General features: G+C 50.0%; 2 protein-coding genes and 3 non-coding genes across 5 annotated transcripts; 3 read left to right on the top strand and 2 right to left on the bottom strand.

The window, feature by feature from the left end:
* Positions 1-2,491: 2,491 nt before the first annotated feature.
* TRNAR-CCU (transfer RNA arginine (anticodon CCU)) lies at positions 2,492-2,564 on the bottom strand. Its single transcript has one exon. It is a non-coding gene; the product is annotated as a tRNA-Arg (tRNA).
* Positions 2,565-26,360: 23,796 nt separating this feature from the next.
* TRNAR-CCU (transfer RNA arginine (anticodon CCU)) lies at positions 26,361-26,433 on the top strand. Its single transcript has one exon. It is a non-coding gene; the product is annotated as a tRNA-Arg (tRNA).
* Positions 26,434-26,929: 496 nt separating this feature from the next.
* On the top strand, positions 26,930-27,002 carry TRNAR-CCU (transfer RNA arginine (anticodon CCU)). Its single transcript has one exon. It is a non-coding gene; the product is annotated as a tRNA-Arg (tRNA).
* A 2,426-nt stretch (positions 27,003-29,428) lies between these two features.
* On the bottom strand, positions 29,429-109,198 carry COPA (coat protein complex I subunit alpha). The gene is made up of 34 exons (XM_078882386.1): positions 108,895-109,198; positions 105,494-105,607; positions 102,122-102,195; positions 101,530-101,610; positions 100,751-100,827; positions 99,292-99,401; positions 97,188-97,300; positions 94,492-94,591; positions 93,606-93,741; positions 83,160-83,242; positions 82,215-82,365; positions 81,486-81,552; positions 79,672-79,747; positions 74,474-74,556; positions 74,063-74,202; positions 67,790-67,875; positions 67,097-67,235; positions 66,121-66,283; positions 65,169-65,315; positions 64,067-64,256; positions 62,920-63,015; positions 58,350-58,438; positions 57,267-57,390; positions 56,176-56,265; positions 55,801-55,910; positions 54,502-54,579; positions 49,943-50,011; positions 48,258-48,394; positions 47,639-47,825; positions 46,553-46,663; positions 38,299-38,460; positions 37,367-37,479; positions 33,527-33,608; positions 29,429-30,217 (listed from the first exon to the last, which is right to left on the bottom strand). The coding sequence occupies exons 1-34, from the start codon at positions 108,932-108,934 to the stop codon at positions 30,158-30,160; spliced, it is 3,678 nt and encodes a 1,225-aa protein (XP_078738512.1). The 5' UTR covers positions 108,935-109,198; the 3' UTR covers positions 29,429-30,157.
* Positions 109,199-113,285: 4,087 nt separating this feature from the next.
* LOC144952012 (AP-3 complex subunit sigma-1) lies at positions 113,286-142,535 on the top strand. Its single transcript, XM_078882401.1, has 6 exons — positions 113,286-113,503; positions 115,183-115,274; positions 116,924-117,035; positions 119,245-119,316; positions 130,197-130,304; positions 141,747-142,535. Exons 1-6 carry the CDS (start codon positions 113,435-113,437, stop codon positions 141,873-141,875), a joined length of 582 nt encoding a protein of 193 aa, XP_078738527.1. The 5' UTR covers positions 113,286-113,434; the 3' UTR covers positions 141,876-142,535.
* The last annotated feature ends 1,644 nt before the right edge of the window (positions 142,536-144,179 follow it).

The following is a 144,179-nucleotide window of genomic DNA, read 5'->3' as shown; positions in this document are numbered from 1 at the left end:
CTTTCGGCTATGCTTTGTCACACGGTGAGTGAAAAGCAGACCGATTGGGACTTGCACATACCGGGCATCTTAGCGGCATACCGCATGGTTCCGCACGCGTCCACGGGATATTCGCCATTTTTAAATCCTTTATATTAAGTTCGCTTGCTTGCTTGCGTGCTTGCTTGCTTGCGTGCTTGCTTGCTTGCTTACGACCGTGCAAATCTTTCGGTCGTTTTTTAACCCACTTCCCGTGATCCAATCGAGCTGACATTTTCCACACAGACTCGTTGTGACAGACAATTAATGTTCGTGAAAAAAAAATTCAAAAATTTTACACTCTTTAGGCAAAAATTTTTTATTTTACATTTATTCAAATAGAACTCATTCATGGCTTTGGCTGAACGTCACAGTATAGGAGGCCAGAGCGTAACCCCTCCACAGGCCGTGGCGGAGTAGCGCAGTTGGTAGCGCCCTTGCTTCCCATGCCAAAGGTCGCGGGATCGATCCCCGCGTCCTCCACAGGCGAATATATTTTAAATCCTTTATATTAAGTTCGCTTGCTTGCTTAGGACCGTGCAAATCTTTCGCTCGTTTTTTAACCCACTTCCTGTGATCCAATCGAGCTGACATTTTCCACACAGACTCGTTGTGTGTGACAATTAATTTTCGTGAAAAATGTTTTCCAAAATTTTACACTGTTTAGGGAACACAAATTAAATATTTAATTACCAATTGCTTAATACTGGCAGACAATCATCTGACCCATGGATTGCAGCCATCTCAAGCCAGAGGACGAGAGGACTCTAGCCGCCACGCATATAAAGGATTTAGAGTGAAAAACTTAAGTTTTTACGGGTTTACTTGTTAAATCCTTTATATTAAGTTCGCTTGCTTGCTTGCGTGCTTGCTTGCTTGCTTGCGTGCTTGCTTGCTTGCTTGCTTGCGTGCTTGCTTGCTTGCTTGCGTGCTTACGACCGTGCAAATCTTTCGGTCGTTTTTTAACCCACTTCCCGTGATCCAAACGAGCTGACATTTTGCACACAGACTCGTTGTGCGTGACAATTAATTTTCGTGAATTTTTTTTTCCAAAATTTCCACTTTTTAGGAAAAAAACAAATTTTCAACATGAATAAAACAGACGGGACCAAAGGGGGAAAACATTTTTTTTTTATTGTGAGTTTATTTAAGAAGTCTGTACATAAGCCAGGTTTTCATCATGCTACATGTAGCCACAGTGGCCTATTGGATAAGGCACTGGCCTCTTAAGCCAGGGATTGTGGGTTCGAGTCCCACCTGGGGTTGCTGAGAAACAGCTGTTCATTTTGTAAAATCAAAATATCAAGTTAACGAATCTGATAATGAAAAGCCAAAATGGCGCTGTGCCTATAGACAAGAGTTTTAAAACAGTGTTCAATTATACTCTTTGGTTCTTTCGGTAAAGTTACGTCAGTATAGTGTCCATCATCAGATGATGATGATGCATGCTTGTGTTGATGATAGACGCTTGTGTTGAGCCCGAAACGTCGTGATTCATTTTATTTTATACCTACGTGAATTTACCGAAAGAACCAAAGAGTATGGATTCCTGAAGTCACGAAAGCTTTAAATCAAGAGAGTTTTAAACAGTGTACTTTGGTGACAATTATCAACATTGATAAAGCAGAGAATAAAAGGGGAAAATACATATTCATTTCTATTATTATTGCGAGTTTATTAAATAAGTCTGTATATAAGCCAGGTTTTCATCATGCTACATGTAGTCCCAGTGGCCTAATGGATAAGGCACTGGCCTCCTAAGCCAGGGATTGTGTGTTCGAGTCCTACCTGGGGTAGCTGAGAAAAACACACTATCCTAAAAATACAGCACCATATTTTAAAACACTAAAGCAGTCACTGAACTCGCAACAACTTGCAATCATAAGTGACAGAGTTAATTTCGGGTAAAATCAATGAAAATGGGGTATGCCGATAGCATAAAAATTAACCCGTAAAAACAAAGTTTTTCACTATAAATCCTTTATATGCGTGGCGGCTAGAAGTCTTCTCGTCCTCTGGCTTGAGATGGCTGCCACCTATGGGTCAGATGATTGCCTGCCACCATTAAGCAATTGGTAATTAAATATACTTATTTTTTCCTAAAAAGTGTAACATTGTCACGCACAACGAGTCTGTGTGCAAAATGTCAGCTCGATTGGATCACGGGAAGTGGGTTAAAAAACGACCGAAAAATTTGCACGGTCGTAAGCGCGCAAGCAAGTGAACTTAATTTAAAGGATTTAAAAACGACCGAAAGATTTGCACGGTCGTAAGCAAGCAAGTGAACTTAATATAAAGGATTAAAAAATGGATATGTATTTCCCCCTTTCGTCCCCTCTGCTTTATCAATGTTGATTCCTGTCACCAAAGTACACTGATTTCAAACTCTCTTCGATCGGCACAGTACCACCTTCGCTTCTCATCGTCAGATTCATAAACTTGACGTCTACAAAATGATCAACTTTTTCTCAGCTACCCCAGGTGGGACTCGAACACACAATCCCTGGCTTAGGAGGCCAGTGCCTTATCCATTAGGCCACTGGGACTACATGTAGCATGATGAAAACCTGGCTTATATACAGACTTATTTAATAAACTCGCAATAATAATAGAAATGAATATGTATTTTCCCCTTTTATTCTCTGCTTAATCAATGTTGATAATTGTCACCAAAGTACACTGTTTAAAACTCTCTTGATTTGAAGCTTTCGTGACTTCAGGAATCCATACTCTTTGGTTCTTTCGGTAAATTCACGTAGGTATAAAATAAAATAAATCACGACGTATCGGGCTCAACACAAGCGTCTATCATCAACACAAGCGTCTATCATCAACACAAGCATGTGTAATGTAGTAACTCGGCAGGAGACGACTTCACGGGTAACACACTCTTTATTTTACCAAACTCGTTCACAGGTGGACTAACACCCACTTAGTATCTCGGGTGACTAACACCCACTTGGTTACTCGGGTGACTAACACCCACTTGGTTACCCGGGTGACTAACACCCACTCAGCTACTCGGGTGACTAACACCCACTTAGCTACTCGGTGACTAACACCCACTTGGTTACTCGGGTGACTAACACCCACTTAGCTACTCGGTGACTAACACCCTCTTAGCTACCCTGGCGACTAACGCCCTCTTAGCTACCCTGGCGACTAACGCCCACTGAGCTATTCTGGCGACTAACGCCCACTGAGCTACTCGGGTGACTAACACCCTCTTAGCTACCCTGGCGACTAACGCCCTCTTAGCTACCCTGGCGACTAACGCCCACTGAGCTATTCTGGCGACTAACGCCCACTCAGCTACTCGGGTGACTAACACCCTCTTAGCTACCCTGGCGACTAACGCCCTCTTAGCTACCCTGGCGACTAACGCCCACTGAGCTATTCTGGCGACTAACGCCCACTGAGCTACTCGGGTGACAAACACCCACTTAGTATCTCGGGTGACAAACACCCACTTAGTATCTCGGTTGACAAACACCCACTTAGCTACCCTGGCGACTAACGCCCACTGAGCTACTCGGGTGACCAACACCCACTTAGCTACTCGGCGACTAACGCCCACTGAGCTACTCGGGTGACCAACACCCACTTAGCTACTCGGCGACTAACGCCCCTGAGCTACTCGGGTGACCAACACCCACTTAGCTACCCTGGCGACTAACGCCCACTGAGCTACTCGGGACACTCCCTGCCCGGGGTGTCCGTCTTGACTGTGGGTCCCCAGCCCGACCCACGTGGGCGTCGGACCCCGGGTCCCACAGTCTCGCCTCCGAGCCACACAGGGCCCCGGTCCCTACAAGGACGGCGGGACTAGGGGTCTCGGGGCACTAGGTCTTCAGCTCCGTCTTCTGGTCTTCAACTGGGTAACTCTCCCCGAGTGCTCTCGCGCGTCCCCCTTTATACCCCACCTGCGGACGTCGCTGCGAGCACCCATCCTATTCGACCAATCACTGGGCGCTGGCTACGATCCTGTTTTCCCACATCTCAGCGTACCTCACCACCCATGCCGCGCCGCCCCGTCATCTGTCACTCCCGGCGCGCGCGTCCACACCACGCCCACAACGCGTGCCCAACCCCGCACCCCGCGCCGCCCCGTGATCCATCACTGTCACAGTCGGCGCACGTCAACACCACCACTACATCACCCCCTACCACATAGCTCGCAGCCGACCCGGCTGCTATAAAAATATACAAACCCCCCTGTGTGCCCCGTAACACAACACAACAACAAGAACAACAACTAATGTAACAACACAACACAACGCGAACACTACCATCCGCAACCATCAACCAATGCCACCGCGACAATAGAACACTATATACAATCCGGCGAGTGACAATAGCAATGTGTATGCAGAAAGAAAAATAAATGGAAATTTTTTTTTTTTTTCTCTCTCGACTCGTGCAGCGTCCCATTCTTTCCGAGCGTCCCTACAACGGGACATTACCCCGGCAGAGGGGAACACCGGGCGAGCTCGGTGTCGAAAAAAAATGTCTTCATGAAAATTGTTGTGCCCTAGCCCGAGTCCGCCTTGCCGGTCCGTCGTACGGCACCAGACGCGGTTGAACGTCCGGTGGTGCCGGCAGTTCAGGAAGACATTGGCCAGGCATCGAGGACCCGTGCGTGCCGCGGGGTTCAGGTTCCCGACGGTCAGCAGCCGTCAAGCCCGAGGCACCTGGGGGTGGGTCAGGTGGAGACACGTGAGGAGCAGCCTGCGACACCTCCCTCCCCAAGTCGACGGTCACATCACACGCCCGGTCGTTACGGCACAGAACGGGGTCACACGGTGCCGCATAGGGCTTCAGTCGGGAGGGGTGCACGTACCAACGGCGTTTTTCCCATTTAATCTGTATACTCTGGGGTCGTGCAACCCGCACAATTTCCACCGGTCCCCTCCAAGGTCTCAACAATTTGGGGGACGTAGCCAACGGTGCATGTGGACAATGCAGCCAGGCCTTATCGCCTGGTTTCCAATCATGCGTATGCACCCTCCGCCCATGCAATCCCTCGTTCGCGATTTGCCGAGACCGCGAATTCAACCTCGCCGCCTCCCGCGCTTCAGTCAATTTGGCGATATTAAATTTGATGTGGTCTGCCAATTTTGATTTTGCACGTGGCTGGGAAATCCCCAGTTGAACGTCCATGGCCGGATCGGCCTCCCGCCCATACATAAGAAAAAATGGGGAAAACCCCGTCGCCGCATGAGGGGCCATTCGATAGGCCGCGAGTACCCCCGGCACCTGTAAGTCCCAATCAACCTGATCGTCGCAGACCTGTTGGCACAGCATAGACGTAATCGTCCTGTTCAGACGCTCAACCATCCCGTCAGTCTGCGGGTGGTAGGGGGAAGTACGCACTTTCTTTGTACCCAACAGGTCGCACACCTCGCGCAACAAAACGCTCGAAAAATTCTTTCCTTGATCCGTCAGCAAGCGTTCGGGGGCGCCCTTGTCCAAAACATAACCCTGGACGAAGGCGTCCGCCACCGCTGCAGCCGACTGGTTGGCGAGTGGCCATGCCATGGGCCATCGGGTGAAGTATTCTACGCCAACCAGCAGGAACCTATTTCCCCTCGGTGTAGCAGGAAAGGGCCCCAAGATGTCCAACGCAACCAATTCGTTTGTGCGCGAAACTTGAATGGATTTCAGCGGTGGATTAGCTGCCAATGGTGGCGGTTTTCTTTTGGCGCACCCTACGCATCCCTTAAGAATGTTCGCCACGTCGTTACCCATCCCCGGCCAATAATAGTCTCGCTGGATTAGGGCGAGCGTTTTGTGAAAACCCAGATGCATGAGCCGTTCATGAGCTGCCAGAACGACCCTACCCCGCATAGCAACAGGCACAACGAGCACGTGACGCCGGGACATGTTGTCCCACTTCATCAAAAGGCCCTGTCTGCACACCCAGGAACCGACCCGCGCATCCCCTACCTCGGGAGCGCCAACTTTTCGACGTAGCGTAAGTAGGGAGCTGTCGGACATTTGGAGACGGCCCCACTCAATGAGGGGCAACGACAACAGCGAATCCCTCCCCGTGGGAGCGTCGACTCCCAATTGCACTTTGGACAAGTTAGCAGAACCGGCACACAACGAGTCCAACCACTCTGTCCCCTCGTCACTTGGAGGATGCGACTCGACAGTGAAATCTGCTTGAGCCACGAGCCGTTCCTCAACGGGTAGCGGCGCGGCGTGAGCCAGCACCGTTCCCTGCGCAATTACGGCCGGCCGCGACCCCGTATTCAGGACCATTTCGAACGGCTCACTGTCCCCTCTCACCATGGTTTGAGCAACCGCTAAGTCGAGGCCCCTTCTGGCCCTGTTAGACGGCCCCAACAGCACCCCCTGTGCCTCCGCACCCACCTCGAGTGGTTTCCTCAACCGAAGGGGTACCAACATTTGCGATCCCGGGGGCACACGTACAGTCTGAGTTGCCAGCGCCTGCACCGTCGCACAAACCGTGCGTATTTTGGTAGGGCTCGTCAAGAACGCAACCCGCCGACCTGACGGAAGCTCAATGCAGGCCTGATCTATGAGAATTTTGATGGGCATTTTGGACAAAAAGTCCGTACCTAGCAAACAGGGAACGGCCAGCGATGATGATACAAAAATAGGGCCCGCCAATTTGATGTCACCAATGCAAATAGTCGCCCGAATCTGGCCGATGATCCCCAGGGATCCCCCATTCGCCGCATAAAATGGCACGTCCACTGGCAGAAGGGGTCTACTTTGGACGGGAAGAATGTTATAAATAAGGTCCGAAATGATAGTGGCCGACGCACCCGTGTCCACAAGCACCCGGACCTCAACCCCGTCAATAAACCCCGTTACCACGGACGACCCGGCCGACGCAGCCACTATCCTGTGGGCCAATTCGGACCATTCGACTGCTTGCGGGCCGTGTACGGACCCCCCTCGCCGAAATGAACCCCCGGCACCCAGCCGCGAACCCCCCACCGCCAAGCGGCGACCCGAATGTGCCGTGTTTGTGGACCGAGCGTGTGAGGTGCCGCGACTTGCCGGGTTTTGTTGGGATGACTTGTGGGCCTGGTCGTCGTCCCGACGTGGTCCTGTGGCGCGCTGACGCGGGGCCCGGCACCCGGCTGCGACGTGACCCCGAAGGCCGCAGTTGTAGCAGACGACGAGGGACGTCGTAGGTTTCGGTTGCTCCAGCTTGCGGGATGAACGTGTGGGCGAACGACCTCCCGTTCTCCACTCCCCCGGACGCGATGCAGCGAAGGCCTGCTCCTGATCCGCAGCTGGCTGAGGTTCGGCGATCGTGGCGGCCAGTGCCGCGTTCCCCGCCAATTTGCAGACGACCCCCGGCTTGCGTTTGAGGACCTCGTACGCGTGAATGCTCGTGGCGATCGCCAGGGAGCAGATATCCATTTCGTCCGCCACATTGATGGGGACCCCCAACTCGTGGGCCAACGCCAGCAGCTGCTCCGTCACCATGGCGTCCTTCCCCTCCTTGTCCATGCGGGGAAAAGCTGCGTCCGCCAAGGCGAGCAGTGCCGTGCGATAGGCGAGCGTCGTTTCTCCAGCCACCTTCCGCCGATCGTAGAACTGGTGGCGACAGGTGGAGGGCGGTCCGAACACCTTCGCCATCAGGTGTAGTGCGGCCTGGAGCGTAGAGCGGGACGACCTTGCAGCAGATGTGAAGGCTGCAAGCGCGTCGTCGTCGAGCATCGCTGGCAACGCACGCAGGGCAGTGGTGTCGGACCACCCCGACATTTCCTGATGAGCGAGGAACCTTCGTTGGAAGGCTCCCCAGTCGCCCCCATCCGCCTTGAACGCCGACAGCGCGGGCAATCTTTGCTGGAGGACCCGATCGTCGTCGACGTCGGAGAGATTTTCCCGCGCTCCGCTGTAGTTGTGTAAAATGTCGGCTCGGTCGTCAGGCGCAAAATGGAGAGCTCCGGCGCGCGCTGATGACGTGGGCTGCGCTGAGCGGAGGTCTCCGGCCACGTGGTGTCCGTGCTTCCCGCCAATCGATGGCGGCCCCTCAAAAACGGCGGCAACTTCCAGACTTTTGGCGGGATCCTTCCAACGTCGCTTTCTCCAGCAACCCCGCAGCCGTTTTTTCGCTCGCCGGAACAGAGATGTCCGCCAAGACAGCGGCGGCGGCGAGTAGCAACTCCGCCAACCGGGAGTGTGCGTCTTGGAGGCTGGTGTCGGAGGCGAGCGGAGCGTCGGCCATCACCGCGAAGTGCTGCATCGGCGGCAACTCCTCGTCCTCTCCTCCCGAGGTTGGTGTCCCCGGTACGCCGTCGTCGTCCCGACCTCGCTCGTGGGTACGGGTAGTCTTCCTCGTGTCCATTCTTCTTGAAGACAGGTTTACTTCTGACGCCAGTTGTAATGTAGTAACTCGGCGGGAGACGACTTCACGGGTAACACACTCTTTATTTTACCAAACTCGTTCACAGGTGACTAACACCCACTTAGTATCTCGGGTGACTAACACCCACTTGGTTACTCGGGTGACTAACACCCACTTGGTTACCCGGGTGACTAACACCCACTCAGCTACTCGGGTGACTAACACCCACTTAGCTACTCGGTGACTAACACCCACTTGGTTACTCGGGTGACTAACACCCACTTAGCTACTCGGTGACTAACACCCTCTTAGCTACCCTGGCGACTAACGCCCTCTTAGCTACCCTGGCGACTAACGCCCACTGAGCTATTCTGGCGACTAACGCCCACTCAGCTACTCGGGTGACTAACACCCTCTTAGCTAACCTGGCGACTAACGCCCTCTTAGCTACCCTGGCGACTAACGCCCACTGAGCTATTCTGGCGACTAACGCCCACTCAGCTACTCGGGTGACTAACACCCTCTTAGCTACCCTGGCGACTAACGCCCTCTTAGCTACCCTGGCGACTAACGCCCACTGAGCTATTCTGGCGACTAACGCCCACTGAGCTACTCGGGTGACAAACACCCACTTAGTATCTCGGGTGACAAACACCCACTTAGTATCTCGGTTGACAAACACCCACTTAGCTACCCTGGCGACTAACGCCCACTGAGCTACTCGGGTGACCAACACCCACTTAGCTACTCGGCGACTAACGCCCACTGAGCTACTCGGGTGACCAACACCCACTTAGCTACTCGGCGACTAATGCCCCTGAGCTACTCGGGTGACCAACACCCACTTAGCTACCCTGGCGACTAACGCCCACTGAGCTACTCGGGACACTCCCTGCCCGGGGTGTCCGTCTTGACTGTGGGTCCCCAGCCCGACCCACGTGGGCGTCGGACCCCGGGTCCCACAGTCTCGCCTCCGAGCCACACAGGGCCCCGGTCCCTACAAGGACGGCGGGACTAGGGGTCTCGGGGCACTAGGTCTTCAGCTCCGTCTTCTGGTCTTCAACTGGGTAACTCTCCCCGAGTGCCCCCTTTATACCCCACCTGCGGACGTCGCTGCGAGCACCCATCCTATTCGACCAATCACTGGGCGCTGGCTACGATCCTGTTTTCCCACATCTCAGCGTGCCTCACCACCCACGCCGCGCCGCCCCGTCATCTGTCACTCCCGGCGCGCGCGTCCACACCCCGCCCACAACGCGTGCCCAACCCCGCACCCCGCGCCGCCCCGTGATCCATCACTGTCACAGTCGGCGCACGTCAACACCACCACTACACAAGCAAGCAAGCACGCAAGCAAGCAAGCGAACTTAATATAAAGGATTTAATAAGTATAACCCGTAAAAACAAAGTTTTTCACTATAAATCCTTTATATGCGTGGCAGCGAACTTAATATAAAGGATTTAAAAATATATTCGCCAGTGGAGGACGCGGGGATCGATCCCGCGACCTTTGGCATGGGAAGCGAGGGCGCTACCAACTGCGCTACTCCGCCACGGCCTGTGAAGGGGTTACGCTCTGGGCTCTTATACTGTGACGTTCAGCCAAAGCGATGAATGAGTTTTATTTGAATATATGTAAAATATTTTTTTTTTGCCTAAAAAGTGTAAAATTTTGGGAATTTTTTTTCACGAACATTAATTGTCTGTCACAACGAGTCTGTGTGGAAAATGTCAGCTCGACTGGATTACGGGAAGTGGGTTAAAAAACGAGCGAAAGATTTGCACGGTCCTAAGCAAGTAAGCAAGCACGCAAGTGTAATGTAGTAACTCGGCGGGAGACGACTTCACGGGTAACACACTCTTTATTTTATCAAACTCGTTCACAGGTGACTAACACCTACTTTGTATCTCGGGTGACAAACACCCACTTAGTATCTCGGGTGACAACCACCCACTTAGTATCTCGGGTGACAAACACCCACTTAGCTACTTGGCGACTAACGCCCACTGAGCTACTCGGATGACCAACATCCACTTAGTATCTCGGGTGACAAACACCCACTTAGCTACTCGGCGACTAACGCCACTGAGCTACTCGGATGACCAACATCCACTTAGCTACTCGGCGACTAACGCCACTGAGCTACTCGGGACACTCCCTGCCCGGGGTATCCGTCTCGACTGTGGGTCCCCAGCCCGACCCACGGGGGCGTCGGACCCCGGGTCCCACAGCCTCGCCTCCGAGCCACACAGGGCCCCGGTCCCCACAAGGACGGCGGGACTAGGGGTCTCGGGGCACTAGGTCTTCAGCTCCGTCTTCGGGTCTTCAACTGGGTAACTCTCCCCGAGTGCTCTCGCGCGTCCCCCTTTATACCCCACCTGCGGACGTCGCTGCGAGCACCCACTTATTCGACCAATCGCTGGGCGCTGGCTACGATCCTCTTTTCCCACATCTCATCGTGCCTCACCACCCACGCCGCGCCGCCCCGTCATCTGTCACTCCCGGCGCGCGCGTCCACACCACGCCCACAACGCGTGCCCAACCCCGCACCCCGCGCCGCCCCGTGATCCATCACTGTCACAGTCGGCGCACGTCAATACCACCACTACATCACCCCCTACCACATAGCTCGCAGCCGACCCGGCTGCTATAAAAATATACAAACCGCCCTGTGTGCCCCGTAACACAACACAACAACAAGAACAACAACTAACGTAACAACACAACACGACGCGAACACTACCATCCGCAACCATCAACCAATGCCACCGCGACAATAGAACAATATATACAAACCGGCGAGTGACAATAGCAATGTGTATGCAGAAAGGAAAATAAATGGACAAAATTTTTTTTTTTTTTTTTTTTTTTTTTTTTTTCTTTCGACTCGTGCGGTGTCCCCTTCTTTCCGAGCGTCCCTACAACGGGACAATACCCCGGCAGAGGGGAACACCGGGCGAGCTCGGTGTAGAGAAAAAAACGTCTTCATGAAAATTGTTGAGCCCTAGCCCGAGTCCGCCTTGCCGGTCCGTCGTACGGCACCAGACGCGGTTGAACGTCCGGTGGTGCCGGCGGTTCAGGAAGACATCGGCCAGGCATCGAGGACCCGTGCGTGCCCCGGGGTTCAGGCTCCCGACGGTCAGCAGCCGTCAAGCCCGAGGCACCTGGGGGTGGGTCAGGTGGAGACACGTGAGGATCAGCCTGCGACACCTCCCTCCCCGAGTCGACGGTCACATCACACGCCCGGTCGTCACGGCACAGAACGGGGTCACACGGTGCCGCATAGGGCTTCAGTCGGGAGGGGTGCACATACCAACGGCGTTTCCCCCATTTAATCTGTATACTCTGGGGTCGTGCAACCCGCACAATTTCCACCGGTCCCCTCCAAGGTCTCAACAACTTGGGGGACGTAGCCAACGGTGCATGTGGACAATGCAGCCAGGCCTTATCGCCCGGTCTCCAATCATGCGTATGCACCCTCCGCTCATGCAATCTCTCGTTCGCAATTTGCCGCGACCGCAAATTCAACCTCGCCGCCTCCCGCGCTTCAGTCAATTTGGCGATATTAAATTTGATGTGGTCTGCCAATTTAGATTTTGCACGTGGCTGGGAAATCCCCAGTTGGACGTCCATGGCCGGATCGGCCTCCCGCCCATACATAAGAAAAAATGGGGAAAACCCCGTCGCCGCATGAGGGGCCATTCGATAGGCCGCGAGTACCCCCGGCACCTGTAAGTCCCAATCAACCTGATCGTCGCAGACCTGTTGGCACAACATAGACGTAATCGTCCTGTTCAGACGCTCAACCATCCCGTCAGTCTGCGGGTGGTAGGGGGAAGTACGCACTTTCTTTGTACCCAACAGGTCGCACACCTCGCGCAACAAAACGCTCGAAAAATTCTTTCCTTGATCCGTCAGCAAGCGTTCGGGGGCGCCCTTGTCCAAAACATAACCCTGGACAAAGGCGTCCGCCACCGCCGCAGCCGACTGGTTGGCGAGCGGCCATGCCATAGGCCATCGGGTGAAGTATTCCACGCCAACCAGCAGGAACCTATTTCCCCTTGGTGTAGCCGGAAAGGGCCCCAAGATGTCCAACGCTACCAATTCGTTTATACGCGAAACCTGAATGGATTGCAGCGGTGGATTAGCTGCCAATGGAGGCGGTTTCCTTTTGGCGCACCCTACGCATCCCTTAAGAATATTCGCCACGTCGTTACCCATCCCCGGCCAATAATAGTTTCGCTGGATTAGGGCGAGCGTTTTGTGAAAACCCAGATGCATGAGCCGTTCATGAGCTGCCAGAACAACCCTACCCCGCATAGCAACAGGCACAACGAGCACGTGACGCCGGGACATGTTGTCCCACTTCATCAAAAGGCCCTGTCTGCACACCCAGGAACCGACCCGCGCCTCCCCTAGCTCGGGAGCGCCAACTTTCCGACGTAGCGTAAGTAGGGAGCTGTCGGACATCTGGAGACGGCCCCACTCAACGAGGGGCAACGACAACAGCGAATCCCTCCCCGTGGGGGCGTCCTCTCCCGGGGTGTCAGAGGCGGCGAGCGCAACTCCCGGGGTGCCGGCGACCGGGGGTTTGCACCGCGCCGATCCCAACAAACATGTGCAGTCCGTGCACGGAGGCAACCGCGACAAGGCGTCCGCATTTGAGTGTCGCAATCCCTTGCGGTAAATCGTCGTGAATTGGTAGTCCTGAAGGACTTCCAACCATCGGGACAATTGGCCCGATGGCTGTGCCACGCGCATAGCGTATTGTAGAGCCGCATGGTCCGTACGGACCGTAAAATGACGGCCGTAAAGATACGGCCTGAATTGCTGTGTAAAAAACACAATCGCTAACAATTCACGACGAGTTACGCAATAGCGTTGTTCGGCGGGGGAAAGAACCCTACTACCGTAGGCGACCACCCGTTCAACCCCCCCGACCACCTGTGAGAGCACCCCCCCGATACCCGTGTTGCTGGCGTCTGTGTCAAGCAAAAACGGTTGTGTGAAATCGGGGTAACACAAGGGGGGAGCCTTCACCAAGGCGTCACGAAGGGAGCAGAACGCAGCCTCCTCTTCCGCCCCCCAGTGAAACCTCACACCCTTAGCCGTCAAAGCGTGCAGGGGCCTGGCTATGGTGGCAAATTGCTTGACAAAACGACGGTAATAGGAGGCGAAACCAATGAAACTGCGAACCTCCGTGACCGAGGTTGGCGTTGGCCATGAGCTGACGCAATGCGTCTTAGCAGGGTCCGTCGAGATCCCTGAACGACTCACGATATGGCCCAAATACCTGACCGATTCCCGAAGCAGAAAACATTTAGCCGGTTTAAATTTAAGCTTAGCGGAACGCATCCTGAGGAACACCGCTCTCAGTCGCTGGAGGTGCTCCTCGAAAGTCCGACTAAAGACGATGATATCGTCGAGATAAATCAAACAGGTATCCCATTGGAGGCCCGACAAAACCAATTCCATGAGTCTCTGGAACGTGGCGGGAGCGGAATGTAAGCCCATGGGCAAACGGTTGAATTCAAATAGGCCACCAGGTGTCCGAAAAGCAGTTTTAGGTTTAGACTCGTTATCGAGTGGCAATTGCCAAAATCCAGAAAGCAGATCGAGTGTGGAAAAAAACTGTGCTCCCGCCAAGGCATCCAGCGACTCATCCATCCTGGGGAGCGGATACGCATCCGCCATCGAGATTTTGTTTAAGCGGCGGAAATCGACACAAAACCGCAAGGACCCGTCCTGTTTCTTTACTAGAACAATAGGAGCACCCCACGGACTAGAAGAGGGCGAAATGATATCGGCCGCCAACATATCATTAACCGCCGATTGCACATGTTCCTTCTCGGCTGGGCTGAGCCGGAAGGGATTCTGACGAATAGGGGCCGCGTCCCCTGTAGCTATGTGGTGGCGCAACAGGTCAGTGCAGCCGATATCGTACTTATGTTTGCTGAACACATCAGCAAACTCGAGTAGCAAACCCCTCAATGCTCCCAATTGCACCTCGGACAAGTTAGCAGAACCGGCACACAACGAGTCCAACCACTCAGTCCCCTCATCACTTGGAGGATGCGACTTGACAGTGAAATCTGCTTGAGCCACGAGCCGTTCCTCAACGGGTAGCGGCGCGGCGTGAGCCAGCACCGTTCCCTGCGCAATTACGGCCGGCCGCGACCCCGTATTCAGGACCATTACGAACGGCTCACTGTCCCCTCTCACCATGGTTTGAGCAACCGCTAAGTCGAGGCCCCTTCTGGCCCTGTTAGACGGCCCCAACAGCACCCCCTGTGCCTCCGCACCCACCTCGAGTGGCTTCCTGAACCGAAGGGGTACTAACATTTGCGATCCCGGGGGCACCCGTACAGTGTGAGTTGCCAGCGCCTGCACCGTCGCACAAACCGTGCGCATTTTTGTAGGGCCCGTCAAGAACGCAACCCGCCGACCTGACGGAAGCTCTATGCAGGCCTGATCTATAAGAATTTTGATGGGCATTTTGGACAAAAAGTCCGTACCTAGCAAACAGGGAACGGCCAGCGATGATGATACAAAAATAGGGCCCGCCAATTTGATGTCACCAATGCAAATAGTCGCCCGAATCTGGCCGATGATCCCCAGGGATCCCCCATTCGCCGCATAAAATGGCACGTCTACTGGCAGAAGGGGTCTACTTTGGACGGGAAGAATGTTATAAATAAGGTCCGAGATGATGGTGGCCGACGCACCCGTGTCAACAAGCACCCGGACCTCAACCCCGTCAATGAACCCCGTTACCACGGACGACCCGGCCGACGCAGCCACGATCCTGTGGGCCAATTCGGACCACTCGACTGCTTGCGGGCCGCGTACGGACCCCCCTCGCCGAAATGAACCCCCGGCACCCAGCCGCGAACCCCCCACCGCCAAGCGGCGACCCGAATGTGCCGTGTTTGTGGACCGAACGTGTGAGGTGCCGCGACTTGCCGGGTTTTGTTGGGATGACTTGTGGCCCTGGTCGTCGTCCCGACGTGGTCCTGTGGCGCGCTGACGCGGGGCCCGGCACCCGGCTGCGACGTGACCCCGAAGGCCGCAGTTGTAGCAGACGACGGACGTCGTAGGTTTCGGTTGCTCCAGCTTGCGGGGTGAACGCGTGGGCGAACGACCTCCCGTTCTCCACTCCCCCGGACGCGATGCAGCGAAGGCCTGCTCCTGATCCGCAGCTGGCTGAGGTTCGGCGATCGTGGCGGCCAGTGCCGCGTTCCCCGCCCATTTGCAGGCGACCCCCGGCCTGCGTTTGAGGACCTCGTACGCGTGAATGCTCGTGGCGATCGCCAGGGAGCAGATATCCATCTCGTCCGCCACATTGATGGGGACCCCCAACTCGTGGGCCAACACCAGCAGCTGCTCCGTCACCATGGCGTCCTTCCCCTCCTTATCCATGCGGGGAAAAGCTGCGTCCGCCAAGGCGAGTAGTGCCGTGCGATAGGCGAGCGTCGTTTCTCCAGCCACCTTCCGCCGATCGTAGAACTGGTGGCGACACGTGGAGGGCGGCCCGAACACCTTCGCCATCAGGTGTAGTGCGGCCTGGAGCGTAGAGCGGGACGACCTTGCAGCAGATGTGAAGGCTGCAAGCGCGTCGTCGTCAAGCATCGCTGGCAACGCACGCAGGGCAGTGGTGTCGGACCACCCCGACATCTCCTGATGAGCGAGGAACCTTCGTTGGAAGGCTCCCCAGTCGCCCCCATCCGCCTTGAACGCCGACAGCGCGGGCAATCTTTGCTGGAGGACCCGATCGTCGTCGACGTCGGAGAGATTTTCCCGCGCTCCGCTGTAGTTGTGTAAAATGTCGGCTCGGTTGTCAGGCGCAAAATGGAGAGCTCCGGCGCGCGCTGATGACGTGGGCTGCGCTGCGCGGAGGTGTCCGGCCACGTGGCGTCCGTCTTTCCCGCCAATCGGTGGCGGCCCCCCAAAAACGGCGGCAACTTCCAGACTTTTGGCGCGAAGCGCCTTTTGGCGGGAATCCTCCAACGTCGCTTCCTCCACCAACCCCGCAGCCGTTTTTCCGCTCGCCGGAACAGAGATGTCGGCCAAGACAGCGGCGGCGGCGAGTAGCAACTCCGCCAACCGGGAGTGCGCGTCCTGGAGGCTGGTGTCGGAGGCAAGCGGAGCGTCGGCCATCACCGCGAAGTGCTGCATCGGCGGCAACTCCTCGTCCTCTACTCCCGAGGTTGGTGTCCCCGGTACGCCGTCGTCGTCCCGACCTCGCTCGTGGGTACGGGTAGTCTTCCTTGTGTCCATACTTCTTGAAGACAGGTTTACTTCTGACGCCAGTTGTAATGTAGTAACTCGGCGGGAGACGACTTCACGGGTAACACACTCTTTATTTTATCAAACTCGTTCACAGGTGACTAACACCTACTTTGTATCTCGGGTGACAAACACCCACTTAGTATCTCGGGTGACAACCACCCACTTAGTATCTCGGGTGACAAACACCCACTTAGCTACTTGGCGACTAACGCCCACTGAGCTACTCGGATGACCAACATCCACTTAGTATCTCGGGTGACAAACACCCACTTAGCTACTCGGCGACTAACGCCACTGAGCTACTCGGATGACCAACATCCACTTAGCTACTCGGCGACTAACGCCACTGAGCTACTCGGGACACTCCCTGCCCGGGGTATCCGTCTCGACTGTGGGTCCCCAGCCCGACCCACGGGGGCGTCGGACCCCGGGTCCCACAGCCTCGCCTCCGAGCCACACAGGGCCCCGGTCCCTACAAGGACGGCGGGACTAGGGGTCTCGGGGCACTAGGTCTTCAGCTCCGTCTTCGGGTCTTCAACTGGGTAACTCTCCCCGAGTGCTCTCGCGCGTCCCCCTTTATACCCCACCTGCGGACGTCGCTGCGAGCACCCACTTATTCGACCAATCGCTGGGCGCTGGCTACGATCCTCTTTTCCCACATCTCATCGTGCCTCACCACCCACGCCGCGCCGCCCCGTCATCTGTCCCTCCCGGCGCGCGCGTCCACACCACGCCCACAACGCGTGCCCAACCCCGCACCCCGCGCCGCCCCGTGATCCATCACTGTCACAGTCGGCGCACGTCAATACCACCACTACACAAGCAAGCACACAAGCAAGCAAGCGAACTTAATATAAAGGATTTAAAAATGGCGAATATCCCGTGGACGCGTGCGGAACCATGCGGTATGCCGCTAAGATGCCCGGTATGTGCAAGTCCCAATCGGTCTGCTTTTCACTCACCGTGTGACAAAGCATAGCCGAAAGGGTGCGGTTAAATCGTTCCACCATGCCATCCGTTTGCGGATGGTAAGGGGAAGTGCGGATTTTCTTTGTGCCCAGCGCATCGCAAACATCCTTGAGCAATTTGGAGGAGAAGTTACGTCCCTGATCCGTGAGCAGCCTCTCGGGTGCTCCTTTATCCATGACATAACCATTCAAGAAAGCATCGGTGATGGACGCGGCCGTTTGGTCAGGCAGAGGCCAGGCCATAGGCCATCGAGAAAAATATTCTACCCCGAACAGAAGGTACTTGTTGCCCCTAGCCGATGGAAGGAACGGGCCGAGGATGTCCAGAGCAACTAATTCGTTTATACGGGATACCTCAATGGAACGTAATGGCGGCACATAATGTTTCCGAGGCGGTTTCCTCTTCGCACAATCATGGCATGACCGGACAAAGTCGTTAACGTCTGCCGTCATGCCGGGCCAAAATAAATCTTTCTGCATTGCGGCCAAAGTCTTCTGCACGCCGAGGTGCATTAATTTGTCAGTGTGCAGAGCGCGAAGCAGGTCATGGCAAAGGGATGTAGGCACGACCAGGCGTGGTCGGTCAGACAATCCATCGGTACACATCAATAGTCCCGCCTGGCCCCGGAACATCCGCCACTTCCATCCCGCCAAATGAGCTCTTGGTTTCCCGATCAATTTCCGCAGTGGAGCCAGAGAGGTATCGGCCTCCTGCTCGCGTAGCCAAACCGAGTGCGGCAGCTGCAGGGTATCATCAGTATCCACTGGCACATCCTGGCTGTCCTCGTTCGACATTGCCCCCATAACGGGACAGGGCGCGGTGTCAGAAGTGGAACGTGATGTCTAAACATCTCAAGAAAAAAAATATACCAGCACCATCTTCAGAAGACGAAGAGGATCTTCCTCCGACGGTAGCAGTTCCGACCATGGAAGGCGTGGCAGTCCAGCTTGATTCGCTGCGGGCCGTTCTGCTGCAATTACTCACCCTGGTGGCGCCAGCGACGATGCCGGATCGCCCAAGCGGGGAGCCTTCGAGTGGGGCCAAGCCGTCCGCCATTGGGGCCTGTGCGACGCTTCCTGCCCTCTCCGACACGCGGCAAGACGCAGCCATCTTGTCGCCTCCACCGCGGGAAGCTGCCATCTTGCCCCCGCCGCATGGAGACGCCATCTTGAACATCGCGGCGGAGAGGCGGCCGTGCGCTGCGATCTCGGACGCGCCGCGTGGTGCGCATCCTGCTGCTGAGCAGCTGTTTTGCGGGAAGGAGCCGCAAGGAGAGGACGCCGACGCTGCTGCTGCCAGGGCGGGAGCACCCCCATCCTGGCTCGTCTGCGAGACACCGGAGCAGTCGTGGGAGGACGTCGCGCTCACCGTCCGAGTTCTGCGAGGCATCTCAAGTCACCACCCTGCCGTCCTCTGCTCGCTGCAGCCCCGGGCGAGTCGTGATGATATGCACCCGGCCCTAACACACACCTCAACCATCTAGCGTGTGCCGGGGGGCGATTGGTTGTTATGTCTCGAGCATGCGGAGCGCGGATCGAGCTGTGTGTGTGTGTGTTGAGGATGGACGCGCTATCTGCTTGTTTGCTCGGTGCCAAATAGTGTTTATGCGTTGCGGCGTGGAGATGTTATCTTTATGGCGAAGTTAATTATTAATTTGGTTGCGTCGAGTGTCCCGCGCTGTTACCATCCCGTGGGCTGCCGTGTGCAACGTGTTTATTTTGATTTCTTTTTGCTGCACGGTGCGACAGGGTTAACGGTGTGTTGTCTGCCTGCAGCTCTGCTTGCGATTGTGCATAAAGTACGACCTGTGTGGAACTTTGCTGCTTATAATTGCGATATGCTGACTGTACATACTGTATAGACTGTCTTTTTGTATGGATACGGAGTGCGGTGCATTGTTTTGACCATTGGGTTCGGGATTGTTATTAGTTGTGCGTACCTGTTCAGAAATTGGTCAATTCGTGAGGGACCCTCAAATTTGGTTGTATGGGTGTTCATGCACACGAGATTGCATGTGTGTTCATAGGAAATTGCGAGTGTTGAAGGATGGGGCAGTGAATTGCCGCCAAGTGGCGTCGCTATTTCCGTTGATTGCATGCGGCCAGGGGTTGCATTGCGAGTTGGTGTGTATGAGCAATGTGTCTTGGTCAACTATGGGTTAAAAATTTCCCCGATACGACTGCTGTGCGCAGCGAGCTGCGGCTCTGCGTCGTATCGTTGGGGGTTGTTAAAACGTGACAGGGGATGTGTGCTGTGACTCCCAGCGAGGGGCAGCTGGGGTGCACGCACGGGAAAAACTGCCGAAGTGGTCGCACGTTGGGCCGCCATTTTGGCTAGCGCGTGAAATTGAGGGGATGCGCTTGGCGCGTGAGGCCGCCATTTTGTGCGCGCGCGGGAAATCGCGGGGATGCGCTTGGCGCAGGGGGCCGCCATTTTGAGCACACGGGGAAAAACCTCGGTGGGGCGCTTCGCGCGTGCCGCCGCCATTTTGCGTTTTCACGTCGAGCCACGGAGATGCGGTTATGGATATCATCCCTTGACTCTCATGTTGCGCCCCGATGGCGTGTTGGCGCCATCGGGGTAACAGGAGCATAGTGGCCCGTGTCTGACTAACGGGGGGCGTGTCATTGCACCAGCATTTTGGGACAGAGATGCTGGCTGGGTTGTATTCTGGGGCAAATATTTCACCAGTATACGCCTGCCATTGTTGAGTGGGTGATGCACGAGTTGTCGTCACATCTGCCTATGGCCGATGGTTGACCTGACAGCCCGGAGGCGAGACACTCCATGGTTTGTCTCAAACTAATGGGCCGTGTGCTCATATGGCTCAGGGAGTCGGGGTTCCATCGTGCGGTGGCAGACTGTGAACCTGGTGAGCCGGGAGCTCACGGAATTCAGGAGTAGAGGTTCCGTTACGTGGCAGCGAACGGGGAGACCTGGCTAGCATGGGGCGGGGATTCCCCTTGTGGGTCCTCCTGTGGGAAAGGCCGCGGACTTGTTCCGCTCTGGGTTATGACGTTATTGAATGTATAGGGGAACTAGTCATGCAGATCCTATTCGGGGATAACTCAAAGACAATGCACCATCAGAGTATGAGAGCTCGGGGTAAGCATTTAGACCATTGGTACCTCATTTGCCAGTAAAAAATATAATAATAGTTTTTTTACTCTGATGGTGCATTGTCTTTGAGTTGTGCGCCTTTTGGCGTCATCTGGTCCAACCCATGTGAGACTAGGCTCTAAGGAAAGCTGTCTCGGGTGTGGACCAATTAACTTCAAGGACAGTGCATACATTATCAGAGTTATACTGGTAGGAACGAAGTGGACCAGCCTACAACAGATTATATCGTCCGTCCGTTTGTCCGTCCGTCTGTCTGTCCGTGTAGCAACATCGCCCCCTACTGCAAACACTTGGCATGACCCTACAAAAACCTTTAGACTCAGTGACGCTTTCCTGGCTAAACAAGTGTAACATTCCCTTATAATTCCCGCAGATAGCTTTTAATTAAAACATTTAAATTAATGAGGCTTTCCTGGCTAAACAAGTGTAACATTCCCTTATAATTCCCTGAGATAGCTTTTAATTAAAACTTTTAAATTAAAATTTAACTCACAGCGCCCTAAAGCCTACAGCTAGGCCTAAAGCCTCGAACTACGCCTCAAACTCTCCCTTCGTATCGTACCCCCGCGTGTGTGCAAGGGAGTTAATGTTTAACAATGTTACATTCATCGTCTTGGTTCTTTCGGTAAAGTCACGTAGAAGGGAAGTAATAAAATAATAAAAATAAAATGAAATAATTCTCACGACGTTTCGGCTACAACGCAAGCAGCCGTCTTCAGGTGAAGAACGAGACACTACCAAGCTAGGAGCTTATATATACACTGGGTTGGAGGTGGAAGAGCGCCTTAACAAAAATAATGTGCATATGAAGAGGAATTTAGCATATTCATTACTTCCCTTCTACGTGACTTTACCGAAAGAACCAAGAAGATGAATCCCTGCAGTCACGAAAGCTTTAAATCGAAATTTAATGTTACATTCCCTGATGCTTTTAAATAGAAACATTTAAATTTAAAGCTTTTACACATATAATAAAAACATTAAAATTTAAAATTTACTCACGGCAGCCTAAAGCCTACAGCTAGGCCTAAAGCCTAGAACTAGGCCTCACACTCTCCCTTCGTATCGTCCGATTCGGTGTAGAAACATCGCCCCCTACTGCAAACACTTGGCAGGACCCTACAAAAACCTTTAGACTCAGTGGGGCTTTCCTGGCTAAACAAGTGCAATAATACATTATGTTAATATTCTTTGGTTATTCGTTCCTACTAGCCCACCCCGCAGGGTCCTGTTGTTTTTTGTTTGCATTATAACTGCAGGTACTGTGGTCTATGCAAACATGACTCCTCGTAAAAAAAAGTGTCAGTTTTGTTGCCAGATAAAAGGGTAAAAAACCAATTATCATCTTTTTTTACTGGCAAATGAGATACCAATGATGTAAATGCTAACCCCGAGCTCTCATACTCTGATGGTGCATTGTCTTTGAGTTGTGCGCCTTTTGGCGTCATCTGGTCCAACCCATGTGAGACTAGGCTCTAAGGAAAGCTGTCTCGGGTGTGGACCAATCAACTTCAAGGACAGTGCATACATTATCAGAGTTATGTTTTTTTGTTTGCATTATGACTGCAGGTATTGTGGTCTATGCAAACATGACTCCTCGTAAAAAAGGTGTCAGTTTTGTTGCCAGATAAAAGGGTAAACAAGTAAACCCGTAAAAACAAAGTTTTTTACTTTAAATCCTTTATATGCGTGGCAGCTAGAGTCCTCTCGTCCTCTGGCTTGAGATGGCTGCAATCCATGGGTCAGATGATTGTCTGCCAGTATTAAGCAATTGGTAATTAAATATCTAATTTGTTTTCCCTAAACAGTGTAAAATTTTGGAAAAAAATTTTCACGAAAATTAATTGTCACACACAACGAGTCTGTGTGGAAAATGTCAGCTCGATTGGATCACGGGAAGTGGGTTAAAAAACGAGCGAAAGATTTGCACGGTCCTAAGCAAGCAAGCGAACTTAATATGAAGGATTTAAAATATATTCGCCCGTGGAGGACGCGGGGATCGATCCCGCGACCTTTGGCATGGGAAGCGAGGGCGCTACCAACTGCGCTACTCCACCACGGCCTGTGGAGGGGTTACGCTCTGGGCTCCTATACTGTGACGTTCAGCCAAAGCCATGAATGAGTTCTATTTGAATAAATGTAAAATAATTTTTTTTTGCCTAAAAAGTGTAAAATTTTTAAAAAACAATTTTCACGAACATTAATTGTCTGTCACAACGAGTCTGTGTGGAAAATGTCAGCTCGATTGGATCACGGGAAGTGGGTTAAAAAACGACCGAAAGATTTGCTCGGTCGTAAGCAAGCAAGCAAGCACGCAAGCAAGCAAGCACGCAAGCAAGCGAACTTAATATAAAGGATTTAAAAAGATGGCAAGCTACCCTTTTTGGATGTCCTAATTAAAAGAAGACCTGATGGTTCAATGAGCCACTCTGTCTACAGGAAAGCCACCCATACGGATGCTTACCTAAAACCGGATTCCCACCACCATCCATCCCATAAGAATTCCCTCATCAAGACTCTATACCATAGAGCCCAATGCATTTCCGACCAGGAACACATTGCCAGTGAACTCAAACACATACGCCAAGCTCTTAAGGCTAATGGTTACTCCGACTACACAATCCGTAAAGCCATCACTCCAACCATCAAGAATGATCCTGTTGAGGAGCCTCTCAAGACCATCACCTTACCCTACATTGCTGGGGTCACAAAAAAGATCTCCAAAATCCTGATTAAACACAAGATCCAGGTCCGATTCAACACAGTACATAAAATCCGTGATCTGGTCCCGTCTGTAAAAGATGTGGTTCCAGACATACAGTACCCTGGCGTCTACAAACTAAGTTGCCTCTGTGGTAGCAGTTACATTGGAGAAACCAAACGACATGTCTCGGACCACATCCGTGAACATAAAGCAGACATGAAACACGGTAGGACTAACACCTCAGCCGTGGCAGATCACTGTTACAATTCAGTGGGCTCACATGACATTGACTTCTCTAAGACAGAGGTTCTCTGCAAGCCATCTGGCTACCATGAGAGATTCGTTCATGAGGCGATCCACATATACAAACACAGAGACAATTTCAACCGAGAAGATGGATTCCGGCTTAGCAATCATTGGAAGGACGTAATTAACCATTTCGGATCTTAACTGATTGTGTCCCGTTTACGATGACTTTCAGACCGCATTCCACTCACTGACATTGACTATATATCTTGTATTCTCCGCAGGGAATGGATTCTTTGCTCCGTTCATGCAACGGTCAATGGTATAGTGTATAGCATATTGTATAATAATAAATAGTATTAAAGTGTAATGTTTAATACAATGTATAAGGTAATATATAGTATCGAAATTGTTTAGTGAATATACAGCAGTGTGGTATACAGTTGGGTGGGTAGAATAGTACATCGTGTAATATTACACTATGTATTATTCTAAGACATAGGGTAGAAATTGTTTAGTGACTTTACAGCAGTGTGGTATACAATTGGGTAAGTAGAATAATACATAGTGTAATATTACACTAAGACATAGGGTAGTGTATAGTAATACAGTATACAATTTAATACTATGTAGTTTATACTTTAGCGTTTTACGTTGTTGTTTAGTTACTGCAGCTACATACTATTAACATTCCTTCCCTTTATTAATGCTACCCCTATCCCGCTCCCTTTGATGCTGCTTAATCCTGCATAATGCATGGGCATTATGCAGGATTAGCATTTAGCATTTCACAAATAGCACCAATCGCATTCCTGCATTTCCCATAAATATGCTAAATTCCTCTTGATATGCAGATTATTTTGTCAATGCGCATCCCCCCCCCCCTTCCAAACCAGCTTAAATAGACGCTCCAAGCGTGGTGGTGTTTTCTTTTAGATGCTGTCGCCTCGACAGACCTGGTCTTCACCTGAGGACGGCTGCTTGTGTTGTGGCCGAAACGTCGTGAGAATTATTTGATTATGTTTTAATTTTATTATTTTGTTACTTCCCTTCTACGTGACTTTACCGAAAGAACCAAGATGAATCCCTGCAGTCACGAAAGCTTTAAATCGATATCAAGAGATTGTGGAGGAGCTGCTCTTGAGTTTCCAAGCACTTGGATGTAGAATGAGCACCAAGGTTCACTACTTACATAGTCACTTGGTCCAGTTTCCAGAGAACATGGGTCACGTGAGCGAAGAGCAAGGTGAACGCTTTCATCAATACATTAAAGTTATGGAAGAACGTTACCAAGGCCGATAGGACTCAAACATGATGGCAGATTACTGCTGGTCCTTGATGAGAGACATTGCACAAGTTGTACATCGGAGATCGTCAAAGAAGAGGTCGTTTATGCAGATGTAACATCACTAATGTGAATTACCTTTTTGCACATATTTTTCTTATCTTCACAATTCAATTATTACATGGTAATATGCATTCACTCAACATTGATATGCAGTCACTCTCACAACTTTGTGCTACGGCTCATTAAATGTTTGTTTCATTATTATTGTATATATTATCTTATCTTATTCTTGTATGGATGTCTGTTTAGCTATTCGTATAGGAGCATAAATTTGCTGTTTTTATTGAAAATGCAATATTTGATATCTCAAAAACCTGATGTGATAGACAAAAACTGATGCCAGATTTGGAATCAGCACCACAAAATTACATTAAACCCGTTGGAATACCTTATGCCAGAAAAAGTGTGTTGACCAGTGTTATCAGAGTATATTTTGTTTGCATTCTGACCACAAGCATTATGGTTAATGCAGACATTATTTCTTGAAAAAGGTTTCAGTTTGGTGTTTTAACATTTTAACACCTGTTTTGTTGCCAGAAAAAGGGGAAAAACCTATTCAAGACAACTTCAGTGAGTACGTGGGCTGAGGTCCACTCACATAATATATAACATTGGCAAACATGTATTTATTTTTCTCGCATATCTGTGGCTGTAACTGTATGGTTGTCATATGTAAAAGCATTCGCTAAATTAAAACATCTCCTGGCCGCCTTGAAGACCATCAGGTTTGTCAATATAAAAAAAATCCCTCATGCGCTTCAATCAACCCTGACCTCTACAGTGCTGAATGAGCCAATGAGGCAAGTAACGCATTTCCTGATTACAGCCTAAAGCTTGAAAAGGATGCCACGGGTCGGAGGACGTAGGCGCGCTTTTGTGCAGCCGCTTTCACCACGGCATCACCGTTTTTAAATCCTTTATATTAAGTTCGCTTGCTTGCTTGCGTGCTTGCTTGCGTGCTTGCGTGCTTGCTTGCGTGCTTGCTTGCGTGCTTGCTTGCGTGCTTGCGTGCTTGCTTGCGTGCTTGCGTGCTTGCTTGCTTGCGTGCTTGCTTGCTTGCGTGCTTGCTTGCTTACGACCGTGCAAATCTTTCGGTCGTTTTTTAACCCACTTCCCGTGATCCAAACGAGCTGACATTTTGCACACAGACTCGTTGTGCGTGACAATTAATTTTCGTGAAAAAATTTTTCCAAAATTTTCCACTTTTTAGGAAAAAAACAATTATCAACATGAATAAAACAGAGGGGACCAAAGGGGAAAAACATATTTTTTTTTATTGTGAGTTTATTTAAGAAGTCTGTACATAAGCTAGGTTTTCATCATGCTACATGTAGCCCCAGTCGCCTAATGGATAAGGCACTGGCCTCCTAAGCCAGGGATTGTGGGTTCGAGTCCCACCTGGGGTTGCTGAGAAACAGCTGTTCATTTTGTAAAATCAAAATATCAAGTTAACGAATCTGATAATGAAAAGCCAAAATGGCGCTGTGCCTATAGACAAGAGTTTTAAAACAGTGTTCAATTATACTCTTTGGTTCTTTCGGTAAAGTTACGTCAGTATAGTGTCCATCATCAGATGATGATGATGCATGCTTGTGTTGATGATAGACGCTTGTGTTGATGATAGACGCTTGTGTTGATGATAGACGCTTGTGTTGAGCCCGAAACGTCGTGATTTATTTTATTTTATACCTACGTGAATTTACCGAAAGAACCAAAGAGTATGGATTCCTGAAGTCACGAAAGCTTCAAATCAAGAGAGTTTTAAACAGTGTACTTTGGTGACAATTATCAACATTGATAAAGCAGAGAATAAAAGGGGGAAATACATATTCATTTCTATTATTATTGCGAGTTTATTAAAGAAGTCTGTATATAAGCCAGGTTTTCATCATGCTACATGTAGTCCCAGTGGCCTAATGGATAAGGCACTGGCCTCCTAAGCCAGGGATTGTGTGTTCGAGTCCCACCTGGGGTATCTGAGAAAAAGTTGATCATTTTGTAGACGTCAAGTTTATGAATCTGACGATGAGAAGCGAAGGTGGTACTGTGCCGATCGAAGAGAGTTTGAAATCAGTGTGCTTTGGTGACAGGAATCAACATTGATAAAGCAGAGGGGACGAAAGGGGGAAATACATATCCATTTTCTAATCCTTTATATTAAGTTCACTTGCTTGCTTACGACCGTGCAAATCTTTCGGTCGTTTTTAAATCCTTTAAATTAAGTTCACTTGCTTACACGCTTACGACCGTGCAAATCTTTCGGTCGTTTTTTAACCCACTTCCCGTGATCCAATCGAGCTGACATTTTGCACACAGACTCGTTGTGCGTGACAATGTTACACTTTTTAGGAAAAAAATAATTATATTTAATTACCAATTGCTTAATGGTGGCAGGCAATCATCTGACCCATAGGTGGCAGCCATCTCAAGCCAGAGGACGAGAAGACTCTAGCCGCCACGCATATAAAGGATTTATAGTGAAAAACTTTGTTTTTACGGGTTAATTTTTTTTACATTTTGTTATTTGTAAATTCCATTTACTTTTCTTAGTTCAGTTAATTATCTTGTATGTGTAGGTTTTTTATTTATTGAAATTTACCTCCAGCCTCCCTCCTGTATATTTGGTTGCCATCTGTGTCTTAGGTTGAGTTCGCATTAGTGTTAGAGGTTAGGTTAGTGGTCACAACAGTTAGGGCTAGGTTAGGGTTGGACTAAAGGTCAGGGTTAGGATTGGGGATTAGGTTATGGGGTAGGGTTACATTATTGGCTAGAATTAGGGTAGTGGTTAGGTATTGCTTAAAACTACCACGTCGGGTGCATGCACACGCCTTTCAGTCAATCCACTGCTGGAAGAAGGCTTCCCCATATATGTGCAGGTTGTGGTTTTACCATACTTCCCGACGCTGGTAAGCGTGGGTTGAGTAAAGAAAAAGGAGAGCATGGACGTGGGTGGAATCATAATATGGTATAACAAAAGGATGTTTCTATGCTGCCTTCAGCAGCCTATAGCACCTGCTTTATTCACGGTTTGTTTCCCATACAACTCATCCAAGAGCCACGGACCCAGGCTCCAGCCTGATGAGCTTCAGAGAAAGAAATGTAATTAAATAATAATAGAATACGATGTTTCAATTGCAACACAAGCAACCATCACCAAGCACAAATGAATGAGAAAACATAGTAACCTTGGAATATAATGTAATACAACACAGAGAGTCGGCCAACACAACAGTCAATACCCCACCTGGTTGATTACGTTCCTCCAAAGATTACAAAATTTGAGAGACAAAACATAGACACGGAGACACACAGACACACAAGCAGAGAGAGACTCACACAAACACAGAGACACACACAGGCGCACAGAAACACGTCTCTGTGTCGAGGCCTTAAATAGAGAGAGGGGGGTGGGGGGCAGAGGGGGAGTTGTGTAGAATTCCTGTCCATAGGGGGATGGACGAGCTGGACACTGGACTTCAAAACAAACAAGCAAGGAGCGTTGTGTGGAATTACTGACCATAGCGGCCAGAGGAGAGAATGGACTTTGAAACAAGCACGGTAGAATGTTTTGTCTCGCTCTCAAATGTTGCAATCTTTGGAAGAACGTAATCAATCAGGTGGGGTGTTGACTGTTTTGTTGGCCGACTCTGCGTTGTATTGCATAATATTTACAAGAGTACCAAAGTGTATTTACTATGTTTTTCTCATTCATTTGTACTTGATGATGGTTGCTTGTGTTGCAATCGAAACGTCGTATTCTATTATTTAATTTCTTTCTACGTGACTTTACCAAAAGAACCAAAGAGTATTTCCTGCAGTCACGAAGCTTCGAATCTAGTTTGAGCTTCAGAGACCTGACTAGGTTGATCGGGCACAAATGGCCTGCGATCCAGCGCTGTGAAAGCAGCCGAGGGTTGGTCGAACACGCACATTGTAAAACCCCCTTCCCAATCGGCAAGTGTCAGGGGAGGAGCCCGTACCCTGGATCCCAAGAAGGTGGCACAACAAAGTGTGGCTTAATCTCCATCTGTCCCAACTCCCATTCCAATGAGTGTCGATGAGCTGTCTTAGCATGTCGAAAGGCAGCAAAGGTAAGCGTGGGGACTCTACCACCTGTTCCCTATGTATGGGACGTTTTGCACCTCACACACATGAGTCATTTTTCTTCGGATACTCCGGTTTCCTCCCACAAGCAGAGATTGGGGCGGGGGGGTAGCAATTGTTGGCAGCACCGGATAATCACCGCGTGGCTGCTACTGCCTTGCCACTCATCTGTGGTTCCTCTCCTCCTGGTGCATCTCAATGAACACTGGGGTGGTGATGCAGCGTTATAAGCTGACATCATTATTTCCAAACACGACATGCACGGCGTGTTAAGAAGGACACTGCACATACTATAGCTAGACTCCAGGTATATACGTTTTATTAGTTGTGCCAAGGACTATAACAAATCACAGAGGTAAAGATGCTGATACAGTCTCCCCACCCCCTAAGAGGAAGAGAGAGAAAGCTTTAACACAAACAGCACTCGAGAGTAATTACCACGGGTTAGAAGATCCCTACTCCTACACTAATGAAAAGCCACCACCACCACCACCATCATGAGCATCACCGTCATCATTATTATCAGTTATTCATGGCATTCACAAGGTGAATTATATAATGGTGTGCATTATCGGTCTCGTTTGTATTGTTCTGCGCAAACTCATGTGCATGTGTGCCTGTGTGTATGCGTGGAGAGCGGTGGCATCGTGGTTAGAGCACTGTACTATAAACCCGACGACCTGAGTTCGATTCCCGCTCATGGCCAACACCAATGATAATTATCTTAACTGGTCCTGGGCCTCCCCTAGGTCGACTCAGCCTCAAATAAGTATCTGGTGGTACAGGGTGTAAATATTGTCACTGGGAGACAAAGGCGGCCAGCGTGGTGCTGGGCACCCACCCCCTCATGTGCTATGCAGTGCCAGTCTTCATCGGTCCTCACGAACAGCACTTGCCTCAACAGTCTGTTCAGGATATACGGGGATCTGTTGTGTGTGTGCCTGTGTGTGTGTGTGCACCTGTGTGTGTGTGCGCCTGTGTGGTGCATGCTTGGATGCATGCATGTGAACCAATGTGCCCGATGTGTTAGCGGAACTGCAGGGGGCTGATCCTCAGCCCAATCACGTCCTTCCCAATCTCTGTCACCTATAAAACACACACACACAATGATACCCCATGCAGTCTTTCACAGACTGTTGGAGGCAAGTGCTGTTATGAGCAAGCACCTATGAAGGCCAGCATAGCACGCCAATGAGGGGGGTGGGTGGCCAGCACTGCGCTTGGCCACCTTTGCTCAAATGGAAAGTGACCCAAAGAAAACAAGAGGGACCACAATGCAGTTTTCCAAGAACTGCATAATGCACATGCTTCTTGTCATGTGTCTGTCATGTGAATCTGTGCTTACGCCAATGGCTATTCCATCTGTGACGGTTCCACCTGAAGACGGAAGCTTGTGTTGCCTCCGAAACGTCGTGATTTTTATTTTATTTTACTTTTATTAATTTTAATGTTTTACCTACGTGACTTTACCGAAAAAACCTAAGAATATGAATTCTTGCAGTCACGAAAACTTCAAATCTAGGATAAAGTGGCTCATTCTAGATTTGAAGTTTTCGTGACTGCAAGGATCCATACTCTTTGGTTCTTTCAGTAAAGTCACGTAGGTGAAAAAATAAAATAGAAATAGAAATAAATCAGGACGTATCGATTGCAACACAAGCAATCATCATCAGGTGTGACAACCACAGCAATAATTTTTTTGGGGTGAGATGCCGGAGTTAAGGGGGTTTATATAAGTCAGAGAGGGTGGTGGGGGGGGGGGGAAATGAGGAGAGGGGGAGCGTTAGACAAGATTCTCTTACAATCACACTTAACATTAACGGAAAAAATGTCCACTTCTGATTGGGACCGGGTAGATAACATGACTGTCTTCTCTGCTAATTCAATATCAACCAAATGCAAAGCCATCTTGATTGCTAAATTCAACCTCTTTTCAAAAAAAACTCCAGACCCACAGTTGGAAAAGTTAGATATTAATAAGACTGTCATCAATCAGAGTAGCATCCCAATTTTTGACAACCTAAAATCGGTACTAGCCAAAGGGTTGAATTTTGCTGTCACCCCCAAACATATCCCAGTGGATGATATAATTTCCCAGGTGGATGTAGCCCTAAAAGGCTTGGGACACATCCCGACAGATGTTGCTAGAGCTGAAATTGCTATCATCCTTAAAAATGCTAAGAAACCCGTTAATAACATCAGCAAAGACGAGCGCTTGGAACTCGCAAAATTGAAAAAGAGGGATGACATAGTCATCCTCTCAGCCAACAAGAGCAATGCCACTGTCATCATGGATAAAGCCACATACAACAACAAAATCCAGGACCTTATTGATGGTAGCTACTCCAAAATCAACGATCCTACTAACAGCCTGACTACAAAAAACAACAATATCATTACTAGTTCGACCTCTCTAATCGAACCAGCTAAACGGCTCTCCCTAGACCACCCCGATTCTATGGTCGTCCTAAGATCCATAAAGAAGGCAGACCACTTCGGCCCATCGTTTCCACTATCAACTCACCTACCTACAAGCTGGCCCGTTTTCTGTCTGATACCTTGCTTCCATTCACTGGCAAGACTACCTCAGCATTACTTAATTCAGCTCACCTCGTCTCTCTAATCAAGGGCATTTCATTGTCCCCAGATGATCTTCTCGTCAGCTTTGATGTGGTTTCTCTGTTCATCAAGGTTCCAGTGCCTGACACCTGAGTAATAATTGAAGATTAAGTCCAACATGGACTGAACCCTGATGTTCCTACTCTGGTTAGGCACTGCCTTACCAACACTTACTTTACCTGGAATGATACTTTCTACAAACACAATGAAGGTACACCCATGGGTTCCCCCTTATCTCAGTGATAGCGAATATTTTCATGGAGAAATTTGAAACAGATGCCATCCAGACATCCACCCTACGTCCTTCCTTGTGGAAGAGATATGTGGATGATACTTTCGTCATTTGGCCACATGGCCTACCAGCATTGAACCAATTCCTCAACCACATCAATTCCATACACCCATCCATCAAATTCACCATGGAAGTGGAGAATGATGATAAGCTACCATTCCTGGATGGTTTGTTTGAGAAGAGGCCTGATGGCTCTTTGGGACATTCTGTCTACAGGAAAGCCACCCACACAGATTCCTATCTGAAATCTGAATCCCACCACCATCCGGCACAGAAGAATTCCCTCATTAAAAACCCTGCACAATAGGGCACACTGCATTTCTGACCAACAACACCTAACCAGTGAACTGGAACACGTACACCGGGCCCTCAAGATGAATGAATACTCGGACCGTATTATCCGCAAAGCTGTCTCTCCAACCATGGAGAAACAACCCCCTGAGATGCCGATCAAAACCATCACGTTACCATGCATAGCAGGCGTTACCAAAAAGATTGCCAAAATCTTAAACACAAGATCCAGGTCCGATTCAGTACAGTACACAAACTCCGTGATCTAATCCCGTCTGTGAAGGATGTCATTCCTGACTTGCAATACCCTGGAGTCTACAAAACTAAGTTGCATCTGTAGTGATTGTTACATTGGGGAAACGAAACGTCATGTCTCTGACCGGATCCGCGAGCACAAGTAAGATCTGAAACACGGCAGAACTAATTCCTCCGCCGTTGCTGATCATTGCTATAACGCTGTGGGCTCTCATGATATTGTTTTCTCCGAGACCAAGGTGCTCTGCAAGCCGTCTGGCTACCATCAGAGATTTGTTCATGAAGCCATCCAGATATATAAACAGACATAACTTCAACCGAGAGGACGGATACAAATTGAGCAATCATTGGAAAGATGTTATTAACAAAGTAAAATGTAACGGTTCATAGTTGTTCAATCTTATTTACCGGGTACTAGTCTATTTTACCGAGTTAATTACATCCTCAACGTTCAACAGTGCGGCTATTTTGTTTTGAGCGTGAGCATCTCTTGACGGCAATCATGTAGCTTCTTTGCTCTCCTTCTCCCCACTCGCGCACCTGGCATCGCGGCAGGTTACTTACAGCCCCACCCACTTCCCCCCCCCCTGCCCAGTCTCACGTCCCAGTCCCTAGCGCACACGCAACGCTCCCCCTCTCATTTCCCCCCCCCACTGCCCTCTCTGACTTATATAAACCCCCTTAACTCCGGCATCTCGCCCCAAAAAAATTCTTGCTGTGGTTGTCACACCTGATGATGATGATGATGATTGCTTGTGTTGCAATCGAAACGTCGTGATTTATTTCTATTTTTTTTTCACCTACGTGACTTTACCGAAAGAACCAAAGAGTAAGGATAAGTGGATTTGAGGAACCAATGTTCACACCAATGCCCATTTGTCAGTCGGGCAACGGATAGGAGGACCCTGTGTATTCCTGTGAATAGGAATGGTGCTCACCTTGGTTATGCGGCAGGTTTCACCCTTGAACTCCGGGCTGTAGCAGGCGCCACTCAGGGGACACTTCTCCACTGGCTTCCCTCTGTGGGGGAGGGGGGATATAGGGAATGAGATGGATGCAAGAAAAGAGACATGGGGGGCAATGAGAGGAGACATGGGAGACACGGGGGGGAAATTATAAACATTGGGAGTTGCAGAGACGCAGACATAGGGAGATACATGGGACACAGGGAAGAGGGGGTGAGGAGAAGTCCACAGGGGTCATGGAGGGGGTGGGAGGCACAGGCAGCGGTGGGCACAGGAGACATGTCACACGGTGGCAATCGGCAGTGGGAGAGAATCAAAGACAAAGGTGTAGCCTTTAACAGGCTGTCAGGACAAGTGCTGTTCATGAGTGGCACCTAAAAAGCCACACGACGACATGGGTGTGGCCAGCACCACGCCTGGCCACCTTGTCTCTCCATTATCGATGTTTTAAACACACAAACTAAATGCCCAGGCACCAATCTAGATTTGAAGTTCTTGCTGTGGTTTTCCCACCTGATGATGATTGCTTGTGTTGCAATCGAAACGTCGTGATTTAATTTATTTTATTTTATACCTACATGACCTTCACCGAAAGAACCAAAGAGTATGCCCAGGCACCAGTTCAGATATTTACTGACAGTGCTATCGGTCGGGAGCGGGAATCCAACTCGGGTGGTAGCCCATTTCGTAGTGCAGAGGCAGTTCACTACGCTAACCTCTCCTCCACAGGAGAGAGCACACACACCTACAAAGACAAAGATTCCCTGTACAGTCTTAACAGACTGTTGGGGCAAGTGCTGTTGGCAAGCACCTATGAAGGCCGGCATGGTACATAAGGGGGTGGGTGGCCAGCGCCATGCCCAACCACCTTTGTCTCACCAGTGGCGATGATTTACTACACACTGCACCAGGTACTCATTAGAGGCTGAGTCCACCTAGGGGAGGCCCAGGACCGGTTCAGATAATTCATGGTCGCCGGTGTTGGCGATGAGCGGGAATCGAACTCGGGTCGCTGGATTCGGAGTGCAGAGCATTAACCGCTACACTACCGCTCCCCACATCCGCACATACATGCCTACACCCACACAAAAACCTGCACATATGGCAAGTAACATCGAACACTGCCAGCTCATTGACTCAACCTCCTTGCTCCCCTGCGCCCCCGCACCCACCGTCAAAAGCCCCCCCCAGCCCTGGCTAACCCTCTCCATTCCAATCGAGCCATCGCTCTCTGCACAGATCAGAGCGGACGTGGAGAGCACATCCCTCCCCCTCTTCCCTCTCCAATAACCTCTCCCTACTTCGGCCATTCCTATCTTCGCTGGAAGTAGCCAAACAGAATTACTTCCACACTCGAATTTCCTCCCTTTCCACTCATCCCCGCCTCCTCTTCTCAACCCTTAATAACCATCTCCACCAACCACCCCAACTATTCCCCACCATTTCCAATGGCCTCTCTAATGACTTTGTCCACTTTTTCACTTACAAAACGAATGCCATTCGCTCCTCTTTCTAAGCTTCCCCGTACCCCACCCTGCCCCTTCCATCTTCAGCCCATCACCAACTTCCTACGCCGCGCCTGCCCTCACTGACTTCCCCCTGTGACTGGAGGAACTCTCCTTTACCATCTCCAAAGTCCATCTCACCACCTCACCCCTTGACCCTATCCTTGCTTTCCTTCTTCCCTCCGTCCTTCCCTCTATCCTTCCCTACTTACTCTCCCTTTTTAATTCTTCTCTATCATCCAGTGCCTTTTGTGAGAATTACAAATCGGCCATCATCACCCCAACTCATTCAGAAACCCTCCCTTGATGCCAACTGCATCTCCAACTACCGTCCCATTTCCCTGCTTCCCTTCCTCTCCAAAGTTCTCGAGCGTCTAGTCCTCTCCCGCCTCAAAAACTTCACCTGCACCCACTCCACCAGTCTGGTGGAGTGGGTTTTCGCCCGCTCAACTCCACAGAAACTGCCCTCATTACCATTCAGAACCACTTGACCAACTCGGCGTACGCATGTCTCTCCTCAGTCCTCAATCTCTTCGACCTCTCCTCGGCATTTGACAATGTCCATCATCCCACTCTTCTCTGTATTCTCTGTAATATGGGCATTTCCGGCACTGCTTTATCCTAGCTCCAATCATAAATCTCTCTTCACGCTCATCCTCAGTCTCCTTCAATCACTTATGCACCCCTCTTTCACCCGTTACAGCAAGTGTTCCCCCCAAGGCTCTGTCCTGGGACCCCTTCTCTTCTCTCTCCACATCTCCCCTCTCAAAACACTTATCTCCTCCTTTAACTTCTCCCACCACTTCTTCGCCGACGACATCCAAGTATTCTTCTCTTTCTCCACTTTCACTCCGGACCTCCCTTTTCACAATTCAGGCTGCCTAACTGCCTTTCAGTCTTGGATGTCGCTTCACTTCCTTGCCATCAACTCCTCTAAAACCCAGGTTCTTTTTCCCTGCTGCTCTTTCCCCTCCACCCACCCCCACCATCACCTTCCCATCCTTCTCACTCACCCTGTCCCCTCCCCGCAACCTTGGTGTCCTCTTTGACTCCTTTCTTTTCGTCGCCTCTCACATCTCTGCCATCACCTGCAGCTGTCGTTTCCACTTTGTAAGCATTCGCAAAATACGCCCTCTCATCACCCAGTCGGCCGCCAAACTACTAATACTCTCACTCATCTTCCCTCGATTAGACTACTATAATTCTCTCTGACTCGGTCTCCCAGCCTATGCATTCATTCCACTACAACAGATGCAAAATAAGTCTGCACGCTTCATTTACAACCTACCACACTGCTCCCACACCTCCACCCTTCTTATAGAAATACACTGGCTCCCCATTTACTACCAGTGTCTGATCAAGCTCCTTACGCTAGCATATAAATATCGTCATGGCCTTGCCCTACCTACCTCGCTTGTCTTGTTTTATGTCCTCTCCCACCCTCTCCGTTCTCAATCGCTCCTCCTCCTAACTGTCCCCCCCACTCCTAGTGCGCAATCCCATTTCCGCAACTTTTCCCTATTTGCCTCCTTGCACTGAAACAAACTTCCCCTCCACATTAAGCAAGCACCCTCCCCCTATCTCGTTTCCGCTCCTTCCTCAAGATCCACCTCTTCTACTTGGCCCATCCTTCCCTACATCCATAAGTTCCCCCATAATTCCCGTACCTACTAACCTCCCTCCCCACACCCCATCCCTATACCTACTATAATCACCCAGGAATGTCTGTTCTTAACGCTCGTGACATCACTCCACATCGACCAGCGACCCTCATTCATATTCATGAGCCGTTGACAGCCTCCAAATGGACACCACCCCTCATTAATAATCATGAGCGGGTGACGTCACTCAATATGGAGTACTCCCCCCCCCTCACTAACAATCATGCGCAAGTGACGTCAGTCCACATCGAACAGCCCCCCTCATTAATAATCTCCTCCCCCCACCTCGGCGTCAACTTACAATCCCCACTACAAAGACAGAACCCTCACGTCACGCGATCTCCGTAACGCGATTGAGACATCAAAGTAAAAAGGACGTCATAATGAACAAGGAATTATAACCTTAAAATGAAATAAGTCTGTGTCACCACGCCCTTACAAATTCCACACGCATTAATGCAATTAATATCACGTCGCGGTCTGATTTTCGCTTGCAAGTTTAAGATTTACTACAATACACCCGTCCTTGGACGGGCAAAAGGCTAGTTCACTACATCACTTTTAGCATCCCTCATTGTACCGCTCATAACCCTTGTAAAGCACCTTGGATAAAGACTATATAAATATAAGATAAGAAGGGGGGGTACCTGTAGATGGGCTTGTAGGTGGCAGCGCAGATATCAAAGGGATTGTGCATGTCATAGTTGAGCTGGTGGGAGTCTGTGGGCGTCTTCTCACATGCAGAGAGGATCTTGCGTGTCTGGATGGGGGCAGGATCGATATTCGTCGCCATCGTCATGACCATCATCACTGTCATCGCCATCATCATCATTGTTGCAATGGTCATCACTCCTATTGGTCATCAACACCATCACCACCATGATCATCACCACCGTGACCATCATCATTATAAATATCATTATAATTATCATCAATATCATCATCATCAATGCCGCCAAAACAACAATATAATCATCAATACCATCACTCCCACAACCATCGTCATTATAAACATCACCAACGCTCCTCCCATCACCATCAATATCATCAATATCACCATTATCACCATGATCATTACCAACACAAACATCAAAGACCCATTATTATAAACATCACCAACATCACCAACGCTCCCATGACCATCAATATCATCAATATCACCAATATCACCATAATCATTACCAATACCACCAACAAAGGCAACCATACCTCATATAGCCTTAATAGACTGTTGGGGCAAATGTTGTTAGCGGGTACCTATGAAGGCCGTCACGGCACAAGGGGGAGTTGGGTGGCCAGCACCATGCCCAGCCGCCTTTGTCTCTCAAGTGGGAATGTTTACACACCATACCAGGTACTTATTTCAAGCTGAGTCGATGTAGGAGAGGCCCAGGACCGGTTCAGATAACAGTCACTGGTGTTGGCCCTGAGCGGGAATTTAACTCGGGTCGCCGGGTTCGTAAGCAGCGTGCTGACCACTCCACACAAAATAGACTCACACATACACACACACGAATGCAATTGCGCGTACTCTCTATCAAACGTGCGTACACATTCGCCACACTCCTGGCACCCGCACCTGCTGGCCCACGTCCGGTTTCGGTCCAAGCTCTATGAGGCGGCGGGCGAAGGTGGCGGCCGTCTTGAAGTTCTTAAGCTTGAAGAAGAGGTTGAGTGCCGTGCGCAGCACCAGCATCATATGCACAGGCTGCAGGCTGCAGTGCGTGAAGTAGGCAGCCATCTGCACACACACACACAGAATGTGTATACACGCTTACATATACATGCATACGTGTACACAACAACAACATCAACACAAGTGCCATTCGCCACTAAGTGTCGGTGACGTCACCACGACACTTGTGCCAGGCTATGTGCACGTTGAGGCCACGTGAAGTGTCGAACGCCCGCTGGAAGGTCACGGGGCAGACTCAGGTGCCACGGGTCGACTGACTGAGATGACTGGCTGATGCACCACCTCTGCCCCCTATTGTGCCAACTGGCTGTGCTTTAGCCACCCGGCGCTCCGCTCTTTGTTGTGAGCGTCGCTCCTCCCCCCTCCGTTGTTGTTGGAAGGCGACTGCCTCCAACTGTCCAGTAGCGTCCTTCACGAGCCTCCTCCACAGAGGCCGATCTTGACACCGCTGGTACCAGTAATTGGCAAGTCTACTCAGCTCCACATCCTTCTGTACCACATCATTCAATCTCTTCTCTAGCCCGTTTAGCCCCTCGATCCGGCCAAACAAAAGCTGTTTAGGCATGCGGTGGCTGGGCATGTGGGCTACATGACCCAGCCAATGCAGCCTTGCCTGCCGGAGGAGCTCACCGATGGGACTTTATCCAGATCTTTCAAGGATTTGTGAGCTCCTCACATAATCCAGCCTGGTTAGACCCAGGATGGATCGTAGGCAGGCCAGCCTAAATGTTTCTAACCAGTGAAGATGTTCCATTAGGGGGATCTACGTTTCGCAAGCATAGAGAAGGGAGGGAATGACGGTGGCCGAGAAGACCTGAAGCTTCGTGCGGAGCGACAGACCAGGTAGCTTCCACACAGCGTGACGCAACCAATGAAAAGATAATGCTGCTCGACTGATTCGGAATGAGACCTCTGCTGTCAAACCGGAGCTGGTCATGAGCACACTGCCCAGGTATGGGAAACTCTCCACTCTCTCCACAACTGCCCTATCACCAATTGAGAGTTGTGGGGGTGGAGTGTCCGATGGTACAAAATACCCATGCAGGTGCTTAGTTTTTGTGGGGTTGATGGTAAGGCCCCACTTCTTACTGGCAAGCTCCAGGTTCAGCAGACGATGAGAGTGGGCCTGTCGCTTTTTCTCAGCCAGCCTGAACACCTCCTGTCAGCCAGGGTCTCTAAGGAGGTCTTGACCATGTACCCAAAGCAGCCATTGCAGCTGCATGAGCCACAGTCCTAAACCTAGCCCATTTCCCCTCGATATCAGGAGGAGTGGGGGACGATGCCAACCCCAGCCGCAAGCGATGATGAAATTCTCGCTTGCAACTTTCATCAGCTAGCTGAGACCATTCCAATATGGGTTTAATGGGGTCCTGAGTGTACATCTGTAGAGGTGTAATTGTGTATGGGCGCGGATGGCTAACAAACACAAGGGGCGTGGTTAGGGCCGTACACAGAGGAGGTGCTCACACCGACGTCCGCACCTGCATCCCCCACGGGCCCCTCCCGGGGGCCGAGTACTATAAAAGGTGGTGAGCCGGAGTGCTCGAGGTCGGAGTATCAGCTTTAACCAGCGAAGACTGAAGACCAGCTAGCATAGGCCCCGAAGCTCCCCTGGCTCGCTGTCCTTGTCAGGGCCGACCAGGGCAAGCCGGTGGCGTGGCCCCGAGAGCCCAGACTCAGGGTGCCGGGATCCCAGCTTGACCAGGGCTGGGATAGGTAGCCTCCCTTAGCTCCGTAGTGGAGGACTTGGGCTTAGGTTAGCGGGGTTAGATGTTGTGTCTCCCTGTTAGTTGAGCAAAGGGGACGTTAACCCCTTAAGTACTGTGTGTACCCGCTACTGTACACAAGTTGGTGTTAATAAATAAGTGTGCCTCCGATCCCGTCGTCAAGCCTCCTGAATACTTATTACACATCTACCACCGGAGTGGAAGAATGGCAGGTGCATTTTACAGAAGACAAGTCGATGATCAGTGGGCAAATCAGCTCCACGGTAGGTCCTGGTGTCAAGGACATGGGCCCGCATCCGCTGTTCCGTCACTATATAGTCCAGCAGATGTTCTTGTTTGGACCCGGCATGTATCCATGATGATGTATGGATGCGCCGATGCCGGAACAGCGTTTTGGTAATTACAAGCCCATGGGCTGCACAAAAATCTAGCAGCCTCCTACTGTTGTTATTGAGCTGATCTGGCCCATGACTTCCAATCACTCCAGAGCAGGTGCCAGCATCATGACCAACTCGGACATCGAAGTCACCCAACAAGATGACTATCTAGATTGGAAGCTTTCGTGACTGCAGGAATTATTTTTTGGTTCTTTCGGTAAAGTCACGTAGAAAGAAATGTAATTCAATATTGAATAGACGTTTCGATTGTAACACAAGCAACCATCATCAGCTCCCCCTCTGCCCCAACCCCCCACCCCCCCTCTATTTAAGGCCTCGACACAGAGACGTTGTCTTTCTGTGTGCCTATGTGTGAGTCTCTCTCTGCTTGTGTGTCTGTCTATGTGTCTATGTTTTGTCTCTCTCTCAAATTTAGTTCTACCTGATGACGGTTGCTTGTGTTCCAATCAAAATGTCGTATTCTATTATTTAACTTAATTTCTTTCTACGTGACTTTACGGAAAGAACCAAAGAATAAGATGACTATCCCAAGGGGCCACTTAAGCTAGCACCTGTGCCAGGAGGTCACAGAAGGCATCGGATTCATTGGCCTTGCCTGCATCCCTCCACAGATGTTCGTCTCCGGTGAGGACATTAGTAACCACAACCACCACTCCTCGCCTCTGGTTGATGGGAAGGCGAGCCCAAAGTAGCCTGGGGCTTACAGCTTCAAACACCTCACCATCACGCTCCCTTGATTTTTTGTTCAGTATAAGAGCCACTCCCTGTTGTTTGGCAGTCTTCTGCCCCGAGTAGAGGACTGTCCACCCCTCATGGTGGCAGGAGCTAGAGCCGGTCCACCGGACCTCCTGTATACCACAGAGATCCAGGCGGTACCGGTCCAGCTCCCGACAGAGGAGTGGCAGCCTCTCCTTCGCAGTGAGGGTTTGAACATTCCACGTGGCAACCAGTCGTGTTTTTGTTGTTGTTTCTGGAGAAGCCCCGAGGGTAAGGATTCAATCTCCTGGCTCCGCCAAATGGGGTTGGGCCAGGAGACGTCATAGATGCCTGTCCCCCCGGGGCCTCCGGCAGAAGCTTAATTAAAGTTTTAAATCGTGGTTTAGTGGTAATTAATTGGAGGGGTTACCAGCCCCTCGCACCCATCAAGAGCCCCCATATGGCTGCTGTGGTGGTTACAAACGCCATGAGGGGAAGTGGCCAATCTAAATTGGCACTCCCCCCAGGGCACTGCACACCACAGCGTTGCCGTCCGGCACCAACGAGGTAGGGAGTTGTTTTTGTATACATAGCACATATATACATGCATACGTGTCGTCGGCTGGTTCTTCGCTGGCGAAGATCAGGGAGGAATAGGAGCTCCATGTAGTTGGCCGGCGTGATGGTGGCTATACATGCCGATCCTTGACTTTCAGATTTTGTGTATAGCAGATGGTCCATTTTAACTCTTGACCAGTCAGGGCCAGAGTGGGGAACGTGTCCGTGGTGGTAGTCTTTCTGTGCCTCCGTTTTTCTGTTGAAGCTTTGTGCCTTGTTCAGTCTGCCATTTTAGCTGCTTCCTTGGCTTTCGAGCACCAGCGGTCTTTGTCCACAGCTCTGAGCTCCCAGGTTCAGATGTTGATACCCGCAGCAGTCAGTTGCTGTTTGAGCTGGTCCTTGAAGCGTCTTCGAGGTCCACTCCTGTCTAGCTTCCCATGACACAGCTCGCTGTAGATGACTCTTTTGGGCATCCTATTGTGCTCCATGCGCGAGACGTGGCCGCCAGCCCAGCGTAGCTGACGAAGCAGCAGGATGGATTCCATGCTGGGTGTCTGAGCTCTCTCCAGGACTATGTTGTTTGTGACCAAGTCCTGCCATCTGATGTTCATGATAAAACGCAGGCAGAGCTGGTGAAAACGCTCCAGCAGTCTAAGCTGTTTCCTGTACAGGACCCAGGATTCTGAGCTGTATAGAAGGGTGGTTACTACAACTGCCTGTATACCTGTATTTTTGTGGTGAGAAGTGAGTGGCTCTGCCAGATGTGCTTATGGAGCCTGCCAAAGGAGCAGTTTGCCTTGGCAAGTCTGTCAATGTCCTTGGTGATGGATTAGTTGTTGGATATTATGCTGCTCAGGTAATGTGAACTGTTCCACTGTGTTGAGATGGGTGTTATCGATGGTGATTTATGGTGTGGTGTACACTCCACGAGGTGGGGGCTGGTATAACACCTCTGTTTTCTTGAAGCTGATGGTCAGGCCAAAAGCATTATCCTCCTCAGTGAAAGTTCACAACGAGCTTTAGGGCCTTTTCCGTGTGTGCAAGAAGTGCGCAGTCATCTGCAAAGAGCAGTTCCAGAACATGTTGCTCCGTGGTCTTGGTCTTGGCAAAGGGATACAGAAGATTGAAAAGACTGCCATTGGTCCGGAATCGGATGTAGAGGCCTTCTGCCAGCTCCTCCTTTGCCTCCTGGAACATCAGGCTGAAGAATATGGAAAAAAAGTGTAGGTGCCAGCACGCAACCTGTCCGAGAGGCTTCCATTATGTTTTACCCAGCCTTTCTGTCCGACGCGTAGTTGCTGCACGATGCTACGGAACTTGGGGGGTGGGGGGGGCAGCCCAGTTTGGACAGTATTCTCCAGAGACCATCACGACTGACTGTGTCAAAAGCCTTATTCAGGCAATGAATGCAGCATAGAGGCCCATGTTCTGTTCCCTGCACTTTTCTTGTAACTGCCTCAGGAGAAAAAACATGTCTACTGTTCCCCTCCCTGACCTGAAGCCGCACTGGCTTTCAGGGAGGACTTCTTCAGTAATGGTGGGCACTAATCTGTCTAGTAGGACCCTGGCCAGAATTTTGCCTGCGATAGAGATAAGCAGTCAGATTTCACCCCATTGTTCTTGTATAGGGAGACGATAACTATATCCCGGAGATCTTGGGGTAATGCTCCCTTCTTCTCCCAGCAAGATGAAAAAAGGTCTGTGAGGCTGTCCAGAAGTGCATCTCCTCCCTCCGTGTACATTTAGGCTGGGATCCCATCGATACCAGGCGCCTTGTGCGATTTAAGTTTATTGATGACAGATGCAATCTCTGCCCGTGTTGGTGGTGTGTCCAGTTCAGTCCTCACTTCACGCTGTTGGATCTTGGCTTTGGATGCTTCTTGGACTGTCCGCTTATCTGCGAAGAGACTGCTAAAGTGTTGTGCCATCTGATGATCTTCAAGGGGCCTGTGTCTGGTGCAAGGGTCCATACACTGAACGTAGGGCTTCATAGAATGATTGTGTCCCCCATGTCTGCATACAGCTGTGTCCTTTCTGCAAGGTCTGTCCACCAGTTGTTTTTGAGGACTCTCAGATTTGTTTGCAAGGTTTTGCACGCAGCGGTGTTATGCAGCTTTTGTGACTTGGTCATTGGGACAGGCAAGAAGTCTGGAATGACACGGCGGTATAGTCTGGAGGAGTGATTCGATTTCCGGATCGTTCTCATCGAACAAATCTTTGTTTCCCTGTTGAGAAGCCAACCACCTCTGCAGCTGTGTCCTGAAGAGCCGTTTATAGACATTTACACTGCTCGTCAGGGTCTGCATCCATGCCTGAGTCTTGATGTTCACGGAGCCTGGTCTTGAGCTTCTTCTGGAATTCCTCCCTTAACAGGGGGAGCTTCTCTACTTGGAACTTTTGGGGTGAAGACCTTTCTTGGGTGGTGGTTTGATCCTGAGGGTGATCAATCTGTGGTCTGTATAGCAGTCAGCGCTGGGCATGACTATGGTATGTAGGATGTCCCTTGCGTCCTGTTCGCGTGCAGGGATGTAATCCAGTAGTTGCCAATGCTTTGAGCGCGGATGTCTCCATGTGGTCTTATATCTAGATTTTTGTTTGAACAATGTGTATGTTATGCAAAGATTGTGTTCTGTGCATAGCTCTAGTAGCATACGATCATTGTCGTTGCAGTTTCCAAATCCATGCTTTCCAAGGGCCCCCCACCAGAGGTCATGGTTCTGACCGACTCTTGCGTTGAAGTCTCCCATCACAAGAAGCTTATCTTTGCTGTCAACCCCCCCAGAGAAGAGTTCCGAGGACATGATAAAATTATTCCTTGCGACTTGATCAGCCTGTAAGGTTGGTGAATATACACTGATTATGTTGGCAAATTGGTTACCCTGGATGGGCAGTCGTAGAGACATCAGGCGGTCTCTGAATGGCCAATTGGAAGGCTCAGGGGATTGCCAGCGATGATGTTCTTCATGAGGCCAATGCCTGATAGGCATCTCCTCTCTGGCTTTCCCTGAACAGAAACGGTTGTAGCCCTGTGTTCAGTAAGGGATCCCTGCTCTGGAAAGTGAACTTCGCTGAGTGCTGCGATGTCAATGTCAAGTTTGGCAAGCTCCCTTGCCACGAGAGCCGAGTATCTTTGTGGTCGGTTCTTTTTATCCGAGTCCATCATTGTGTAATAAAGGACTCGACCACTGTGTCTGTCTTCGTTGTCCTTTATTCGGGTTCTTTACACTTGTCCCACACGGCTCTCTCAGAGACTCCCCGCTTGGCAGCTCGATGCTGCCGTCGCTCCCGTAGCCTCTCACTCCACTCCGATGCAGCTCCGCTGCTGATCTCCTCGTGCAGGCCTCCGGCTGCCCTCACTGCAGCCTCACCCGGCTCCCCGTTCCTCCGTGCTCGGTCACCGCTGGCCGACGGTGCCGAGTCTTATCCTGTGTGTGTGGCGATCTCGCCACCCTCCAACCTCCGCCCTGCGTGGCCTCACTCTATCTCTGTCTCCAACTCTCCCCCTTCTCTTCCGGTTTCTCCCCCTTAAGACTTGATCCCTCTCTCCCACGTGACCTAACTCCTCCCCCCGTGACGTCATATCCGCGAGGCCGTTTACGCCCGCATTACAATTGTGCAAATGTTCCAGCATGCAAATTGAGAAGTTTTATTTTTATTTCTTTCTGACCATGTAAAGAGATGCCCGTTGGCCGCGGTAAGCCAACCGGGTGAGTTGAGGCAAGCTTTGTTTAGGCCACTTTTCTAGGCCTCTCTCCACCAGCAGCAAGCAGTGCTGTCCCTAGAAAAGGATGTATGATGTTGTTGCCTCCAGTCAACAGTCAAATGACCAAAACGGCCGAGCCGCCTACATGCAGGTTTAAAGCTGCGGCTGCCAGTGTCATCTTGAACCTACCGTTTTTGCCTCTCCCATCGCTGTAGAACTTTACTTGTCCTCCCGCCTTAGCTAGAGTTTGTTTCAAGTGCAGATCAGCTCGCGCACACCAATTCCAATCTATGGCTCGTGATTACTCCACAGTGGCTCAGCGAGCTAAGATGACTATGGGAACCACACAACTGTAGGTTTTAATTTGGAGTGGCCTTCTCCTAGGTGAGTTGCCGCATCAAGCTATAAAGGCCCCACTTGCCCAGGGGGGGTACTGGGAATTATTCGATTGTACTTTGTCTGGGACCTCCCCCTCGACCTTACCACCATAGGTTTACCCAGCCAGGAGTATAACTCCCGACGGCTTCACTCTCAGAATCATTGGAACACACATGCCTTTCCACCACATCAAGGTGACAATCCTTGGAAACGCATGTGTGTACACACAGCATGTGTATACAGAATTAGAATCATGTGCAGAGGTTGTGTTGTGTGAAGTGTGCAGCTACCTGAATACAAAAACAAAGATGCCCCGTGAAGTCGTTAACAGACTGTTGGGGCAAGTAATGTTCACGAGCACCTGTGAAGGCCGGCACGGCACACGAGGGTGGTGGTGGGCAGCACCACATCCGAACACCTTTGTCTACCTTGTAGCAACGTTTACACATCTCACTAGGTACTAATTTGAGGCTGATTCGACCTAGGGGAGGCCCATGACCGGTTAAAATATTCGCCACTTACTGTATGTGCCCAGATGTGTTTGCGTGTGTCTGTGTACCAAGGTGTATGCAGGTGTGTGCATGTTTAGGTGTTTACATGCGTATAGGTGTATGCCCAGGTTTGTGTATGCGTGTCTATCTGTAACTAGGTGCGTATCTCTGTTTTGTGTGCGTCACCTCGCAGGTGCGTTTCTGCTGCTCGAGGGTGTCCTTGGGTAGCCGCTTGCGTTCCACCTCCATGGAGAGCCCTACCATGTACTCACGGCAGATTCCCACCAGCTGCTGGGCCTGAGCAGCACAACAGTGACACACACAAACGTGAATTTACATACACAAGCAACTCACACAGAGACAAATATCCCTCATGTAGCCTTTAACAGGGTGTTGGGGCAAGTGTTGTAAACTAAAAACAATATTTTAATTTACCAGGTAAGACCCACTGAGCTATGTAGCTTTTTTTCAGAAGTGACCTGGCAACACATTATAGCTCAACGACGTTGCTTTTCAAGTGGACACTTATAGCAGCCAAAAAATCGAAACGTATGTTTCTTAATGTGGAGGGAAAAACCAGAAGACCCAGAGAAATTCAACATTAGGATCTGGTTCGATCCGACAACCTCCTGCATACCAGGTGAAGTAGTTAACATCTCGCCACCGTGGCGAGATGTTAACTAGGTGCTAATATAAGAGAGTAGCACCTATGAAGGCCATTACGGTACACCTATGAGGGGGTGATGTGGGCAGTACTGCCACATAATGATGTTTTTACACGGTGCAAAAGGTACTCAATTAAGGCTGAATCGACCTCAGGGAGGACCAGGACCAGATCAGATATTCACCACCGATGTTGTCAGTGAGCAGGAATCGAACTCAGGTTGCCAGATTCGAAAAGACAAAGATCCCCCATGTATCCTCAACAGACTGTTAGGACAAGTGCTGTTAGCGAGCACCTACAGAGGGAGTGGGTGGCCAGCACCATGCCCGGCATCCATTGTCTTCCCAGTGGTGATGTTTACACACTGCACCAGTTACTCATTTGAGGCTGAGTCGACTGAGGGGAGGCCCAGGACCGATTCAAATAATCATCACTGGTGTTGGCCGTGAGCGGAAATTGGACTCGGGTCACCGGGTCCATAGCGCAGCGCGCTAACCGTTAACCTCGCACACTCAGTCACACACACTCTCATGCAAAAGTCTCACAAACACTCACAGCCTTCCCCCCACCCGCATGGCCTCTCCATCTCTCCGCACGCGCAAACGCACCTCGGCGATCTCCTGCTTATTGTCCACCACGAGGAGTGGCACGGACAGCAGCACGGAGCGGAATCGCTCCAGCGCTTCCTCAAACTTGCCGGCCGTGGTGAGCTGGTAGCAGGCCTGCAGGCGTGCAATCAGCTCTGCCAGGCGTACCCCCACCGCGGGCAGGCCCCCACGCGCACCCGCGTCCTTCCTGCAGCAGTGGCGGTAGTGGCATCATCATCATCATCATCACCACCGCCACCACTGTGATCAGTGGTTGAGGCAGCAGCATTATCACCATCGCCATTGCGATCAGCGGCAGAGGCAGCAGCAGCATTAGCAACGGCATAGTCGTCATAAATATCAGTAGCAGCATCATCACCACCAGTGCGATCAACAGCAGCAGCACCAGTTGCAGCAGCGGCATCATTATCAGTACAAATGGCAGCAGCATCAATGTCATCAGCAGCATCATCAATACTAATAGCATCGTCAGCACTAACAGCAGCATAAACATCAATACTAGTAGCAATAACATCGTCATCATCATCGCGAACAGCAGCAGCAAAAGCAGGAGCAGCTTCTGCATTGCTTTAGCATCGCGTTCCCACCGTGTTGGCAGCTCCCCCCTCGCCCGCCATACCAGTTGCGGTGCGGGTGGCCCTGCAGGGGCGGCAGCGAGGGCAAGCCCTGGTGCGCAGTGCGCCCACGCGACAGAGTCTGCATGAACAGAGGCTTGTACGGCCCGAAAGCCACCACCCCGACCTGGTCGTGCAATAGCTGCAGCACGCGAGAGAGCACAAACAGAGAGGCAGACAAGGATCCTCCATATAGCCTCAACAGACTGTTGGGGGCAAGTGCGGTTAGCAAGCAGTCCCTATGAACGAGGGGGTGGATTGCCAGCACCATGCCCGGCCGCCTTCGTCTTCCCAGTGACAATGTATTAACACAAAAAAACAAACGTACTCATTTAAGGCTGAATCGACCTAGGGGGGGCCCAGGACCAGTTCAGATAATTGTTGTCACCGGTGTTGGCCGTGAGCGGGAATCTAACTCGGGTCCGCCAGGTCCGTAGTGCAGCACGCTAACTGCTACGCCACCGCTCCCCACGCGTGGTCACAAACGCGGCACACACAGTCCATGCCGCCTGCACTTGGTTTTACGTGCCATCAAGAAGGGCTATTGCCTGAAAATTCACCTATTTTAAATTTATACTAGCAGGAAGTACCCGGCTTTGCCCGGGGGAAAAATATATTTAAAAACATATACATACACAAATACTAAGGTATTATAAAAGCCCGGCGTTCCATTTGTCTGTCAACAAAATTCTGAGCCTTTCAGAAGTCCTGAATTAAAAAAAAGTTCTAGAAAATGGGGGTAAAAAACTGATTTAAAAGGTTCCAAATGTTTTCGACCCCCCCCCACCCAATTTTTATTTTATTTAATAGGCATATACAGTATACCTACACAGCCTACATACAATAGAATAAGTTGTATCTAGTGACTCTACAGTAGTATCTACTGACTCTACAGTAGTAACGACTGGCTCTAAAATAGTGTCTACTGACTCTATAGTAGTAACTGCACACATTGGGGTAGGGGGGGGAGAAGAGGACATCACGCTGTTCAGGATTTTCCTCAGCCTGTGCTTCTGCTGCAGTAACTGTGCAATCTCTGGCTTGTTTTGTTTGATGCACGCTGCTCTGTAGTCCTCAGCCTGTGCTGCTGCGGTGCCTTCGTTGTTTGTTTGCTGTTGAGACAGCTGCTGCACCTCCACTGTTTGTTTTGCGCGCCACAGTGCCACCATTCTCTTTGGTTTGTTTTGGAGAGGCATTTTATCTTGTAAACAAAATAACCAACAAGTCTTTAATGCCAAAGAACCTCCCTCCCGTCCCTGCTCAGCAATCTTTTTTGTGTTGCTAGGGGCAACCGCGAGTCACATTCCGCGCATGTGCAGATGCACGCTTTGGCGTGCCCTCACAGTTATCATTAGGATCAGAGTACATTGTTACAAAGTGTGATTTTCTTCGTTTAGATTGGACCAAGGGCAAAAACAAATAGCAAGTGTTCGTTTGGGGGCTTAGTTTGTTGTATCTGTGTACTTGAAACGTAAACAAAATAGTCTGTCAATTAAGAGCTTTACAAGGCCCATACAGAGAGAGAGACAGACAAAAAATGACTTTTAAAAGGTAAGATATTCCTTCTAAGGCCACACTCCCGTGATCACACACGGTGTTGTTGTAGTTTGTTGTTACTGATGCGGAAGGTGTTGGGGTTCGTTTTGTTGTTGATGATTGTGAGGGGTGAGTGGAGGGGGGCTGTACTCACCCGCATGGCCGTCTCGAAGGAACCGGCGAGGATGTGGTCCACGGGCAGCTGTGAGTTTGTGCACCAGACCTGGAAGGCAACACAAGATACACACAAACATACACAGAACAGACACACAGATAGACGCAGACACACACCACAGATACACATACACGCACACAGACGCATGCACACACAAGACAAAGACACAACAGGGAGAGGATCAGTGTACATGACCCCACAAAGATCCCCCATGTAGCCTTTAACAGACTGTCGAGGCAAATGTATGTAAATCTGAACTTCTTTTACACGGTACGCAGCAATTGTGCTAATCAAAAGTGCTGTTAGCGAGAAGCACCTATAGAGGCCATCACAGCACATGTGAGGATGGGTGGCCAGCACCACACACAGCTGCCTGGTGCCCGTGGACCACACCTGGTGCTCAGTTGAGGAAGCCCAGGAAGGTTCAGAAATTCGTCACCGATGTTGGCTGCGAGCGGGAATCGAACTCAGGTTGCCAGGTTCAGAGTGCAGTGCAGGGCTAACCACTGCGCCACCGCTTCCCCACACAGGCACATACACGTTGCCTGTGTAGTGACAGAGAAAGGTCACTACTGTGTCGGCCCGTACGAAGGCTGGGGGCCCCAAGGGGGTGCCTGGGGGGTCACGTGGTGGAGGGATCCGAACCCTCCCAGAGGTGGGGGAAGTGAGGCGTGTCCTGGGAAGGGAGGCGTGGCCTGAAGAGAGCCAGCCACGCCGGGGCGGAGCCAGCCACGCCAAACCAAATATAAGCGTGGTGTGAACGCAGAGCGAGGCTGCTGTGGACTGTACTCCAAGGTGAAGACATCTTCGGTCGTCAAGTCCCGAGTCGTCGTCCTGGGCCAGGCAGGCCGTTGCCTGCCTGGTCCAGTCTGTGTCGTGTTCCAGAGTGTTAGTGAGTTGAGGAAGGTGGTCACCACCTCATGTAGAGTGTTATATTATTTACCGTTTAATAAATAGTGTTGCCTCCTAGTTGCGTGTGTGTGCACCTAATTCGGTCTTACTACATTTGGTGTAGAAGTGGTCATCGAACTTTCGCTGATTAATTTGAAGAAGCTGTACCCTTCGCTGCCATGGTGTAAAAGCTGGCAGCGAAGTGCAAGACCCAACCGGAGGTGCGGATGGAGGGTGTGGGTTGCACCTGGCCTCTCCCTGCGACGACCACGGAGTCTGGGGCCCCGGTGATGTGCCCCGGGGGATGGGCGACTGCAGCCTGCATGGGAGGAGGCTGCGAGCCCGGGCTGATCGCCATCGACGGCGAGTTGGAGCGACGTCGCTCGTCAACTCGACCAGCTGCTGGTGGCAAGGGAGTGGCCGGGTGTGGTGAGTGATGGCGAAATTGCAAGATGACGCAGCTGTGGCGTTCGCGCCGTTTCGGCGGTGCCGGCGTTCCTGCATTTCACTGCGGCGGCGTTCCCGCCAGTTTCACAGCGCCGGCGTTCCCGCCATTTGCACCATGCCGGGGGTTTCCCGCCACTTCAACGTGCCGGCGTTCCCGCCATTTCAACGTGTGGGCGTTCCCGCACTTCCCACAGCGGCGTTCCCGCCATTTTCACCGTGGCAGTGTTTTCGCGATGGCGGCGTTCCCGCCTTTTGCGCCTTGTGTGCTGCGCCGGCCTGGCGGCGCGCCGCTGCAGCCCTGTGATTACGGGCCTCCCTCCCCACATTGAAGTAAGAAGAGCGGGGGAGGGCATCGGTGGTGAGAGCGAGAGGGGCCCGTGATTGAAGAGAGGGTTTCGACGTTGGAGACACTGCTGGGAGGGACTTTTTCAGTTTGACTCTCCGGTTTTGTGTTCCTCGCGGACGGTTAAATACGGCGTCGAGATCGGTATCTTCTGGGTGTAGTTAATGATTAATTCGTTGTTGGTGTCCCGAGCTCCGTTGATATGCTGTAGGTTGCCGTGTTAACGACTCGTGTTGTTACATCGTTTTGTTGCGAAATCGCCATTGTTATTGTGTATACTGTATGGAGTTTCGCTCGTGATTGTCACGTGTAACTGTAAGAAACTTTGATCGTCACTGTTGCCAAGGTACAGACCGTATGGAGCTTTGCTTGGAATTGTTAACAGTGTAGGGAATGTTGGCTACTTGCTTGTGATTATTTACTATGTTCGGATTGTCTGGAGTATTGATTGTGTGTGTTGCCATGTGGGGACTGGATGGAGCATTGCGCCAAATGATTCACTGTACGAATTTCATATACTGCATATACTGTATTAATCAATTTGGCGATTCTTGGGGTTTGTGTATAGTTTTTTTGCTCTCAAAATTCGAATGCCCTGAGTCCCATGGTTAATGTTGAAGGAGATTTTGAAATGACAGGTTCGATTTGTTTCAAACTCACTGGTTGGTTCCTGTCCGTTGTTGCACAGATGATGTCTTTTGTGCGAGAATGCTCCTTGTGTTCTACATGGATCGGGGGTGCATTTCCGTTAATTGCCGTCAAATTGCGTTGCTCTCCACTCGGTTGGTACAGCTGCATGCTGCAATGCGAGTCTCGGAGACGATGTGTACGGATACGGGATGTGAGGTGTATTGTTGTGACCCATTGAATATTCGGGATCGTCACAAATTGTGCGTACCTGTTCGGCATTGGATCAGTTCTGTGGGGGATCATAATTCAAATTGTATGTGTTGTGATGGTGTTAAATTGCGATGGTGACATGCGGCCAGGGATTTGGAATTGTGCTGCTGGCTGTCACCTATCTTGGGGCGCAGGTCCTGACCAGGATGGCCCAGTGAGTGTTGCGTGTCTAACATGAACGTTGTGGTCCCGTCATGCAATGGCTGACGGCTTGACCTGACAGCCCGGAGATTGAAACACTCCGTGGCATGTCTAGCCTAGTGGGCTGTGCGCTCACATGGCTCGGAGAGTGTGGTCCCGTCATGCTGTGTCTGACAGCTTGACCTGACAGCCCGGAGATCGAGACACTCCGTGGCTTGTCTAGCCTAGTGGGCTGTGCGCTCACATGGCTCAGAGAGGGTGGTCCCGTCATGCTGTCTGACAGCTTGACCTGACAGCCCGGAGATCGAGACACTCCGTGGCTTGTCTAGCCTAATGGGCTGTGCGCTCACATGGCTCAGAGAGTGTGGTCCCGTCATGCTGTCTGACAGCTTGACCTGACAGCCCGGAGATCGAGACACTCCGTGGCTTGTCTAGCCAAGTGGGCTGTGCGCTCACATGGCTCCGAGAGTGTGGTCCCGTCATGCAATGGCTGACGGCTTGACCTGACAGCCCGGAGATCGAGACACTCTGTGGCTTGTCTAGCCTTGTGGGCTGTGCGCTCACATGGCTCAGAGAGTGTGGTCCCGTCATGCTATGGCTGACAGCTTGACCTGACGGCTCGGAGGTTGAGACCCTCCGAGGCGCGTTGAAACAGTGGGCTGGAGATTCGTAAGGTTCAGGTGGAGTTGTCCTGTTACGTTGAGACTGTATCCCTCAGTTGTTAGGGTGCATGTTGTGCAGTGAGTGAACGATGGGTCGTTCCAGCTCGGTCGGTACAGCTATATGCTGCGATGCGAGTCTTGGAGAGAGACTGGGTTAAAATCCCACCGATATGGCCGACGCGTGCTGCTGGTTGTGACGCCGCGTCGGAAAGGCGGTGGGGTGGTAACATGAAAATTCCCCCCCGATATGGCCGACGCGTGCTACTGGTTGTGACGCCACGTCGGAAAGGCGGGGGGGTGCTAACGGGTGACTGTCATTGCATGCGTGATTCTAACGGGGGGGGGGGCTGTGCTGGAGCGTAAGTGGGTTAGCCAGTTTTCATGTATATTTGTTGTTAATTCCCCATTTTCTATGCGGTTCCCTTTTACCCTCGTCGATTCTGTATATATTACGTGATTGTATTTCTTATCGGTCGCCGGTCATTTATTGATGTTGTTGGTTCGGAGGCACACCTTTTCGATGTTTCACAGTTGTGTTACAGCCGGGGACGGCTGTGTGTTTATACAGGGGGGGGTGATGTAGTGACAGAGAAAGGTCACTACTGTGTCGGCCCGTACGAAGGCTGGGGGCCCCAAGGGGGTGCCTGGGGGGTCACGTGGTGGAGGGATCCGGACCCTCCCAGAGGTGGGGGAAGTGAGGCGTGTCCTGGGAAGGGAGGCGTGGCCTGAAGAGAGCCAGCCACGCCGGGGCGGAGCCAGCCACGCCAAACCAAATATAAGCGTGGTGTGAACGCAGAGCGAGGCTGCTGTGGACTGTACTCCAAGGTGAAGACATCTTCGGTCGTCAAGTCCCGAGTCGTCGTCCTGGGCCAGGCAGGCCGTTGCCTGCCTGGTCCAGTCTGTGTCGTGTTCCAGAGTGTTAGTGAGTTGAGGAAGGTGGTCACCACCTCATGTAGAGTGTTATATTATTTACCGTTTAATAAATAGTGTTGCCTCCTAGTTGCGTGTGTGTGCACCTAATTCGGTCTTACTACACCTGTATAGCCACATATACTGCTGGAACCAGCGATGTCAGGCTGTGCATGTAGCATTGTGTTGGATTGCGCTGCTTGGATCTGTATTTAGTTATTTGTGTGTGTGTGTGTGGGACACACCTGGCTCTGGTTGGTTCCTTTAGTCGGAGGAACGAAGAATCCCTCTTCTCCGCCGGTGAGAGGTCCAGACGGCACATCCTATACACAACATCGAAGGGTTATCTAAACTATAACTATATAACTCTTTTTTCAGAAGCCATTTGTGGCCAGGTCGGTTTTACAGAAGCGTCATGGCCACGAATGGAATTCCAACGAGCGGCTGATCATATGAAAATGAAAAGTAGCCAAATGCTCTAAACGCATGTTGATTCTAAACGTGGAGGGAAAATCCGGAGGACCCAGATAAAAATCCACGCGACCATGGGGAGAACATGCAAACTCCAAATATAGACACGTCAGGGTCAGGTTCGAACACACCTCCTGCATACCAGGCCAGATAGTTAACATCTCTCCACCGCGGCATCCGATAATCTCCCTATCACTTCCTTCTGGCAAACCCTGGCAGCTGTTCCACATTTGACACCACCTAACCCCCAAGGTCTGCTTTCACAGTCCCATCAATGCTAACCGTCTGGCTTTAGGTCTTCCCCTTGTTACACAGGTGACACGTCCTTTCAAGGACATCTCGGAGTCTCATCATGAACATCACCACCAATCTGGCTTTAAGTTCTTTCCCTCCTTCAAGGACCAGTTTCAGAGCCGTATTCTTAAGTCATGGCTCAGCTCTGGCTTGGCTTCCAATTCTCAGGACTCCGCTCAGGCTTGGGCCACCACCGCTCTTCAGCTGATATCAAAGACGTGCGAGTGAGCGTCTCAGGCTTAACCGTGGCTCGGGGCTCAGGCTCAGCCTCATGGAAATCCTGAGCATGGCTGGGACCCACCACGGCTCAGAGCTGGCTCGGAAAGTTAAGCGTGCGATAGTTTTGCGATAGTTTTGAGCTAACAGCTCAGTTGAGACAGCCGAGCTGTGATGAAAAATGTGGGCCTAAAGAGTCTCAAAATCATCAACACCACCATGACCACCGTGTGGCTTTAGGGCTTCTTTTTCCATTGGTCACCAACCTCTGGGTGGCACTTCAATGCCAGTCTCCGTGACCTGCCCTTATCCTCCACCTTCCACGCTGTGTCCCACCCATCTCAACCTCCTTTTCCACCCGACATACCTTGTCCCACTCATCACTACCTCCTCCTCCTGTTCCCAACCTCAAAGTTGCCTACCCCATCCTCCTCCACTCCTACCCACCGTGTCCAACCCATCACTACCTCCTCCTCCTCCTGTTCCCAACCTCCAAGTTGCTTACCCCATTCACGGATATTACATCAATCTGATCTCTGCCTCTCTGATCCTGCATCACCCACCAGGTCGGGGGGCAGCTCCAGGTCCTCGTCCACGTCCCAGCCGCCGCCCTCCTCAGCCGCCTTTACTGCCGCGTCATCTCCGGTGCCCTCCACTGCGTCCGCAAAGCCCTCTGCGGGAAAAAGAGTTGCCCGCTTGCTCTCTCACTCGCTCGGCGGTGGTGGTGGCTGTGATTGTGGTGGCAGGTGATGATTGGTGGTAGTCGTGGTGATGATGTTGGCAGGGGTGGTAGCGAGTGATGATGATGGCGATACTGCTGGTGGTGGCGGTAGAAGTGGTGGTGGTGGCGGTAGTAGTGGTTGGGCAGATGCGCTAAGTAATTGGCAAGTATCCTATGAGCCACGAGGGTTGCACCGTGGGAAGTGTCCATCCCGTACCTTCGTCCAGCACCAGCTCCGCGTCATCACCCCAGCCCTCGCCACCGCCCACCTCCATGTCCAGGTCAGCAGCCATCTGTCCTGCCTTGCCTACTCACAAAGATTCCCCGAAAGCAAGTGCTGTTAGCGAGCACTATGCAGACCGGCACGGCACATGAAGGTGTTGGTTTACCAGCACCATGCCCGGCAGCCTTTGTCTCGACAGTGCTGATTGTTTTACACACACTGCACTGGGTATTATTTAAGGTGAAGACGACCTAGGGGAGACTCCAAAATTGGTTCAAATATTCGCTGCCATGGATGTTGGCCGTGAGCGGGAATAGAGTTCACCGCACAGCGCAACACAAACCACTGCACAACCACTCCCTACAGGTACATGCATTTAAAAGACAAAGATCTCCCGTATAGCTTTAACAGACTGTTGGGGCAAGTGTTATTAGCGAGCACCTAAGGAACATGCAAAGACAAAGATTCCCCGTATATAGCCTTAACCGACTGTTAGGGCAAGTGCTGTTAGCGAGCACCTATTAAGGCCGGAACTGTACACGAGGGGGTGGGTGACTAGCACCACGCCCAACTGCCTTTGTCTCCCTAGTGACGATTTTTACACACCACACCAGGTACTCATTTGAGGCTGAGTCGACCTAGGGGAGGCCCATAAACGGTTCAAACAATCGCCACTGGTGTTGGCCATCAGTGGGAATCGAACTCGAGTCACCAGGTTCAGTTAAGCACCTAACGCGCATACACACACACACTGGTGTTAATTTACACCCGTGTACATTCACACATGTATCTCCGTATCCTATGTATCATTGTATCTCAGTGTCTGCCTCAGCGTGTCAGAATCCTGTGTCCCCTTTCTGTCTTTGTGTCTCAGTGTCCTGTATTCCAGTGCCCCTGTTGCAGTGTCTGGTATCTCAGCGTCCCCTTGTCTCAGTATTTCGCATTTAAGTGTCACATCGTGTCCCGGTGTCCTGCATGTCGGTGTCTCCATCATGTCTCGGTGTTCCTGTACATATAGGTGTCTCATCGTGTCTCTGTGTCATCTCCGTGCATCTCTGCATCGCGTGTCCCACGTATGTCCACACCCTTGGCAGCCATGGCGCCCTCGAAGAATCCCTTGGAAACGGTGAGGAGCGGCCAGTTCGTGTCCAGTGGCATCACGGGGGGCGGCGGCTGCAGCAGCACGGCATCTGCATTCACCTCCGGCAGCTGCACGCGACGCAGGCCGCGTCATTACACATGGCGTCACACATATCAAATAAAGATCTCCCGTGTAGCTTTAACACTGTTGGGGCAAGTGCTGTTAGCGAGCACCTATGAAGGCCAGCACAGCACACGAGGGGGTGGGTGGCCAACACCACGCCCAACAACCTTTGTCTCCCCAGTGGTGCTGTTCTTACACACTGCACCAGGTACTCATTTGAGGCTGAGTCGACCAAAGGGAGGCCCAGGACCGGTTCAGAAAATCGTCACTGGTATTGGCCGTGAGCGGGAATCAAACTTGGGCCGCCAGGTTAGTCGCACAGCGTGCTAACCACTACACTACCGCTCCTCATGCGTCACACACATCACACACGGCGTCACACACATCACATACGGTGTGAGGCTTTCCTGGGTAAACGAGTGGAATAATAATAAGAATTTTAATGCATTTTATTATATTCCTGGTAATGATGGTAATATGTTCAGAAGCTAAATGCCAATGTTGAGCTCTGCTGCTAGCCACGAGAGCGTTTCAGAGGAGAAAGTTCGTGTAGTTTTGTTGTTACTCCTCCATTACAGAAGTGCAGACAACAGTAGTTTACTACGTGGTCCACAGTTTGGGACTTTGTGATGCAAGGCCACAGCCGCACCACTGTGGCTCCGATGATGCAATCGATGGTTACGCCATCAGTGTCTTCTTGGAGGTGGAATGCCAAAGGCAGGAGGGTGTACGATTATGTTTGGGTGTCTGATGATGTATTTTTATTTTGGGATGTCCACATTGTGTTAAGCTGTTTTCAGAGCAACAGCATTCTTCCGGATACGGGTGGTGTGATTCTCAGATGGTGACAGCGTGAATCACACAAGTGGGCGGCAGAGGGGAGGGAATTGGGACTGGAGTCTGTGGTGAGGCACACTCAATGGACACTCTCGCTCTCAAGAGCGCTCTCCTGATAAATCCTCACCGTCTCCTTCTCCAGGTCGAACTGGGCCTTCAGGCCGTCCGCCTCCTCGTCCAGGCCATGCGTGGCGGCCGTCAGGTACGCCAGGGACTCTGCGTGTGGCACACACAAACAGCAGAGCAAGATCCCCCACATAGCCTTCGACAGACTGTTGAAGCAAGTTCTGTTTGGCCAGGTGGCGGTGACTACGCATGCCCTGTATTCCAGCGCTGAGGTGGTTCGCCACAATGATGCTGTGAAACTCCCTTCCCATCAGGGTCAAGGAGGAGCCGGACATTGGCCTGCCAGAATGAGGCAGTACAGCAATCAGGCGGACTCCACCTGTGCCGTCTGTACGGGTACGCTGATTTCCACCCACGTGTCAAACACTTATTAAGTGGCCGATAACACATTAATAAAGGGTCTCCATAAAGTCCCTATCTATTTTTCTGAAATCAAAGCAATTTAGGATAAATTTCGCAAGAATAATAACACTGGTCAACACACTTTTTCTGGCATAAGGTATTCCAACGGTTTGAAGGTAATTTTGGGGTGCCGATTCCAAATCTGGCATCAGTGTTTGTCTATCACATCAGGTTTTTGAGATATCAAATATTGCATTTTCAATAAAAACTGCAAATTTATGCTCATATACGAATAGCTAAACAGACATCCATACAAGAATAAGATAAGATACAATATACAATAATGAAACAAACATTTAATGAGCCGTAGCACAGTTGTGAGAGTGACTGCATATCAATGTGAGTGAATGCATATTATCATGTAAGAATTGAATTGTGAAGATAAGAAAAATATGTACAAAAAGGTCATTCACAATAGTGATGTTACATCTGCATAAACGACCTCTTCTTTGACGATCTCCGATGTACAGCTTGTCAAGGACCAGCAGTAATCTGCCACCATGTTTGAGTCCCATCGGCCTTGGTAACGTTCTTCCATAACTTTAATGTCTTGATGAAAGCGTTCACCTTGCTCTTCGCTCACGTGACCCATGTTCTCTGGAAACTGGGCCAAGTGACTATGTAAGTAGTGAACCTTGATGCTCATTCTACATCCAAGTGCTTGGAAACTCAAGAGCAGCTCCTCCACAAGCTCTCGATAGTTGTCCGCTTTCCTGTTCCCAAGGAAATTCCGCACCACATCAGAGAATGCATTCCAAGCTCTAGCCTCTGCCGCAGTCATTGTTGTAACAAAGTGTGGATCCCTGATGAGTGCTCTTATTTGAGGGCCATCAAATATTCCTGCCTTTTACTTCTCGGCACTGAGACTTGAAAAGGTTGAACATATATAGCTGAAGCAGTCTCCAGTGTGATCAAGAGCTTTGACAAATTGCTTCATTAACCCAAGTTTTATGTGCAGTGGGGGAAATACAATTTTATTCCTATCAACCAGAGGCTCATTCTTGATGTTCTTGTCACCAGGCGTCAAACTGATTCTTGGTGGCCAGTTCTTTTTAACCCAGTGTTCTAATGACCCAGCAGAAAATTAACCATTTTAAAATCAACACAAATTAGCCATCCATGAACATGGTATTCCAATTGATCCAGAACAATCTTGATGTTGGCATACTCTTCATTCATTTTTACAGTGTCCTATTGGGATTTAACCATATATATTTCTGTTGTGAAGTAACACACATTTCAAACTCCTTTTACTACTGTCAATAAAAAGTCTCCATTCACTTGAATCATATGCGGGCAGTCCCATATTGAGAAGCCCTTCAACATCATTACAATAAACAAGTTGACCATCTGAATGGAAGTACTTTCGCAGTGCTGCTTCTCTGTTACGATAAAAGGAGACACTAGTGCCAGGTCTGAGTAGTCCTTTCTCTTGCAGCCTGGAAGCCAACAATTCAGCAGACTGCTTTGGCAAACACAAATCTCTTACAAGATCATTCAATTCAGGCTGACTAAACAGATACATTTTATCACAATCTGCATCAGATGGCTTATATTCAATCTGAGCATCATCATCATTATCTGTAGAAGCAGGTAAATTGAGGGATTCAACATCAATCTCTGGTAGCTCAGTAAATACAGGCACAGGCATTTCCTCACAGTGCTCAACTGGTCGTCTGGCATATGGGATATCTGGGTATTGTAAGTGTTGTTTGTTTTTCTCATTGAAACCTTTTACATTGACAAGGCAGAAGTAGCAGTAATCCAAATGGTTGTAGGTTCTCTCCAAACCATTGGCACACCAAACTTCAGCTTAGCATTCTTTCCTTTAGACCATGATCGCCAAGTTTCAACACAGGTTTTACACACTTTGTGAGAAGCCCAATTTTTGTCTTGGTCTCCAAGTCGTACTTTAAAGTAGGCAAGATAAACCTTCTTGACAAAGGTATTGATGTTGCGCTTTTGATCCTGCAAAGTGAAGCTACCACAGATGTAGCAGAATATATCTGGGTCATTACTGCATTTCCTTCTTTTGGATGTTGTAGCCATTGTTAGACCACGCCCTGCAGGAGAAAAATATTAAATAAATGTGGTGGATATCTACATAAAATGATATTATAAACACACTATCCTAAAAATACAGCACAATATTTTAACACTAAAGCAGTCACTGACTCGCAACAACTTGCAATCATAAGTGACAGAGTTAATTTCGGGTAATATCAATTAAAATGGGGTATGCCGATAGCATGAAAATGAGATGTGATAGAGCAAATCTGAGATCAGATTTGGAATCAGCAGCCTGAAATTAGTCTAAAACAGCTGCAAAAGTCCAGGCCATAAAAACTTTTTTTTTGTTGACCAGTGTAATTAATCAGAGGTATATGTATTAATTACAATTAAGCATTGGATTCTGCATGAGCACCATAAATATCTTTGCACAGCTCAAATCTATCAGCTGCACTGCGGAACAGCTTTTGCAACATCTATGGTGTTATTTTTTGTAACTGCCGCTCCTATCCATGATCTCGTAAACCTTGCAGATCTGTAACTCTTGCTCGATACACCTCTAACTTGATAAAGCCCCATGCAAAGACATCTGGAAGGTGTTCAATCCAGAGATGGGGCCGTCCAGGGCCTCTTGCCACTGTGTCACATCCAGCGATTTGGAAAACATTTGTAAAGGTTGTCCCGACACGATATTTGCGAAATGACAAGAGACCCGATCTTATTGAAACTTTTACTACCATCGCACGTTCTTGTACCATTCATATTCATAAGGTCCTGCAAATAAAAAAAAAATACCATTAGTTCAATAAAATAGATAGGGGCTTTATGGACACCCTGCATATGAACGTATTGGCGGTACAACGGTGGTGCACGTTATAGATATATATATTTATAAAAAATTAAAAGAATGATTTATTTTCTGAGGATTCGCAACCCCGGTAAAAAAATATTGCGGGGTGTACGTCAAAATCAGTTCTCATGATGTGGAAGCGGTCGGAAGATGAATGTTAAAAGCGGCTTAACACAAAGCTTCATTATGTTGCCGTAAATAGCGGCACCCAGCCTTATGACGATTGGCTGCTCCATGTTCAAAAGGAAGATTTGACTCGTGCCCTAGACTTGGTCAGACGGTTCCTCAATTCAACGGACCCAAATCAACGTTCAATATTGATATTTTTTAGCAAGTCTCAGTAGATTGAATAAACCCTCGAATCGTGTTAAACTTGGTGACAGGGCAAATTAAAGGCTGATAAACAGATTTTAGATTGTAGATTGTTTTATGAGGACCGGTTTCTTATGCTGCACCAATGTACCGCCAATACGTCCATATATAGAACCAGAGCTTGGGCAATATGTTGGTAGCGCCGGTTCTTCGCCGCCTGACTGCTGCTGCTCATCTGTGGTTCCTCGTCACACCTTCGATAGTGAAGTTAATACTGTGCGGCAGTGGCGCCACGTTACAAGTTGATATTATCATTACGTTAGCCAGCATCTATGAAGGCTGGTATGGCACACGAGGGGGTTGTGTGGCCAGCACCATGCCACTGTTGATGTTTAATACATGCTGCATCAGGTACTCATTTGATGCTAAGTCGACTTGGGGGTGTCCCTGAACCGGTTCAGATATTCGTCAGCGACGGCGAGCAGAAAATCGTACTCGGGTCGTCGGGTTCGTAGAGTGGTGCCGCTAACCACTGCACCACTGCTCCGCGTGTTACGACAGCCGCCATTTGCCACAAAGTGGCGGCAACGTCAGCACGGTGCTTGGCGCTGGGCTAGGTGCACTTTGAGGCCACGTTAAACTGTTGAAAGACTCGCTGCTGGCAGGAGTTCACGGAGACAGATGCAGGTGACATGGGTGGCACCGACTGATATGACTGACATCTGCACCCCCTGTGCCAACTTGCTGCGTTTTTACCGCACCGTCACCTCCGCTCGTTATGATGCGGAGTGGATGTGCCAGAGATCGGTTACCAGAAGGTGTCAAGAACGGCCTCTATGGAGGAGGCTCATTAAGGATGCTACTGGGCAGTTGGGGAGGCAGTTGCTCTTCAACAATAGTAGAGGACCGAGATGCTCACAATGACAAAAGCGCATAGACACGTCCGCACGCACCATTCACTCTGGCCCAGTTTGATTGTGGGTGTAAGGACACTCACTCTGGCCGCAGTTCTTGAGGACCCGCACTCGCTCCGCCACGTCTCCCAAGTAGAGCGCGTTCTGGTAGTGGCCGCTCACGTCCTTGCGGATCTCGGCTGGGAAAGACACAAAGACAAAGATCCCGCCCCCCGTATAGCCTTTAACAGACTGGTGAGGCAAAAGATGTTATAGCGAGTAGCACCTATGGAAGCTGGAAAGGCACGAGGGGATGGTGTGGCCAACACCATACCCCGGGCTGCCTTTGTCTCCCCGGTGCTGATGTTGAATATGCACTGCGCCAGTTGCTCATATAAAATGGAGTTGCGCTAGGGGAAGTCCAAGACCGGTTCGATAATGGTCACGATGTTTCCGGTTATGAGCAGGAATTGAACAATGGTCACCGTTGCACTAACGCTTAGCATGCTAACTGCTGCACTACCATTCCCTGCACAGATACACAAGACAAATATCCCTGTTATACCCTTAACAGACTGTTGGGGCTAGTGCTGTTAGTGAGCACCTTTGAAGGCTGGAACGGCATACGAGTGGGTGGGTGGCCAGCACTACACCCGACCGCCTTTGTCTCCCCAGGAGCGATGTTTTTATACTCCACACCAGGTACTCATTTGAGGCTGAATCGACCTAGGGGAGGCCCAGGACCTGATCAGATAACCATCAATGGTGTTCGCTATAAGCGGGAATCTAACTCGGGTCGCCGGGTTTGTAGTAGAACACGCTAACCCCTACACTACCGCTCCCCAAATACACACATGCTGACAGAGAGATGCACGTACACCCATGTACGTTGACACACACGAAGAAACATACAGACACAAAACAAAGAAAAAGATCTCCCTTATAGACTGTGACAGATTTTTGGGGCTAGTGCAGTTAGCAAGCACCTATGAAGGCCAGCACAGCACATGATGGGGTGGGTGGCCAACACCACTCCCGGCCGTCTTTGTCTCACTAGTGGTGATGTTTGCAAACTGCACTAGGTAGTAATTTGAGGCCGAGTCGACCTAGGAGAGGCGCAGGACTGGTTCATGTAATCGTCACTAGTGTTGGCCATGAGCGGGAATCGAACTCAGGTCGCCGAGTTTGTAGTGAAGCACGCTAACCGCTACACAGACACACACGGGCGTAGATACACGCACAAGGCCGTACCGATCTTCATCATCTTGCGCAGCTTGTCAAGGTTGCCGGTGATGAGGTAGAGGAAGGAGAGGCGGTCGAAGTTCTTGGTGCGCTGGTAGCACATCTCCACCATCTGGTGGTTGCCCTGCAGCAGCGCCACCTCGCCCAGCTTCTCCCAGCATCCCTTGTCGTCCAACGCTTTGGCGGCCTCCAGCGCAATCTGATGAGGGGCGCGGTAACGTAAATGAAGGGAAACGGCAGAGGTGCATTGTAAACGATTGGGATACGGGTGCATGACGCAGACGCACTCATGATATAGATGCAGGCCACACAATGCAGCCGTACGTTCCATGCAGATGCACGACGCACGATGCAGGCGTGCGATGCGTGGCCCAGAGGTAGCGTGTTCGCCACTTGTTGCAGTGGTTCGCAGCGTATGCGTAAGATCCCCGCGACGTTATTCATTGCGTGCCTCCGTCACGAACCCAAATTTTAAAATATATTCCTCAAATTACTCAATTGGATATTAAATGCATAGCAACTAATCATCGCCCCCCGTGAAGTGAAACTACTGAAGATTGATCATTATTAATAATGACGTTAACTTGTAACACGGTGCCACATACAGGATTTGCTCGCACTTGTAAAAAGAGAGAATTATTAGGAAAAATGAGGAGCCACAACTGTCACAAGCTCTGCAAGTCATATATATATTAAGGTGTTATTGGTCAAATAACGAATGTTTACATGTGGGAGGAAACCTGAACACCCAGAAAAAACACCATTCGTGCGAGGGGGAAACACTTTATCCCCGACACAATCCGGAAAAGATGCGAATCCACATTTTAGCTGCACTGCCTTCTCCTGGCTCTTCCTCGTTTCCCACCCATTGGGAGGGAGTTTCGCAACACCTGTGTGTGCTCCACCAACCCCCACTGCTGTGTAGCTCCTTTGTCAGAAGCGACCTGGCCACAAATGAAAGCTCAAAGAAGCGGCTTGTCACGTGGACATTTACAGCAGTAGCCAAATACTCTAAAAGCACGTTTCTAAATAGGAAATGACAGCGCAAAAAAATGCATCCGATCATGATGAAGACAACGACGACGACGATTACTCGCGTTATTCTGCGCACCTCGATGTTGCCGCACTCGAGCGCGAGGGCAAAGCGCGTCTTCTCGTCCTTAACGAAATGCAGCGCCACCTCGGGGTAGCCCTTCTTCTGCAGGTACGCGATGATCGACTGCCCCACCAGCTTTGCGTTGCGTACCATGTGCAGCACCTGCAGCAGTGGCCAACAAAAGCGAAAGGAAATGGAGTGACGTGTGCAGCGCACACCCTTGGCGCACCTGTGCAGTGCATGCGTACACACACAGCACACATCACGTAGCACACAAACACATGCAGCACACACCCACTGTACCACCGACTTCCCCCCACACTCTCTACTCTGTTTTCCCTTCATCTCTCTCTGCTCCTCCCCTTTTCGATCTCTCCGCTCTCTCTCTACCTCCCTGCTCCCCTGTTCTGGGGCGCCAAGGTGACGAGATATTAACTACCTCACTTGGTATAAAGGAGGTCGTGGGTTAAATCCCGACTCTGACGCCGTATTTGGAGTTTGCATGTTCTCCCGTGGTCGCATTAATTTTTCTCTGGGTCCTCCGGTTTTTACGTCCACATTTAGAAATATGCGTTTAAGAGTGTTTGGCTGCTATCAATTTCCACGTGATAAGCCACTTAATTGGGCTATCAATTGCAATAGCCAAGTCGCTTCTCAAAAAGAGCTAGGAATGCTCAGTGGGCCTTATCTGGTAAAAATAAAAATCTTTTATAGTTTAAAGTTTCTCTCCCCCGTTTCTCCTTCTTCTGGTCCCTCCCACCTAGCTAAAACTGAGCGAAGGCTCAGTTTTAGCTCGTGACTCGAGCTCAGGCTTGTGGAAATCCTGAGTGTAGGCGGGACCACGGCTCAGAGTTGGCTCAGAGCTGGCTCAGCAAGTAAAGTGTGCGGTGGCTTTGAGCTCATGGGCTCGCTTGAGACGAAGCCTAATCCCGAGCCTCTCCACCCCTCCCGAGTGCCCCCCCCGCACCTCGTCGTATTTGCGATTGACAAGGGCGAGTTTGAAGCGGAACTCGGTGGGGTCGATGGTCAGCACGCGGGGGCGGCTGTCGCGGTCGAGGCAGTAGACGCTCGTCCCACGCACGCGCGTCACGTAGATCGGCAGATCCAGCGTGCGGATGATTCCGTGGTCCCTGCGGAGACATAGACACGCGGGAGACACGGAGACACGCAGTGTAGTGTACTGGCCAGTGCAGGGTTATTGAGGGACTGTGTGTTGTCTTGGTGTGGTCTGGGACTTGTTTTCCTGTCGTTTTACTGCTTTTCTGAAGCTTGGGAATTGATAATGCAATTATAACTTACTTTTATTTATGTATTCAAGGGGCACCAAGGTGGTGAGATGTTATTTTCCTCGCCTGGTATGCAGGTCAGGGGTTTGATCCTGACCGTGACTCCTGCATGTTTAGAGTGTGCATGTTCTTCCTGTGGTCATGTGGATTTTTTCACCAGGTCCTGTTTTTTCCCTCCACATGTGGAAACATGCATTGAGATTATTTCTCCTGCTGTATCTGTTCCACCTGATGACGGTCACTTGTGTTACGATCGAAACGTCGTGATCTATTTTTTTTCTACCTACATGACTTTACCGAAAGAACCAAAGAGTATTATTTTGATTATTTTGGTGCTATAAATGACCAAATGATGGGTCACTTTGTTGAGCTATCGTTTGTGGCCAGGTTGCTTCTGAAAAATAAGTGAAAACCTCAGTGGGCTTTGCCTGGCAGGATGGGGATGGTTGTTTTATTTGTATGTGTTTGGGTGACGTTTACCTTTCTTGTACTTTGCACGACTATCATGGTTTTGTATTGATGTTGTAACGTTCTTACCAGCCCCTACTGGACATCTGTGAAAAAGAACTTTATAGCTCATCGGATTCCTCCAGGTTAAATATTCTGATTCTGATAGTAGAGTGGGCAGCATAGTGAGCAGTATAGTGGGCAACGTACCCGTTGGTGAGCGTGTATTTGATGTGGTTGGATGTGGTGTAGATGAAGACTCCGCTCTCGTCCCAGGCTCCGCTCTTCACGCGGATGTTCTCGTGGACACTGCACAGCGACTCCAGCTTACGGTTGCAGATCATGATCACTGCACCATGGGGGGCACATGCGACGTCACAGGGAGTCAAGCGATATAACCATGCACCCCCCCCTCCCCCTCTGCACGCCTTACTTTTCTCCCCACTGAACCCCTGCGCCTTCTGTTGCCTCCCTTAAACCACACGGATCTCCCCACGCACCCCCTATCTCGACACATTGCCTCGCCTGTCCCGGCATCTAATTCTCCCCGTGTCTCCCTGCGCATCACCACGTCTCCCCATTGGTGTCCGATTCTCTGCGTCATCCCGTGAGTCTCTCCCCCCATGTTTCACCCCCCGTGCGTCTCTCCACCACGTCCCCCCCTCCGTGCATCTCTACCCCCCGCGTGCCACCCAGAGTGTCGTTCCCCATATCTCTCCTCCATGTCCGATCAGCATGTTTCCCCCCCACCACCATGTCTCCTCCCCCCCCCCCCGCGTGTCTCTCTCCAAGCATCTCCCCCACATCTTTCTTCATGTATCAACGCACCCCACCATGTCTCCTTCCCCATCTACGTGTCTCTCCATGCGTCTCCACCCGCCCCCACCCCCCCGCGCGTCTCACTGTGCTTGGCGAGCAGGGCCACGTGGGACATGTCGGCGCTCCACACCACGTACTTCACCTTGGAGATCTTTACCGACGCTAGAGACCTGAGGGAGAAGCCACAGACAAACCACCACCCCCACCCCACGCGGGCATTAACAAGACTGTCAGGGTCAAGTGTTACGAGTGAGCGACACCTATGGAGGCGCACGGAGGAGGGTGGCCAACACCGCCACGCCGACGTGTACACATTGCACCGGGTACTCATTTCAGGCCAAGTTGACGTAGGTGAAGTTGCAGAACCGATGTTGGCTGTCGTGAGCAGGAATCAAACTCGAATCAAACTCGGCTTGCCGGGTTCGTAGCATAGTGCAGTGCTAGCCCAACGCGCCACCGCACCAACGTGTGGCTCATTGGCACATGCGGAGGGAGGGTGCACTCTACAACACAGATGGCAGTCGCACAGCGTCTACACGATTATAACACTACTAATAATAATCCAGTGTATGTGGTTGTGGTGCTGTTTTTCTCATGGCGCAGCATGAGCATTGCTGAAAGAAGGCACCGCCATTTCACATGGTCTGTGGCAGTTTCACAGTAGGGGGCGACATTACTGCTGCTGTGTGATACCAAATAGGTAATTGGCCGGTACATTTCTAACTTGGCAAATTTGTATTTGCGACGCCGACCGCACCCAATGCCCCCCCCCCGCGCTCATTTCGAAATGGCTCCCACGGGATCTTCAAGAGGCGAACTGGGTGTGGTTGGGTTTGTACAGCAAGTACGCACCGCCGCAGTAATGACCAAGGCGGCCAGCCGGATTAGAACTACAACGAGTGGAAAAACGAACTGTTGTATCTATGCCCTGTTTTCCGTTATTAATATTAAGAATAATAAAAAAAAATATATATTTTTTTTTATTATATATATATTTTTTTCTAAATTAAATAATTAAAACAACCCACTACAAGCACACCAGGAATCTGTGAAACGGCCATTAAACTGGTAAGAAGTCGGTCACAAGAGAGGTCAGAGACATCCAGATGGACAAAGATCGATGACCTGAACTCCCAAAACATCTTGAGATGCACGGAGGGGGTGCAGAGCAGAGTAAAGGATAATAACGGTTGCCACTCGCGTTTTCTTAACGTTTTCCTAACCGAAAAGTAGAAACTTAACAAAGAGAATTAACCAACAAACCATACGTTTTTTTAGTAATTATCTTATCTTCTTGGTTCTTTCGGTAAAGTCACGTAGAAGGGAAGTAATAAAATAATAAAAATAAAACATAATAAAACAATTCTCACGACGTTTCGGCCACAACGCAAGCAGCCATCCTCAGGCGAAGAATGAAACACCCCAAGCTTGGAGCGTATATTTAAGCTGGGTTAGAGGGGGGGGAGGTGGGAAGAAGAGCGCCTAAACAAAATAATTTGCATATCAAGAGGAATTCAGCATATGGAAAATGCGTAGGAGGTGGGCGGGGGGGGTTCCAAATCAATACTATGCCCGTGCATTATGCAGGATTAGCAGCATCAAAGGGGGGGGGGGAAGGGGGGGAGCATTAACAAAGGAAAGGAATGTTAATAGTATGTAGCTGTAGTTACTAAACAACCACGTAAAAAACTACAGTATAAACTGCATGACAAACTAAAGTATAAACTACATAGCATCATCAGTAAACTTACTATACTCTACAATAAGCTGAGTTACTAACAGTAAGTAATACATGAAAAATTCTACGTTGTAAAAAATTATATAATATGCTTCCATCTAAACTTTATTCTCTTACATCACACGCGTCTATACCGTACTATATACTTCCATAGGCAAAACCAACATTAAATTACATACTGTATTGCTATAAACCACCCTATACCTTATACATTTTTAATATAACACTATGTATTATTCTACCCACCCTAATGTGTATCAAAATGGTTTATTACGTCCTTCCAGTGATTGCTAAGCCAGAATCCATCTTCTCGGTTAAAATTGTCTCTGTGTTTGTAAATGTGGATCGCCTCATGTACGAATCTCTCATGATAGCCAGATGGCTTGCAGAGAACCTCTGTCTTGGAGAAGTCAATGTCATGTGAGCCCACTGAGTTGTAACAGTGATCTGCCACGGCTGAGGTGTTTGTCCTACAGTGTTTCAGGTCAGCTTTATGTTCACGGATGCGGTCCGAGACATGTCGTTTGGTTTCCCCAATGTAACTGCTACCACAGAGGCAACTTAGTTTGTAGACACCAGGGTACTGTATGTCTGGAACCACATCTTTTACAGACGGTACCAGATCACGGATTTTATGTACTGTGTTGAATCGGACCTGGATCTTGTGTTTAATCAGGATTTTGGAGATCTTTTTTGTGACCCCAGCAATGTAGGGTAAGGTGATGGTCTTCCATAGGTTTTGCCTATGGAAGTATATAGTACGGTATAGACGCGTGTGATGTAAGAGAATAAAGTTTAGATGGAAGCATATTATATAATTTTTTACAACGTAGAATTTTTCATGTATTACTTACTGTTAGTAACTCAGCTTATTGTAGAGTATAGTAAGTTTACTGATGATGCTATGTAGTTTATACTTTAGTTTGTCATGCAGTTTATACTGTAGTTTTTTACGTGGTTGTTTAGTAACTACAGCTACATACTATTAACATTCCTTTCCTTTGTTAATGCTCCCCCCCTTCCCCCCCCCCCTTTGATGCTGCTAATCCTGCATAATGCACGGGCATAGTATTGATTTGGAACCCCCCCCGCCCACCTCCTACGCATTTTCCATATGCTGAATTCCTCTTGATATGCAAATTATTTTGTTTAGGCGCTCTTCTTCCCACCTCCCCCCCTTCTAACCCAGCTTAAATATACGCTCCAAGCTTGGGGTGTTTCATTCTTCGCCTGAGGATGGCTGCTTGCGTTGTGGCCGAAACGTCGTGAGAATTGTTTTATTATGTTTTATTTTTATTATTTTATTACTTCCCTTCTACGTGACTTTACCGAAAGAACCAAGAAGATGAATCCCTGCAGTCACGAAAGCTTTAAATCGTAATTATCTTATATTACTCGTATTCACCGCATACATATTATTTTGAATTATATGTTTCCTATCTACATGACATTCCGAAAAACTAAAGAGTACGAATTCCAGAAAGCTTAAGTGGAAATATAGTTACATTTAACCTCAGGACATTAAAATATAACTCAGAATAAAACACCAATCTCTGGAGAACTAAACTTGGCGAAGCCCCAAAATAATAATGTGACGAGGATAATTACGAATATTCATTAAACATAGACGAATGATAACCACGATACTAAGACCGAAGGAACTCATAAAATATAATTCAAGAATAAATGTAACACACAGGACCACATAAATGTATTACAAACATCTCCTCAGCCACCTTTGTCTTCCAGCGGGGTCTGGCAAGCAAGGAGGGAGCAAAAAGGTCACAAGGGGGGGGGGTTTGTGCTGACATTGTTTGTTTTCTCTCGCAAGAGACGCGGAGAGAGGAGAGGGTGCTCACGTTTTGAGTTAAACACGGCCGTCTTTGTCTCCCCGCAGCACAAACAGATGGCCCATGAATGCTTGGAGGGTTAGGAAAGGTCGCGAGGAGGAGTCGCGGGGGTGTCTGCTTCTTCTCGCTCTCTTTGTGTTTTTTGTTGCCCGCTCGCAAGGAATGCGTAGAGGGGAGTCATGTTTTGAGTTAGGCACGGGCGCAGACAGCGAACAGTCAGTCTGGGTTGAGTCGTGCTCAGTCTCGCAACTCGGCTTGCGACGCAGCGTTGCGACAGGGGCTCGCAAGAGAGCTGGGGCGGTTGTGCCTCGAGAAGTGATGGAACGAGGAGGAGTCGTTCGAGTCGCAGAAGTCTGAGTTCAACCTGGGTCGGGGCTGGGTTTCAGCCGTGCTCCGGCTGGCGGAGCGTCGTGAGGAAACGAAACACCGATGCCGATAGCAGGTGTCGCTTCTCGCAGAACGAAGTTAAGTGCGAGTGAAGCTGGCAGCTGCACGAACAAGGGAAGCACGGAGCAGAGAGAGTGACGAGCGACGACAAGCAATCAACCTGTAAAAGGGCGGAGATCGCCAAGCGTCGACCAAGCGAGCAAAGCAGAGAGCGCGAAGTAGTGGAGAAAGCCTGGTCAAACGACTGTGAGGAAGAGGACAGCGCCATCGAATGCGCCGTGTGTCTAATACACACCCAGATCAACCAGCATCAACCAAAACCGACTCGTCATCCCGCGGTGGAGAAAAAGAGTCAAAGTCTTCCGAACGAGCGCCACCGAGCGCCACCGAGCGACACCGAGCGCCACCGAGTGCCACCGAGCGCCACCGGGCGCCACCGAGTGCCACCGGGCGCCACCGAGCGCCACTGAGCGACACCGAGCGACACCGAGCGCCACGAGCGACCAAGCATCTTCAAGGACAGCATCGTGCCAACTCGTCATCTAGCAGTAGAGGGAGAGAGAGCGCAAGAGCAGCACGACTCGGACGTCACCGGGCGTCACCGAGCGTCGTGCCAACTCGTCGTCCAGCAGTGGAGAGAGAGCGAGGGAGCAGCAGGAGCAGAGCGGCGGCCACGCCCAACCCAGAGAAAACTTCTGGCCGCTGTTCGTATCCTCCCACACCACACAAGCTAACGACACAACTCCCGGCTCTAAGAATTAATTAATATTACAAGGGGACAACGCACACACAGCACGCACACGAATAAGACAAAAAAATAAATTGTCTTTGCGTTTCAAAAAGGGTTGCCATTTCGAGGTGGTGCGTTCAATATCAACTGATCGTGCAAAGCAGTTGCTGTCGTCGAGTTACATGAATAAGAAATGTTTTAGTCATTCATTTTCGTTGACTGCATAATCACGCCAATGAAGAAGTATTTTTAGTCATTCATTTTCGTTACTGCATAATCTTGTCCATGAATTTATTGACGTATACTTGCTTTCGGATAAGAGAGTGTCATGTGCTTGTTTAGAATAAAATTGCTTAACACCAACTGTTCGAGTGCTTCTTTCCAAGTCCATGCAAAACTATCTTATTCTTGATAACTGTATCCTGCGATGAGATATGAAAATGGAGACCTAAAATATCATAAAACACACTAAGATAATCGGTAAACGTTTAATCGATGATAATCGTATTATCCTGATTGATATAACAATGGATAAACGAAGCTAAGCCTAATTATCATAACTGCTCACAGTAACATAATCGCAAGCATCCGCATAAATTACTACGCTTATCTCCGAGATTATCATAATTTATGCATTTAATCACACACATTATCATAATTTATGCATGTTAATACACACATTAACATAATTAATGCAATTTGCGCATTTTTCGGAAAATTATTATTTTTTATTATTTTCATCCAAATTTCATAACCCGACATACAACAGAACTCCCGCTGGGCCGCGTTTCAGCGTCTACACGTATGTATGTTACATGTGTTGAACTTCTTTTGTGCCGTACGTAGCCAACTGTGCTAATCGGAAGTGCAGAGGACAACAAACTAAACACAACAACAAGCAGTTGACCGCATCTTGCACATCTCGGTCTCATGGTGTCTACAATAGAGGGGTTCTTTTTGGGTTAGACCGTGTCAATATAAACGTGTCGTAAGAACCCACCACCACCCGACACAGCCAATTGGTAAGATTTACCACATAAACAAAACATGCCAATTGGTTTCTAGTTCAGCACTATCCAGTGTATTGGGAGAGTAAACCCACAACATTGACAATTCGAGTACGATGTTTCGCCGGTGATTACAACAAGCCTCATCAGGCGACAGCCAGAATTGTCTACACACAACACACAAACTGGGGGTGTCTACAAACGACACACAAAATGTGGTTGTCTACACACAACACCACACAAACTGGGGTGTCTAACACAACACAAACCGGGGTGTCTACACACAACACCACACAAACTGGGGTGTCTACACCTGGTGCAATGTGTGGATTGTGAAAAGAGGTTAATCGTATTGATTCCCGCTCAGTCGATCCGGCACCCAGCTCAAATTTGATCGGGCAGCCTATTGAAAACGTCGATTCATTGCGATTCATTCGTGGCCATTCCTTGGCAATCGATTCCCTGGCAAACGATTAATTGGCAAGAAACACTATAATCGAGTAGTCAGGCGACACCCCCCCCACCCCCTTTATTTGATTGGCTAATATCAGCAAACATCGGTGATTCCGTCGTAGTTCCGCTTTTATTGTTACCACAGCGCCCCACCGCTCCCCCCCACCACCGTGAGCGTCGGAGTCATCGTACCTCTTCTGCTGCACATCGTATAGAGTGACCGAGTCGGCGTCGCGCAGCAGCAGGTTCCCCGTGCCTGCGTAGAAGACGTCCTCACAGCTGGGTACCTGCACCTTCTTAGTGATCTCGTTCTTGAGGTTCTTAATGAGGATCTGCGACATGCGCGCAGGCAGACGGTGGGGGTAACAAAGAGGGTGGTTGGGTATAGGTAGGCTATTATTCGTGGCCAGGTTGCTTCTGAAAAAGTGCTATATAGCTCAGGGGGTCTTACCTGGTAAAATAAAAAATAGTTTAGTTTTTAGTCTAATACTGCAGGTATAATACCTCGGCTACGTGAGAAACTGGTTGTGTTACTGGTTGCAGAGATGTCCACGTGTAAAGAGATTCAGCTTGCGTGCAACTGAGGCGGCGCTGTTCTCTCACCGAGTGCATGCGGTCCAGCACCGCGAAGCGGTTGCGGGCGACCCACACGGCGGTGAGTCCCGACGACCGCTTCCCTTCCGGAGCTACGGCGACAGCAGCAGCAGTAGCATATACAACACAATCAGTTACACAGAGAGATACAAAGATCCCCCCATATAGCCTTAACAGACTGTTGGGGCAAGTGCTGTTAGCGAGTAGCACCTATGAAGACCGGAACAACACACTAGGGGATGGGGTGACCAGCACCACGCCCACTCGCATTTGTCTCCCCAGAGGTGATGTTTACACAACGCAACCAGGTATTCATTTGAGACCGAGTCAACCTAGGGGAGGCCCAGGATCGGTTCCAGATCATCACTGGTATTGGTCGTGAGCGGGAATCGAACTCGGGATCGTCGGGTTCGAAGCACCGTGCGCTAACTGTTGTGCCACCGCACCCCACACCCACCAATAAGAGTGCCACCACAAAGGCCCCCCAACTTGCCACCGACACCTCACCCACGCACCTACCAGAACCACACGCTCACGTAGCACAGCACAGCTGGTAAACGACTGTAGGCAGTGGGGCACACCCTGCCGCCACGGGCACATTCGATTGATCGGTCTCCACTCGTTACGCCAACATTTTCCTCGTTTTACAAACAGATTGGGCTAAATTTTATTGTTCCTCATAGCGAATCCGCGCAAAAAAGAACACTCGTTAAGCGAGACATGCCTGTACACAATTACAGGGATACACACATACAGATACAGTTACACAGAGATACACACACATATACAGAGATATACACGGTTACACAGATAGTCTTCCTCACAGACACAGATCGAGGTTTACCTCGAAGTACATTAATTCGATTCATGACGATTAATTATTACGTTCATTATTAATTATCACTTTTTTCGGTTTACGACTCGTTTGTGTCATTAAGGGTTCTTAAAATGCTAAATTATATATTTTTGGTTGAAAAAAATATATATGACAGTCTGTTTATATAACGGGGTAGTTACGTTTCCGAAGAACACCGCATTATGGAAAAATCGTGTTTTAATAAATAATATAGGGTAAAGCATAGTCTGCGATAACGTGCTTCCAGAGACACCGTCTTGTTCAGTTATATGTATATTTATTGTGAATAAAGTCCACCAAATCACTGATAACTTAACGAGTAACCGCGAGTGACTATATACACTTGGTAACTTATGTGACTCTACGCGACGCTCCCCATGTAGCTGGCTGGCTACACCGGAGTGGACGCGTAGTAGTCACGGGGGACAATATAACTCTAGTCTTCCAAGACTACAAGGTGCCCGATCCCTGATGATGAAGATGACCCGCTCCAAGATGACGACGGCGACGGCAGTTCCTTGGTTCCCTCACACCAGCAGCCCAGAGCCCTGTTCCACGCCGGCTTTTATCCCCCTCATGACCAGGCCACGCCCGAACACTCTCTCACCGCACCTGGCCCTGTCTGTCTCCTCCCAATTACTATTTACGATCCTTTTAGGCCGCGGTCAGTGCCCGTCGCATCAATCATTATTAACGACTACTTAGGTCCCATATCACCCTTACGTGACCCTGTCTGTTCCCGGCACGTTAATTAGTAACCACGGCCTCGTGCTGTCCTTACATCACCCCGTACTGTCCTTACACATGTAAGATGCGTACACAGACTGAACAAAGAGTGAGGTGCGTGGGTAGCATCTGTAAGCATCCAGCAGCATCCCGCCGTGTGCGATGCTATGCCGAGGCAGTCGTACAACAGCTTATTCCTACTCGCGTGACGTAGTTCCGTTCACTCGATCGTTTTAGATCCAACTAGCGGGAAGTACCCGGCATTGCCCGGGCGAAAAAGACAGACACACAACGACTTACACACATGATAATTGGTTTTTTACCCTTCTATCTGGCAACAAAACTGACACCTTTTTACAAGGAGTCATGTTTGCATAGACCGCAATACCTGCAGTCATATTACAAACAAAATAACATAACTCTGATAATGTGCACTGTCCTTGAAGTTGATTGGTCCACACCCGAGACAGCTTTCCTTAGAGCCTAGTCTCACATGGGTTGGACCAGATGACGCCAAAAGGCGCACAACTCAAAGACAATGCACCATCAGAGTATGAGAGCTCGGGGCAAGCATCTACACTATGGGAACCTGCAGGTATTGCCGTCTATGCAAACATGACTCCTTGTAAAAAGGTGTCAGTTTTGTTGCCAGATAGAAGGGTAAAAAACCAATTATCATATTTTTACTGGCAAATGAGGTTCCCATAGTGTAGATGCTTGCCCCGAGCTCTCATACTCTGATGGTGCATTGTCTTTGAGTTGTGCGCCTTTTGGCGTCATCTGGTCCAACCCATGTGAGACTAGGCTCTAAGGAAAGCTGTCTCGGGTGTGGACCAATCAACTTCAAGGACAGTGCACATTATCAGAGTTATGTTATTTTGTTTGTAATATGACTGCAGGTATTGCGGTCTATGCAAACATGACTCCTTGTAAAAAGGTGTCAGTTTTGTTGCCAGATAGAAGGGTAAAAAACCAATTATCATATTTTTACTGGCAAATGAGGTTCCCATAGTGACTTACACACACTTACAGACATTGACCCACACACTCAAACACATAGACATCGACTTTAGTTACACAGACATGGAGTTACACACACACACATCAACTCACACAACAACAACCGCCATTCGCCACTAAGTGGCGGTGACGTCACCACAACATTTGTGCCAGGCTATGTGCACCTTGAGGCCACGTGAAGTGTCGAACGCCCGCTGGCAGGAGGTCACGGGGCCCCCTACTGTGTCAACTCGCTGTGCTTTAGCCACCCGGCACTCTGCTCGTTGTTGTGAGCGTCGCTCCTCCGCCCTCCATTGTTGTTGAAGGACGACTGCCTCCAACTGCCCAGTAGCGTCCTTCACGAGCCTCCTCCACAGAGGTCGATCTTGACACCCCTAGTACCAGTCATTGGCAAGTCCACTCAGCTCCACATCCTCCAGTACCACATCACTCTATCTCTTCTCTAGCCCGTGCCGTGTCCGTTTAGCCCCCTCGATCTGGCCGAACACAAAGCTGTTTGGGCATACGGTGATTGGGCATGCGGGCTACATGGCCCAGCCAACGCAGCCTTGCCTGCCGGAGGAGCTCACCCATGGGACTTTGTCCAGATCTTTCGAGGATTTGTGAGCTCCTCACACAATCCAGCCTGGTTAAACCCAGGATTGATCGTAGGCAGGCCAGCCTAAATGTTTCTAACCGGCGGAGATGTTCCATTAGGGGAGTCCACGTTTCGCAAGCATAGAGAATGGAGGGAATGACTGTGGCCGAGAAGACCCGAAGCTTCGTGCGGAGCGACAGACCAGGTAGCTTCCACACAGCGTTACGCAACCGAAGAAAAGATAATGCCGCTCGACTGATTCGGAGTGAGACCTCTGCTGTTAAACCGGAGCCGGTCATGAGCACACTGCCCAGGTATGAAAAACTCTCCACTCTCTCCACAACTGCCCCATCACCGATTGGGAGTTGTGGGGGTGGAGTGTCCTATGGTACAAAATACCCAGGCAGGTGCTTAGTTTTGATGGGGCTGATGGTAAGGCCCCAACTCTTAGTGGCACGCTCCAGTTTCAGCAGCAGTGTCTCCAACTCCTCCTCTGAATGAGCAGCAATTGCCAAATCATCGGCATACATAACGTGGTTGACCAATAAGGAGCCATCCCTTGACCGCACCCGGGCATCGATCAGCCTCCCATTATATCTGTACCAAACGGAAATTCCCCCGGTACAGCTATTGAAGGCTTCACGAACTACGTGGTCAAAATAGATGTTAAATAATGTGGGAGCCAGAGGACATCCCTGTCGCACCCCAAGGTGTACAGGGAATGGCTCTGACTCCCGGCCATGTAGTTTTACCCGGACCCGCTCACCATCATGAAGGTCCTTAATGATCGTGAGCAGAGGGCAGGGACTCCAAAAGCACGAAGAACAATATTCTTAGGTTTTTTCGGTAAAGTCACGTAGGTAAAAAATTTAAATTAATAAAAGTTAAATAAAATAAAAATCACGACGTTTCGGAGGCAACACAAGTTTCCGTCTTCAGGTGGAACCGTCACAGCACGATTTCTGTATCAAGAGAAATTCCAAAAAAACCGTCCTTGTACATATACTGGTTGAGGGTGGGAGGAGCCAAGGCAGGCCCCTGGATATTATTATTATTGTGAAGTTGGTGCGGCTAAAGCCGCTGCTAGGAATGAGCCTTTGTTGTGTAGACTGGTTGAACTGGGAGGTTCCAAGAGTTGTTAAGGTGCGGCTGATGTAAAGGTGCGGCTGCTGTAAATGAGACTGAGCCTTTGTTATGTAGAGGTGGTGCAGCTGAAACCGCTGCTAGGAATGAGCCTTTGTTGTGTAGACTGGTTGAACTGGGAGGTTTCAAGAGTTGTTAAGGTGCGGCTGCTGTAAAGAACAGCACGAAGAACAACCCAGAGCCCAGGCCTACTGATGGTATCATAGGCCTTGACCAGGTCAATAAAGCAGAGATGTAGGTCTTGTTGGAATTCCCTACACCTCTGCTGTAGCAGACGGACAGAAAATATGTTATTCAAATGTGAATTTGAATAACAGTTATTTCGGTTTACAGGTTTCGTGGACCGAATTAACTTTAACCAAGGGACTACTGTACTGTAATATATTTTTGGTATCCTTTTGTTATTTCTTTGGTAGTTAATGTTTTATTTCTTTCTGCAAATCTTTACCCAAAAATTGCCCCCCTAGGAACGTATCCGAAATTTATATAGTTAATTCAATGGTAAAAAAAACTTTCGATTTACAGATCGCTAAACGTTGCCTTTTTCCAGGGACGCATTTGACCTTTAGGAGAAATGCTTCGCTAGATTATTTTTTACATTGTGTTCAGGTTTTCAAGAAAGCAACCTAAATGCATACTGAGGTATGCCGTACATGTGTGTGAGCCGTGTCTGCGTGTCTGTATGTGTCCACATGTGCATGCCATGTCTGTACATGTCTAAACGTGAGTAGTGTGCCGTATCAGGGTGTCTATACGTGTGTGTCACTTGCCGTGTCTGTGTGTCTATACGTGTATGTTGCGTGCTGTGTCGTGTGCTGTGTCTGCGTGTCTGTACGTGTCCACATGTGCTTGCCATGTCTGTATGTGTGTCCGAGCCATGCTCACCGTCGGGGTTCTGGGAGTCGCTGTCCTTAGGGATGCTGTATAGGTCGTACGTGCTGTTCTCCAGGTTAGACGCGCGCTGTTAAAAAAACAATGACAAAGATCCCCCGTTGCAGCCTTTAACATTGTTGCGGCAAGCGCTGTTAGCGAACAGCACCTATGAAGGCCGGCACAGCACACAAAGGGGTGGCATGGCCAGTACCATGGCCAGCCCCCTTTGTCTCCGCTGTGCTGATGTTTACACGCCACACCATGTCCACCGTGTAACAAGGGGTAAGTATTCTCATTATATTTCTGCTTGTTTTATCCAGGAAAGCCTCACTGATTCTCAAGACCTTTTCAGGAGAATCCTGCCTCCTTTTTGCAGGAGGGAGATGTTGTTGCCGTCTGTTATCTCAATTGAGTCATTCGCAGGTGAAGTTCTTTCAGCCTTTGAGATGTTTTGGCCAATACATTGTCAGTGTTTTTTTTCTTAACTATGGGAGGCAGCTAGAGAATCCAGAGGAAACCAAATGCAGAACAGGAAAACCTACAGACTCCATGCAGAAATAGACTCAATACAGAAACAGGAATCTTATCCAGGCCCCTTCTTGCTGCAAGACACGAGCGTTAGTACCACAGCGTTAGTATCACTGCAGCGCAAAACTTTGCCGCCCAAGTGGTAACGAGACTGGGACAGCGGTCATGGTAAGAATGCTGCGCCAACTGGTGCAACAATCGGGAAGTCCATTGACCCCAAAACGGAGGTGATGGTGGTGAGGCGGATGGCAAAAACGAAAGGGAACGGTAGTGTAGTAGGTTCAAGGAGGCTTGGACGACGTAGTCGGAGGCACACTTCTTTATTTAACTTCAGTTGTATATACAGGCCGAGATATATAACACTCGAAGGGGTATCGGCCCCTTCACCCGCCTAACAGGGAGATCCCACAATCTCTATCCCGGCTAGCCTACTCCCAGGTCCTCCACTACAGGGCTAGGGGAGGCTAGCTGACCCAGCTCTGGTCAAGCTGGGATTACGGCACCGAGTCCCCAGACCGGCTCTTATAAGAACATCGGCTCTGGGCTCTCGGGGCCACGCCACTGGCTTGCCCTGGTCGGTCCTGAGAAGGACGGCGATCCAGGGGAGTCCCAGGGCGTATCTAGCTGGCCTTCTTTCTTCGCTGGTTTAAGCTAAACACTGAACCCCGAGCCCACCGGCTCACCGCCTTATATAGCAACTCCCCCTCCGAGGGGTGGGGCCGTGGGGGATCCCAGCGCCGTTTTAGCCCCCCAGGCTAAACGGTGCGGACGTGGATGTAAGCATCCTTCCGCGTGCGTGCATAACCACCCCCGGTGTGTTTGTTCGCCCTCCCGTAACACCTCTACAGTAGTATAGCGGTCGTGTAGCAGTTAACGTGCTGCGCTACGAACCCGACGAGGCGAGTTCAATTCTCACTCACGGCCAACACCAGTGACGATTACCTGAACCGGTCCTTGGCCTCCAGGTCGACTCGGTCTCAAATGAGTACATGGTACGGTGTGTAATATCATCGCCACTGATTGAGGCAAAGGTGACTGAGCGTGGTGCTGGGAACCCACCCCCTTTTGAATGCTGTGCGGGCCTTCATAGGTGCTACTCGCTAATAGGCTATATGGGGGATCTCTTTCTTTAGGGGGCAGATGGCACTGCGAAAGCAGAGGAGTTTGGATGGCGGGATAACCCACTGTCAGATCCGGCAGAAAGAAAAAAGCGATGACGAGGTGGGGCATCCATTACCCATCCGCGGGATCGAGCTAATGGTGATGTGACCGTCACGTGCGGCTGCAAGGGGACTCACGGTGCACAGGAGCACGGCGTTCTCTGCTGGGTTGTACGACATGCTGAACACCGGGTTCTTGGAGCCACTGTGGGAATGGGAGAAGGGAGGAACACAGAACCACACCACGGCCGTCACTACAGCAGCTGTGCCATGTGGTTTAATGTCATGCAGTTCGCGTTGTCTGTTGTTCTTCTTGGTTCTTTCGGTAAAGTCATGTATAAGGGAAAAAATAAAATAATAAAAATAAAACATAATAAAATAATTCTCACGACGTTTCGGTCACAACGCAAGCAGCCGTCCTCAGGTGAAGAACAGGTCTGTCGGGAAGACAGCGTCTGAATGGGACGCTGTCTTCCCGACAGACCTGTTCTTATTTCCCTTATACGTGACTTTACTGAAAGAACCAAGAAGATGAATCCCTGCAGTCACGAAAGCTTTAAATAAAAAAAATTGTCTGTTGTTGTTTGTGCTGGATGTCTGCATTGTGTGGTTTGCGTCATTATGTATTGCAGTGTGTATTGTGTACATATTGTGCAGTTGCCGTGTCTACTGACGGCACAACCACGCAAGCTGTATAACGGCAACGTTCTGAGAGATGTATATACCGTGCAGTTCGAGTTGAATGCTTCGTGTTGTCTCTGTTGTGTGTATTATGTTGTCTGTATCGTGTTCTCATGTTATCTGTATCATGTTGTATCTATCGTGTGTAGCGTGTGGTTCACGCTGTGTCGTGTGCACCTTGCATACCCGCGCAGCTGCATGACAGCGACGTCCTTGGAGGAGCTGAAGTCAAGCTGGCGCAGGAAGCGCTCCTTGACATAGTAGAGCAGCCCCCCGTGCACCGCGTAAGCAGGCCGCTCGCGCTCCAACTTGAACACGATCATGCCGCTGTCGTGGCCTGCAACAAGCCAGACACGTAATTATACACACAACAACCGCCATTAACCACTAAGTGGAGGTGATATGACTACAGCGCTTGTGCCAGGCCAGATGCACTTTAAGGTCACGTGAAGTGTTTAACGCCTGCCGACAAGAGGTCAAGGTACAGACCCAGGTGCAATGGGTTGACTCACTGAAATGACTAGCAGACGCACGACTTCTGCCCCCTACTGTGCCAACTTACTGTATTTTAGCTACCCGGCGCTCCGCTCATTGTTGTGTCACTCCACTGTCCTCCGTTCATGTTGGAGGGTGACTGACTCTAAATGCCCAATGGCGTCCTTCATGAGCTTCGATAACAGAGGCCGATCTTGACACCGCTGGTACCAGTTATCAACAAATCCACTAAGCTAACCATTCTCCCTCTACCAGATCAGGCAACCTCTTCTCTATCCTGTGCCACCCACACACTCACCAAACTGCATCCACACTCTTATTTACAAGACAATAGATCCCCGCATATCCTTAAGATACTTTTGGGGTAAGTGCTGTTCACGAGCACCTATAAAGGCTGGCACGGCACACCAAGGCGTGGGTGGCGAGCACCATGCCCGACTGCCTTTGTTTCCCCAAAGGTGATGTTTACACACAGCACTAGGTACTCATTTGAGGCCGAGTCGACTTAGGGAAGGCCCAGGTCCGGTTCAGATAATTGTCACTGGTGTTAGCCTTGAGCGGGAATCGAACTCAGGTCACCAGATTTGTAGTCCAGTGCGCGAACTGCAACACTACCGCTCCCCACAAGACACACACCTGCAGCGAAGAGGTTGAGGGAGGGATGGGCAGCGAGGACCCAGAAGCGGTCGTGGTCTCTGCGGAACGTCTGCACTCCCGTGCTGCAAGGGGAGAATCAGAGCAGAGGGGATATGAACAGACAACCACAGCCAATAAAAAACACATAATTCCCTTGTTATTCATGAGGGATACGTTCCGGAGATGCTCGATGAGAGCAAATTTCGCGGAAAATGATATTGGCCTACGAAAACCCATCTTTTTAATGAATTACCTTAAAATAAATAGGTAAATAAGCTACTAAATATGTGAAAATTATCTCATCACTTTTTCGCATCACTTTCTCTCATTACATTCTCTTTCATCATTTACTCTCATTACATTCTCTCTCATCACTTTCTCTCATCACTTTCTATCTCTCTCTCTCTCGATGCAGTCATTTAGAGTTCCAGATGCAATTCGCAGATAGCCAAAGTCATAGATAGCAAGTTTGTGAATATAACAAGTAATACCGTAGAGACAAATTACACATGAATGCAAAATACCAATGCTACTAATATAATATATACCACAAACAAGAGGACATGAACATGACCCGTGCGTTGTTCATCTGTCCAGGTGGGGGTGTGTGTGAACCTGCACACCCACTCAGTAGTGGGTCAATGGCGGTGCAGTGGTTCGGACACTGCGCTACGAACCCGGCAACCAATTCAACTCCCACTCATGACCGATAACAATGGGAGCGTACTTAAATAAGTACCTTGAGAGGTGTATACAAGTGTAATGACAGGGTGACACCTGCCGGCCTGTAAGGGTCATTACGGTTATAGCTGCATTACATAAAGCATATCTGGGGTAAAGGTTAAGGGCGGTGTCAGTCGAGAAGCTCCGGGAACCATCCAGAAGGGTCTAGTAGGTTCTAGAAAGGGGGCGTGACCAGAGTAGGAGCTTGGCCACGCCAGGCGAATATAAGGAGCACCGAACCAGAGCTTTGGGGCTGTTAGCGTGGGGTCTGGGTCCTAGTTGCGTTGCTGATCGCCGTCATCTTCGTCTTAACCACGTGGCTGTTCTTCTGCAAGACCTGCTCCGTTTTCACCGCTACGCTCATCAACCAGCCAGCGTAGCGCAGGACGAAGAGGGGCTATGTGTTTAGAGCAGCCTGGGTGTAGCCGCGTTACCAAGTGTATCGGCCTATGTGCTCTTAATAAACAAGAAGCCTTCTACTAGACGTGTGTCGGGAGTAGTTCACGACACAAGCATTGGCACTGGGGAAACATAGGCGGCCGGGCATGGTGGTGGCCACCTACCCCCATGCTGGCCTTCATAAGTACTGTTCGCTTACAGCATTTACCCCAACAGACTGTTAAAGGCAAGATGGGGAAACTAAGTTTGAAGGTGTATATGTGTGCGCATCGGCCAGTTGATGTTTTGTTGTGATTGATTTTGAAGCAGATGTGAGTGTGCTGTGAGCTCTAGATGGGGCGAGTGGGGACACAGGGATTCTTATGTGTGGGGATTTAACAATGTTTTATATTTATTTATTTAGCCTGTAGAGCCACACTGAGTTGTCAGACTTTTTCAAGATGGTGCTGCATTGAGTTAATATTTCAAGATGTTTTCAGCCAACTGATGAGTGTTTATACATGTGTAGTGGTGATACGCGCTGGGTGTGTACGTCATGTGCCAGCGCGTATGTACGTGTGTGTGTGGTGACGCGCGCTGACGGGGAGGAGCAGGCGTCAGTGCGCGGGTGGGGGTAGTGCTGCTGATTGGCTGTGTGCCGGTGACGCGCTGAGAGGGAGTGATCGGGTGGCAGCGCGGTGTGATTGGTCGAGGAGTGGAAACACGCGCTGGGCGGAAACGGATCGTAGAGATAGCGCGTGGTGATTGGATAACTGAGGAGCGGTGCCGACGTTGAGGTCCGCATCCGCTCCGTCTCCCGGGAGGAAGAGATATATAAGATGATGCACAGAGGAGTAGAGAGGAGAAGTGGAACCATCTAAGAATGAAGACGAAGGTGCAGAGATAGAGCCCGGAGAGGAGAGTAATGGAGAGTAATGGAGAGTAGAGGAGAGTAAGGTATAAGTGTGTAGCCAGAGAGAGAGAACGGTCTACACGAGCTGAGTAATGTATAGTGTGTAGCCAGAGAGAGAGAAAGGTCTACACGAGCTGAGCGATGTATAGTGTGTAGCCAGAGAGAGAAAGGTCTACACGAGCTGAGCGATGTATAGTGTGTAGCCAGAGAGAGAGAAAGGTCTACACGAGCCGAGTATGCATACGGTGTAGCCAGAGAGAGAGAAAGGTCTACACGAGCCGAGTATGCATACGGTGTAGCCAGAGAGAGATGTAAGGTCTACACGAGACGAGTAGAGAGTGTAGCCGAGGCGTAAGGTCTACACGCGACGAGTGAAGAGTGTAGCAGAGGCGCAGAGTCTACACGAGACGAGAGAAGAGTGTAGCCGAGGCGCGGAGTCTACACGAGGCACAGAGAGCCAGCAGCACAGAATCTACGAGAGTCAAGAGAAGCGTAGGGCGGAGAGGAGAGGTCACGAGTTGTACCGTTGTATGGTGACCGCATTGTGAAGAAGAGAGGCCACGCGTTGTATCGTTACAAGTCAAGATTTAATAAAAGAAGTGTGTTCCCGTCAAGGAGTTTCCTGCCGTCATTTTCCAATACTTCATCTGGCGTCAGAAGTGAAACGGGCTTCCAAGCATGGAGACAAGGAAGACCCGTAGGACCCAAGGGATTGACCGCGAGGAAAACCTGGACGACTCGGGGCCGCTGGTGGCGGGGGGCGAGGAGGAAGACTTGCCCACGCTACAGGATCCGTCGACGGCGCCGGCCGAGCGACCGGGGACCGAGGCCGTGCTTCGTGAGGCGCACTCCCGACTGGCGGAGCTGCTGCTCGCCGCCGCGTCCATCTTGGCGGAGATCAGCTCGTCGGGAGGAGCGGGGACGGTGGGGGACATTTTACAAGGTCGCCCCGCAGATTCCCGCCAAAACGAATGGGGGATTCCCGCCATTGCGCCTGGGCCTACTTTTGGCGGGAACAGCGAGCGCCACGTGGTGGTGGGTTCCCAAGCGCGCGCATCGACGTCATCAGCGCGCGAGGGGGTCCGCCATTTTACGTCTGCCGCTGGAGCCGCCATCTTACACACCGACGGAGAGGCGGAGAGGAACCACGAGGCGGATGACTTCATTTTTCAGCAGCGTCTGCCCACGTTGTCAGCCTTCAAGGCGGAAGGCGGAGACTGGGGCAAATTTCAGCGAAGGTTTTTGGCGCATCAAGAGATGTCAGCGTGGTCCGATGCTACGGCGCTGCGGGCGTTGCCTGCCCTGCTGGACGACGACGCGCTCGCGGCCTTCAGGTCTGCACGGAAGTCGGACCGCTCCACGCTGAAGGATGCGCTGGGTTTGTTGGCCAGGGTCTACGGACCTCCCTCGGCGTGCCGCCATCATTTCTACGCAAGACGGAAAGCGGCCACGGAGACCGCGCTGGCCTATCGCACGGCGTTGCTGGCTCTTGCTGATGCTGCGTTCCCTCGGATGGACGAGGAGGGCCAAGACGCGATGGTTTTGGAGCAGCTGCTTAAGTTGGCGCAGGACCTGGGGGTCCCTATCAACACAGCTGACGAGATTGATATTTCTTCTTTGAGAGTCGCCACGAGTATTCAAGCGCACGAGGCCCTACAACGGAAACAAGGAGTTGGTTGCAACGCTGCTGTCGTCGCAGCTCCGGGTTCGGTGGTCACCGAACCCCAAGTCGTCAGCCCACGAGAGGAGGCGTTCACCACGGGACGACCAGGGGACTGGAGGCCGGGGGCTCGGTCGCCTCTGCGATCGGGCCGAAAGTCGGAGCAACCAAGATCTACTCCGACCCTCGTCACGTGCTATAACTGCGGCCTCCGGGGCCACGTGGCGTCCGGGTGCCGCGCTCCGCGTCAGCGCGCCATGGGTGCTCGGCTGGACGACGACCGAGATCCCAAGTCATCTCTACAATCCCCGGCAAGTCGCGGCACCTCACACGCTCGGCCTGTTTATTCGGCACACATGGGACGCCGCGTTGCGGCGGAGGAGGGCCGGTTAAGGTTCGGGGATTCGGTTCGGCGAGGGGGGTTCGGCCGGGACCAGGGAGACATTGAATGGGCGGAATTGGGGCATAGAATTGTGGCTGCTTCGGCGGGTTCGTCCGTTGTTACGGGATCTATTGATGGGGTCGAGATTAGGGTGTTAGTGGACACGGGGGCATCGGCAACTATTATATCGGACCTCATTTATGATATTCTCCCAGTCCAATGTCGTCCACTGCTTCCAGTGGAGGTGCCATTTTACGCCGCTAATGGGGGATCGTTGGGCATTATCGGTCAGATTAGGGCGTCCATTTGCATTGGAAATATCAAATTGTCGGGACCCGTTTTCGTTTCGTCTTCTTTGGCGGTTCCGTGTCTTTTGGGCACTGATTTTTTGGCTAAAATGCCCATTAAAATTCTTATCGATCAACGATGCATTGAACTGCCATCGGGTCGCCGGATTGCATTTTTGACGAGCCCTACTGACATTCGGACGGCGTGCGCTACGATACAAGCGGTGGCGACACAGACCGTGCATGTGCCCCCGGGTTCACAGATGTTGATTCCCCTCCGGTTGCGGAAACCATGGGTGAGGGAGGCTTCGGAACAAAGTATGCTTTTGGGTCCTTCTAACAAGGCTGTCGGGGGTCTTGATTTATCGGTGGCTCACACTTTGGTGCGGGCTGACAGGGATCCGTTTGTGATGGTTTTGAACGCGGGGTCGCGGCCAGCTGTCATTCCACAGGGCACCGTGCTGGCTCACGCGGCGCGGGTCCCTGTGGATGATGGGTTGGTTGCGCAGGTGGGCTCGAGCCCCGCGCGGAACGTTGAGCCAAGGGAAGACCTTGAGTGGGTCCATTCGCTATGCGCCGCCTCGGACGATTTGTCGGCGGCGCAGTTGGGTGCGCTGCGCGAGTTGCTCATAGAATTCTCTGATGTGTTCAGTAAACATGAGTATGACATTGGGTGCACGGATTTGTTGCACCACCACATTGAAACGGGCGATGCGGCGCCGGTCAAGCTAAATCCCTTCCGACTGAGTCCCGTGGAGAAGGAACATGTTCAGTCGGCTGTTAACGAAATGCTAGAAGCCGATATTATTTCGCCCTCCTCTAGCCCGTGGGGAGCGCCTATTGTGCTGGTTAAGAAGCAGGACGGGTCCCTGCGATTCTGCGTTGATTTCCGTCGCCTGAATAAGATCTCTGTGGCTGACGCGTATCCGCTCCCCAGGATGGATGAGTCCCTCGATGCATTGTCTGGTGCGCGATATTTTTCGACTCTTGATTTGTTATCGGGGTTTTGGCAGTTGCCGCTCGACGAAGAGTCGAAACCTAAGACAGCATTTCGGACTCCAGGGGGGCTGTTCCAGTTTAACCGGTTACCCAGGGGACTTCACTCCTCTCCAGCGACGTTTCAGCGACTTATGGAGTTGGTTTTGTCGGGCTTGCAGTGGGATACATGCTTGATTTATATGGACGATGTCATTGTTTTCAGTAAAACGTTTGAAGAACACCTCCAGCGATTGAGAGGGGTGTTCTTGCGAATGCGATCGGCTAAGCTGAAATTTAAACCGGCCAAATGTCACCTCCTTCGGAAGTCGGTTAGATACTTGGGTCACATTGTCGATTCTTCGGGGATCTCCACCGATCCCGCGAAGACGGATTGTGTCGGTTCGTGGCCGACACCTACGTCCGTTTCCGACGTGCGTAGTTTCATCGGGTTTGCTTCTTATTATCGGCGGTTCGTTGAGCACTTCGCCACTATTGCAAAACCCTTGCACGCTCTAACGGCGAAGGGAGTGAAGTTCAAATGGGGACCGGAGGAGGAGGCCGCGTTTCGCTCCCTCCGGGACGCCTTGGTGGGTGCCCCACCCTTGTGTTATCCCGATTTTGCGAGTCCCTTTTTGCTGGACACGGATGCTAGCAACACGGGCATTGGGGGGGTGCTATCCCAAGTCGTTGGGGGTGTCGAAAGAGTTGTCGCCTACGGTAGTAGGGTGTTGTCTCCGGCGGAGCAGCGCTACTGCGTCACCCGTCGCGAGCTGCTTGCCATTGTCTTTTTTGTGCAGCAGTTTAGGCCATATCTCTATGGTCGTCACTTTACGGTCCGAACGGACCACGCGGCGCTACAGTATTCATTGAGGGTCGCCCAACCCTCGGGCCAGTTGTCGCGTTGGTTGGAAGTCCTCCAGGACTATCAGTTTACGACTACGTACCGTAAGGGGTTGCGACACACAAATGCCGATTGCTTGTCGCGGTTGTTGCCTTGTGATGAATGCGCGTGTTTGTCGGGATCGGCGCGCTGTAAACCGACGCTTGCGGGGGAGATGGGGGCACTGGCTGCGACAGCGGGCGCACCGATCGTGGATGATTCCACTGCCTCTCAGGGTCGGGACTCGCTGCTCTCGTTGTCGCTCAGCGAATGGGGCCGTCTCCAGATGGCGGACAGCTCGCTGCTAGCATTGCGCCGCAAGGTTGGGGGTCCCGAGGGGGACCAGGAGCGTACCGGCTCCTATGTACTTGAGCAGGGCATGTTATTGAGATGGGACAGTTTGTCCCGGCGGAACGCACTCGTGGTGCCTTCCGCTGTAAGGGGGAGGGTTGTCTTGGCGGCACACGAATGCCTCTTGCACTTGGGAGTTAACAAGACGCTTGCCCTGCTTCAGCGTGACTATTACTGGCCGGGAATGGGAAGTGATGTGGTAAATATTCTGAAGGGGTGCGTTGAGTGCGCCAGGCGTAAACCACCGCCCGTGGCAGCTAATCCACCGCTGCAATCTATTCAGGTCTCGCGTACTAACGAGCTCGTTGCACTCGATATTTTGGGGCCCTTCCCAGTCACGCCGAGAGGGAATAAATATTTGTTAGTGGGGGTCGAATACTTTACCCGATGGCCTATGGCGTGGCCTCTCGCTAACCAGTCGGCAGCGGCTGTGACGGACGCCTTCGTCCAGGGCTATGTCCTGGACAAGGGGGCTCCCGAACGCCTGCTGACCGACCAAGGTAAAAAAATTTCGAGTAAATTGTTGCAAGAGGTGTGCGATCTGTTGGGTACCAAGAAGGTGCGTACCTCCCCGTACCACCCGCAGACAGACGGGATGGTGGAGAAACTCCACAAAACTTTGACTTCCATGCTGTGCCAGCAGGTGTGCGAGGCACATGTAGATTGGGACCTGCAGGTCCCGGGAGTCCTTGCCGCGTATAGAATGGCCCCCCATGCAGCTACGGGGTTCCCCATTCTATTTGATGTACGGTCGGGAAGCTGACCCGCCAATGGAAACGCAACTTGGCCTGTCCGCTCCACGAACTAATTCTAAATTGGCAGAACATATTAAGTTTAATATTCACAAGCTGACAGAGGCGAGGGAGGCCGCACGGCTTAATTCGCGGGCTCGCCAAATTGCTAATGAACGGTTGCGGGCACGGAAGGTGTCCGGGCACGATTGGAAACCAGGTGACAGGGCCTGGCTGCATTGCCCTCAGGCACCCTTGGCTACGTCGCCTAAATTGTTGAGACCGTGGAGGGGACCCGTGGAGGTCGTGCGCGTTGCACGACCCCAGTGCGTTCAGATAAAGTGGGGAAAGCGCCGTTGGTACGTTCACCCCTCCCGACTGAAACCGTTCTCGCCTCCATATGGCCTCCCCTTGTGTCGTCATGGCCGAGCGTGTGACGTGACCGGCGACCCACAGGGGGAAATGTCTCTGCCTGATCCACGCGTATTTTCGCCTGATCTGCTCCCAGGTGTCTCGGATCTGACAGCTGCCGACCACCGGCGGCCGGATCTCCGCGGCGGGGCCGGCCCTTTCAGGCCCGTTCCGCGCCGTCTGGAGCAGCCGGAACCGTCGGACGGTCGTCAGTGTCCCGCCCCATACGACGGACCAGCCAGACGGACTCGCGCCAAGTCGTGCTACTTTGCGCGACCCGCCTCGTGAGGAGTCGGGGCTGTTGGTGCGCCTCGTCACTGCGTGTAGTCGCAGGGGCGCGGGGCGCGTTCGTTTTCTGGAATTTGCTTGTATTGTGTTGTTGTTGACTTTTCGTGTTCATTGTCAATTTGTACATAGTTGTTCTTGTTGTTGTTGTTCTTGTTGTTATGTTACGGGGCACACTGGGGGGTTACGGGGTTTTTTTTGGTTGGTTGTCATCTTATCGTAGCGGTTGGTTGTTGTTAGCAGCCGGGCCGGCTGCGAGCTATGTGGGAGGGGGTGATGTAGTGGTGATACGCGCTGGGTGTGTACGTCATGTGCCAGCGCGTATGTACGTGTGTGTGTGGTGACGCGCGCTGACGGGGAGGAGCAGGCGTCAGTGCGCGGGTGGGGGTAGTGCTGCTGATTGGCTGTGTGCCGGTGACGCGCTGAGAGGGAGTGATCGGGTGGCAGCGCGGTGTGATTGGTCGAGGAGTGGAAACACGCGCTGGGCGGAAACGGATCGTAGAGATAGCGCGTGGTGATTGGGTAACTGAGGAGCGGTGCCGACGTTGAGGTCCGCATCCGCTCCGTCTCCCGGGAGGAAGAGATATATAAGATGATGCACAGAGGAGTAGAGAGGAGAAGTGGAACCATCTAAGAATGAAGACGAAGGTGCAGAGATAGAGCCCGGAGAGGAGAGTAATGGAGAGTAATGGAGAGTAGAGGAGAGTAAGGTATAAGTGTGTAGCCAGAGAGAGAGAACGGTCTACACGAGCTGAGTAATGTATAGTGTGTAGCCAGAGAGAGAAAAAGGTCTACACGAGCTGAGCGATGTATAGTGTGTAGCCAGAGAGAGAGAAAGGTCTACACGAGCTGAGCGATGTATAGTGTGTAGCCAGAGAGAGAGAAAGGTCTACACGAGCCGAGTATGCATACGGTGTAGCCAGAGAGAGAGAAAGGTCTACACGAGCCGAGTATGCATACGGTGTAGCCAGAGAGAGATGTAAGGTCTACACGAGACGAGTAGAGAGTGTAGCCGAGGCGTAAGGTCTACACGCGACGAGTGAAGAGTGTAGCAGAGGCGCAGAGTCTACACGAGACGAGAGAAGAGTGTAGCCGAGGCGCGGAGTCTACACGTGGCACAGAGAGCCAGCAGCACAGAATCTACGAGAGTCAAGAGAAGCGTAGGGCGGAGAGGAGAGGTCACGAGTTGTACCGTTGTATGGTGACCGCATTGTGAAGAAGAGAGGCCACGCGTTGTATCGTTACAAGTCAAGATTTAATAAAAGAAGTGTGTTCCCGTCAAGGAGTTTCCTGCCGTCATTTTCCAATACTTCACATGTGGGTGGAAACCAGGAGCACCTGGAGAGAACCCATGCATGCGAGGAAGCAACACTCTTACCGTACCGATGGAAACGAGATAGCAATTAGTCCACTTGGTGTACCACCCTTCACCCTTCTCCTGGCGAGCCAGAACATGGCACCTCCATGCCCATGGGGAATCTCACTACTTTTGTGCATGATCCGCCAATCCTCGCTGCTTCCAGAGCACTGTTGGATTACAGGCCACGCGCATAGCCACCACTGCCTTGGAACATCGATGACGATGGTCACGATGGTGATAATGGTGATGATGCTTATTGACTAAGTGCACTGTGTTTGAGAAACATCACAGCTTTGTCAAGGCCACTCACTTGCTCTGACCGTCACACCACCAGCGGTTAGCGCTGCATTGTGCTACCAAATCGGCAACCCGAGTTCGATTCCTGCTCACGGCCAACATCCGTGGCAGCGAATATCAGAATCTGAGCTAGGGCTCCCCTAGTTAGACTAAGCCTTAAATGAGTCCCTGGTGCGGTGTGTGTAAAACATCAGCAGCAATGGGGAGACAAAGGATTGCTGGGTAGGTTTGGCAATGCTGGCCACACCACACCCCTCATAGGTGTGAGCTGAATTTCGATTTAAAGCTTTCGTGACTGCAGGGATTCATATTCTTGGTTCTTTCAGTAAAGTCACGTAGAAGGGAGATAATAAAATAATAAAAAATAAAACATAATAAAATAATACAATTCTCACGACGTTTCGGCCACAACGCAAGCATATCTGCATTTTCCATAAATATGCTAAATTCCTCTGTTGATATGCAAATTCCTTGGTCAAGGCGCTCTTCCTCCCCTAACCCAGCTTAAATATACGCTGCCAAGTTTGGTGGTGTTCATTCAGACGCTGTCTTTCCGACAGACCTGTTCTTCACCTGAGGACGGCTGCTTGCGTTGTGGCCGAAACGTCGTGAGAATTGTATTATTTTATTATGTATTATTTTTATTATTTTATTATCTCCCTTCTACGTGACTTTACCGAAAGAACCGAGAAGAGGTGTGAGCTGTGTCAGCCTTCTTGGGTTTTGCTCGCTAAAAGCACTTGGCCCAAACGCCCTGTTGAGAGGCTTCCACAGGGTGATATTTGTCTGTGTGTGTGTGCATGTCCTCACCGCTTGGACATGTCCCACACGCGGATACTCTTGTCCTCGGAGTTGCTGAGGATGAGTTCGTGACGCGGGTGGAAGAGGCAGCAGGAAACATTATTGTAGTGTCCACGGCAAGTGTCTACTTCCCATGCCTTTGAGTCTGTACACGCGCAAGAATACGTGCCGCCCAAGCACATACAGACAAATACATAAATACGCATACACACACACGTCCAATACACACAACGGCATATACACGCACATGCACACACACGTACAATACACACCAAGACATATTTATGCACACACACACTAAGTGGCGGTGATGTAATCACGGTGCTCGTGCCGGGCTAAGTGCACCTTTTGGCTGTCATGTGAAGTGTTGAAGGCAAACTTCCGGCAGGTCATGGAACAGATCCAGGTGCAATGGGTTTATTGACTGAAGTGACTAACAGATTCACCACTTGTGCTCCCCACTATGCCAACTCGCTGCCTTTAAGCTGCCCGGAACTCCGTCTTTGTTGTGAGCATCGTTCCTCTGCCCCTACGCTATTGCTGGAGGACGACTGCCTTCAACTGCCCAGTAGCGTCCTTCACGAGCCTAATCCACATAGGCCGATCTTGATACCGCTGGTACTGGCCATTGGCAGGTCCATTCAACCCCAAATCCCCCCGTAACGGCATCAGCCCATCTCTTCTCCAGCCCCAAATAATGAATGACCAACGAATTAACTAATTAATGAATGAGAGAATGAATGAGCAAATTGATGAATGAATTAGCAAATGAGCGAGCGAATTAATTAACTGAATGACCAAATAATTGAATGACTAAATTAATAAACAAGAGCAAATTAACGAGTGAATGAATGACGTGTGAATGAATGAGTGAACCGCCGAGCTCTCCACACACCGTTCATCCTCCACAGCTTGACTTGGCGATCGTCAGCCCCGGACACGATGAGGGGCATAGTGGGGTGGAACGCCGCCCAGTTCACTCCGCGGTCGTGGCCCTGCCGACGAACACGCAAATTACACGCGACGAGCGCACCAAAAACTTAACATCCAACAACACACACAACATGCACATTAGGGTGGCCAATGCCACTCCACACGTGCCCCTCGTCTAAGACCCCCACGCAAAAGATCCCCTGGGCTTCAACCGTCCCCCCCCGAAGCTCACGGGATCCTGACCCATGAACCGCATTGGCATAAAGCGTGGCTTGCGGCAGTGGCAGCAGACACTCGACGACGAAGCAGAAATGGGAGCTTAAAAAACTCGGTGGGGCAGTGTGCGGAGGACTGTGGTCACCAAAGGAGAAAATAATGAGAAGAAAACTTAAGACTCAATTTACCCGATTCAAAAATATGAAGGAGGCGTCAACACAACGGTGATCACCAACTCCGCTACTCCTGATGCAGTTATTTGGCTCATCAACCACTTCAATGTAAAATTATAGCCGTTGCTCTACATCAAAGTAAACTATCTAACTATTTTGCTATTTTACCAGGTAAGGCCCACTGAGCTATATAGTTCATTTTCAGAGGCGACATGGCCACAAATCATCACTCAACCAAGTGACTTACAGGGAGGGAAAAAAGTATTTGATCCCCTGCTGATTTTGTACGTTTGCCCACTGACAAAGAAATGTTCAGTCTATAATTTTAATGGTAGGTTTATTTGAACAGTGAGAGACAGAATAACAACAAAAATCCAGAAAAACGCATGTCAAAAATGTTATAAATTGATTTGCATTTTAATGAGGGAAATAAGTACTTGACCCCTCTGCAAAACATGACTTAGTACTTGGTGGCAAAACCCTTGTTGGCAATCAGAGGTCAGACATTTCTTGTAGTTGGCCACCAGGTTTGCACACATCTCAGGAGGGATTTTGTCCCACTCCTCTTTGCAGATCTTCTCCAAGTCATTAAGGTTTCGAGGCTGACGTTTGGCAACTCGAACCTTCAGCTCCTTCCACAGATTTTCTATGGGATTAAGGTCTGGAGACTGGCTAGGCCACTCCAGGACCTTAATGTGCTTCTTCTTGAGCCACTCCTTTGTTGCCTTGGCCGTGTGTTTTGGGTCATTGTCATGCTGGAATACCCATACACGACCCATTTTCAATGCCCTGGCTGAGGAAAGGAGGTTCACACCCAAGATTTGACGGTACATGGCCCCGTCCATCATCCCTTTGATGCGTTGAAGTTGTTCTGTCCCCTTAGCAGAAAAACACCCCCAAAGCATAATGTTTCCACCTCCATGTTTGACGGTGGTGATGGTGTTCTTGGGGTCATAGGCAGCATTCCTCCTCCTCCAAACAAGGCGAGTTGAGTTGATGCCAAAGAGCTCCATTTTGGTCTCATCTGACCACAACACTTTCACCCAGTTGTCCTCTGAATCATTCAGATGTTCATTGGAAAACTTCAGACAGGCATGTATATGTGCTTTCTTAAGCAGGGGTACCTTGCGGGCGCTGCAGGATTTCAGTCCTTCACGGTGTAGTGTGTTACTAACTGTTTTCTTGCTGACTATGGTCCCAGCTGCCTTGATATCATTGACAAGATCCTCCCGTGTAGTTCTGGGCTGATTCCTCACCGTTCTCATGATCATTGCAACTCCACGAGGTGAGATCTTGCATGGAGCCCCAGGCCGAGGGAGATTGACAGTTCTTGTGTTTCTTCCATTTGCGAATAATCGCACCAACTGTTGTCACCTTCTCACCAAGCTACTTGGCGATAGTCTTGTAGCCCATTCCAGCCTTGTGCAGGTCTACAATCTTGTCCCTGACATCCTTGGAAAGCTCTTTGGTCTTGGCCATGGTGGAGAGTTTGGAATCTGATTGATTGATTTCTTCTGTGAACAGGTGTCTTTTATACAGGTAACAAGCTGAGATTAGGAGCACTCCCTTTAAGAGTGTGCTCCTAATCTCAGCTCGTTATCTGCATAAAATACATCTGGGAGCCAGAAATCTTTCTGATTGAGAGGGGGTCAAATACTTATTTCCCTCATTAAAATGCAAATCAATTTATAAAATTTTTGACATGCGTTTATCTGGATTTTTTTGTTGTTATTCTGTCTCTCACTGTTCAAATAAACCTACCATTAAAATTATAGACTGAACATTTCTTTTTCTAAAGGTTTTTTCGGTAAAGTCACGTAGGTAAAAAATAAAAATTAATAAAAGTAAAATAAAAATAAAAATCACGACGTTTCGGAGGCAACACAAGCTTCCGTCTTCAGGTGGAACAGTCACAGCACGATAGCTGTATCAAGTGATACCTACGTGACTTTACCGAAAAAAACCTAAGAATATGATCCTTGCAGTCACGAAAGCTTCAAATCTAGAATGAACATTTCTTTGTCAGTGGGCAAACGTACAAAATCAGCAGGGGATCAAATACTTTTTTCCCTCACTGTATCACGTGGAAATTTAGAGCAGCCAAATACTCTAAAAGTATGTTTCTAAACGTGGAGAGAAAAACCAGAGGACCTGGAGAAGAATCCACACGACCACGGGGAGAAAACGCAAACTCAAAATATACAGGCGTCAAGGTTGGAATCAAACCCACGACCTCCTGTATACCAGGTGAGGGGAAGGGGAGCGGCACCTCCAGGACGTGTTTCACCACGGCATCAGCGGCGCCGAAGAGGTCGACCCCGGAGATGGAGCGGAGCTCCGCGTCGCCCGACGATCCGGGATTCAGGTTCTTCTTGCGGAGGCCTGGGCCAGCCCCAGGGGAGAGAGCAGCAGAGCAGCGGCACATGAGCTGACGCACACGCGGGTTCACATGGGTGCACACGGGTATGTACAAACGCGGGTTCACATGGGTACGTACAAAGATGGGTTCACATGCGTACCTACAAAGATGGGTTCACATGCGTACATACAAAGATGGGTTCACATGCGTACATACAAACACGGGTTCACAAGGGGACAAACACGGGTTCACACGGGTATACACAAACACGGGTTCACACGGGTAAAAACAAACACCGGGTCACACGTATATTTACAGATGTAATATAGTTGAAGACTCTTGGACGCCGGGGTTGGAGACACACGTATTAATTCCGAGATATTTGGCACAATCACGGACCTACAACACTGGAGGGGGTATCGGCCCCCTCACCCGGGTAGCTGGGGATACACTTGCTAGCTATGCCTAACCTACCTCCTAGTCCTCCACTAACGGGCTAGGGGAGGCTATCTGGCCCGACACTGGTAAGTCGGGCTCACGGTACCCGGAGTCCCAGACCAGCTCTGATAAGAGCACCGGCTCTGGCTTTCGGGACCACGCCGCTGGCTCGGTCCTGTGCGGCCCTGATAAGGGCGGCGACCCAGGGGAGTCGAGGGCTCTATCTAGACGATCTTCGGTCTTCACTGGTTTAGCTTTAACATTATGCCCCGAGCTCTCCAGCTCATCCCCTTTTATACCAAAACCCCCCGCTGAGGGGTGGGGCCCCGGGGGATCACAACTCCGGGTCAGCCCCCCAGGCTGCCCGGTGCGGACGTCGTTGAGAGCACCTCCCCGTGCACTCACGTAGCCCCGCCCACTGTGTTTGTTTCCCGTGTGATCCCATGTATACAGCCCCTCCGTAACACCCCTACACAAACACGGGTTCAGATGGGTACATACTAGCACACAGGAGTATATATGTGTAATAAAGCTCTTTGAGACGACTTCTGGAATCCGTCTTTTATTCACTTTAGGTTACAGTTACTTCACGCTGCTGATAGGCAACGTGAAGGGAACAGATAGACCGAGAGAGACGCACTACCACGTGGCAACTCGGAGCCCCGCTCCCGCGTGGCCCCTTCCTCCGTTCGTTCCCGTTCTGACCACGTGTCGTTACTCTCTACCCCTATTTAATACCCCGGTCACGTGGTACGCTTCCGCCAATCCTCGTTAGCCTGCATCGAATCTTCAAGGCTCCCTCGTCAGCTCCCGGGACCACGCCCCTGACTCATCTCCCCATTGGCTGAGGCCAAAGCCAGCAGAACCAATCTCCATAGCTGTCACCCTTCCATCATGTCAGGGCCATGCCCCCAGGCTTCCCCCCATTGGCTGTAAACCAGGACCGGCAGAGCCAATCACCCTGACAAGTTGTGATACGTCAGTGAGCCGGATATATTCTCATATTACATACGGATACATATACTCAGATACACAGGGGTAGATACAAATACCAGCAACACATGGATACATACTAACACAGGGGTACACATGGAGTACATACAAATACATGGGTAAACAGGGGTACATACACAAAACAAAGGCAAAGATCCCCGTATAGACTCAACAGACTGTTGAGGCAACTTCTGTGGGCCGGGACGGCACATGAGGGGGTAGGTGGCCAGCACCATGCCCAACCACCTTTGTCTCCCCAGCGGCAATGTTTAACTACACACTGCACCAGGTACTCATTTGAGGCCATGTCGACCTAGGGGAGACCCAGGACCGATTCAGATAATAGTCACTGGTGTTGGTCATGAGTGGGAATCGAACTCGGGCCGCCAGGTATGTAGCGCAGCGTGCTAACCGCTCCACTACCGCTCTCCACACACACATAGGTACACAGACACAAGCATCACATGGGTACATACAAACATATATGGTGAGATGGAGTAGCGAGAAGGTGAGGTGTTCATTTGGTGAGGTTGTGAGAAGATGTGTTGCTGGTGAGGAGGAGGTGGTGAGTGAGACGTTGCACCGGAAATGTCCCAGACGCGTACGGTCTGATCCAGGCTCGCTGACACCACCAGGTCCTCCGTGGGGTGGAACTGGGCGCACATCACGTAGTGGTTGTGCCCCGTCAGCACGCTGCACCACACACGTAGACACACACAGATATACATATGTATATAACACACAGCACAATTAGCCAAAACATACACACACATATAGCCAACAAACAGCATTCTGAATCCCACACACACAATATGTACAACACACACAAGATGTAGTGGATGTGTCCCGTCAGTACACTGCAACACAAAGACACAGAACCTCCATGTAGCCTTTAACGGACTGTTGGGTCAAGTGCTGATAGGATAAGGATACGTGTTAATGTAGTGGTTTGATGGAAAAGCACACCTTGTCTGGAGGCAACACGTTTATGGAAATAACCTAAGGCAGGGGTGAGTCCCGGCTAACTATATCTACACCCTTTGTCGGAAACTACGATCTTCTCATATTCTTGGTTCTTTCGGTAAAGTTACATAGAAGGGAAACAATACATATTGTTTTATATTTTTCTTATTTTATTGTTTCCCTTCTACGTGACTTTACCGAAAGAACCAAGAATATGAATCCCTGCAGTCACGAAAGCTTTAAATAAAAATTTACGATCTTCTCCTCGAGCCCCGAGTCCCGCACCCCGGCTCCCAGCTCACTCCCGCTCGCTCCGCCACCAACAACCCCAAACCCCTTCCGGCCCCCGCCCTCAACCCCTTCCGGCCTGGCCCCGCTCCCCCCTTCACCGCGCCCCAGCCCCCGAACGCGAGGAGGGGCTCCACACATACAGTACCCCCCTTACCAGGTACTGCTTCTCTATAGCGATATCCCATATGATGCTACATTAGTATCAGTGATAGGGTTAGGATCAGTGTTACGATTAGTGATTGGGGTAGGATAGGTGATAGGGTAGGATAAGTGTTAGGATCAGTGTTAGTGTTAGAATCAGTGTTTGTGTAAGGATGCACGTATGTAGAACTTCTTTCACACCGTACATAGCCAACCATGCTAATCGGAGGTGATAGTGGTAGGATCAGCGTTAGGATGAGTGAAAGGGTTAAGATTAAGAGTAGGTTTAGGTTTTAAAGCTTTCATGACTGCAGGAATTCATATTCTTTGGGTCTTTCGGTAAAGTCACGTGGATAGGTTCAAAGAAATAACAAAAAAATAACAAAAAAACTACGACGTTTCGATCACAACACAAGCGATCGTCATCGGGAACTTTCCCCCTCTTTTTATCCTCCAGATGACGATCGCCTGTGTTGTGATCGAAACGTTGTAGCTTTTAGTTATTTTTTTGTTATTTTCTTTTAACCTATCTACGTGACTTTACCAAAAAACCCAAAAAATATAATAGGTTTAGGATCAATGTTCGGATTAGCTATAGGGATAAGATTAGTGATAGTATGAGTATTGGGGTTCGTGTAAGCACCCACCACACACAGGTGCGGCTCTGCCAGTTCCAGATGCGGATCGTCTGGTCGTCCGAGCAGCTGATGATCCACGGGTACTCCTGCTCACACACAAACACGCCAGGACAGCTCAACGTGGTGTGTGACAAAGACAACAATTTGCCGATAACCATTAAAACAGACTTTATTTTGCCAAATGTTGTTTGCGAGTAGCACTTATGAAGGCCGGCATGGCACACCTATTAGAGGGTGTGGTGTGGCCAAATCGATGCCCAGCCACATTTGTCTCCCCAGCACTGATGTTGTTCACCCACTGCACCCAGTATGCCGAGTTAGCCTCGGAGGGACCCAGGACAGGTTCAGATATTTGGCACTAATTGGCCGTGAGTCGGAATCAGAAATTAGATTTCTGGGTTTGTAGTCGGCTTACCACTACACAATTACTCCCCATACAATACATACACACACAGACAAAGATCCCCCGTATAGCCTTCACAGACTGTTGGGGCAAGTGCTGTTAGCGAGCACCTATGAAGGCCAGCACGGCATACGAGGGGGTGGGTGGCCAAAACCATGCCCGGCCACCTTTGTCTCCCTAGTGGCGATGTTTACACATCACATTTGGTACTCATTTGAGGCTGAGTCGACCTAGGGGAGGCCCAGGACCGGTTCAAATAATCGCTATCACTGGTGTTGGCCAAGACCAGGTATCGAACTCGGGTTGCCGGGTTCGTAACCCAGCGTGCTAACCGCTACGCCACCGCCCTCCGATATAATACACGCACACCCACAGACACACTTACATGGTGGAAGAACGTAGTTCGAATGTAGTCTAGGTGACCGAGAAGGGTGAAGAGGCAGCGACGCAGCTTGTAGTTCCACACCTGGTGAAAGACACACACCACCATAGCCGTGACAGGTTTTCCATCGGAACACACACACACACTACCCTGCACACAGCAAACACACATGACCTGCCACTCGCGTGTGATATCCCATCACTCTGTCGTCTCCTTTCCCAAAGACGTTGGCAACCATTGCCTTTCTTCCATTTAGCTCCATCCATAATATTACTCAAGAACCTGTTGGTCTACATGCACTCTTAGTCTAGGTGTAATTTTTATGTACGTACATTGTTAATCTACATGCAGTGTTAATTCTACGGGCAATGTAAGTCGATGTGTAATGTTATTCTATTGGCGATCATAGTCTGAGCAATGTTATTCTATGGTCGACCTTAGTCTGTGCAATGTTCGTCTATGGGCAATGTAAGTCTATGTATAATGTTATTCGATGGGCGATCTTAGTCTATGAGCAATGTAAATCTATGGGAAATATAAGTCTATGGGCGTGAAGCCCCGCTCGCAAAGCCACGCATGTGACCCCGCTGGGCACCTTGATCTTGTAGTCGTCTCCTCCCGACACGAACAGTGGCTGCTGCTTGTGGAAGTCCACACCCCGAACAGGACCTGCTCACACCAAAAGTATAGCCTTGAACAGACTGTTGAGCCAAGTGCTGTGAGCGAGTAGCACCTATGAAGGTCAGCACAGCACATGAAGGGGGGTGGGTGGCCAGCCAATACAAAGATCCCCAGTATAGCATTTGCAGACTGTTGGGCCAAGTGGTGTTAGCGAGCACCTATGAAGGCCGGCTTGGCACACGAAGGGGGTGGGTTGCCAGCACCAAAGATCCCCCGTATAGCCTTAACAGACTGTAGGGGCAAGTGCTGTTAGCGAGCACCTATGAAGGCCGGAACGGTACACGAGGGAGTGGGTGGCCAGCACCATGCCTTTGTCTCCCCAGTGGCGATGTTTACACACCGCACCAGGTACTAATTTAGAGTCGACCTAGAGGAGGCCCAGGACCGGTTCAGATAATCGTCACTGGTGTTGGCCGTGAGCGGAAATCGAACCCGGGTCGCCAGGTTCATAGCGCAGCGCGCTAACCGCTACACTACCGCTCCCCCCAGCACCACACCCCCCAACACACACACACATGTAGAGCCATGAGACAATGCATACATACAACACACAGGAATCAGACGCATACAAACACACACCCATACACCCATACACCACACACACATAACCAATACCTGCCATTTGCCACTAAGCGACTGTGACATCACAACGCCACCTTTACCAAGCCAGGTGCACTTTGAGGCCATGTGAAGTGTCGAAGGCTCGCTGCCATGAGGTCTCGGGACAGACCTAGGTGCCATAGGTTGGCTGACTGAGATGACCGGTAGATGCACCATCTGTACCGCCCACTGTGCCAACTTGCTGCATTTTAGTCACCCAGTGCTCCTCTCGTTGTTGTGTCGCTCATCTGCCCTCCTTTGTTGCTGGAGGGTGACTGCCTCCAACTGCCCAGCAGCGTCCTTCATGAGCCTCCTCCATAGAGGCTGACCTTGACACCACTGGTACCAGTCGTCGACAAGTCCACCGAGCTCCATAATCCTCCCGTACCACATCAGTCCGCCTCTTCTCCAGCCCACGTCGCACCCGTTTAGCCCCCTCTATGTGGCCAAACAGAAGTTGCTTGGCCATGCGGTGGCTGGGCATGCGGTCTACATGACCCAGCCAATGCAGCCTTGCATGCCGGAGGAGCTCACTGATGGGAATGTGTCCAGATCTTTCAAGGATTTGTGAGCTCCTCACACAACCCAGGATGGATCATAGGCATGCCAGTCTGAATGTTTCTAACCGGCACAGATGTTCCATTAGAGGGGTCCATGCTTCACAAGAATAGAGAGGGGAGGGCATGCCTGTGGCCGAGAAAACCCGAAACTTAATGCGGAGCGACAAACCAGGTAGCATCCAGACAGCATTGCGCAGCCGATTAAAAGATAATGCCGCCTGACTGATTCGGAGTGAGACCTCTGTTGTCAAATCGGAGCTGGTCATAAACACACTGACTAGGTATGGGAAACTCTCCACAACTGCTCCATCACCAATGGGAAGCTGAGGGGATGGAGTGTTTGGTGGCACAAAATACCCAGGCAGGTGCTTAGTTTTTTTGGGGCTGACGGCAAGACCCCACCTCTTAGTGGCACATTCCAGATTCAGCAGCAGCATCTCCAAATCCTCCTCTGAGTGAGCAGCAATCACCAGATCATTTGCATACAAATAGGCAGTCATCCTTCGACCGCACCTTGGCATCGATTAGCCTCCCGTTGTATCTGTACCAGATGGAAATCACTCTCATACAGCCATGGACAGTTTATCAAACTACGTGATCAAAGATGATGTTAAATAATGTGGGAGCCAGAGGACATGCATGTTGCACCCAAAAGTGAACAGAAAATGGCTCCGACTCATGGTGACGTAGCTTAACCCGGGCTTGCCCACGATCATGAAGTCCCTTAATGATTGTGAGCAGAGTTAGGCACTCCGAAAGCACGAAGAACTGCTCACAGCCATGGCATGTTGATGGTATCACAGGCCTTGACCAGGTCAATAAAGCAGAGATGTAGGTCTTGTTGGAATTCCCTACACCTCTGTTGTAGCAGACGGAAAGAGAATATGGCATCCATGCAGGACCGCCCTTGTCTGAAACCACATTGGGGCTCTGCAAGCCTCTCCTCGGCGTGCCTGCAAGGCGATATTGAATAATCCTTGCCAGGACCGGTCCCGGGACACTGAGAAGAGAAATGCCCCTATAGTTGTTACCACCAGGGCACCTTCCAATCCTGCGGAACCCGTCCTGTGGTCCAGACAGTTGTGATGTCATGTAGGGCAGTCTGCAAACAGATGCCACCCTCCCTCAGCATTTCGAATGGGAGCTCGTCTCTACCCGGCACTTTTCCTGGTCTCAGACTTCAGATCGCCCCTCACACTTGCTTCACAGATGGCACCTCAGCCAACCATTCAAGGGGTGGCTACTTATAGGGTCGTCCCACCTTGCCCGATTATGTTGTCTGGGCTGAGGGAATTCCCCTCCAAGACCTCACAAAAATGCCTGCAAACCTGCAGACCTTTTCCTGGGGGTCAGAGATCGGATTACCACTCTTTCCCTTCAGGATGGTGATAGGTGAGGCGCTGCAAGTAATTTTTTTGATGGAATTAAATATTAATTTGTGATTGCGGGCTACGGAGGCGGAATCCATGTCCTAAGCAACCCGCTCCCACGACTCATCCTTGCAGCGCCGCATGCACACATACACAGGGGAATGAGACACACAAATCTACATATGCAAACACACGCACAACAACGGCCATCAATCACTAAGTAGCGGTGACATCACCAGGATAGGTGCTAGGTGCACTCTCAGGCCATGTGAAGTGTCGAAGGATCGCTGACATGTTACGGAACAGACGCTGGTGCCATGAGTTAACACATACACAAACCGCCTGTCTTCTCAGTGGTGATGTTTTTACACACCTCACAAGATACTCATTTTAGGTTGAGTCGACCTAGGGGAGGTCCAGGAACGGCTCAAATAATGGTCACTGGTGTTGACAGTGAGCGGAAATTGAACTAGTCGCTGGGTTTGTACGTTAATGCGCTAACCGCTACGCCACTGCTCCCCACTCATACAAAACATACATATGCACACCACATACAATACACAAATGGGAATGATACACACATACAACACACACACATAGGAATGAGGTATACATACATAAAAACATACAAACATACAACACAAGAGGGAACGGGACACACACACCACGGACAGAACACGTGCACCACACATCCCACATGCATTACGCATGTTGTCGCAAGCACACGCGCGCGCCCGGTTGGAGTGCGCAGCATACCATCGTGCTCGTCGTACTTGTCGATGAGCGTGCACATGCGGTAGTCCCACAGCTGGATGACGCCACTGTGCAAGCTCGCCAGCACCCAGGGCCGCTTCGAGTGGAAGCAAAGCCCTGCACAAAAAGGAAAAAGAGACCCCACCGTGACCTTTAATGGACTGTTGGGGCAAGTGCCGTGAGGACCCATGAAGGCCGGCATAGCACACTAGTTCAGACATTTCCCACCACTGAGAGTGATTGCGAGCGGGAACTTCACTCGGGTTGCAAGGTTCTTAGCGTTGTGTGGCATTAACCACTTCATCAACCGCTCGCCCACAAGAAAACACACACAACAACAGCCTGACATCACCGCCACTAAGCGGCGGTGATGTCAGCACAACGCTTGCGCGCCTTGCTAGGTGCACTCGAGGCGACGTGAAGTTGTCAAAGGCTCGCCAATAGGTCACGGAACAGACCCAAGCGCCATGGGTTAACGGAGATGACTGGCACATACAGATGTATACAGTACTGTCCCGTATTTTCCCGCATATAAGACGCGGGGTATACCACTTTTTACAAACAAAACAAGACCCTGCGGGGTATATGGAGGTGCTGGCTATCCCAAAAATATTTTACACGTGTGACATGTCATAACTCGTTTAATTTTTTCATGGTAGGACTATCCACTATGCAACACTTAGCTTTGACTAAAGCACTGCTGAATAAACGACTCACACTAATATTGCACGTTATCACATTTGAGATTATTCGAATTGTTTGTACAATAAAACGACAATGTTTGAAGTGGGCGCACTTTGTTTACCGTAATACTTTCAGTGGCTGTAGGGAGGTGCGAAAGTTTGAGCTGAGTCTATGGATTGCACAATGGGAAGGGCCTTAACAAGCGTCTACCAAACGCGGAATCATAATTTCCGAGTCCCTTAGGCCGCTGCTATTGGCTGAGCCCTATACAGTCGCGACCATGAACTTTGTTTCAAACTTCCAATGGCTTTGTTGCCAGGAGGCAATGGCGTTACCGTAGTGCCGCTATTGTCTGTGCAGTGAGCAATCTACCAGTGCTAAAACTATACAGGGGTAACTACCTGTGTAGTAGCTGTAATGAGGTCGAATGATGGTAAGCCTAACAGTACGCTTACTTACTTATCTACCAGTTATGTGTTACTTATTTATTGGATATTTACTTTTGTTACTTATTTACTGTTTTAAGTTCACTCGTTTCTGGTTAGTTTGTTTTCTTTGTACACGTTATGAAATTAATGTTAACAATTGATAGTGGAATGTATTGCAAATGTAAACTTTGTATTAATATGATGGAATTAAGCTGCGGTAATGACGTTAAGGATATTAATGCATGCAAGGTATATGGAGGTGCGGGCTATCTGAAATTTGTTTTACACAAAACGCTATTTTTACGGGGTATATGCATCTGCGGGTTATATGCAGGGAAAATACGGTATTCACGTACCACGTCCTTAGGATACTGCCACCGAGACCGTCACCCATGACTTCATGACATCCTGACCCAACCTTCACAAATCTTCCTCACAGCCTGCCCCCCAAATCCTCGATCACCAAACTCCAGACGATCCAAAACGCCGCCGCCGATGCCAGACTTCTCATCGGCACCCGTAAGCAAAACAACCTCAGCTAAATACGCCAATCCCTCCACCAGCTCCCAATCCAGTCCTGGATCAACTACATAATTCACACTCAGTCTTCAAAATCTATACATGGACTTGCTCCTGCCTACCTCTTGTCTCAAATATCCTGCCTCTCCCCTTTCATCTCACTCTGTATGTATGTGTTGAACTTATTTTGCACCATACACAGCCAACCGTGCTAATGTGCTCCCCTCCACACACTTTCCTCTTTCCTCTCTTTCTCATCTTACTCTACTCATCTCCACACACTATCTCTCCTTAAAAATAAGTTCAGTTCACCAGCATCGCTTCAAACAAGCATGACAGCTGATGAGACACTGAAGGTCTAAACAGGTGCAGTGTTTTCGTTTTGTCTCAACAAATGCTGCTGAAATTATGTAATTCCAGAACGAAGGCCTTGCAGGTTGTCTGATAAATGCTTTATTAGTTTTTGTGAGTAGACGGATCGTCAGTGGCCTTTGGGTGGCAGGACAGCGTCATGGCGAGAAGAGGGAGATGGCATGAAAGTCGAGAATACAGTAACGACAGCCAAACAGGAAGGGATCGACAGTCGCCATTCACCACCAAGGTGGAGGTGACGTCAGCCACAGCCACTGTGCCAGGCTAGGTGCACGTTGAGGCCATCAAAAGTCATGTGGAAAGCTCTCGCTGCTGGCAACAGGTCACGGTGGCGAGATGTTAAAACTCCATCGCCTGGTATGCAGGAGACCATGAGTTTGATCCCAACCTGACGTCTGTATATTTATAATTTGCGTGTCTCTCTTCCCGTGGTCGCGTGGATTTTTTTTCCGGCTCCTACGATTTTCCCCTCCACATTTACAAACGTGCGTTTAGAGTATCTGGCTGCTATAAATTTTCACATGATAAGCCACGTCGTTGAGCTATTATTTGCGGCCAGGTCCTTTCTGAAGAAGAGCTCAGTGGGCCTTACATGATAAAATAAAAAGAGTTTCAAAGAGCGTATATAGATCCAGATAATGGCCAAGATTGTCGAGATTGGCAGACCGCCCGTGCTCCCAACTGTGTGAAGGGAAACACGCCCGAGACTCCGTCTCACCGCGGGAGGTAGGGGTGACGAAATGAGCTCATGGCTTAGCGGCCTTCATCCGGCAGTGGATGACCAACTGGTATGCAGGAGATCGTGGATTCGATTCCGAACCTGACGCCTGCTGTATATTTGTAGTCGCTTAAAGATTTTTCTCCGGGTCCTCCGGGTTTTCCCTCCACATTTAGAATGAACATCACGCGTTTAGAGCTATTTGGCGGCTATACACTTCCACGTGAAAAGGCACTTCGTTGGGCTATCATTTGTGTCCAGGTCGCTTTTGAAAAATAGCTATATCGATCGCTCAGTTGGCCTTAGCTGGTAAAATAAAAATATACAGTTTCGTGATTTAGTTTCGACTGATGATGCTGATGTGGGTTTGAACTTATACGAGGCGAGCAGAGTTCAGCACTACCGAGCCCAGCCACGCGCAAATCACCGAGCTAGTTGGTGGAAATTCCGCGTTCCCATGTCGGGCGCTACGTGGCAGGCAGCAGCAGCATAGACCACTGTGCAACACGATCCATTTGCTGTACTATACTTCTACGTCCACCACCTTCACCAACTTGCGCTGACCAGCCCCGCCCCTCCCCCAAGACTACTCAAACGTACTGGCGCTCGTCCGGAAAAAGAGGTCTGCGACGAACACATGTCCACATTCGCATGACAGGCCCCCGAATATCCGCGGCACTCACCCTTGACGCGGGCGGACTTGGTCTCGAACTTGGTCAGCATTGTCTCGCGGGCGTCTCCCTGTATCCCCTCCGTGTCTCCTCTCCGCGTCTCCCTGTGTCTCTCCGTGTCTCCTATCCGGCGTCTCCCTGCGTCTCACCGTGTCTCCTCTCCGTGTCTCCCTGCGTCTCACCGTGTCTCCTCTCCGTGTCTCCCTGCGTCTCACTGTGTCTCCTCTCCGTGTCTCCCTGCGTCTCACCGGCGTCTCTCTCAACATGGACGGAGGAACCACGTCGACTGTCCTACCACCAAAAGGAATCGATTCACCATCATGAAATCGCGTTATCCGATCCTCACGCGGCGGTCGGTGAATTGTGTTTGCGGACACCTAAACAAATGCCCACGTTGAACATTACGGTGGAAATTACGGTTTTCAAATACGTTTTTATTCTGTCAGAAGTAACAATAAGCGATGAAAGCAATGCAGATAGTGTTACGTTTTAATCGATTACTTTAATTTAAGAATGCCATTAATCGATTCGGGTGGCACGTCACCGAAGCTCAACGTGTACCCACAAGGCACCGCGCGAGCCGGGGCCAGAAGCCACGCCCCGAGGGCACGTGACTGCGAATAAGGCAAATGCAAAGGTGGCCTGTGTAGCCTCACGCGGCAAGTGCAGTGAGCGAGCGGGCCTCATCAGAATCAATCAGAATATACAGGGGCCGTCCATAAATGACGTCACGCACCTAGGGGGGGGGAGGGGTCAGACGTTTGTGACGATGTGTGACGATGTGTGACGATGGGGGGGGTGAGAAATGTGACGTCACATCAAAATGCGCAACTTTAAATAAATATAGACAACACGCTCTCCTACAATACCAGAGTGCAGCGCCACATTAAAAACGCACAACAATGACAATAGTTTAAAGCGATTTCAAGCATGTTTTATATTTGGGGGGGGGGGGGGCAGAGCTTTTTGACGTCTTATTTGAAGGGGGGGTCTGACTTTTTGTGACGCCGTGTGACAATAGGGGGGGGGGGTCAAAAATCGTCTAAAATCGCGCGACGTCATTTATGGACGGCCCCACAGGAAAAGTAAAACAAATAACCCAAATGCATACAAATACAACTAACCCGTCTCCATCCTTCCAGGGCAAAGTCCGAGGTATTCAATTATTTTTTAGAAGCGAACTGGCCACATGATAGCTCAACAAATTAGTTTTTCTTCTTGGGCAAGTGCTGTTAGCGAGCGGCACCTAACGCATGCCGGCACTGCGGCACACAAGGGATTGGGTAGCCAGCACCACGGCCGACTGCCTACGTCTCCCTCAGTGGAGATATTTAACTCCACACCGCACCAGGTACTCATTTGAGGCTGAGTCGACCCCTAAAGCTAGGTCGAGGCCCAGGACCGGCTCAGATAATCGCTAGCACTGGGTGCTGGTGGCCGTGAGCTGCACTACAGCGCTCCCCATTCCACGTGGTACGTGCTGTTCCAATCGGCACCTCCCGTCCCCCACAAGACGCGTGTTGACAGCGCACGAGGTGCAGCGTTCATTCCTTCATTCATTGTTTTACACGCTTTTACTGAACTCACTCTGTTGTTGTTGTCGTATCCTCAAATATTGTAACTCAATTTTAACCCACTTCCCAATGTGGTATCGACTGCAAACTTGTAATACTATATTCTATCATAAATTAAAAATAACAATATTGTCAATATTCCTCCAGTTTTTCTGGAACAAAAAATTAATGAATCAATTGGCACATTTGTCCATGTAACAACTTGATTTTATTGGCTCTGCCGGGTGTTTACATGCCTACGTGGCGATTTAATTGAAAAGAAAGCAAGTATGAAAAATGTTGGTCGTCAAATCCTGTGTATATAAAAAAAAAATGTAATGTATTACAATAGTTTACCTGTGTAATGGGTTCCGGAGACACTTGTAGAGGTAACTTCTTTATTACAATACAACACTCCAACAGTCCTGATACTCTGTTACAGCCTAAGTACACAGCCTAGGTACACAGCCTAGATACACTACTCTGGCTACGCTCTGGGGTCCTCCGGCTACAATTACCCTAGGGGAGGCTAATTGACCCGACCGAGCCAAGGTGCGGGTCTGGACTCTGGCTTCCTCGGAACTCACCCTTACAAGGACGTAGAGCCAGGAGTCCCAGAGTCCCACCACTGGCCCTCACAGCGTCCCGGCCCTTACAAGGACAAGCGGGACGAGGGGGTCCAGGGTCCTAAGCTGGCTGGCTGGTGGGTCTTGGGTCTTGAGCTGCGACTGGCCCCGATCGGCCAGGGAGCTGCCCTTTTATGCCTCGTCCCCAACGAGGGGTGGGGTTGTGTGCGCCCCCAGATATCCCACAAAGCACACACAGCCCCCCCCCGTTGGTGGTGCCAAAGGGCTTAAGCGTCTGGGTTGCCTGGGATCCTAGCGCCTGGCGCCGAGGGCTTATCTGCCTAGGATCCCAGAGCCCCCAGCAGCCCCTCCCCTCTTATGGCACTACACCTGGATGAACCCAGACTAGAGAAGGAACATCTATTTGAATGGGTATCCAGGGTGTTAATTGATACACACAGAGCAAATGTGACACATTCATTTTAATCGAATAATCAAATATGATATACTCTATTGCATTCGTAATCGCAAAATCGATTAGTACTGATTGTAACTAACCATAAATTAAAATCACATAAGTTGTGTTTCCCCAAACATCCCAAATATTGAAAGATTTCATGCAAATTACTCAATGGGAGTTACACACAGCAGCAGCAAATTTGCTCCTCTCCTTGACTGCAAAGAAACTTGGCAGGACCCTCTTGAAATGGGAGTCTTGAGACTAGATGAGGCTTTCCTGGGTAAACAAGCGGAATAATAATGATAGCATTACTGTAGGGATAGGGGGGGTAGAGTTAGTGTTAGGTAGGGGTTTGGTTAGTGTGAGGTAGGTGTAAGGTCAGTGTTAGGAGTGGATTTAAGGTTAGGTAGCGGTGAGGGTATTGGTATGATTGCTATTATTTCCATTAATCGATTGTGAATACATGATCAATCTATCTTAATCTATTAACTCACGGACATTTCCACCAAACGTAAATCCACTGCCCAAATACATTCCAAAATTCCGAATTGTATTTCATCCGAAAATCATGGTACCCATGCAATAAAATACATTTTGGGTTCGATCGCGTAAATGTGTCGTTAACCCACCACCACCCGACTCAGCCAATCAGCAAGGTTTGTCATGTAAATAAAGCGCGCCAATTCGTTACTACGTCAGCCCACCGGCTGATTAAGCTCGTTCTAATAATTACCGGCAAAACGTTACTTCTCAAATTGTAAATGTTGTGGGTTTACTCTCCAAAATATAAATGGTGTGCTGAAGTAGCAACTAATTGGTACGTTTTGTTTACGTGACATACCTTATTGATTTTGCTCTGTATGGTCGTGGTGGGATTAACGACACGTCTATATTTACGCGATATAACCCCAAAAAAGGATGTATTATTCTAGATTTGAACAGGGGCGGTTTCTTCATTAGGGCGATTGGGCGACGCACCACCAATGTCATTCAACCACAGAGTCACGCTAGCCGTCACTGTGCCTCTGGATATAGTCCAATCAGCGTCATGCTACGTTCTGTGGAGTACCGACTCTTTTTGGGCGATTTCCCTCCAGCTGAGAATCGCCCCGAGTGGTCCCATAGACTTACATTCAAAGATGTTTTTTTCGAACGGGGGCGCTGCAATGCATTCTCTATGGCTTCCGGGAGGGCATGCACTAACGTGCTTACGTCATCATACGTGCTTACGTCATCATACGTAAGCACGTTTCATCCAACCAATATAATTTGTCGCCACCTAGTGGAATCTTTAATAAAATAAACCTGAGTGGTTTGTTTTAATAGTGAGTATAGAAACAAACAAGATGTATTGTAAGAGTCACTTTATTTTTCATTAATATTAAAGAAGTGAAGTTGCCTTTACATGCTTAAGCTGTTAATTTATCCATTGCATGGGTGGACCTTATCCTTATCAATCATCCAGACATTTGCTCCCCCTGAGAGATTTTGCAGGAGCCGCCACTGGATTTGAAGTATTATGAATAACATTGGTCGCGAAAGCCCACTACGACTACATGTTAAACCATACTCTTTGGTTCTTTCGGTAAAGTCACGTAGATATAAAATAAATTAAATCACGACGTTTCGGGTGCAACACAAGCGACCGTCATCAGGTGGGACAACCACAGCAAGAAACAATTGCTGAAGTGGGCAAAAGGGCTGCTGTGACGACGACAAGAGGCTATTCAGTATCGGTGAGAGGGGGGAGGAGCCAGGGAGGAGAGATAGAGAGGGGGGTGTGGGGTAGGAGGGGTGGAGCGCTGCAGCCGCTGCTCGAGGGATTGGGAAACGAGCGAGGCAAAAGTGGAGGTAAAACCTCTGCCCTGGCACCCACCCGTGCGTCGCTCGCTCTCATCCCTCTCGTCGTGCCTGCCTTCCCTGAGGCTCTCTCCCCCTTCTCTATTATTCTCGTTTCCTCCCGGCCTCTCGCCATGATTAAAGCAATCCTCGTGTTCAATAACCACGGCAAGCCGCGCCTCTCCAAGTTCTACAAGTTTTACGTGAGTTCGCAGTTGGGGTTGCGGGGGCGGGAGGGTACTGGGTGCGGGATCTTCCCGCCGGGGCCGCTCAGGCAAATGCCGCGGCTGCTCAGGCAAATGCTGTGGCTCCGCGTCTGCGACTAGGCCCCCGCGGGGTGTTTAAGGTTTCTGGAACAGATTAACATTGATACAAGTGTACACAATAATTGATGTGAACTTGGCATACGTATTATATGTAAATACAGCATACACATGTATACAATACCATACCAGCATTTAAGTGATTATTAATTTAACACAACCGCAGTGTAAAACGTACAAACGTGGCCAAATAACATTAAGTGATGTACCAAGCTTGAATTGCCTTACAGTGTGCATACACAGTTGTATATACAGTCCCTTTTGGACACTCCAATGCTGGATGAGGGACAGCCCAGGGTGCGGTTGAACATACTTCGCCACTCTGGTCAACTTGTACAGCCTGGGAGCATAGTACAATACAGTAGAATCATATGATTCTGCTGCATTGCATAATTAAACCTAATGTAATGCAATAACACCAACAATAGCCTAAATATATAAAACATTGCCATTCATGAAATAATGAAAATCATATTAATACAACGTAACGAATGTGAGACGGCAACAAACACGAACAGCCACCTCGCCTGCATGGACCAGCTTGGATTGGTTACCATCGAAGGACCTTCATCCAGCAGTGGATTGATCACGTCCGATGTTGGAAGAAGCCCATTACGGTATAAATGCAATACCGACAACGACCGCTGGTGCGTGTTTGCGAAAAAGACCGCAGCTGTGCGCATGACTTGCTGTATGTGTGACTATCAGTGCATGCCTGCTTAAGGGGCCGTCCATAAATGACGTCACGCACCTAGGGGGGGGGTCAGACATTCGTGACGATGTGACGAATGGGGGGGGGGTGAGAAATGTGACGTCACATCAAAATTCGCAACTTTAAATAAAAATAAACACGTTCTACTTAATTAAATAAACTTTTTAAATATGTTTTCTCCTACAACACCAGAGTGCAGCGCCACATTAAATACGCACTACAATGACAATAGTTTAAAGCGATTTGAAGCATGCTTTTTTTCGGGGGGGGGGGGGTCTGACTATTTGTGACTCTGTGTGACTAGGGGGGGAGGGGGTCAAAAATCGTCCAAAATCGCGTGACGTCATTTATGGACGGCCCCAAATTGCTTGATGACGGGTTACTTGGTTCGTGACGATAACATTTGTGTACATGACTTTGGCTTTGCGTGTGTGTAAATGACTGCGTGACACTGTGCCATGACTTGGTATGACTGCGTGCGTGTGTGACTAGCTAGCCGTGTGCCCGATTACACGTGCGTTTGACCGGGCGCGTGGATGTGCGGTGGTGTAGCGGATAGCGCTACGCTGCACTATGAACCCGGCAACCCGAGTTAGATTCACGCTCACGGCCAACACCAGTGATGATTACGCAAACCGGTCCTGGACCTTCCCTAGGTCGACTCGGCCTCAAATTTGTACCTAGTGCGGTGTATAGTAAGCATCACCACTGGGGAGACAAAGGCGGCCGTGCGTGGTGAAGGCCACCCACTCCTATCGTGTGCCGTGCCGATCTTAATAGGTGCTCGCTAACAGCACTTTCCGCAGCAGTCTGTTGAGGCTATTTGGGGATCTTTGTCTTTGTTCAGAGCGAGGACATGCAGCAGCAGATCATCCGGGAGACATTCCACCTTGTGTCCAAGCGAGACGACAATGTCTGCAACTTCCTGGAGGGGGGAACGTGAGCGTCGCACCCTCGGCTCACCCCTGCGCCCCTCCCCCCGGCGGGACTCCAGCCCCACCGGGGGGTGTCCAAGCATCTCCGTATTCGGTCGGAGCGATCACCAGTCCAGAGACCATGAGGTCAAACCCCCACCAACTGCCTTGTGACGGCAGAAAGCGCGATGCGGCATTGTGAACCCGGCCACATGAGTTTTATTCCCGGCCAAGGCTAAACAACAGTGGCAAGTTCATATCATAACCGGTCCTGGGCCATCCAACCACGGGGTATGCAGCGTATGCAACACATAGGGGCCCAGTCGACCACTTGGCAGGCCCGAATTAACAGATAAACAAGTTTAAAAAAAAAATATGTTTTAATGTATTTTAAAAAATGAGAACAATCGAATATATAGTTATAACCTACATATTCTTGTATATGGGTTAAAACATCCGTAGCTTTTTCAGTAACATTGAGTCAGGAGAAAGTAGGGGGGGCCACAGTCGTATCTTGCATCGCCCCCCGTTGAAAAAGGTCATTGCGCCCTTGCATCCAGCACCCCCGTGCTCCCTGCTACTCTCTTCACCAAGCATGGTGAAGTGTGGTCAAACAAACCCCAAGACTCGCACGGCATGGGAAAGCCCTCTTACAGCAGTGGATTGATCTAAGGGCTGTAAGAACAGCATGGCAATGCTGTGTTAACACACTCGTGCCTCACAGCAACAAAGGCTTGGGTTTGATTTCTGCAGCATCCTCCTGAAAAAAGAGTCGGTGAGGCTTTTGTGGGTAAACAAGTTAAATAAGAATAATGTATGGTTACATTAGGAAAGTGTTACAATCGAAAATCGAGGAATCAACAAACTAGAAATGTGGTGCGGTGTGGTGCAAACCATCTTGCCGATATCACAGATGACTGACAATATCCCAATAGTTTTATACTAAGCTTTCGCGACCAATATCATCCATAATTGAGGTTTTTTGGGTTAGATCGCGTAAATATATAAATGTGTCGTTAAAACCTGCCACCACCCAACTAGTAAGGGTTGTCACGTAAACAGAACATGCCAATTCCTCACTAGTACAGCACACCGGTGTGTTGGAGACCCGAGCCACAACATTTACAATCTGAGTACGACGTTCCGCAAGTAATTACAACTGGCTTCATCAGGTGACAGCCAGATTTGTGAAGAAGTCTTACTATTTTTTTCCTTATATAGAGGCGTAGATGTGGTGACCACGCTTTTCCACTCTTGCGCCACGTGGGGGGGGGGGGGGATTACTGAGGCAATGTACATTATGCATTATGCAAGCCCTTTGAACTTGTCCTTCCTGTCTATTGTAAATGTTGTGGCCTGGCTCTCCAACACACCGGTGTGCTGTATTAGTGACGAATTGTCATGTTCTGTTTACGTGACAACCCTTACTAGTTGGCTGTGTCGGGTGGTGGCGGGTTTTAACGACACATATATTTACGCGATCTAACCCAAAAAAAACTTTATTGTGAATACCCCAATACAACGCGTGTATTCTGGTGGAACGTGCGAACTCCACTTGTCTGCTGCCGTGGATGTTTGCTCTTGCAATTTGCTGAGTCACATACTTGCTCGGCTGTGTGAGCAGCGAGCCATGTTGCCACCGTAGCCTTTTGTGCTGAGTAACCATGGGTGCAGGCTGATAGGTGGCTCGGACTACAAGCTCATCTACAGGCACTACGCGACGCTCTACTTCGTGTTTTGCGTGGACTCGTGCGAGAGCGAACTCGGCATCCTCGACCTCATCCAGGCATGGCCACACACACGCACACCACACACACTGGCAGTCATTCGTTGGGTGCTGGTGGTGTTTGAGCGCTAGTGTAGTAGTGGTTAGCGCCACGTTGCGCTACGAACCCGGCAGAGACTTGAGTTCGATTCCCACTCACGGCCACCAACACCAGTGACGAATATCTGAACCAGTCCTAGGCCTCCCCTAGGTCCACTCAGCTTTAAATGAGTACCTGGTGCTGTGTGTAAAAACTAATCTCACTGTGGAGACAAAGGCAGTCAGGCGTGGTGCTGGCCACCCACCCTTCGTGTGCCATGCCGTCCTTCATAGATGCACGCTAACGGCACTTGCCCCAACATCCAGTTAAGGCTATACGGGGGATCTTTGTTTATGAGCTTGGGCAGTACACTCATGACAAACTCCAGTTTTGCAGCTGAGGTCTCGCTCCAAATCAGTAGAGCGGCATGATCTTTTCATCGGCTGCGCAATGCTGTGTGCAAGCTATCTGGTCTATTGCTCCCGCACGAAGTTTCGGGTATTCTCGGCCACAGGCATGCCCTCACTTATGCTTGTAAAATGTGGACCCTCTAATGGAACAACTGCGCCTGTTAGAAATATTCAGGATAGCCTGCCTACGATCCATCCTGGGTTAACACAGACTGGATTGTGTGAGGAGTTCACAGATCCTTGAAAGATCTGGACACAGTCCCATCAGTAATTTCCAGCAAGCAAGGCTGCATTGGCTGGGTCATGTAGCTGGCTTGCCCAGCCACCGAATGCCTGAACAGCTTTTATTTGGTTTAACACGTAGATTGGATAGAGGGGGCTAAACAGGTGCGGCACATGCTAGAGAAGATGTGGAATAATGCGGTGTGAGAGGATATGGAGCTGAGTCGGCTTGCCAGTAACTGGTACCAGCAGTGCCAAGATCGGAGGAGGCTCATGAAGGATGCTTGCTACTGGGCAGTTGGAGGTAGTCACCCTCTAACAACAGCAGAAGGCAGAGGAGCGACGCCCGCAACAATGAGCGACGCGCCGGGCGGCTAAAACACAGCAAGTTGGCACGATAGGGGGCACAGGTGGTGCATCTGTTAGTCATCTCAGTCATTCAACCGATGGTACCTGGTTCTGTTCCGTGACCTCCTGTAAGTGAGCGTTTGCACTTCACGTGGCCTTAAAGTACACATAGCCTAGCTTAAGTGGCGAATGGCGGTTGTTATAGCGTTGATGGTGTTGTCAGTAGTGTTGGTGGAGATTAGTTGATGATGTTTGTAATGGTGCTTGATGGCTGTGTTTGTTGGTGATGTTAACATGTATGTTGAACGTATTTCGCACCGTATGTAGCCAACCTTGCTATTCAGAGGTGCGGGGGAAGGAAAACAAACTAAACACAAAAAACACTTCTAAAGAAATGAGTGATGATGTTGTTATGTTCCTGGTGTTGATCGTGGTGTTTGGTGGTAATGATGGTGTTCATAATGACTTTGATTGTCGTGCAGTGTTGAAGGTGTTTGTGTGATGGTGTTGATGATTGCGTTGATGGCGGTGTCCGTGGCAATGTTTGTTATTGTGTTGATGGCAGATCAGCATTAACGATGGTGGTGGGGATGTTTGTTATTGTGTTGACAGGGGTTCAGCGTTGACAGTGTTGGTGGTGATGTTTTTATTGTGTTTGATTGCATTGGTGGTGATTGTTATTGTGTTTGACGGTGGTTCAGCATTGACAGTGTTGGTGGTGATGTTTGTTATTGTATTTAATGGTGTTGGTGGTGATGTTATTGTGTTGATGGCAGTGGTGGTGATGTTTCTTATTGTGTTTGACCGCGGTGGTGGTGATGTTTGTTATTGTGTTGATGGCGGTGGTGGTGATGTTTGTTATTGTGTTGATGGCGGTGGTGGTGATGTTTGTTATTGTGTTGATGGCGGTGGTGGTGATGTTTGTTATTGTGTTGATGACGATGGTGGTGATGTTTGTTATTGTGTTGATGGCGGTGGTGGTGATGTTTGTTATTGTGTGGATGGCGGTGGTGGTGATGTTTGTTCTTGTGTTTATGACGGTGATGGTGATGTTTGATTTTTGTGTTGATGGCGGTGGTGGTGGTGTTTGTTATTGTGTTGATGGCGGTGGTGGTGATGTTTGTTATTGTTTGACGGCGGTTCATCGTTGACAGACGTTGGTGGCGATGGCAATTCATTGTGGTGTTGACATTGTCTTGTTTTGGACCAGGTGTTCGTGGAGACTCTGGACAAGTGCTTTGAGAACGTCTGTGAGCTGGACCTCATCTTCCACGTTGACAAGGTCCGGGCGGTGTTGATGATGGGGCAGAAGCCCTGTGCTTTCTGGGTCATTAATCTCCTGGCAAATCACCAAGATAATCAGCACGAACCCTTCTAGAATCTCCACATGGACGTATTGGCGCTACACCGGTGCAGCATGACACACTGGTCCTTCATAAAACAGTCTGCAATCAAAAATGTAACTGACATTCGTCTTCCGACTGCTTCACGGGAACTGATTTTGATGCACACCCTGCAAGTTTTTGGACCGGGGGTTGAGAATCGCAGGAAAATAAATCATTTTTGCGCAAAAAATATTTCTTATATTGCGCACCACTGGAGTACCGCCAAAACGTTCATATATATTATACTTTTCTTCGTGGGTTTTTTTTATGCTGCAGCATAGCAATTGGCAACAGGTGTGGCACATTGCAAACATATCCCAGGTGTGCCCGCTGAAGGTATTTTCAGGTTTATAGGAAAAGCAAAGAATCCCCAGTTGCTGTTCGTAAGCTAGGACAGACGAGAAATCTCCGTTCTGTGGTCGATCCAGCCCCTGCCTCCCCCCACCTCTCTCCATTGGCCGTGCGTGCTCCAGCAGTTCAGGAGCAGACGTTAGCCATCAGCCCCTGACCCCGGCCCTCTGGACTCCCTCGGTCGCATGTTCGCGCAGTTGGAGTTTGTTTTTTTTGGTTCAGTGTGCCACGAAGATCGAGCGAGCCCGAGTGTGTGTTTGTGCATGTGTGTGCCGCGGTGGCAGCTGAGCAGCTAAGGCGGTTGAAGGGATGGGCGATCACGTGATTGTGTGTGAGAGTGTGCTTTTTTGTGTGATTGAGTTTTAAAGTGAGTGTATGTGTATGTATCTCGGTGGATTAGTCGCATTTCTCGATTTTTTAAATTGTTTAACGTTTTTGTTTTAACGTTTTTCTCAGCAGTTTTGTTTTGCCACGCTTTTTTTTCTTTCCAACCGTGCGTGTACAGTACCTGTATTATTTGTATCTGTGTATTATCTGTATCCCCGTGTCTGTGTGTTGTCTGCGTATGTTTATAAATAGCGTGGGATGTACTGTAGCATGCGGTGTATTGTAGTATGGGGTGTACCGTAGTGCATGGTGTACTGTAGTATGTAGTGTGGTGTACTGTGGTGCGTGTACTGTAGAGTGGGGTGTACTGTAGCATTTATACTATAGTGTGTGTGTACTCTAGTCTATGATGCATTGTGGCTTGTATAGCATCGTGCGGCACAGGTGGTGTGCATGTGGTAGAGGCTGTGTGTGTGTAGTCGTGGGTGGCTAAAGCACAGCAAGTTGGCACAGTAGGGGGCACAGGTGGTGCATCAGCCAGTCGTCTCAGTCAGTCGGCCTGTGGCACCTGGGTCTGCCCCGTGACCTCCTGCCAGAGGGCATTCGACACTTCACGTGGCCTCAAGGTGCACATAGCCTGGCACAAGTGTCGTGGTGACGTCACCGCTATTTCATGGCGAATGGCGGTTGTGTGTGTGGTGCAGGCTGAACGTGTAAGTGTTGCAGGCTATGTGTGTGTGTGGGCCGTATTGGTGTGAGTGGGGGATGTGTATGTAGATAGATTGGTGCGTGTGAGGGCCTGGTAAACCCTCCACCTGGCACTTTTTTCCTACCAAGCACCAGGGTGGAAACACCAACATGAGCCCGTGCTAGAGACCAAGGGGGATAGACATTCATGACACCTTTTGGCCAAACTCCATCTGGCAAATCCAGGAACAGGAAAACACTGAGATTGGCCACGTGGAATGTTTGGACTCTCTTTGCGGAGGAGAGGCTGCCACTCCTTCGTCAAGAGATGGACTGGTCCTGCTTGGACCTTCGTGGAATACAGGAGGTCCAGTGGACCGGTTCTGGTTCCAGTCATCATGAGGGATGGACAGTTCTCCACTTAAGGCAGGAAACTACCAAACAGGGGGGAGTGGCACTTATTTTGCAGTGAAGTGTGGGAAGCTGTAAATCCCAGGCTATTGCGGGCTCACCTCCCCATCAAGTGTGGTGGTGGTTGCTTACTCCGCCACCAAAGATGAACATCAGTGGAGGGATGCAGACTAGGTTGATGAGTCAGATGTCTTCTATAACCTGTCCCAGGTGCTAGCTAAAGTGGTTCCTCGGGATAGAGTCATCCTGTTAAGTGACTTTAATGCCTGAGTGGTTCATGACGCAGACACCTGGGTTGGAGTGATCGGAAGGCATGGGCCTGATCAGCTCAACAATATCGGAAGGAGGCTGAAAGACTTCTGTGTAGCCCATGGGCTTGTAATTACGAACACGCTGTTCCTGCATTGGCACATCCACAAAACATCATGGATGCACGCCGGGGCCAAGCAAGAACATCTGATAGACTTTTTAATTATGGACCAGCGGATGCGGGCCCATGTCCTTGACACCAGGACCTACCGTGGAGCTGATCTGCCCACTGACCATCTACTTGTCATCTGTCAGATGCGCCTGCCATTTTTATTAAATCCTTTATATTAAGTTCACTTGCTTGCTTGCTTACGCGCTTAAGACCGTGCAAATCTTTTGGTCGTTTTTTAACCCACTTCCCGTGATCCAATCGAGCTGACATTTTGCACACAGACTCGTTGTGCGTGACAATTTATTTTCGTGAAAATTTTTTTCCAAATTTTCCACTTTTTAGGAAAAACAAAAAATTCCAAAATTTTCCACTTTTTAGGAAAAAAAAAATTACACTAACACAATCATATATTTTTCCTAAACACAGAAAATTATTCAAGAAAACAACAAAAATGTACAATGTAAACAATCATACAAAAACTGAAAACCTTATAATCCTTATATACGACTTTCCTTATATTTAATTTAAAATACCAATGTGATAAAAATAAAACTCTTACTCAAGAAAAACAGAAATGAATAATAAAATAAATTCGATGCCACGCATATAAAGGATTTATAGTGAAAAACTTTGTTTTTACGGGTTAATTTTTATCACATTGCGGTGGTGGGTGTCCATCTAGAACCCAATTCAAACCCAGTGGCCTGGTCTCAGCTAGCTAAGGATATTTGCAAGCAGGAATTTCAACATCACTTGCAGCTGGGGTTAGCATTGTGCCCCCCTCCTGATGCCGAGGGGAATGAGGTTCAGGACTGTGGCTAATGAAGGGGAATTCCCTCAACCAAGATAACATGGGGCAAGATGGGGGCGACTCTGCTAGCACTGCGGTGCCTCACAGAAGTAGCCACCCCATCTGAATGGTTGGCTGAGGTGCCATCTGTGGAGGAAGGGTGAGGTGCGATCTGAAGTCTTAGACCAGGAAAAGCACCAGGCAGAGATGGTCTTCCAAGTGAAATGCTGAGGGAGAGCGGCATCTGTGTGCAGACTGCCCTACATGACATCATCACAACTGTCTGGACCACAGTACGAGTTCTGCAGGATTTGAAGGATGCCCTCTTAAAAACGGGGACCGCACTGATTATATCAACTATAGGGACATCTCTCTTCTCAGTGTGCCGGGAAAGATCCTGGCAAGCATTATTCAACAACGCCTTGCCAGGTACGCTAAGGAGAGGCTTGCAGAACCCCAATGTGGTTTCAGACTTTGGCAGTCCTGTATGTATGCCATATTCTCTGTCCGTCTACTACAGCAGAGGTGTAGGGAATTCCAACAAGACCTACATCTCTGCTTTATTGACCTGGTCAAGGCCTCTGATACCATCAACAGGCCAGGGCTGTGGACAGTTCTTCGTGCTTTCGGAGTCTTTGACTTTGCTCACAATCATTAAGAGCCTTCATGATGGTGGGCAGCCCCGGGTAAAGCTATGTGGCCAGGAGTTGGAACCTTTCCCTGTTCACTTTTGGGATGTGACAGAGATGTCCTCTGGCTCCCACATTATTTAACATCATCTTTGACCGCATAGTTCGAGAAGCTTTCCATTGTCTGTACCGGAGGAATTTCCATCTGGTACAAATGTAATGACATCGCGGGATGTCAACGTGCGGTGCCTGCCCTAGAGAGGTGCAGTGTCACAACATCGCGGATACCACAATGGTGTGGGTGTAGTACCGGCCCTAGAGGGACCCGGTGAGCGCTGATTAATAGCGCTAGATGGCACCACGCTTGACGTGCAGTACCAACCCTACAGGACAGGGTGTGTGAGTGCCGGCCGAAGGATGAGGTTACTAAAGGTCATGGCACTGGTTGACCCGGGAGGACACGTGACCAGTTAAGTCTACAAAGGGGCCCCAAGTGGGGGCAAGGGGTGGTCACATGGTTGGGACCCAGATGTGATCCATCCTGAGTTTAACCAGGCTGGATTGTGTCAGGAGCTCACAAACCCTCGAAAGATCTGGACACATTCCCATCTTCTTGGTTCTTTCGGTAAAGTCTCGTAGAAGGGAAGTAATAAAATAATAAAAATAATAAAATAATTCTCACGACGTTTCGGCCACAACGCAAGCAGCCGTCCTGAGGTGAAAACCAGGTCTGTCGAGGCGACAGCGTCTGAATGAAACAGCACCATGCTTGGAGCATATATTTAAGCTGGGTTGGAAGGGGGGGAAAGGGCGCCTTGACAAAAGAATTTGCATATCAAGAGGAATTTTGCATATTTATGGGAAATGCAGGTATGTAATTAGTATTACTTATGCCCGTGCATTATACAGGATTAGCAGTATCAAAGGGAGGGGATATGGGAAATGCAGGTATGTGATTAGTACTACTTATGCCCGTGCATTATGCAGGATTAGCAGCATCAAAGGGAGGGGATATGGGAAATGCAGGTACTTGATAAGTACTACTTATGCCCGTGCATTATGCAGGATTAGCAGCATCAAAGGGAGGGGATAGGGGTAGCATTAATAAAGGGAAGGAGTGTTAATAGTATGTGGCTGCAGTAACTAAAACCACCACGTAAACAACTAAAGTATAAACTACATAGTATCATCAGTATACTAAATATACTCTACAATAAGCTGAGTTACTAACAGTAAGTAATGCATTACAATTCTACATCGTAAAAATATAATATGCTTCCATCTAAACTTTATTCTCTTACATCACACGAGTCTACGCCGTACTATATACTGCCATAGACAAACCCAATGTTAAATTATATACTGTATTGCTATAAACCACCTTATACATTGTAATATTACACTATGTATTATTCTACCCACCCTAATGTATATCACACTGCTGTATATTCACTATACAATTACAATACTATATATTACTTTGTACCTTGTATTAAGCATATAAATTTTATACTATTTGTTATTATACACTGTACCATTGACCGTCGTGTGAAAGATACTAAGAGGAAGCAACGAAATATGTCAATGAGAACGTAGAGAGAGAAAACTTGCAGCGGAGCAAAGAATCCAATCCCTGCGGAGAATACAATGCCAGTGAGTGGAACGCGGTCTGAAAGTAACCGTAAACGTGAACACAATCAGTTAAGATCCGAAATGGTTTATTACGTCCTTCCAATGATTGCTAAGCCAGAATCTATCTTCTCGGTTGAAATTGTCTCTGTGTTTGTATTTGTGGATCGCCTCATGAACGAATCTCTCATGGTAGCCAGATGGCTTGCAGAGAACCTCTGTCTTGGAGAAGTCAATATCATGTGAGCCCACTGAATTGTAACAGTGATATGCCACGGCTGAGGTGTTTGTCCTACCGTGTTTCAAGTCTGCTTTATGTTCACGGATGCGGTCCGAGACATGTCGTTTGGTTTCTCCAATGTAACTGCTACCACAGAGGCAACTTAGTTTGTAGACGCCAGGGTACTGTATGTCTGGAACCACATCTTTCACAGACGGGACCAGATCACGGATTTTATGTACTGTTGAATCGGACCTGGATCTTGTGTTTTATCAGGATTTTGGAGATCTTTTTTGTAACCCCAGCAATGTAGTGTAAGATGATGGTCTTGAAAGGCTCCTCAACAGGATCCTTCTTGATGGTTGGAGTGATGGCTTTGCGGATTGTGTAGTCTGAGTAACCATTAGCCTTAAGAGCCTGGCGTACGTGTTTGAGTTCACTGGCAATGTGTTCCTGGTCGGATATGCATTGGGCTCTATGGTATAGAGTCTTGATGAGGGAATTCTTCTGGGATGGATGGTGGTGGGAATCCGGTTTTAGGTAAGCATCCGTATGGGTGGCTTTCCTGTAGACAGAGTGGCTCATTGAACCATCAGGTCTCCTTTCAATTAGGACATCCAAAAAGGGTAGCTTGCCATCTTTTTCGACTTCCACGGCCTTTCACTGGAAAAACCACCTCTGCGGTACTAAACTCTACTGACCTGGTATCGACAATCAAGGGGATTTCCCTGTCCCCAGATGACCTGCTTGTTAGTTTTGATGTGGTTTCCTTATTCACCAAAGTTCCTGTACCTGACACCATCGCAATCATTGAAGACTTGGTTCATCAAGGACTGAATACTGGGGTACCCCCCCTGGTGAGACACTGCTTAACAAATACATACTTCACCTGGAATGGAACGTTCTACAAGCAAACTGAGGGCACCCCAATGGGCTCCCCCCTATCTCCGGTTGTAGCCAACGTTTTCATGGAGAAATTTGAGACTGACGCCATCCAGACTGCCACTCTACGCCCGACCTGATGGAAGAGGTACATAGATGACACTTTTGTCATCTGGCCACATGGCCGGCCTGCTCTCGACCAATTTCTCGACCACATCAATTTCATACACCCAGCCATCAGATTCACCATGGAAGTTGAAAAAGATGGCAAGCTACCCTTTTTGGATGTCTTAATTGAAAGGAGACCTGATGGTTCAATGAGCCACTCTGTCTACAGGAAAGCCACCCATACGGATGCTTACCTAAAACCGGATTCCCACCACCATCTTTCCCAGAAGAATTCCCTCATCAAGACTCTATACCATAGAGCCCAATGCACATCCGACCAGGAACACATTACCAGTGAACTCAAACACGTACGCCAGGCTCTTAAGGCTAATGGTTACTCCGACTACACAATCCGCAAAGCCATCACTCCAACCATCAAGAAGGATCCTGTTGAGGAGCCTTTCAAGACCATCACCTTACCCTACATTGCTGGGGTCACAAAAAAGATCTCCAAAATCCTGATAAAACACAAGATCCACGTCCGATTCAACACAGTACATAAAATCCGTGATCTGGTCCCGTCTGTGAAAGATGTGGTTCCAGACATACAGTACCCTGGCGTCTACAAACTAAGTTGCCTCTGTGGTAGCAGTTACATTGGAGAAACCAAACGACATGTCTCGGACCGCATCAGTGAACATAAAGCAGACTTGAAACACGGTAGGACAAACACCTCAGCCATGGCAGATCACTGTTACAATTCAGTGGGCTCACATGACATTGACTTCTCTAAGACAGAGGTTCTCTGCAAGCCATCTGGCTACCATGAGAGATTCGTTCATGAGGCGATCCACATATACAAACATGGAGACAATTTCAACCGAGAAGATGGATTCTGGCGTAGCAATCATTGGAAGGACGTAATAAACCATTTCGGATCTTAACTGATTATGTTCACGTTTACGGTGACTTTCAGACCGCGTTCCACTCACTGGCATTGTATTTTCCGCAGGGATTGGATTCTTTGCTCCGCTGCAAGTTTCATCCTGCTACTCTCCCTTTGACATATTTCGTTGCTTCCTCTTAGTATCTTTCACACGACGGTCATTGGTACAGTGTATAATAACAAATAGTATAAAATTTATATGCTTAATACAAGGTACAAAGTAATATATAGTATCGTAATTGTATAGTGAATATACAGCAGTGTGATATACATTAGGTTGGGTAGAATAATACATAGTGTAATATTACAATGTATAAGGTGGTTTATAGCAATACAGTATATAATTTAATGTTGGGTTTGTCTATGGCAGTATATAGTACGGTGTAGACTCGTGTGATATAAGAGAATAAAGTTTAGATGGAAGCATATTATATTTTTACGATGTAGAATTGTAATGTATTACTTACTGTTAGTAACTCAGCTTATTGTAGAGTATATTTAGTATACTGATGATACTATGTAGTTTATACTTTAGTTGTTTACGTGGTGGTTTTAGTTACTGCAGCTACATACTATTAACACTCCTTCCCTTTATTAATGTTACCCCTATCCCCTCCCTTTGATGCTGCTAATCCTGCATAATGCACGGGCATAAGTAGTACTAATCACATACCTGCATTTCCCATAAATATGCAAAATTCTTCTTGATATGCAAATTATTTTATCAAGGCGCCCTTTCCCCCCCTTCCAACCCAGCTTAAATATATGTTCCAAGCATGGTGCTGTTTCATTCAGACGCTGTCGCCTCGACAGACCTGGTTTTCACCTGAGGACGGCTGCTTGCGTTGTGGCTGAAACGTCGTGAAAATTATTTTATTATGTTTTATTTTTATTATTCTATTACTACGTAACTTTACCGAAAGAACCAAGAAGATGAATCCCTGCAGTCACGAAAGCTTTAAATCGAAACATTCCCATCAGTGAGCTCTTCCGGCAGGCAAGGCTGCATTATCTGGGTCATGTAGCCCACATGCCCAGCCCCCGCATGCTCAAGCAGCTTCTGTTTGGCCGCAAAGAGGGGGTGAAATGGACACGACATGGGCTAGAGAAGAGATGGACTGATGCGGAATAAGAGAATATTGAGTGGACTTGCCAACGACTGGTACCAGTGGTGTCAAGATCAGCCTCTATGCAGGAGGCTCATGAATGACACTGTTGGACAGTTGGAGGCAGTCGTCTACCAGCAACAATGGAGGGCAGAGGAGCGATGCGGAGCGCCGGGTGGCTAAAATGCAGCAAGTTGACACAGTGCGAGGTAAAGCTGGTGCAGCTACCGGTCATCTCAGTCGGCCAACCCATGGCACCTGGGTCTGTCCCGAGACCTCCTGTCAGCGAGCCTTCGACACTTCACGTGGCCTCAAAGTGCACCTGGCCTGGCACTTGCGCGGTGGTGACCTCATCATCATCACTTAGATGCGAATAGCAGGTATTGGTGTAGCGGTTAGGATTCTACACTATGAACCTGGCGATACGAGTTTAATTGCTGCCCAAGCCTACCACCAGTGACAATTTTATGAACCGGTTTTGGGCCTCCCATAGGTCGATTCAGCCTCAAACACATACCTGGTGTGGTGTGTCGTAAATATTGCCACTAGGAAGACAAAGGCAGCCGGGCGTGGTGCTGGCCACCTACCCCCTTGTGTGCTGTGCCGGCCTTCATAGGTGCTCGCTAACAGCACTTGCCCCAACAGTCTGTTAAGGCTATATGGGGGATCTTTCTCTTTGCAACGCGGAGTGGGAAGCTGTTGAGTATCGGTTAGTGTGCTACGCTACAAACCTGGCGACCCGAGTTCACGGCCATCACCAGTTACGATTATCTGAACCGGTCGTGGGCCTCCCCTAGGTCGACTTAGCCTCAAATGAGTATATGGTGTGTAGTATACATTGCCACTGGGGAAACAAAGGCGGTCGGACGTGGTGGTGGCCACCCACCCCTTTGTGCCATGCTGACCTTCATAGTTCCCCCTCACTAACAACACCTGCCCTAACAGCCTATGCAGGCAATACGGGGGATCTTATTCGCACCATGTGCGCTAGGGTATGGCCTTGGGATGGATCTTTGTCGTGTTGCGGAGTTAAGTTTTTTCCACTTTTATAGGCCGAAAAATTTCAGCCGGAATGACTGTTGAGAATTTTGGGGGGATGTCTTATCATGTCTAAGTTAGACTATAAACAAATAGACTATTGTTTTTGGATATAGATTTTTTTTGCAGTTATTTAACTGTGTACTTAAAAAACAATTTTTTTATATATAGTTGCCTTTCTCAGAAAACCGTTATCATTGGGTGTCTGGATAATTTTCCCAAAGATTATAATTCTGCACATTGGTGAGTGAATTAACGATGGCTATTGACAATAATCTTTTCACTTGTCAGATTTGTTTGCTAACATGTTACTGGATGCATATTTATATTATACATTTGAACAATTGGAATTATCAGAAACAAACGTTCTTGAGCCAATATGAACAGAGCTAAAATGGAAGAAACGCCACGCTCGTCAACTTCATTTAGAGAGAGATAGAATAACAATGATTTCCTTGCCCATAGACCAACATTGCCCAGTCTTCCATTGCCCACAGACTAACATTTTACATAGACTAATATTGCCTATAGACTAACAGGTTCCTGAGTAATATGGACAGAGCTAAATGTTAGCAAGGCCACGATCGCCAACAACTTTGAGAAAGGACACGGCTCAAAGAGCGAGATATTTACCAATAAAAATAATTGAGAGGATCCTTGGGATAAAATATTGGTACACAGTAGGGAAGAGCTAAAGTTGGGGGATCTGGTGCAAACAGACACGACCTTTGATGGTGAAAATAGCCACGTGTGTATGATCAAATGCTGGTGACATTAAAGTTAATTAAACTGCCATACCTGATATATACACGTTTATACTTTGCCGAACGGATTCCAATTTTCTACCATGTTGCAAAAAATCCAGGACTTAAGGAGAAATGCAATGTCGTAGCTGCTGCTAGAAACCATAAGATCTCCCCTCTATTTATGTTACTTTATTTTATGTTTTATTTACTATACAGTATTTTTTACAGTGTTGCATACAAGTGTACAATATTTCTTGCGAGTTTAAAAATGCTTCCCTTTTTTGTTGAAATGTCACGCATTTGATAACACTGAAGGTATGGATATTTAAATACAGTACATTGTTGTATTCTGACTTACGAACCGTTACTACTTATGAACGGGGCCTCAGGAACGAATTATATTCGTAAATCGATGACTGCCCTGTATATGTGCGTCTCTATGTTAAAGACTACAAACAGGGAGGATCTCTTGTATCTCTGTGTTAGGTGCACTACATTCTGAATGAGATGGTGATGGGCGGCATGGTGCTGGAGACGAACATGAATGAGATCGTCAATCAGATCGAGGCGCAGAACAAGTTGGAGAAGTCCGAGGTGATGTCCCCCATCCCCTTTCCTCCACACTACCCTGTGTGCAGTTTAAGTATCCGGGCCCTCGTGTAGTAGTGAATTGACGAGCTGACAAGAGCTGACATGATCTGATGGGCACAGGAAGATGGCCTGGGTTAGATTCCCGCACTCAGGCGCTCCACTCTGTGCGTGTGGTTTGTTCTCCCCGTGTGATGAGTGAGTTGGTTCTCCCCATGTGAATACAGTTTTTGTATGGTCTCCCCCTGTTCTGCATTGGTCTCCTCTGGATTCTCTCGTTTCCTCCCTTAGCTGAACAAAGACACAGTGTAACTGGTGTTGACCAAAAACGTCCAACTGCTGGAAAAAAATACCTGCAAATTACTCAATTGGGATTACACAAAGCAGCAACATCACCCTCCTAATTGTGAAAACTTAACAGGACCCTCTTGAAAATAAGTCTTGAGACTCGGTGAGGCTTTCTGAGGTTAACGAGCATAGTCACTGATGGTCAAAGATGGTCACTACATCACACGCTTTCAGATGCACTTCTGCAGCTGTCTGGAATGCTCTTCCGACATTAGTAAGCCACTGTAGCTATGCACTTTCAAATCTGGATTGAAAACGTATTTAAAACTGCTTTGTGTGTTTAGTTTGTTGTCCTTACTTGCACCTCCGATTGGCACGGTTGGCTACGTACGGTGCGAAAGAAGTTCAACCTACGTACATATGAAGTATTGGAAATGACGGCAGGAAACTCCTTTGACGGGAACACACTTCTTTTATTAAATCTTGACTTGAACGATACAACGCGTGGCCTCTCTTCTTCACAGTACGGTCACCATACAACGATACAACTCGTGACCTCTTCTCTCCGCTCCACACTTCTCTCGACTCCCGTAGATTCTGTGCTGCTGGCTCTCTGTGCCTCGTGTAGACTCCGCGCCTCGGCTACACTCTTCTCCCGTCTCGTGTAGACTCTGCGCCTCTGCTACACTCTTTACTCGTCTCGTGTAGACCTTACACATCTGGCTACACACTCTTCAGTACCTGTCTCGTGTAGACCTTACAACTCCGGCTACACACTCTTCAGTACCTATCTCGTGTAGACCTTATACTCTCTCTGGCTACACCGTATGCATTACTCGGCTCGTGTAGACCTTACACTCTCTCTGGCTACACCGTATGCATTACTCGGCTCGTGTAGACCTTACACTCTCTCTGGCTACACCCTGTACATTACTCGGCTCGTGTAGACCTTTCTCTCTCTCTGGCTACACCTTGTACATTACTCTCCATTACTCTACATTACTCTCCCTTACTCTCCTCTCCGGGCTCTATCTCTGCACCTTCGTCTTCATTCCTAGATGGTTCCACTTCCCCCCTCTACTCCTCTGTGCATCACCTTATATACCCCTTCCTCCCGGGAGACGGAGCGGATGCGGACCTCAACGTCGGCACCGCTCCTCAGTTACCCAATCACCATGCGCTATCTCTACGATCCGTTTCCGCCCAGCGCGTGTTTCCACTCCTCGACCAATCACACCGCGCTGCCACCCGATCACTCCCTCTCAGCGCGTCACCGGCACACAGCCAATCAGCAGCACTACCCCCACCCGCGCTGACGCCTGCTCCTCCCCGTCAGCGCGCGTCACCACACACACACCCGTACATACGCGCTGGCACACGACGTATACCCCCAGCGCGTATCACCACTACACATACATGCACAGTATTCAAACCCAGGCCTTTGTTTCTGCGAGGCATGAGTGTTAACACTGCACAGCCACACAGCCCCCATTGACCTTAGGTCAATCCACTGCTGGAAGAGGGCTTTCCCATGCCGTGCGGGTCATGGGGCTTTGGCCCTACTTCACCATGCTTGGTGCAGAGCGTGGCAGGGAGCCACTGGGGTGTCGAATGCAGGGGCTTAACGACCTATTTCAACGGGTGTAATATCTCCAGGATATTTCTGATCTACCCAATGCCCTGGTAATTCTGCATCTACCAATGTCTCGGATATCCCGCACGGTTGGCTACGTGGGGTGTGCGAAAGAAGTTCAACATACATACACACATAGTAATAACAAAGGGATTCATAGTTCATGGCAGACTACCTACAGGCTTATTCCATCTGCCCTCTGGTGCAGTGTAAGCTTGATAGTGATGAACTTGCAGCAGTGATGTGATCACATTCCGTGTTTGCTGCTTGTTGCAAGGGTTTGCGATTCAATCCGTCCCCGGCTGCCAATAAAGCCTCGGTGTGTCTGTGTAGGGGTGTTACCGAGGGGCTGTATACATAGGATCACACGGGAAACAAACACAGTGGGCGGGGCTTCGTGAGTGCACGGGGAGGTGCTCTCAACGACGTCCGCACAGGGCAGCCTGGGGGGCTGGCCCCACCCCTCAGCGGGGGGGTTTTGGTATAAAAGGGGATGAGCCGGAGAGCTCGGGGAACAATGTTAAAGCTAAACCAGTGAAGTCCGAAGATCGTCTAGCTAGAGCCCTGGACTCCCCTGGGTCGCCGCCCTTGTCAGGGCCGCGCAGGACCGAGCCAGCGGCGTGGTCCCGAGAACCAGAGCTAGTGCTCTGGGACTCCGGGTACCGTAGCCCGACTTACCAGTGTCGGGCCAGACAGCCTCCCCTAGCCCGTTAGTGGAGGACTAGGAGGTAGGTCAGAGATAGCTAGCAGTGTATTCCCAGCTAGCCGGGTGAGGGGGCCGATACCCCCTCCAGTGTTGTATGTCCGCGGTTGTGACAACTGTTGCGGAATAAATACGTGTGCCTCAACCCCGGCGTCCAAGAGTCCTCAACGATATTACATCTGGTGTCAGAAGTAAAGATCTACGAACATGGACACGCGCCGGACAGCTCGAGTCAGGGTACCGGAGGGGGAGGACACCGTTGCAGTCGGGGAGCCCGGGACGGCTGAAGAAAACACGGAGCAGTCGGGGTCGAATGCGTCCACACCGCAGCAACAGGAGAATGGAGAGCCGTCGACAGAGGGGCTGAGGCAGGCGCACGCTAAGCTGGCGGAGCTGCTGTACGCCGCTGCCGCCATGCTGGACCAGATCACACAGCTGGGGGCTGCTGGACCGCCACGGGGCGACGGCAGCCGGCGACCACAGCGCCTTCCCGCCATTTCGACGGAGCACCACTTTGAAAATCCCGCCATCGCCGCAGCTGCTGTTGAGGGCGTGGCCGGGTTGGGCATCGAGTCCAACGGCGGGCATACAGTACCTGCCGCGTCATCACCAACGGACGGCACGTCACCACGGGTGCGACCGGCGATGCCATCGGTTATTCGAGCCGCGGCACAGCCGGGTGGGGGAGACGGAGTCGCGGCACAGCCGGGTGGGGGAGACGGGGGAGTGCGACCTTCCGCGGCAGCCGCCGCGTTACATCAGCGGCTACCTCCACTCAAAGAATTTGTGGGCGAGGAAGGTGACTGGGGCAGCTTCCAGCGGCGCTTCCTCGCTCACCAGGAAATGGCGGAGTGGACGGACGCCGAGGCTCTCCGCGCGCTGCCGGCACTCCTCGACAGCGACGCCCTCGCCGCTCTTACATCGGCGCCGAAGGACAAACGCTCCACGCTGCAGTTGCTGGCTGCGGTCTACGGACCATCGTCGGAATGCAGGCAGCTCTTTTATGATCGCCAGCGGGGTGCAAAGGAGTCGCCCCTGGCGTACCGTACGAGTCTCCTGGCGCTGGCGAAGACGGCCTTCCCACGAATGGACGACGAAGGCGTGGACGCGATGGTAACGGAAAAGATCCTCCTGCTGGCGGACGACCTGGACATCGCCGTCGTTGCACAGGAGGACACAGAAATGGGTTCCCTCCAGGCTGCGCGGCTCCTCCACGCCAACCTGCTGTCGCAGCGACGGAAGGCCAGCAGGGCAGCGGCCGGGCGTACGGTGGCTGCAGCCACCCTCCCGGCGGAGGAAGTTTGCGCCATCGACCATCGACTGCAGCAGAGGGTGGGAGTACGGGCGGGCCGGGATGGATCGAGCCGCTCCGACCATCCGTCATCGCTGCCTGCGCTCCCGCGCTGTTACAACTGCGGCATCCGGGGCCATGTCGCCTCGGGGTGCCGCTCTCCTCGGCAGCGCGGGACGACGCCTCGACAGGACGCCGGCCCTCCTCCCAAGCTCCATCAACATAACCTGGCGAGTCGCGGCACCCCTCATATTTGGCCCACGCACACACCCGTCACACACTCGCACACCGCAACGAACGGGGGGCCGACATTGCGCACCGTCGCGCCAACACGCACCACTATGGGGACTCAGATCGAACCCAGGCAGTGGTCCGTGTTGGCCCATCGCGTTGTGGCTGCATCGTCGGGGTCGTCAGCCGTGGTGGGGCACATTGACGGGGTTGAGGTGCGCATCCTGGTCGATACAGGAGCATCGGCGACCATCATTTCGGAACTGATTTACAATATTCTCCCTGTCCAGAGCCGTCCTTTACTGCCGGTTAACGTCCCATTCTATGCTGCTAACGGGGGCTCACTTGGCATCATTGGACAGATTCGAGCACAAATTTGTATCGGTGATATCAAATTGTCCGGCCCGATTTTTGTTCCTCCTCGCTGGCGGTTCCGTGCCTGCTGGGGACGGACTTCTTGGGCAAAATGCCGATTCGTATTTTAATAGACCAGGGCTGCATTGAGCTCCCGTCGGGACGACGCATGGTGTTTCTGCCGTCCCCTACTGCGGCTCGGACGGCGTTCGCGACGGTACCGGCGTTCGTCGTTAAAACGGTTCGCGTACCGCCGGGGGCACAAATGTTGGAGCCTCTCAAACTTCGTCGGCCCTTCGCTAAAGGCATTGGGGACCAGGGAATTCTGCTGGGGCCATCTAGGGCCGGGGTTAGCGGACCTCATTTGATTCCGGCCCAGACCATCGTAAAAGGGGACGGGGACCCTTTCATCGCGGTCCTCAATGTGGGGTCGCAGACAGTGGTGGTTCCTCAAGGGACCGTGCTTGCTCACGCAACGCCGGTGCCCTGTGAGGAACCTGTCGCGAATCACGTAGGCACTGTCCCTCTGCCGCATCCACATTCGGACACCGATGAAGGGTGGCTCGAGGCGCTTTGTGCGGGATCGACGGACCTGTCGGATTTAGAGCGTCAAAAGCTTAGGACACTGCTGCGTGAATTTTCCGACGTTTTCAGTCACAACAAATTCGATTTGGGCTGTACCCATCTGCTGCGTCACCATATTGATACAGGTGACAGCGCACCAATACGCCAAAATCCTTTTCGGTTAAGTCCCGCCGAAAAGGACCATGTCAAATCGGCTGTTGATGACATGTTAGCCGCCGACATCATTTCTCCCTCTACCAGCCCGTGGGGAGCGCCGATCGTCCTGGTTAAGAAACAGGATGGCTCGTTGCGGTTTTGCGTCGATTTTTGCCGCCTAAACAAAATTTCTGTTGCCGACGCATACCCGCTCCCACGGATTGACGAATCGCTGGACGCCTTGGCGGGAGCGCGATTCTTCTCCACATTGGATTTACTTTCGGGATTCTGGCAGCTTCCTCTGGACGATGATTCTAAGCCTAAAACTGCATTCCGTACACCGCAGGGTCTCTTCCAATTCAACCGGTTGCCGATGGGACTCCACTCGGCGCCGGCGACTTTCCAGCGATTGATGGAATTGGTTTTGGCTGTATTGCAATGGGACTCGTGCTTAATTTATTTGGATGACATTATTGTCTTTAGCAGAACATTTGACGAGCATCTCCAGAGGTTGCGGGCGGTTTTCCTCAAAATGCGGGCTGCTAATTTGAAATTTAAACCCCAAAATGTCATCTGTTACGCGAATCTGTGCGTTATTTGGGACACATCGTTGGACGCTCAGGTATTGCTACCGATCCCGCCAAAACGCAGTGCGTCAGCTCCTGGCCGACTCCCACCTCTGTGGGAGAGGTCAGGAGTTTCATTGGATTCGCGTCGTATTACCGACGCTTTGTCGCGGATTTTGCGACAATTGCAAAGCTCCTACACGCTTTGACGTCAAAGGGGGTCCGCTTTCATTGGGGACAGGAGGAGGAGGCTGCTTTCCGCTCCCTTCGGGACGCTCTGGTTAAAGCTCCTCCCTTGGTTTACCCCGATTTTTCTAAACCCTTTGTGCTCGACACCGATGCGAGCAACACAGGTATTGGGGGCGTGCTTTCCCAGGTGGTTGACGGCGTGGAACGGGTAGTCGCGTACGGTAGTCGGGTGTTGTCTCCAGCGGAGCAAAGATATTGTGTCACCCGTCGGGAACTGTTGGCAATTGTCTATTTCATCCAACAGTACCGCCCATATCTCTACGGTCAGCGTTTCACCGTCCGTACAGATCATGCGGCACTACAGTACGCCCTGCGAGTTCAACAACCATCGGGACAATTGTCTCGATGGTTGGAGGTTCTCCAGGACTTAGATTTTGAAACCACGTACCGTAAGGGCGTCCGCCACACCAATGCGGACGCTCTGTCGCGCATGCCAACCACCCCCGAATGCGCATGCCTCCTGGGGTCGGGTCGTTGCAGGCATCCGGGTGAAATATCTGTTCCGGTCTTGGCGGCCGCAGACGACGCAGCGTCAATGACGAATTCGATCGCACAACAGGGATCAGATTCCCTGTTGGGGTTGCCTGTCACTGAATGGGGGCGCCTACAGATGGAGGATACCTCCCTCCTCGCGTTGCGTCGTCGCGTCGGGGATGCTGGGCGGGGGAGGGGTGATGCCGACACATGGGAAATGGTCACGGGTCTGCTGATGCATTGGGACGGGAAATCCCATCGACACCGGCTGGTGGTCCCTTCTGGGTTACGGGGTAAGGTGGTGTGGGCCGCTCATGAGCGCCTCCTCCACCTGGGGACCCAAAAGACCCTCGCCTTGCTCCAGCTTGATTTTTTTTGGCCGGGCATGACAAGGGATGTCGCAGATCTGTTGGGGTCATGCCCTCGGTGTGCGCAACGGAAACCACCAGCACGGGAGTCTAACCCGCCTTTGCAGTCTATCAGAGTCTCCAGAGTCAACGAACTTGTCGCGCTGGATATTCTGGGCCCATTCCCCGCCACCCCCAGGGGCAATAGATATTTGTTGACCGGGGTGGAGTACTTTATGCGCTGGCCTATGGCCTGGCCCCTGGCCAACCAGTCGGCAGCAGCCATCGTGGAGGCCTTTGTCCAGGGATACGTCCTGGACAAAGGTGCTCCCGAGCGGCTGCTGACCGACCAGGGCAAACATTTTTCCGGCAAACTGCTCCAACAAGTCTGTGAGCTCCTGGGCACAAAAAAAATTTGTACCCTCCCTATCACCCGCAAACTGACGGGATGGTCGAGCGTCTGCACCGAACCATCACGTCCATGTTGTCACAGCAGGTTTCGGACTCGCAGACCGATTGGGACCTGCAAATTCAAGGGGTCCTGGCAGCATACAGATTGGCCCCCCATGCGGCAACGGGATTTTCCCCCTTCTTCCTCATGTATGGCCGCGAACCTGACCCACCTGTTCGGGCCCAGCTGCAGATCCCCGCGCCGCAGGGTCAAACTAAATTGGCCGACCATGTTAAATTTAATCTTGCGAAATTAACAGAGGCACGGAATGCTGCCATGCAAAATTCCGACCTACGTCAGAAAGCTAATGAGCGGCTCAGACTGGGTCGCGCGCACGTGCTACAGTGGAAGCCGGGGGACATGGCATGGCTGCACTGTCCCCAGGTACCACTCGCGACCTCTAAACTGGTGCGGCCGTGGCGGGGCCCTGTCGAGGTGGTTGAGGTTTTGCGGCCTCAGTGCGTACGCATCAAATGGGGGAAGCGCCGGTGGTTTGTGCACCCCTCCAGATTGAAACCCTTCGTTGCGGTGCGAAGTCCCACTCCACACACGCGTGGCCAAACATGTGGGGGGTCGACCAACTCAAAGGGTCCGTCTCCGCTGCTCTCGCCTGACGTGTTGCCGGCTGTCCCGCCCCCAGGTGCACCAGGAATGACGGGCTCACGCCCGACAACCCCTACGGGGGATGCCGAGGGTCTCGCGACATCGAGAGAAGACTCACTTGGAAATGGACAGTTGCCGCCCGACGGCCCGCCATCCGGGGTTGCCCCGTGTGACGGGCCTGCTGCGAGGACGCGCACAAGAATGCGCAGGCTCTTGTGATGCACAAAAAATATATATATATTTTTCACATGTTATGTTCACTGTGTGCGGCGTCGGTGGTGTGTTCCGGGCACATTGGATTGTACGTATGTTGGGTTCACTGTGTGCTGTGTGTGTGCTGGGGTTCCCTGCAAATTGTATATACGTTGGTTTTACGGAATTCGTATTTATTCGGGGGTGCTGTGCGTCGGGTTATTTTCCCTTCTTGCTTTTCTGGTTCTTGTTGTTGTTCTCGTTCGCGTTATTGTTGAAAAAATTGCGAGGCACACGCGGGGTCGAGGGGTAAATAAACTTTTATTGTCGTTTGGTGCAGCCGGGACGGCTGCGAGCTGTACAGGGGGGGGGGTGATGTAGGGGTGTTACGGAGGGGCTGTATACATAGGATCACACGGGAAACAAACACAGTGGGCGGGGCTTCGTGAGTGCACGGGGAGGTGCTCTCAACGACGTCCGCACAGGGCAGCCTGGGGGGCTGGCCCCACCCCTCAGCGGGGGGGTTTTGGTATAAAAGGGGATGAGCCGGAGAGCTCGGGGAACAATGTTAAAGCTAAACCAGTGAAGACCGAAGATCGTCTAGCTAGAGCCCTGGACTCCCCTGGGTCGCCGCCCTTGTCAGGGCCGCGCAGGACCGAGCCAGCGGCGTGGTCCCGAGAACCAGAGCTAGTGCTCTGGGACTCCGGGTACCGTAGCCCGACTTACCAGTGTCGGGCCAGACAGCCTCCCCTAGCCCGTTAGTGGAGGACTAGGAGGTAGGTCAGAGATAGCTAGCAGTGTATTCCCAGCTAGCCGGGTGAGGGGGCCGATACCCCCTCCAGTGTTGTATGTCCGCGGTTGTGACAACTGTTGCGGAATAAATACGTGTGCCTCAACCCCGGCGTCCAAGAGTCCTCAACGATATTACATCTGTAAAGTTTGGACCGTTTGGAGGTACTATGGCCGGCCTATTTACTACCGGTTTTGGAATGACTTCCAAGCGATTGCTTTAATGTCCACTGCGAGCGAAGCAGACTGTACGTAGTCATAGTATTTCTCGTGTTACCACACACCCTACCGCAGTATTAACCGGTGGGCGGCCTAGCCAATCCAAACAGCGTAAACTCGGCAACAGACGGGCGAGAGAGCATGCTATTGCCGCAGAACGTGTGTCGGCACCACCGCCATGAATGAAGCTTTTGGCGGTACACCGGTGGTGTGCGGTAAGCTAATTTTTGTGCAATAATTATTGAGTTTCCCACGATGCGTAACCCCAGTCAGAAAATCTTGTGGGGTGGTGTGTCAGAATTAGTTCCCATGATGTCAAAGTGGTCAGAAGAAGAATGTTATGAGCAGTTGAATTCAAAGCTTCACGGTCTGTTGCCATCTAGTAGCACCCAGCCTGATGATTGGCTTTCTTGCATGAAGCAATGCAAGAGAGTTGCAGCTGCTGCTGTTCCAGACGCTCGCCCTCCTGGTCGGGCCAAAAAAGTGTGCCCCGGACCAAAATTAACAGTCAATGTTGCTTACCTAAAACCGGATTCCCACCACCATCCATCCCAGAAGAACTCCCTCATCAAGACTCTTTACCATAGAGCCCAATGCATTTCCGACCAGGAACACATTGCCAGTGAACTCAAACACGTACGCCAAGCTCTTAAGGCTAATGGTTACTCCGACTACACAATCCGCAAAGCCATCACTCCAACCATCAAGAAATATCCTGTTGAGGAGCCTCTCAAGACCATCACCTTACCCTACATTGCTGGGGTCACAAAAAAGATCTCCAAAATCCTGATTAAACACAAGATCCAGGTCCGATTCAACACAGTACATAAAATCCGTGATCTGGTCCCGTCTGTAAAAGATGTGGTTCCAGACATACAGTACCCTGGCGTCTACAAACTAAGTTGCCTCTGTGGTAGCAGTTACATTGGAGAAACCAAACGACATGTCTCGGACCGCATCCGTGAACATAAAGCAGACTTGAAACACGGTAGGACAAACACCTCATCAACCGTGGCAGATCACTGTTACAATTCAGTGGGCTCACATGACATTGACTTCTCTAAGACAGAGGTTCTCTGCAAGCCATCTGGCTACCATGAGAGATTCGTTCATGAGGCGATCCACATAGACAAACACAGAGACAATTTCAACCGAGAAGATGGATTCCGGCTTAGCAATCATTGGAAGGACGTAATTAACCATTTCGGATCTTAACTGATTGTGTCCACGTTTACGGTGACTTTCAGACCGCGTTCCACTCACTGACATTGACTATATATCTTGTATTCTCCGCAGGGAATATATTCTTTGCTCCGTTCACGCGACGGTCAATGGTATTGTGTATAGCATATTGTATAATAATAAATAGTATTAAAGTGTAATGTTTAATACAATGTATAAGGTAATATATAGTATCGAAATTGTATAGTGAATATACAGCAGTGTGGTATACAGTTGGGTGGGTAGAATAATACATAGTGTAATATTACACTATGTATTATTCTAAGACATAGGGTAGAAATTGTTTAGTGACTATACAGCAGTGTGGTATACAGTTGGGTGGGTAGAATAATACATAGTGTAATATTACACTAAGACATAGGGTAGTGTATAGTAATACAGTATACAATTTAATACTATGTAGTTTATACTTTAGCGTTTTACGTTGTTGTTTAGTTACTGCAGCTACATACTATTAACATTCCTTCCCTTTATTAATGCTACCCCTATCCCCCTCCCTTTGATGCTGCTAATCCTGCATAATGCATGGGCATTATGCAGGATTAGCATTTCACAAATAGCACTAATCGCATTCCTGCATTTCCCATAAATATGCTAAATTCCTCTTGATATGCAGATTATTTTGTCAATGCGCATTAACCCCCCCCCCTTCCAACCCAGCTTAAATAGACGCTCCAAGCGTGGTGGTGTTTTTCTTTTAGACACTGTCGCCTCGACAGACCTGTCTTCACCTGAGGACGGCTGCTTGTGTTGTGGCCGAAACGTCGTGAGAATTATTTTATTATGTTTTATTTTTATTATTTTATTACTTCCCTTCTACGTGACTTTACCGAAAGAACCAAGAAGATCAATGTTGACCTTTTTTAGAAAGTCTCAAACGGAATAAACCTTCGAATTACATCAAACTTGGCGACAGGGTCAATTCGAGACTGATAAAAACAGATTTTCTGATTCAAATTTAGATTTTAGACTGGTGTGTTATAATGCACCAGTGTACTGCAAATACGCACATATGCAAATCCTGATCCCTCTCCTTGCCCGCGGCCTGCCACCTCCCTCCCTCCATTCCGCCATCCCTCCCTCCCTTCATCTCCAGGCCGGCCTCGCGGCGGCACCGGCGCGAGCCGTGTCGGCCGTGAAGAACATGAACCTGCCGGACATGCCGCGCAACATCAACATCGGGGACATCAACATCAAGGTGCCCAACCTCGCCTCCTTCAAGTGACGGGTGACGTGTGCCCCTTGGAGGAGAAGGAGGAAGAGAAGGAGGAAGAGAAGGAGCAGGAGTAGGAGTACGGGGCACATGGCGGGGGAAGGGTGGGGGGCAGAACATGAGGGAGTGGCAGGATTGTGGATTTGGTATCATTGTGTCCATGTCAAGGCGGTCGCGACCAATGTTAGGTCTGTTAAACCTGTTTTACGTAATTCATCATTGATTTTTCTGATTCGGATCGCCACGTGAGTAAAATTTTATGTTGTATAGTGCTCCTCCAGCCAAAACAGGCAATTCATAAAGTTGTCACAGTGGTGTGTATCAAGCACTACACCGGTAAAGCCGGAGTGCGATCCACACATTTAACAATTGGGTAGTCTAACATTTTGCTGGTAGTTACAATTGGCATCATGAGGCAGTTTCCAGAATTTTAAAAATATCTCCTCCGTTTTTGGGCAGTAAATAGGTTGGAGATGTTGTGTCATCAATGTGTTCTCAGAAAGGAAGCAAGAAGTGATGCCGAGAGGTTATACATTTGCATAAATCATAACGCTGGTTGTGTTTATCAGTACAAAAAGTCCGTCTCCAATTATTAAATGTGGTGTGGATTGCTCTCCATGCTAGGCGTGTGCTGCAGGAGCAGCTGCAATAAATTGGCCACTTTTTTTCTCATCGTGTGACAACTTCTTTCATTGGCAATTTGGGTTAAAAAGTCAATTATGAATCGTAATATTGTAATATTGTTTGTGAAAGCCCACGGTTTTAGGTGAGATGAAATGACGAACACTTCACCGCCTCGGTCCGCAGACACTGCCTATATAACTGAAGCGCGAAGCCGGCTATGATGTGGGCACCGTCGGCCCTGCTCTGTAAGTGGAGAGCCCGTAGAAGCATATTGAGCTCAGCGTGGCTAGAAAAACCGCACGTGTTAATGACGTACGGGAGGTACGCCTTTTAATTATTTCGAAGGATGCATGCAAACCCCGTGTTCATTAATGTTGGTGGTGCTGCAATTAGCGGATGTTGACGCAGCGAAGTGACCTTCGCATGGTCAAAAAATTTTATGCACGGGTGCACACGGAGCCCCTTTTTGTCAGTTCATTGCTGGATGAACGAGTCCCCCCCCCCCCCCCGCGCCATAGTCATTGGGCCATACTTTCAACATGCCGATGAAGAGTCGGTTGGTGACGATGCAAAAATAAAAATGGATAACGCGGCCTTATCTAAAAGAAATACGTTTTTATCTTGTGATGGGTTTACGTTGACCCCCCCCTCCCCAGACTGGCAATTCAAACTTGCGCAACCTTTGGATTGTGAGTGGTGATGTGGGTGCGGGTCACTCTGACTGGCTGGTTCTACTGTTAGAAGGCAGTGCTGATGACCGTGGCAATGGTGGCGCTGATGGTGGTGGCGATGAGGTGTTGCCTAGCGTGTGCCCAATCACCACTTGCTCCCTCCTGCAGTATCTCCCTTAATTTTTCCATCTGGTTAATTTCCCCCCCTATCGGACTCTGCTGAAAAGAATTCCAGCGAGAATGATCTTGTGTCTTGTGATGTGTTTTTTTGTATTGTTTTCCTGAAACGGACATCGTCGATTTGGATGTTAATAGATGAGAAATCGTAAATTTTGTGTGTGGGTGTCTCACAAATGGGGTGGAGGGTTGGGGGACATAATGGCTGTGTTGGAGACACCGAGGCAGGCGGTTAGGGGACCAAATGTAGGTGATGTGAGCCCTCCATTACAGATTCTCTTGGCATGAGTCGAGGTGGATTGTTCCACCCTCTGCGCACGGTTGGGTTGCCTGCGACACGCTGCCTGGTAGTTTGTCGGCAAGATCAACCCTTGAAGAATGTTGCCGGAATGCGAGGCACAGAGTGAGTTTGCTGTCATGTGGGAAACCTCGAAACACTGTTCTTCCCTGGTATATCCATTCTCTTTACAAAACCCGCTGTTATTTCCGTGAAGACCAAATTTATGCCGTTTACAGCTTGAAATGTAAATTCTATTGCTTTTTATTGTCTCCGAATATATATGTAAAAAAAGCAAATATGAAATGTATGAAGTGAAAAATAAACCCATCACGGAAAGCAGCAAGCCAATTTTGGAACGCATCAGCACAATGCCACAGTAATTGCGCAATGCCAAAACTGGGGCTGGCTGGCGCACACCATTTTCTGCGCAGCATGGCGATGGTGGCTGACGGCAAGTCGGCACATTTGCTTTGTGTGATGTGGAGCTTTTAAACGTTGGTAAAGTGTCATTTTTCTATTTCCCCGATTATAAAAAAAAAAGAACAATATCTGGACTATCCAGGA

This window comes from Lampetra fluviatilis, chromosome 65 (assembly GCF_964198595.1).
Source record: "Lampetra fluviatilis chromosome 65, kcLamFluv1.1, whole genome shotgun sequence".
Taxonomy (NCBI): domain Eukaryota; kingdom Metazoa; phylum Chordata; class Hyperoartia; order Petromyzontiformes; family Petromyzontidae; genus Lampetra; species Lampetra fluviatilis.
The sequence above is the reverse complement of the archived record's forward strand: the minus strand, read 5'-3'. Positions and strand labels throughout refer to the sequence as shown.

Coding starts and splice junctions, on each gene's coding strand:
- COPA (XM_078882386.1), bottom strand. CDS start 108,934: ATGCTGACCAAGTTCGAGACCAAGTCCGCCCGCGTCAAGG. Junction 58,439..62,919: donor CCTCAAGAACTGCGGCCAGA/GTGAGTGTCCTT, acceptor TGCCACACGCAG/AGTCCCTGGCGTACCTGACG. Junction 37,480..38,298: donor AACCGGACGTGGGCCAGCAG/GTGCGGGTGCCA, acceptor GCCCCCATCCAG/ACACGCAAGATCCTCTCTGC.
- LOC144952012 (XM_078882401.1), top strand. CDS start 113,435: ATGATTAAAGCAATCCTCGTGTTCAATAACCACGGCAAGCCGCGCCTC. Junction 119,317..130,196: donor TCATCTTCCACGTTGACAAG/GTCCGGGCGGTG, acceptor TCTCTGTGTTAG/GTGCACTACATTCTGAATGA. Junction 130,305..141,746: donor ACAAGTTGGAGAAGTCCGAG/GTGATGTCCCCC, acceptor CTTCATCTCCAG/GCCGGCCTCGCGGCGGCACC.